Here is a 137,858-nt window from a genome sequence, read left to right on the forward strand (position 1 = left end):
TGGATTTTGGGTTTACTGAAAGTGAAAACTAATAATACTCTGAAGTAACCAATTGATGGAAATCTTAATAATGAGGGTAATTTGTAGGAAGGGGAGAAAAACATAACCAAAAAGTTGACTTGAGGACTATTGTAAACATTGGACAAGTGAGCATTGTGGATATACTTTATTCCTTTTCTCTTTTTTGTTGTAGATGGCTATCAGTGCTTTATTTTTTCATTTATTTATTTGTTTATTAATTTTTTATTCATTCATTTGATCATTTGTTTTTTATTTATAAAAGAATGCATTACTCCCCTTTTCCACTGCCACTCACTAAACAATGAAAAAAAAAAAAAGTAAAACCCTTATAACAAATATACATAATCCAGGAAAAAAATCTATTCCCATATTGGCGATATGTAATAATGTATGTCTCTTCATTTTAAGTCCATTACCTTGTTAACAAAAAGTAGGTAGGGTATTTCATCTTCAGTCCTCCAATTAACATCATTTCACACAGCTTAGAATTCTATTTTCAAATTATAGGGTCAGAAGCAAAATTTTTCTAAAGCTTACTTTATTCACTTCCTTGTTTGTCATACCCAGGAGTGAGACTGCTGTACATCATGGAAATAACTAGAATGTATATGCTTAAGGGTATTACTTGTTTTATTTTTTTTTCCTTCAGTCAAATCTGATTCTTCATGACTCTATTTGGTATTTTCTTGCAAAGATAACTGGAGTGGTTTGTTACTTCTGTTTCCAGCTGATTTAACAGATAAGGAAACTGAGACAAACCAATATAAGTGTTCAAGGTCACACAGTTACCAAATTAATCTACTTTTCTATCAAAAATCTAATGGAAATCTAAACCTCATTGTCTACTAATTAAAGCTCAAACTTCTTAATCTGGTTTTCAAAGTCCTTTAGATTCTACCACGAGTCTACTTTCCCAGTCTTAAATGATACTACTCACTTTGAAATACTCAATGCTTCACCCAAAGTAAATCATTGTTTCCTTTGTTTTCCAATTTTAGTGTCTTTGAATAGGTACTGTATATCCATTTATGTTCAATGATGTTTTCCCCATTCTCAGGTATTGAAATTCTGTGTATTTTTCAAGGCCCAACTTAAATAATACTTATGCCATCAATCCCTCCTGTTGGATATCCTTTTTCTTCTAATGCTCATTGCATTTTGTTCAAACTTCTCATGCATTTATATTCTTCTATTATTACAGTTCATCTGTGTGACCACCTTATCACTAACTAGATTGTAGCTTCTTAATGTTGGGAACTCTGTATTATCTGATCTTTGTATGTACCTTGTAAATAGCAGGTACTTCACAAATATTTATTGTATTTAATGAATAAATGAAAAAGCATGCCTGTGTTCACCATGTGCAAAAGACTACAATACAAATGGAAAAGGGGAGACACTTCCTGATCTGAAGGAGCTCGCATTCTAATGGGGGAGACAATCCACATAGGAGATTACAGATACAAGTTAGGTCCCATACTCCTTAGGGTACAGCAACAAAATAGATGGTAATGTATATTCTTTCTGTTGACAAAACTGTGTCTGTTTCTAATGTTTTCCCCTTTGGTAGGACCTTGGGGTTGAGAACTTTCTTTTGAGGGTTTTCAGTACTTGTGGGTGCTGAGAGGCCCGTTGGTGTTAGCTGGTCAGTAGTTGGAGGTAGCAATCCAGTAAACAGCACTAGTTTGGCTTGCTTCTCTCTCTCTCTCTCTCTCTCTCTCTCTCTCTCTCTCTCTCTCTCTCTCTCTCTCTCTCTCTCTCTCTCTCTCTCTCTCTCTCTCTCTCTCTCTTAATAGTTTCTATTTACCAGATATATGCATGGGTAATTTTACAGCATTGACAATTGCCAAACCCTTTGTTCCAATTTTTCCCCTCCCCTCCAGATAGCAGGTCGACCAATCAATACATGTTAAATATGTTAGAGTATAAATTAAATTCAATATATGTATACACGACCAAACAGTTGTTTTGCTGTACAAAAAGAATCGGACTTTGAAACAGTGTACAATTAGCCTGTGAAGGAAATCCAAAATGCAGGCAGACAAAAATAGAGGGATTGGGAATTCTATGTAGTGGTTCATAGTCATCTCCCAGAGTTCTTTTGCTGGGTATAGCTGCTTCAGTTCATTACTGCTCTATTGGAATTGATTTGGTTCCTCTCATTGTTGGAGAGGGCCACATCCATCAGAATTGATCATCATATAGTATTGTTGTTGAAGTATATAATGATCTCCTGGTCCTGCTCCTTCCTTCCTTCCTTCCTTCCTTCCTTCCTTCCTTCCTCTCCTTCCTTCCTTCCTTCCTTCCTTCCTTCCTTCCTTCCTTCCTTCCTTCCTTCCTTCCTTCCTTCCTTCCTTCCTTCCTTCCTTCCTTCCTTCCTCCCTTCCTCCCTTTCTCCCTCCCTCCCTCCCTCCCTCCCTTCCTTCCTTCCTTTCTCCCTCCCTCCCTCCCTCCCTCCCTTCCTTCCTTCCTTTCTCCCTCCCTCCCTCCCTCCCTCCCTCCCTCCCTTCCTTCCTTCCTTTCTCCCTCCCTCCCTCCCTCCCTCCCTCCCTCCTTCCCTTCCTTCCTTCCTTCCTTCCTTCCTTCCTTCCTTCCTTCCTTCCTTCCTTCCTTCCTTCCTTCCTTCCTTCCTTCCTTCCTTCCTTCCTTCCTTCCTTCCTTCCTTCCTTCCTTCCTTTCTTTTTTTCCTGAGGCTGGGGTTAAGTGACTTGCCCAGGGTCACACAGCTAGCAAGTGTTAAGTGTCTGAGACCAGATTTGAACTCAGGTCCTCCTGAAGATGCTGCTCAGCATCAGTTCACATAAGTCTCCTCCAGGCCTCTCTGAAATCTTCCTGTTGGTCATTTCTTACAGAACAATAATATTCCATAACACTCATACACCATAATTTATTCATCCATTCTCCAATTGATGGGCATCCACATAGTTTCCAGTTTCTGGCCACCACAAAGAGGGCTGCCACAAACATTTTTGCACATACAGATGCCTTTCCCTTCTTTAAGATCTCTTTGGGATACAAACCCAATTTGCTTGTCTCTTCTTTGGAGTGTCTTGCTGCTTCAGCCAGGTCGGCTCGCCCTTCCTTGGGCAGTTGATTGGCAGTTGCTCTAGATGGCTGGCTCCTTCTCTGAGGGGACTGCCTCCTTGGATGAGATTTGCCAGTGCTAGGCTAAAAACCAAGGTCAGTTGGCTGGGCAGGGGAATGCTGATATGAGCAGGGCTCTTGGGCTTACTTGCCCGGTGGTGATAGCTGGCCAGGAGTGTTGGTGGTGACAAGTTCAGCCGGCTTCCACTCCACAGGGCTGTTCCCCTCAATTGATGATTTCCGGGGGAAGGTCTGGAAGCAGAGTCAGTGGTTTGGGGAGGGACACTGCTATTTGCAGGCTCTTTGGGGCTGGGGGGGTTGTGGTGGTTTAACTTGCCTAGCACATAGATGTCATCCACGTTAACACTTCATGAGATGAAGCTATGTGAAGAGATAGCAGAGGACCCGAGTTAAAATCTTGGATTTCTTACTGTGCTCCTTTAGGCAACTCATTTAGAGCTCAGTTTTCTCATCTGAAAAATGGGGGGAAGCGTTAAAGATGTGTTAGATATCTCTAAAGACCCTTCTAGGTCTGAATCTTATGATTTACTACTGTACTTAAAGCTGCAGCGAGATAATGAGCAAACAGCTTAGTATACTGGAGTGGGTTGCTTGGGTTCTAGTTCCATTTCCCCAAGCAGCCCGACAAACAAGGATTTGTTTGCTCCTTCATCTCTAAAATAAAGGATGATTCCCTTGCACTTATAACACTGCACGACTATCCTTATCTCCCTCTAAGAGATGTGCAGGTAACTGTTTAACAACTGGCTCTCCAAAACTCGGGCTAAAATTTCACCTACATTATTATCATTTTCCCCATCTTCCGATGGGGAACAGAGCAAAAATCAAGCTGATCTGTCTAGTTTGTGGGTTTCCCAGGTGTGAATGCTCACACTGCAGATTTAACAATCAAGCAGGTTCGAGTTGGTTCCAGCCCACTCTTGCAACAGATTGGGAGAAAAATGCCTCTTCTAGGGTTCCGGGAGACTGAGCTCCGAAGAGATGCTCAGCATCCCTGACGTCACCGCCAGCGGGGAAGGAGGCTGTAACTGTAAGGGAGAGAGATTGCAGCGCTCCATTCTAGGAGAGTGGGCGGAGTCACGAGGTGCCCCAGCCCTCTCTGTGCACATGCGTACTGAGGCTCTCGTTTTCACTTCCTCTTCCTCCTCTCTGCCCTTAGTCCTTCGAAGACCTGACAGAATCTCACACTCAGGCTCAGCCAACCTATTTTTTTCCCGCCTTTTCCGGCCTCTGAGTGGTTTCCGGGGATAGGGGCAGCCGCCGTCGCCTTCCGCGTCAGATCCTTCAGGTGGGGGGCAGTCGCCCCAAGTCTACTGTAGATGACAGGGAGGCTGTCAAAGACACCCCACCTTAGAAAATGGGCCCATGTTTTTTAACCCCTCAAAAATAACCATGTTGCTTTCCATAACTGCATCCGGGGCCTCATAACCGTAACGGACAGACGGGGTTTTGTAGTTATGAGAACCCCAGGCTGCCTCCATATCAGCAGCAAGCCCTCAGATTTAGAAAATTCATTTCCATTGAGACGCCAAACCACCTTACCAAAAAACGGAAGTTACATTTTTATTTTCTGAAAGGCTCCTTTTTAAAGTTTTGCCAAAACATTTAAGGGGTTGATAGGGGGGAAAAATCCTATTTTTTGTTACTGATTTTCTAATAATGATTTGATATTTAACCAACATAGGCCTGAGAAATGAAAGGAACTTTTCCAAATCACTTAGGCCAAGACAGCTACAGATGGGGACACAGAAAACTTGACAGCTTCCAGAAAAGGGCTACGTAACAAATTCAGTTTTTTTCTTTTTAAATAAATGTGACTTGCCCAAGGTCTCACAGCAGAGTTGAGATAAAATGCATTCACAGTGGTATACATGAGACTTTACATAAGATTCTTTAGCTCCAAATCTGTGTGTTTTGCACTTAGTGAAGCAGAAAATGTACACAAAATATATCAAATATTTTAGTATTTTGTGCTGTAAGGTATACTAGTCAGTTCTTGACTGCCAATAACCAGTTGTGGATGAATATTTATGCTGATTATCATCAATGACCCTGCCCATACCTTCAGTGTGTTAGAAACGGAATAAAAATGGTTAGCTAGGCACTTGTACCAACCCTAATGAGAGCTCTGTATGCCTAGATCAGGCCCCAGCACTTTGAATGCTCCCATTTTTCTCAGACATTTAAAGAGCTTCTCTGCCTTTGCAATCTCATCTTCACTTGATATTATGTGATCTACATTCCAACCAAATAACACAACTCTCTTTTTCATAAACAAGCTGAGTCATTGGTGACTTCAGGCGTAGGCTATTTCCTATTCCTAGAAGCCCTCTTTCCATTTATTATTTATTATTTTATTATCTATTTATTATTTCTGTCTCAGACATTATACAAATCTCAATTCTAAGGCCACCTCTTCAAGGTTTCCCTCATCTTCTATATAATGAGCTCTCTCACACCTCCATAGGGTTTCTTTTATACTTTTCTAATACGTTTATGTGATACTGTGAATAGTGGCTACCTGTATTGGTGCTTTAGCTCCCTATTAAAATCTAAGTTCCTTAAGATAAAGGATTTTGTATTCCCCCCGTCCCCCACCTAGCACAATGTTCTATAAAATTGGATTTTTAATTTTTGATGTATTTCTGAACTTGTATTCCAGGATGGATTGGTTTCACTGCAATCAATGCTTCCAAAAAGATGGGACCCATTTCTTTGTAACCAGCTGTGGTCATATTTTCTGTAAAAAATGTGTGACTAAAGGTGAGTAACTGATATGTTTCAATTCAGGCAGTAAAACTTTTACTTGGGAACAGAGAACAATTAGTCCCTGGTATATTTTTTTAAGTCCATTTGTGAGACTGTAGATCTTTATCATTTAAATTAGCACTTATGCTGGACTCTTTTTAAAAATATTTTATTTTTCCAAATACAAGCAAAGATAGTTTTTAATATTCACCTTTGCAAAACCTTGTGTTCCAAATTTTTTTCCCTCTCTCCTAGACAGCAAATAATCTGATAGAGGTTAAATAGGTGTAATTCTTCTAAGCATATTTCCATATTCATCATGCTGCACAAGAAAAATAAGATCAAAAGGGGGAAAAGACACAAGAAAGAAAAAAACTCAAGCAAACAAACAACAACAACAAAGGTGAAAATTATATGCTTTGATCTACATTCAGTCAACATAGTTCTCTCTGGATGTGGATGGCTCTTTCCATCACAGGTCTATTGGAATTGCCTTCAATCCCTTTATTGTTGACAAGAACCAAATCCATCACAATTGACCATCACTTAATCTTGTTACTGTGTACACTGCTCTCTTGTTTCTGTTTCATTCACTTAGCATCAGTTTGTGTAAGTCTTTCTAGGCTTTTCTAAAATCATGCTGCCCCTTTTTTTCTTCTTCTTTTTTTCTTTTTGTTCAATTCCTATACACTTTCCCCCAAAAAATAAATTTATTTATTTTTAAATAATAGCATTTCATTTTCAAAATATATACAATGAAATTTTTTGACATACGTCTTTGGCAAAATCTTATATTCCAAATTTTTCTCCCTCCCTTACCTCTCCACCCCACCCCAGACAATAAATCATCCAATCTATGTTAAACATGTACATTTCTTCTATACTTATTTCTACATTTATCATGCTGCACAAGAAAATTCAGATCAAAAAGGGAAAAAAAAGAGAAAGAAAACAAAAAGCAAGCAACAACAACAACAAAAGTGAAAATACTATATTGTGATTCATATTCAGTCCCCATAGTCTTCCTTCTGGATCATGCTGGACTCTTAAAAAGAAAATGAAACATTATAGAAAAGCTACTGTCTTCATAGGCGTTTCAGAAAGTTGAAGAACCAGAAAGGAAAGAACTATTCGGGACCTAATTTTGACCCTAAATAAGAACTGCTTATGTAAAAATAACAGAAAACTTGGGAAAATTTTTCTTGAATAGTTGGAGATAGAGAATATTGGCTTGATGTGGCATGCTTTGTAGACTAGGAAGATTTCAAAGAGTTCAGAGAAAGAATATGTAGAGTCTCATGAACTAAAATTATATAGATGGCCCCAAAATTCTCAAGAACAAATTTTTGATGACAAAATTAATGATTCAAATGAGAAAGAAAAAGAAAACTTTTAAAATCAGGAGTTCTTAATATGGCATCCATCAACTTTAAAAAAATAATTTGATAACTTTTTTAAAAAATAAAACTTGTATATTTTACTTTATGCATTTAAAAACATTCTGAGAACTGCTTCAGTAGATTAGCAAAGGAGACTGTAATCAACCAATCAATAAACATTAAGTATCCACTATGTATCAGATATTGTGCTAAGCTTTGGGTACAAAAAAAGTCAAAAATCCATGGTCTAAATCAAAATAAGTATTTTTTAAATCATATACTAAGTACCAAGCATTGTGTTAAGCAACAAAGCTACAAAGATAAAAATAAAACATATCTCAAGGATTACATTCCAATGATTTCAGTAACATATACATATATTATATACAGATTATATACAAAAGTAATACATGTTAGTTTAGGAAAGAACACTAGAAACTCAATAGTGTGTGTGTGAGTAAGTTTTAAACTTGTTGCATCTGAGCTGAATCTGAAGGATGCTAGGAACTCCAAGAAGTAGAAACGAGAAGGGAGTATATTCCTTGCAAAGACAAGAAGATAGTGCATTGTCCTGTGTTTGGAACAGGAAGTATTACAATATGACTGGCTGTAGTAGAGGGGAGTAATGTGTTAAAAATAAAAATAGGGAGCATTTACAGAGTACTGTTAAGGTTTACATAGCACATTACATATGTTATCTCAGTTGATTCTCACAATAACAATAACAGGCTATTTTTATACCTGTTTTACAGTTGAGGATGCTGAGACAGAGAGGTTAAGTAACTTGTTTAGGGTCACATAATAAGTGTCTGAGTCAGGATTCAAATTCAGATCTTCTTAATTCTAGGTCCTATGTTCTATTCATTGTGCTACCTAGAAAACTCAGAAGACAAAAAAGCTAGAAAGGGACCAGAGACTTTATATTTGATTTCAGAGGTTAGCAAACCATGGCCGAAAAGCCATATTTGTGGCCTGCTGCCTGTTTTTATATGGCTGCAAGCTTTCCATTCTTAGCTTATGAGGCCATTTAAGAATAGGCAATGGGCCAGATTTGGCTCTTGGGCTATAGCCCTTAATGGTCCATCTTCTTTGCTTTTATGGAAGAGGCAGCTGCAAAGAGGTAGGCCACACTATAGTAGGTCATACTGAGTGCCAGCTTTTATTTTAATATCTGTACTCGGCCTGAGCACTTTATTTTTATTTATTTTGATATTAGAGAAGCCTGAATTATTATTGTATTAAAATGTAAACTATATTGATATTATGCAATATAATATATATATATATATATATATATATATATATATATATATGTTTGTAAGTAATGAATTATTGAGTTTCTAAACTTTTTTCTGTGTCATCTACTGGACTTTTCATGTTGCCTGCAGCTGTAAAACTATCCCAAAATTCCCATTTAATTTCTTATGCTGACCTTCAATGTATTTGTTTGTATTATTTTTCTTTTATTAAAGCTTTTTATTTTCAAAATATATGTATGGATAATTTTCAACAATCACCTTTGTAAAACCTTATGTTCCAAAATGTTTCCCTCCATCCCTTCCCCTAGATGGCAAGTAATTCAATATATGTTAAACACATGCAACTCTTCTATATATATTTCCACAATTATCATTCTGCACAAGAAAAAAAAAAACATATCAAAAAGGAAAAAAAAAGAGAAAGAAAACAAAATGCAAGCAAACAACAACAAAAAGAGTGAAAATATTATGTTATGATCCACATTCAGTTTCCACTGTCCTCTCTCTGGGATGTATATGTCTGTCCAAGAGTCTCTGAAATCCCAGTTTATTGCTTTAATCTTGTCTGCATTGGTTTTGTTTGTTCCCTTAATATTCTTGATCTTATCTTTTTCCCAAATTAATTTTGCATTTTTTTTCAAGTTCTGTAAAGTATCCCCTCAGTAATTTGATTGGTCAGGCATTTAAAGTGTAAATTACTTTTGCTAAAATGGTCATTTTTATTACATTGGCATGACTTAGCCATAAGGACTTGAATATTCCTACAGTTATTTAAATTATTCTTTATTTCATTAAGAGCACTTTAAATTGAGTCTAAATAAATCTTTTGTATACTTTGTTAGGTCAGTCCCCAGATATGTTTGCATTTATAAGTATTTGAAATGGGATTTCTCTTTCTATTATTGCCTCTTGGGTTTTATAATTATCATATAAATAAAAATGCTGGGGTTTTTTAGCATTTATTTTGTAATTTTACTGAAAATATTGTCTTAGTATATTTGCTCATTCCCTAGGATTTTCCAAACATGCCATCATATCACCAACAAATAGAGATAATTTTATTTTTTCTTTATCTTTATGCCTTTAATTTATATTATTGATTACTGACTAGCATTTTCAGAACTATATTAAATAATAGTGGGGAAAATGGACTTCCTTGTTTTGGTCTTGTATTGGTTGGCAAATGTTCTAATGTATCTCTATTTCATGATAATTGCTTTTGGCTTTAGAAAGATATTTTTAATATTACTTTTAAAGGTCCTCTATAACTATACTTTATATGGAGTTTTTAGCATAAAAGAGTTCTATATGCTTTGGCAGTATAATGATGAGAAGATCATGTCATTTGGGATGTTTTCTTTTTTTTATTTTATAATTATAAAATTTTTGACAATATATATGTATGAGTAATTTTTTTATAACATTATCCCTTGCATTCATTTTTCCAAATTTTCCCTCCCTCCCTCTACTCCCTCCCCTAGATGACAGGTAATCCCATACATTTTACATGTGTTACAGTATAACCTAGATACAATATATGTGTGTAAATCCAATTTTCTTGTTGCACGTTAAGTATTGGATTCCAAAGGTATAAATAACCTGGTTAGATAGATAGTTAGATAGTGCTAACAATTTACATTCATCCATTTGGGATGTTTTCATTTTAAATATGATTAATTTTGTTGATAGTTTTCCTAATGTTTAAAGCATCTTTGCACCTCTGGTATAAATCTCATTGGGTAATAATGAATTATTAGTTGGATAAATTGCTGTGGTATATTTTAGAGGATTTTGTTTAAAGTTTTTACGTGAATATTCATTAATGATACTAGCCTATAATTTTCTTCTTTGTTTATCCTTTACTGATTTAGGTATTAATATTAAATGTGTTTCATAAAAGGATTCTAAGAGGGTACTTTCTCAAAGTTTGAAAATAATTTGTGAAGTACGGGCATTAATTTTCCTAAAAGTTTAATACAGCCCCCAAGGTGGTATAGTGGATAAACTACTGACTTTGGAGTGAGGAGGACCTGAGTTCAAATTTGGTCTCAGATAGTAACTATGTGTTTCTGGGCAAGTTGCTTAACCCCAATTGCCTCCCCAAAAAAACTAATTTTTAAAAATCTGATAGAATTTACATATATATTTTAATGCATTTCTCTATTTCTTTTGTATTCTAATTTTATTAGCATATAGCTATATATAATATATTCTAATTATAAATATTTCCTATTGTTTTATTCTGATTTTGCATAGCCCATTTGCTATATTTATTGGTTTTCTACCATATTTTTAATTAAATTAGCTACAGGTTTTTATTTGTTTTTTGAAGAACTAGCTTTTAGGGCTTTTTTTGTCCTGGGCTTTTTTTGTTTCCAATTTATTTATTTCTCCTCTAAGCATCCCTTCTTTTACACTTGTTTTAGATTTGCTACTTTGTTGGCTTTCTTTCTAATTTTTAAAAAATGTATATTCAGTTTTGTAATCCTCTTTTTTACATTTTATTAACATATTTTTGTAGGGCTATAATTTTTCTCCTGACGATTGCTTTACTTGTATTCCAGAAACCTCAGTGTGTTTTTACTTATTATAATTTGTTTATATGATTATTAATTATTTCTGTGACTTGTTCTTTGACCCACTTGTCATTTAGGTTAACCTTTTGTTTATTTTTTTGTTACAATTATCTAAACTGAGAGTGGAGCATTAAAATTTCCTGTTATTATTGTGTTTTTATCTTCTTATGCCTCAAATATAATTTCTTCTATAAATTTGGATGCCAGGGCTTTTATAACAAAAAAAGTTTATTACTAATATTGTTTTGTTGTCTATGGTTCCTTTTAGTAAAATAGTTTCCTTGTTTAAAAAAAAAAAACCTTTTTGTTTTTTGAATGCTTGTTTTTGCTTTATCAGGTTTCATGATTGTAACTTCTATTTTTTTAAATTCATTTGATAGCTAGCAAAATTTTTCCCCATCTCAGTTTTATGTTGCATATATTTGTTTTTTAAATGTATTTCTTATAAGCAATAGATTATAGGGTTTTGTTTTCTTGGTCAATCTACTGTTCTTTTATCCTTTTATTGGAGTACTTAGTCCATTCATGTTTAAAATTATGAGAATTAGATGTTTATTTTCCTCCATTTATCTTTAATATTGAGTTTTTTTAATCAAGTTTTTTTTTTCCCCCCTCATCTGCTATAAATTCAGTATTGTGTCCTATCAATTACATTAGCATTATCTTTTTAAAGGTGGCATTATTCTGACTGGCTATCTTACCCTCACTTTTAATCTTTTTCTCTCATTTGTTAATCATTTCACTTTGGGGTTTTATTTATTAGTTCATTTTTTTCCTCTGATTTTATCTGATTATATAATCCCCTGCCTTCTTTATTCTCAATTAATCAATATTCTCAAATAATCAATTAATCATTTCCCCCTTCCTCTCCTTCTCTTTAAATAGTCCTATTCATTAATTTTTAAATTTAAAGTTTTGTGCTTTTTTTTTTCCCAGAGAAGATTTATCTCAGTTATTTATTTTAAAATTTTCCATCTTCTCTTTTTGTATGCTTTAGACCCTCATACTCTACTTCATAGGCTTTCCCCTCTTGGCAGCCTCTGTCAGCCTTATGGAGCTTACCCCTTGAATTCCCTTTTCCATTATATCTCACTCCCAGGACAATGTTAGTTCTCAACATTGCCCCATAGCAGAGCACCCTCCATGTCTTTGATAATGCAATCTATTACTAATCTATATCCTTCCTTTGGTTACTTTTTTCCTTATATGCCTCAAAAATCTCCAACTTGGGTCAATACCCTCCCACTCCCCTAATTGCCTGTTGCTTCCAGGAATTCCATTCTACCCTTTGTGAGATAAGTAAGTAATCATTTCCAGTACCACACCCAGAACAAAGTCCTTATCTCCCTTCACGGAAAATCTCTTTTTACTCTTCTTAGCATTTATCAGTCAAATTCCTTCCCTTTTCCCATTTATAATCCTTTCCCCCTCTTCTTCACCCATGCTTCTATAGGCTCTTTCTTTTCCTAAGAGACCATAGGGGTCACTTTCTCTCATTGCTAGAACTCGATTTTATTGAGACATATTGCATTCTCTTTTATCCTTTTATTCCTTTTGCTAACTTTCATTTCATATACACTAACACTTTTTAATATAGGCTTACAATAAACATTGTTTCACCTGTAGGTAGGAGATAACCAGCTTCTGCTCTAGAAGAAGAACCTTTGCTCGAGGTCTGCCTTTTTTACTGGATTTCTGCGTTTACTTCTTGTCTCCTTGGGTACATTTAGAAAGATTTTTTAACTGCTTATTCTGCTATCACTTTGTTGGTGTTGCTGCCCTTGGTTGGTGCATTTATTCATCTCTCCTGCATTTCTATTATCTACATTGTACAAGAAGTAAATAAGCTCTTCAGTTCTGCTTTTCTTTCTAAGAATATTTCAAACACACTACTTGCTTATTCAATATTTGTGACTCCATAATCAAAAATTTTTTCTTGATCCTTGTTCTTTTTATCTTCTGTGTATGAATTTGTTTACTTACTAATCCTTTTCCTGTTGCTGATTAAGAGACCTCTCATTACTGACCTCTCAGAACTTTGACTCTAAGGTTGGAAACATCTATCTCAGGATTCATTATTCATTTTTGTTCAGGTAAAGAAATAAAAAGCAGAAAAAACATCCAAGTTCCTGATTCAAGATTTTTTGAATGACCATTTCTCTAGTTGCCATTTCATTTTGGGCTCCTTTCACCCTAGTACTCATAGGAAGCCCCAGAAAGAGTTCCAACCCACATATTTAGGAAAGTAGAAGAGAAGTGAGAGAAAAGAGAATTTTCTTTTAGTCTGCTAACAGTTCCTATTTTTAATCAAATAAGGTATAGAGGCAATTACAGAAGGTAAAATAGAGAATTTTGATTACAGTAAAAAGTTTCTGCATAAGCAAAATGAATGCCCAATGGATAAGAAAGTAAGAAGTTGAATAGAAAAATAAATCTTTGTATCAGACTTCTTTGACAAGAGTTTGGTATCCAGCATATGTAAGCAATTAACAGATAAAAAAGGCACTCCAAAAGCCACATATCTATTTGCTTCTCTCCTCCCCAAAGATCAAAAATGAATGTTGCAAAATAACAAAGAACAAGCATAGATTGAAAGAAGATACCATGAGAAGACACCTCAACTTGCCCTTTTGCAAAGGTGGGAGATAACATATATTATACATTGCATCTATTTTTAGACTTTTTTTGATACATTGATCAGTTAGAGATTTTTAAAAAACTTTTTATATTTCTTTGTTTTCATTCTAAAAATACTGTTTTTTATATGGGAGGGCTTCCTGGTAAGAGGAGAAACAGTGATATTAGCAGAAATTATGGTTACATATAAAGAAAACATCAATAAAAACTTATTTTTAAACACTGATGTAACCCTCCCCCCAAATTTATGAGGGTACCAATGTGCCACTCAGCATTTATTATATTATCCCAAAGCATCTAGATCTTTTAACACTGAACCAGAACACACATGGCCCATCAGGTGGCTTAGAGCCCTGAAGATCAGTTTGGGCTCATCTGTTTGCCTCCATTAGAAAAGAATTACATTTCATAATTGGAAAGGACCCTATTAGTCATGTAGTCTAAATTTTATAAGACATACTTCTTTACTAGTACCTAGAGATTCTAGGGAAAGGTGGTCCAGGCTTAGAGAACCTATATGCTAAAGGGGTTACTCATAGCTCTTGGTTTCAGGAAGTTCTTTTTTCCTCTTTGTAGGATGCTCAAGATGTTCTCCTTAGTATGATGTATTTTCTCTATTGGGGTAGAGCTATGAGTCTGATCCTGGCTCTTTCAGTTCTTCCAAATATGCTTTTAAGAAACTTATGAAAAGATGGGAAAGCCTTGAGACTTCCAAAATTCATGAAATCTTTACTTATCAGTGGTAGAGGGGAGGAGAAGATTTGATCAAGGCAAAAGTATCTGTTTAAAAACAAAAGCAACCATTTATGTTTATGTTCATATAATTCCTCTGTCTGTTTTGGCAGGTAAACACAGATATTTTATACTGCTTAGATATTTTGAATGGTCTAAAACAATATTGAGATCTAGAAAAAATAATAATGAAGTTCATCTGGAAGAACAAAAGGTCAAGAATCTTAAGGGAATTAATGAAAAAAATGCAATGAAGGTGTCTAGATGTACCAGACCTAAAACTATATTATAAAGCAGCAATCTTCAAAACCATTTGGTACTGGCTAAGAAATGGAATAGTCAATCAATGGAATAGATTTGGTTGACAGGACAAAATAGTCAACGACTATAGTAATCTAGTGTTTGGTAAACCCTAAAACCCCAGCTTATGGGATAAGAACTCACTATTTGACAAAAACAGCTGAGAAAATTGGAAATTAGTATGGCAGAAATAAGGCATTGACTCACACTTAACACCCTATATATACCAAGATAAGATTGAAATGCGTTCATGATTTAGACATAGTGATAATATAAGCAAATTAGAAGGACAAAGGATAGTTTACCTCTCAGATCTATGGAGAAGAAGGAATTTGTGGCCAAAGAAGAACTGAAGTTCATTATTTAATACAAACTAGATAATTTTTATTATATTAAGTTAAAAAGCTTTTATACAAACAAAACCAATATAGATAAGATTAGAAGGGAAGCAATAAACTGGGGAAAAGTTTTTACGTTCCAGGGTTCTAATAAAGGCCTCATTTCTAAAATATAGAGAATTGACTCAAATATATAAGAATTTTTAAAAATAAGAATATTAAGTCATTCTCCAGTTGATAAATGGTCAAAGAATATGAACAGACGATTTTTAGATAAAGAAATTGAAACCTTTTGATACTTATTAGAGAAATGCAAATTAAGACAACTCTGAGGTACCACTACACACCTCTCAGATTGGCTCAGATGACAGGAAAAGACAATGATGAATGTTGGACAGGATGTGGGAAAACTGGGACACTAATACATTGTTGGTGGAGTTGTGAACTGATCCAACCATTCTGGAGAGCAAGTTGGAACTATGCCCAAAGTGCTATCAAAATGTGCATACTCTTTGACCCAGCAGTGTTACTACTGGGCTTATATCCCAAAGAGATCATAAAGGAAAGAAAAGGACCCACATGTGCAAAAATGTTTGAGGTAGCCCTTTTTGTAGTGGCAAGAAACTGGAAACTGAGTGGGTACCCATTAATTAGAGAATGGATAAATAAGTTATGGCATATTATTGTTCTATAAGAAACGATCAGCAGGATGATTTCTGAAAGGCCTGAAGAGACATATAAACTGAGGCTAAGTGAAATGAGCAGACCCAGGAGATCATGGCAACAGCAAGATTATATAATGATCAATTCTGATGAAATGATTCTCTTCAAAAATGACATGCTTGAGGCCAGTTCCAATGGTCTTGTGATGAAGAGTAATCTACATATACAGAGAGCATTGTGGGGACTGAATGTGGATCACAACATAGCATTTTCACTCTTTGTTGTTTGCTTGCATTTTTTCTTTTTCTTTTTCCTTTTTGATCTGATTTTTCGTGTACAGCAAGATAATTGTATAACTATGTATACATATGTTGGATTTAACATATATTTTAACATGTTTAACATATATTGAATTACTTGTCATCTAGGGGAAGGAATGGGAGGAAGAGGGGAAAATTTGGACATAAGATTTTACAAGGGTCAAGGTTGAAAAATTATCCATGTATATGTTTTAAAAATAAAAAGCTTTAATAAAAATAAAAAAAATAAATTGCTGTTAAAGAGGGGAAAAAATGTAGTTTTTCTATTTTTTCCACTTTTGATTAAATCTATTTTAATTTTGTCTATGATGATTACTATCTCTGCTTTTTTTTCATAATAAATGTTACTCCTGTCCTTTATTTTGTCTTTGTATGTATCTCTCATTTTAATGTTTCCTAAAAGCAACAGATTGTTAAATTCAAAATTTTATTCTGTTATATATTTCTGTTTTATGGGTAAATTTGTCCCATTTCCATTCTAAGCTACAATTCCTTGTTGTATATTTTCCTCTTTTCTATTTTCCCTCACTATTCTTAACCTGCCCCATTTTTATTCCTTTGCTTTATTTATTCATTACCTTGTCTTCCTATTCCTTAACCTATCCACCTCTCTAAAATACTCTCCCTTATCCTCTTCCCCCATCCTATCCCCTTGTCCTCTTACTTCTTTTTGAATTTAAAAGATTTTTATACCCTTCTAGATTTATATATTGTTCTCACTTTAATTATCAGTAAGAGTAAAGATCTAGCATTACTCACCTTCCCTTATATTACCTTCTATAAAAAAAAACACCAAAAAACCCAAAAACTTTTTTCCTTTAATTTCTAATTTGTGTGAGATAATTACTCCTTTTTTATTTTTCCCTTTATAAACAGTTTTATTTTTTTTGGAATTATGCCATCACACTCAGCTCAACCCAAGCTTTTCTTTCAAATTACCCATATAATGAGGACAATCATAAGAGTAATACTAGTAGTTTCATATAAATGAAGCAAATTAATGTTATAATTGGTTTTAATGTTTATCTTATATTTTTCTTAGATGTGATATGTCGAATCTTTCAGTTTGTTAAACGATCTATTTTTTCCCCATTCAGGATTATATTTAACTATGCTGGGTAAATTATTTTTGGTCATAACCCACTTCTTTTGCTCTATGAAATACAGGCCTGCAGACCTTCAATATAGTAGCTGTTAGGTTTTTTTGTAATACTTATTGTAGCTCCATAATATTTAAATTATTGTTGTTGTTGTTTTTTCTCCTTGTTGCTTCCAATATTTTCTCCTTAACCTGGGAACTTTGAAACTTAGATAGGATATTCCTGTAAGTTTTCCTCCTGGGATCTCTTTCAAGTGATGATCAGTCATTTTTTTCTATTTCTGCTTTTCCTTCTTGTTCTAGAACTTCAAGGCAATTTTTTTTTTACTGAAATATGTTAGGTTTATTACTAAACATCACAAAAAAGAATTAATCTTTAAAAAGTGCCATTTTACATGTCAAACATTAGTCATGCTTTCTTAATTCAGAACAATCTTTTCAAATAATGTTAATTTTCATGAAACAGAAATTAATTTACTTCTTTTTAAATATAGTACTGGCAAGACAGAAGGTACATAATTCCCTATTACATATACCCCATTTTAAAAACACAATATAAGAATAATTATATATCTATATATCTATCTATATCTATATCTATCTATCTATCTATCTATCTATCTATCTATCTATATATTTATTTATTTTCCTTCTTCTGAGGCTGGGGTTAAGTGACTTGCCCAGGGTCACACAGCTAGGAAGTATTAAGTATCTGAGATCAAATTTGAACTGTGGTCCTCTGAATTCAAGGGTGGTGCTCTATCCACTGCGCCACCTAGCTGCCCCCACAATATAAGAATCTTGAGAAATTTCCCACCAAAAGGGTTTTTCTAATTTTCTAATCTCTATGTACAATATTATAATACATAAAATATTCAGAGAGCTGGAATTGTTTCATATTTCTGAGTGTGCCAGGAATAAAACAAAGCTGTGTACAAGGCAATTTTTCTTGATAATTTCTTGTAATATTGTATCAATATTCCTTTGTTAAAAATTATATTTTTCAGAGATTTCAAATATTCTTATATGATATATCCTGATCTATTCTCCAAATCAATGATTTTTAAAAAATGTTTTACTTTCTCTTTTATTTTTTCATTCTTTTGAGTTTGTTTTATAATTTCTTGGTGTCTTAGAATGTCATTAGCTTCCCTTTGTCTAATTCTAGTTTTCAAGGAATTATTTTCTTCCTTAAGTTTTTGATTTTCATTTCAATTTTTTCTTTTCTTTTCTTTCTTTTTTTCTTTTCTTTCTTCTTCTTTTTTTTAAACCGAGGCAGTTGGGGTTAAGTGACTTGCCCAGGGTTACACAGCTAGGAAGTGTTATATGTATGAGACCAGATCTGAACTCAGGTCCTCCTGACTTCAGGGCTGGTGCTCTATCTACTGTACCAGTTAGCTGCCCCAGTGGTCTTTCTTTTCATAATTTTCTTAGATTGCTTTTATTTTATTTCTAATTTTTCCTCAATCTCTATTATTTGATTTTTAAAGTCCTTTTAAAAGTTCTTCCAAGAATTCTTTGTGTGCTGGGGACCATTTGATGTTTCTCATTGAAAATGTAGTGGCTTTTTTTTTTTAGTTTTAGTGTCTTCCTCTGAAAATGAATCCAGATCTTACCTATCCCCACAATAATTATCTTTGGTTGAATTCTTTCTTCTTTAATTACTCATTTTTATTTATGTATCTATTGTTTTATTTTTGTTTTTGGCAGCTATATGTGTAATCAAGTGATAATCTTGAAGTTAAGCAACTGATGCCCTGAGCCTCTTTCTTTTTGTTATTTTCTGAAGTCTGTCTTCAGTGCCCAACTTTGGCCTCATCTTTTTATTTCTAAGCCACAGTTAGGGCCCCTAGTCATACTGTCTTGCAATTTATTTTGCTCTCTGCCATTCTTCTAGTGTCACAGTTGGAACTGAAACCAGGGGACTCTGCTCTACTGTTCCTCTTTTGATTTTCCTTTATTCTACAATATAGCAATTTTTAAAAGACCCTTTTTTTGTTCATTTTGTCAGCTTCAGCTTAATCTGATTTTATCACCCTGAACAATTGCTTTTGTATTTATTTCCTGTGTATTCATGTTTCTGATAAGTTTTGAATTTTCCTTTTCATTGGAATTGTTTTTCTTTGTGTCTTTGGAACTTCATTTTTGAGAACCTTATCTTTTTGGATTGACTTTCACTGTAGAATTTTTATGGGATTGTTCATTCCATAGATCCTGAACAAAAAACTCCATAAGCCTTACCCATACTTCCCTGAGATCTCTGAAATCTCTTTCAAAAAAATTTTAGTTTGCATGTCAGACAACTCTCACCTTTGCTTTCATATTATCTTGCAAACTCTAAGATGGAATAGTAAATTACTTCTCAAGTGTTCTTGCCATTTTGACTCCAGCAACTAATCCTCTCCTGATGAGAATAAGATTCAGAATAGAATTCTCTTTTAAAAACTTTTCCACTTTTTGAAGGATACTATTTGCGATTCTTGGGGCACTGAAGGAATGGCACTGCAATGTTTACAATCCAGAGGTCATTGGTAATGTTCAAAACTACAAAAAGGCATTCTATTAATTGTTTAGCAGGGGAGCTGAATATCTCACTAGAGATCATTCTCTTTGAGTCACCTATCTATTGACTATCTAAGTTCCTCTTTGGTGCATGTTAGGTAAAGCTTCCTAAGTCATCAGAAGGTAATTCAGCCTGCAAATGCCTGAACTATTCTCCTTTCCCCCAACTTGTGTGGGTTTGTCTTTAGCTAAGGGATAATATGAAATATTATTTAAAAATATTCAAAGTAGGAAAGACTCTTGAACCTCCACTCTGCATCTAGAATCAGTTCCCTCTTTTGAGTTCAGTGAACTCCTACATTTGTAGGATGAAGGCATTCAGCTTACTGTGGCTACACAGTTATTGGATATAGGGGAAATAAAATAAAAAATATACATCTAATTCTTGCACTTAGCCCTTTGCCTTCAGCCTTCTCCCCCGACTCCTCTGAAACCTGTGGGTTATGGAAAGGGAATAAATGAAAAGGGATGTTTGCCTAAGACCTTCTAGTATCAGACAGTATTAAAAGAAATCATGGGAAGCTTGGTGGAAGAAAGTTATCTTCTTTGTACCACCATTTCACCAGATAATAAAATTTTCCCCACTCCCTTCTTTTTTTTTGGGAGGCAATCTGGGTCAAATGATTTACTCAGGGTCACATAGCTAGTTAGTATCTAGTGTCTGAGGTTAGATTTGTACTCAGATTTTCTTCATTCCAGGGCTGGCACTCTCTTCTGATGCACTGGGCTTTACTGTATAAATTTCTGGGTTTCATAGATTTGAGGAGAACTGCTCATATGTTTGTCTCTTCTGCTCATCCTGGTCACTGGAGAAAGAGCGCTTCCCAATAATCCCCAGTCTCAAAGTCAACGGCACTCAAATGGCAAGCAGAAAGCTTCAATGTAATTGCAATGGCTTGCTGCTCCCCATCACTTGCTTGGCAACTAGGAAATCTCTCAATGACAATGCAAAAATAAAAATTATACTTATAATTCTTTTTTTAATTTCACACTCTGCTTGTATAGCTTCATCTAGTGCAAGTCTTGTTTTCTAAGACTCCTGATGAGGTGAGAAGGCCATATTCGCATAGCTATTTTCCTCTTCAAATCATCAGCATTCTAGGCCTTGAGATAAATGAATATTAGACATATAAGTAACATCTTTGTCACCTGGTGACTTGGGCCAGATCCCTCAAGGATAACCCTGTGAGACTGGCAGGTTTTGTATATGGAAAGACCATAACTTTTGATTGGCTGAAAGATCTCTGCATCTATATACAGCATAAGTATAGAGAGACTAAGGAGAGAGAAACAAAGTTTAAGAGGAATGGATGAATAAGAAGATAAAGTAAGAAAAGAAGAAAGAAGATATGTCCCTGGAGCCAGAGACATAGGGAAGTTGGGCTCTCCTTTATATTCTTGATTCTGGAATCTGTACTCCTAGAAACTACTAAAAGTCTATTTGCTTGGTGACATCATTCTCATCAAGGGTAGAACTGAGATTTTATATAATTCTCTAGTTGGAGAGCTATTTTATTCTTGTAAATCCTATTATCTATCCTAAATTATATGACTTCCTTTATTTCTGTTTACTGTTTGATGAGGTAAAAAAAATTTTTCTCTATATCTGTAACAGCATTTGATAGAAGAGGGCTAAGCTAACTGAAAGTAAACTTCTTGTTACCTTCCCTTTTGGAGTGACTAAAGAACATAGCTGTTATTCAAAATTCCTTAAAAAAAAAACATTGAATCTCTAGAAAACAAATATTTGATGTGTCATTAATAGTTACATTTCAGATGGTAGAGTGAAGGAGAGATAGATGTTCCAAGCATAAAAATCCTGTATCTGTTAACCCTCCTTCAACTAAACTGCTAATAGTACAACCATAGCTCTCTTTCTACTTTTCACAAAGATAGAAGTCAAAGTGTCCCTTGGAAATAGGGCCAGATCATATATTTGTCTCTTCATGCTACATATGAACCAATCATTTTATATTGATGGCCATCTACTTGTATTACATGTAGGAACTTATGTGGGATAAATATTGAGTCCTTTGAATTTTTGGAGAACCTATTGGAGAAATTGTCTACCTGTTACTTTCATTATCAAATTTCTCAGATTTAAGATCTATTAGAGAAAAATTGGCATTTTTCCCTTTGCTTTAGGTAGTTAGATTGATACCTGAAAAATCCTTTAGTGAAACCAAGACTATTATCTATTCAGAAGACATACCTTTGATGTATGATTTTCCAGAATTGTTTTAATGTACAATTTCTCTTAATTTGTTTTAATTCTTTTTGTGGTAATTGATAACTTGTATTTGTTCTTTAGGAACTGCCTGTTGATATCCTTTGATCACTTATGTATTAAAGAATGGATCAGTAAAATTAAGTTTAACAGGAATATATATAAAGCCTGATAAGAGTTAAAAAAAAAAAAAGAACTACACAAGTATAGAATAGGGATGATAAATCTGGCTAATAGTTCATGTGAATGTGATAGAAGGATTTGGATGGATTGCAAGTTGAATGTAATTAAAAAGTGTGACTTTTTAGCACAAAAAAACTAATATGCTTTTAGGTTGCATTAATAGAGGCATTGAGTTGAAAATGAGGGAAATGGTAGCCCCACTGTGCTCTATTTTGATCAGACCACATTTATACTATTGTGTTTATTTCTGAGCATCACATTTTAGGAGGAATGCTAATAACCAGATCATATCCAGAGAAAGATAACAATGATGGGAGAGAGCTGGTCATTATGCCATATAAATATCAGTTGAAAAAATAGTATTGTATAAAAGAGACTTTAGGAGGGGCATGTTAATATAATTGTCTTTAAGCACTTAAAAGATTCTCATTTGGGAGAAAAATTAAATTTGTTTTGTTTGCCCCTAAAAGTTAGAACTAGGAAAAAATGTTTGATACTTGCAAAGGCAGATTTTGGTTTGATATAAGGAAATATTCTTGATAAAACTGTCCAAAAGTGAGATAGACTTCTTTGAAAGATGGTGTTTCTCATTACTAGAGGGATGATTACTTATCAGAAATATAATGAAGGATAGAGGAGGAGAATAGACCAGAAAGGATTCTCTTTAACAATATGTTGGATAAAATTACCTTTGAGGTCCCTTCCTGCTTTGAGATTCTGTGAATCTCTGAGATTCTACATTTATGAGGAAAGGTTTTAGTGGAATAGGTATCACTGAAGTCCAGAAAGTTAACACATAGAACATATTACTGAATCCAAGTCTGTTGGACAAAGAAAATCTTACAGAACAGAAATGATTTAAGGAATTAGAGATGGAGAAAAAATAGAATAGAGAGAAAGATGAAAGTCTATGTTGGTTTAATTGTTGTCCTTCAGGAAGTAACAAATTGGGAAAATATTTTTACAGTTAAAGGTTTTGATAAAGGTCTCATTTCCAAAATATATAGAGAACTGACCCTAATTTATAAGAAATCAAACCATTCTCCAATTGATAAATGGTCAAAGGATATGAACAGATAATTCTCAGATGATGAAATTGAAATTATATCCACTCATATGAAAGAGGGTTCCAAATCACTACTGATCAGAGAAATACAAATAAAGACAACTCTGAGATACCACTGCACACCTGTCAGATTGGCTAAGATGACTGGAACAAATAATGATGGATGTTGGAGGGGATGTGGGAAAACTGGGATACTAATACATTGTTGATGGAGTTGTGAAAGAATCCAACCATTCTGGAGAGCAACTTGGAACTATGCCCAAAAAGTTATCAAACTGTGCATACCCTTTGATCCAGCATTGCTGCTATTGGGCTTATATCCCAAAGAAATACTGAGGAGGGGAAAGGTAAACTGTATGTGCCAAAATGTTTGTGGCAGCTCTTTTTGTAGTGGCTAGAAACTGGAAGATGAATGGATGTCCATCGATTGGAGAATGTTTGGGTAAATTATGGTATATGAAGGTTATGGAATATTATTGCTCTGTAAGAAATGACCAGCAGGAGGAATACAGAGAGGCTTGGAGAGACTTACACCAACTGATGCTGAGTGAAATGAATAGAACCAGAAGTTCGCTGTACACTTCAATGTTGTATGAAGATGTATTCTGATGGAAGTGGATATCTTCAACATAAAGAAGATCCAACTCACTTCCAGTTGATCAATGATGGACAGAAACAACTACACCCAGAGAAGGAACATTGGGAAGTGAATGTAAATTGTTAGCACTACTGTTTATCTACCCAGGTTACTTATACCTTCGGAATCTAATACTTAACGTGCAACAAGAAAATTGGATTTACACACATATATTGTATGTAGGTTATATTGTAACACATGTAAAATGTATGGGATTGCCTATCATCTAGGGGAGGGAGTAGGGGGAGGGAGGGGATAATTTGGAAAAATGAATACAAGGGATAATGTTATAAAAAAATTACTCATGCATATATACTGTCAAAAAATTTATAATAAAAAATTGTTGTCCTTCATACTCAAAGAAGCATATTGTCAAAATGACATCACTATGTGAAGATCAAAGTACAACGTGACTGATTGTGGCTAATCAGACTGCTAATGAACTTGGAAAGCTCTACCACAAATCAAGTATAAATTGTATGTATGAACATTTGGAATGGAGACATCTCTAAATCTGTACATTTCACATTTATTTTGAGCCACAGCAATTATACTTTGCTCATAGAGCACAATATTTCCTTTGATGTGGGCATGCCATGCTGGGCAGTCCTATGCCAGTGTTTCCCATATCTCAAGTTAATTCCAAAATTCTTCAGAGAGATCTTGAGAACATCCTCATATTACTTCTTGTTGGCCTCCTTGTGAGTTTTCCCTAAAATAGTCTTTTAGGCAAATGCACATTTTTCATTCAAACAAATGACTAGCCCATGAGAATTGTGCTTTCTTTAGTGGGGTTTAAATGTTTGGCATTATAGCTCAGTTTCAGTACCTTATCTTGCCAGATGATCTTTAGAGTCTCCTAAAATAGTGATTCCATTTCTTTGCATAGTATTATATACTGTCCAGGTTTCAGAGGCATATGACAATGAGGTCAGCACAATGATTCTGTAGCCTATCAGTTTGGTAGACTAGTACTTCTTCTTTCCTACACTTTCCTTCAGAGATCTCCAAACAATGAGCTGACTCTGTGTGTGTCATCTTCATCATCTATATGTATATCCACCCCCCCAAAATACTCCCAAGGCAAATAAACTTATCCACAGCATTCAAAATTTCTTCATTTGCTTTAACTGATGATCCTATGCATGTATTGTATAGTGCTGTGTTTCCTTGGTGTTAACGGTTAGGCCAAAATCAGCACAAGTAACAGAGAATTGATCTATACTCTGCTGCATCTCAGCTTGCATTGTGTGCAAATCATCTGTGAATAAAAAGTCACATTACCAATTCTTCCTCTACTTTAGTCTTTGCCTTTTCAAGTGAAATGATTTACCATTAGTATGGTAGCTGACTTTGATGCTGTTTTTGTTCTCATCAAAAGCATTTAACAATATTGCTAAAACACATAATGCTAAAAAGCATGGGAGCAAATACACATTCCTGCTTCACTCTGTTGCTGAGTAAAAAAACACAAGAGCTTTGTCCATTATTCAGAATCTGTGCAAGTATGCCATCATGAAACTGGATACTGGTGTACAATACTGATGAATTTTTCTAGAGAACCAAGTTTTTCTGTGATCTTCCACAAGCTCTTATGACTGACAGTATGGAGGCCTCAATAAACATCCCTAATTAGAAACAATGGGACTAAATTTCCAAATTTAACAATAAGTACTGAAATTTAAATAAAATCTACTTTCATATACTCTCAGACAAGATAAGACTTATTTAGTAATTTTGTCCTTGCAGTCTCAAAACTATTTTGATAACAGGCTAAGGTAACAAAGCTTGTTTTATTAGAGTAATAGCTGTTTGTTCCTGGGATGCTGTGTGACATTACAATGATCTTAGCCAATAATCAACTCACAAGACAGATGCCATTTGAAAATGTTTTGTTTTATCAGATGTTTTCCTTGTGCTTGAAGAGTAGGCCTTTATGTTTCTGTGTCTCAGATTAGGGTATAATTAGGAAATGAGAGGATGGAAAGTTAGGAAGCAAGGTTTGGTAATACTGACAAAACAGGAAGAATAAGTCTAAAATAAATGAAGGAGATCCTGAAAGGCAGGAAAAATAGATACTAGCATGGAGGAAACTAAAATCAACTTTAGTGTAAGGTTAACATTAGTACAGTTCTGCTAGATCTAGAATTAAGCTTATTATGTTTCATTATAACTGTGCTTTTCAATTATTTTCATTTTTGGTATGTTTGTAAATTTTTAAATTTACTTAAAAACACCTGGTTGAGGTTGGAAGTATCCTGCACACATTGATGAAATTGACATGAGGAACTATGTTAGTGGAAAGAGTGAGATGTAGCCCTTTGAAAATAATATTAATTTGGGGCAGCTAGGTGGCGCAGTGGATAGAGCACCATACTTGAATTCCGGAGGACCCGAGAAATCTGATCTCAGACACTTAACACTTCCTAGCTGTGTGACCCTGGGCAAGTCACTTAACCCCAGCCTCAAAAAAAAAAAAAAATAATAATAATATTAATTTGTTAATGAGAGGGAACAGAAAGAAAGTGTGGACTGAAGGTCCATCAACAATTTATATAGGAGAAGAGTCTGGAAAATTCTGACTAATCTTGGCACATTGGTCAGGAAACTGATCTAAGGAATGACAATAGGCTCAAGGGTTCTTTTTTTTTTTTTTTTAAATATTGAATTGCCTTTTCAGACTTTAATAACAACTCACTCTGTCTCCTTATTTTTACTGACCCATTCAACTGATATTCATATGCTACTGGTGAATTTCTTGATCTTATGCATATTAAAACCTTAAATTTCTATTTCTCCCTCTTAGAAAAATGTGCTGTATGTGGAGCTACCTGCAAGCATCTGGCTCTCTCTGATAATGTGAGTGTGTTTCCTGTTCCTCAAAACTTACTTTATTCTTGGCTTTTAGAAAGTGGGACTGAAACACTTGAAAGTAAAGTTCACTAACAGAAATTAAAAATGCATTTATTTTGAGACTTTCATATTTCATAGTGGGAAGTAAAAATAGAAATGATTAGGCATCATGAGGAAGATTTAGAATAGTATGATATCATGGTTTAAGTTTCTTGAGACAGTGGCTCCTTTTTGACTTAACCACAGAGGGATCAGTAGCAAGTATTTGTGAAAGGATGATAAATCTCTTGCCATGTTTCTAAATATCAAATAATATTCCTTCAAGAATGTGTTGATTCTTTGAGGGGAAAAAACATGTTTTACTGGAAAGAGTACTGGATTTGGAGTCAGAAGACTTTGGTTTGAATCTAGGCTCTGACAATTGCTAGTTGTACAATCTTTGGCAAATCTATTTACTTCTTTTGGACTCTGTTTTTCTATTGGCAAAATGAAATAATGGGACTAATTTATCCCTCTTAGTCCTAATAGCCTGTGATTCCTTGTATTTCTTTTACAGCTAAAACCTCAGGAAAAGATGTTCTTTAAGAGCCCTGTGGAGACAGCTCTGAAGTATTTTAGTCACATCTCTCAGGTATGAGAAATAAAGGGGAAGAAACCTCTTTGTCTAGATAAATTCCAATCATATCTTTCTTTTTGATTTATGAAAGTTTATCCTTTGAACTATAAGTCTGGGGGATATTGTCTTCTGTTGTTTTTTCTCTTTGGAAATAAAAATGTTCCCAACCAGTTGACTCCTTTACTATATCATCATCCTAAGGATTGTAACACTATTAGAAATTTTCAAATTTTACCTTCCCAATATTCAATGGATGCTTTCAAAGCAATGTTACATATAATAAGGGTGATTTCTAGGGGCAGCTAGATGGTACAGTGGATAAAGCACCAGCCTTGAAGTCAGGAGGACCTGAGTTCAAATGTGACCTCAAACACTTAAGACTTCCTAGCTGTGTGACCCTGGGCAAGTCACTTAACTCCAATTGCTTCAGCAAATAAATAAATAAAATACAGGTGATTTTTTGGTGTTATTTATGGTTCTTTCCTCATTGAATAAGGACAGGTAAGAATATCATTTTAAGAACAGCTTTCATCTGCAGGTCTGACCCTGAAAAAGGTGTATTTGAAGATTTAAATGTCATTCTTCAACACATAAAATGTAGAATGTAGAAAACTATGCCTATGATTCTATTTCCCACATAACTTTCCTTACTTACACCTCAATATACACACACACATCTATATACATACCCAGCATTCAATCTGCATGATATATTCTAGCTGTAGTATAGAAATTACTTTCACTGAGTCTCTACATATTAGTGTATTCTTGAAAGTAAAGTACCGAAATGATCCTTATTTTGATCTAGTCTAGTACAATAAAAAGTGAAATACTAATCTATGTATTCCACTTTTGAATCTCTCTCTCTCTCTCTCTCTCTCTCTCTCTCTCTCTCTCTCTCTCTCTTTCTCTCTCCCCTCTCTCTTCCCACCTTTTTCTTCTCCCTTAATCTCTGTCTCTCTGTCTCTGTCTGTCTCTGTCAGAGTTCATGAATCATCTTACTACTACTTCCTCTACCTCCTATTATCTCTGTACTTAATTATTTGGCTCATCTCCAAGAACATTCAGGTTGAAAAATCATTTCAGTGACAAAGTTTCAGTGATAGTAGTGAATTGTCTACCTTGGCAGCAAAAGAGTGTTTTTCAGTGGCAATGATACTGGATTTGGAGTCAGGGAAACTGAGTTTAAACAACTTTGCGCTGCTACTTACTGCCTGTGTAACCTCAGATAATTTTTTTCTCTAGACATCATTTTCCTTATCTATAAAAGGTCCTTACAGTTTTAAAAAACTATGATCTTTTTTTTTTTTCTTATCCTTTTTGGGGAAGACTGTTAGAAATTGTTCCAGAACCTCAGATTTCTAGCTTGTCTCATTTTCTTCTCTATTCTTTCCCCAGAAAAATAATTCCATAGCCTTATCATGGCATAAATCTTAACATCAATTTTGCAATTTTTACTTTTTCCTTTATTTCTACTTGTTATTCTTGAAAGTTTGCTCTTTTTAAAGGTACATAAAGAGGTCTTAGATTTTAGTCCTTATTTGGCCCCAAATGGTATAGATTTAGTTCTTGTCTTTCATTTAAGTGCAAGGAATGGGAGAATGAGAAGCCAGTATCTCTCACTCCGTTTGGCCTGAACCTAGGAACAAAGTGAGAGGGGAACAAAGCTTTAGCTACATCCTGTTTTTAACCACATAAATAAGCAATCACATCTGAGAGACCATGTTAACATTATGGAAAGATAAAATCCAGCTAGGACTCAGCAAGAAATGTAAACAAGGTCAAATGAATAAGAGAGAGAGTCTTTGGTTAATAACCAAACTAGGACTAGTTAATGATCAGTAGAGGAAAAATATATATAGTCTGAGTCCTAACCTACCTAATCATGAGACCAATTAATCATGGTTAAATAATCAAGATAAGAAGATAGATGAATAAGGTTAGTTAATCATCAAGGGGCAATTTGGTGAAGTCAGCAAATTTTGATAATTTGTTTTCTTGATCTGTGAAGCCGAATTAGTAGACAAAAGGATTTAGCAATCACCATGTTGTTTTAACCAACTCTTACTCTAAAGTCAGAGAAATTGGGTTCAAATCCCATCTCAAAATCACATGTATAACTTAAGGCAAATTGTTTTCCCCTTGTGTGTCAGTTTCCTTAACTGTAAAATGAAAGTGTGGGATAATTTGACCTTTAACATCCCTACTAGCATCATCAGTGCTAGTTTTCTTGTTTAAAGTCTCAGATCCCCAAAGTGATCTGTCCATTATAATTTTACACTATGCCTTGTGACCAGCAGCTGATCTCATATATGAAATTCTTTATCTACTCTTCATTGGTTTTTCAGAAAAGCTGTGACATTGTAAACTGATAGGCTTGCTTTGAATCTCAGATTGGTTAGTTACTTTAATTTTTTTTCTAAGGCTTATATACAACTATCTCAACTAAAAGGGTGAAAAAGGTGAAATGAGATAGTCTAGAGAAGATAGAAGGAAGAAAAATCTTCCATCATCAATATTAAGTAAGTGATGTGACACAAAGTATACACATTGCTTATGAAAGAACCTAAAGTAGTTTCTGGGTAAAGCAGAAAACCTAAATAATCAAGATTTTTATATTTGTCTGTACTTTTCTCAGTTGATTCCCTTTTAGGAGGCTCTTTGAATGATATATTATGTTGAAGACAATGAGTTTTTAAGATTACTATTTCCAGAGAATTGACAGTATTCTCCAGATTGTAACTTATTCAGTGACAGAAGCTGTACCTTTTAACTAATGAAGTGCAAAATGGAATAAATGTTAGGAAAGGTAGATACTTCAGATATAAAATACACCTGTAATCATAAAAGAAACTTACTTAAAGTTTTCATTTGGAAGATTGAGGATTGAAAAACTTAATCTAAATACAAGGCCTGCTGGGGCTCAATCAGTCTCCCTTCTGTGAACTCCTATACCGTTTATTTGAATCACTCACTTGAGCACTTAATCATATGCTTGTGTTGGAATATTATTTTAATGTGCGTATGCCTTATTTTTCTTTAGAAAATGTTTTATCAAAACTTTTTTGTTTTTTATACCACTATAATTTCCCAATCTTCCTCTTTACTCCACCCAAAATAGTTGAGAAAAACAAATCCCTGCTATCATAATTTATATGCATTATTTGGCAACTCCCCAGTGAGGGGAGAGAAGTGTTTGATCATTAATCCCTTTGAACCAAGATTGAATTTAAGTTGAATTGTGAATTTAAATACTGTTTTCATATACATTATTGTGGTGGGGTATATTACTCTCTTTTTGCCTTATTTTTCCAAGAAGATTGCAAATTTCTGAAGGGCTGGTAGATCTAGGTCTTTAAAAGACAATTCTTTTAAAAAACTATTTTGTATTGCCCTCAGCACCTGGCCCAATGCCATATAGTTGGTAAGTACTTAGTAAATATTTAGTAAGTGTTGGATGAATAGTTAAATATTTAATGATTTCCTTGGAATCTCCCTGGATGAGTGAGACTTCACAAAAAAAGGACATTTCTATGATGGGTTAAAAGGAAGGAATTTGGATAGCAGTTGATGAGGCCATTTACTTGCTAAATCATGAAAATTCTAAGATTCAATACTTCTGTTTGTATGTTTCAAGAAAGAAAACTGGTTTGTTTAACCTTATTTGGTAGTGATAAAGTAGTTCTGGTAGTTTTTATTAAAATCTTTAGAACTTAGATGAACAGGATGAAAAAAGGAACAAAAGTGGAGGTTTATTATGAATTTGGTATAAACAGATTCAGTTTTATTAGACTTCAACCTAAATATATCACTGTTGTTTCTAAAACATAAATAATATTCATATATTATGAAATATTAATTACTATAATGTGCAAAAATAAGACATCATACCTTTGTCTTTAGCATGGATTAGATTCTCACTAGGATACTTACTTCCTATTCAGTGTTCCATGGTTCTTTTAAGAAGTGGAAAACTAGGACCAAAGGAATATAACTTCTGTTCTGTGGTGGGACATTGATATAATATGCCTATTTACAGTCTCATAAGTAAATTTGCTTGTTTCATGAGAATGGTTTTTTTGGAAAAAACATAAAACATATCATTCACTCACTTTTAAAATTAAGAAGAGAACTGAAATTTTAAAAATTTTATTAAATGATTTACTAAAATAATATTAAATATGAATGCGATTAAAGTTATTGCTTATATTTAAATTAATTTCAACATATATAGCTTTTAATCACTTTAAAGTTTTTTATAACACAAAGCCATATCAGTAAATTAAAAAGAATAATTTAAATGTTTTCATTCTTCTAATTGGTCATTTAAGAGAGATATAACAAATGAAAAGTAGTGTTGTATAAGAGAGGCAGAGGAAAAAGAGAAAGATGTACAAGAGGTGAGGTGTTTTTGTCATTTTTTAGTCATAGCTGACTCTTCATTATCCCATTTGTGTTTTTTGTTTGTTTGTTTGTTTTGGAGATTTACTAGAGTTGTTTGGCATTTGCTTCTCCAGTTCATTTTACAGATGAAGACACTAAAGTAAACAGGGTTAAGTGACTTGCCCAAGGTTACAGTCACTAAGTTTCTGAAATTAGATTTGAACTTAAGTCTTCTTGACTCTAGGTCTGCTATTCTTACTTCTATGCTGCTCAGCTGAAATATTGCTGAGGCAAAAGGTATACACAGTTTATTGTGCTCCAGAATGACTGGAATAATTCATAAATCTACTAGCAGTTCATTAACATACTTATTTTTCCACATCCCTCCATCATTTGTCCTTTCCTTTTCTGTGGTGTTTGCCAATCTGGTGAATGTGAGGTGGTATTTCAGAATTGTTTTAATTTGCCTTTCTTTATTAGTGATTTAGAGCTTTTTCATATGACTATTGATAGTTTTGATTACTTCTTCAGTTAATATTCTTTGACCATTAATCAGTTAAGGAGCCAAACAAACCATGAACATTCTATCCACAAGTATGGGAGGAAGAAGAGCCTGGCTCTAGCAAAAAATCTCAAATTAGCAAAGGTTGGAAATATGAGTAAAAATAAAAATACATCAAATATTATGGCTCAAGAAATGGTTAAGAGGTAATCCCACAAAAAGAGAGTAACTCCATAATAACTATAAATAGAATTTTCAGGGAAAAATAGAATGGCAAAAGGATTATCAGAGAACCTTGATGAAAAGAAGAGATACAAAATGTAATTATAAGTGAAATATGAGGATGACAGGGTGGAGGTATAAAATTGGAAGGAGAATAAATAGCTTAAAATAGAAGGTAGAAAATCATACTCAAGAATGGGCTCCCTAAAAAGTAAAATAGATCAAGCAGAATTCAATGACTCCATGAGACAACAAAAACTCTTGTGAAAAAATTTAATTAAAAGATTGAAAAAAATTTAAAAAGTAAGGTAGCTCCTATCAAAAACAAGTAACTTAATAGGTAATTAAAAATTATCACACTTGAAAATCATAAGAACAACAAAATCCTGGATGCCTCATTTCAAGAAATCATAAGTGAAAATACCTATATTAGAACCAGAAGCCAAAATTACTATAGAAAGAATTCTTGATCATTTTTTGAAAGAAACCCCAAATAAATACTCCTAGCAATATTATAACCAATATTCAGAACTCCTAGGTCAAGGACAAAATACTTCAAGTAGCCAGAAAGAAAGAATTTAAGAATTATCAGGATTGCAAAAGAGTTCAGAAGCCACTACTATAAAGGATCTTGGAATATGATATTCCAGAAAACAAAAAATCTAAACTTAACGACTAAAAATAACCTACCCAGAAAAATTGACTATCCTCAATTAAAGAGATAACTTTGAAGTATTCCTGGACTAGCTCTGAATAGAAAAAAAAAAAAAAAAAAAAAAACCTGACATCCAAATACAGGACTTAAGAAGCATAAAAAGGTAAGCAATAGGTAAGTAATAAAAAAAAGATAGTAAATATAATCTTTTAGAACTTTAATATCACCAAGAATCTTAGAGGGATTCTAATTAGAGGACTTGAATATAATTCTATTTTGATTGGATGATCTCAAAAGAAGAATGGAAGCATGGGGAAGAGAAAATGCAGTGGGAAGGGGAACAATAGAGAGATATAATGGGTGAAATTATCTCAAGGAGGAATGGAAGGAGGAAGAAGGGAGTGGAGTGGGCAACATATGAATTTTACTCTCATCTGAATTACTTAAAGGAGGGTAAAGTTGAGTAAAGAAATACATTGTACCCAATAGTGAAGGAAAAGGAAAAGGAGTTAAGGAGATGTAGGGGTGAGGGGAAATAAGAAGAATTAGATTCAGAGAAGCAACAGAAGCAAAAGATTCTTAAAGAGGGGACAGGGAAACGTTAAGGAAAAATAAAAAAGAATGGATTGGAAGAAAATATACATTGGTAGTCATAATAATTGTGAATGTCAATGAACAAACCCATAAAATAGGACAGTAAAATGGATTAGAAACCAGATTCTAATGATATGCTTACAAGAAATAGACTTGAAACAGACACACAGAATGAAAATAAGGAGCTGGGACTTCAGCTGAAGTTAAAAAGAAAGACAAGGGATAACAGTTGTGATCTCAGAAAATAAAAAATCTAATTAAAAGAGAGAAACTACATTTTGCTAAAAGATACCATAAACAATGAATTATCATATGTATGAACCTTGTGACATAGCATCTAAATTCTTAAAGGAAAAGTTAAATAAGTTATAAGAAAAAATAGACAATAAAACTATAATAGAGGGAGACTTGAATTAACTACTTTCAGACCTAGATAAATCTAGCCATTAAAAAAATCCAAGGGAGATATTAAGGAGATAAATAGAATTGTTAAAAAAAAAAGTTAACTATGATAGACCTCTAAGTAATATTAAATGGGAATAAAAAAAAGTATATCTATTTCTCAGCTGTGTATGTCATTTTCACAAAAATTGACCATGTATTAAAACATTAAAAACCTCACAACTGCAGAAAAGTAGAAATATTAAATATATCTTTTTGACCATAATGCAATAAAAATTATATTTAGTAAATATCTTTGAAGTAAATATTTTAAAATAATTAGAAACTAAACTTTAATCATAAAAATGGATTAATAAAAGAACAAATCATAAAAACTATTTCATTAAAGATACAGCAATAAAACAACACACCACCATTTGTGGGATGCAGCCAAGAAAGTACTTAAGGGATAATTTATATCTCTAAAAATTTACATCAATAAAAAAGAGAAAGAAAAGATCCAGTAAAGAAGAGAATGATTAAATAGACTAGTATTGTGAGAAAAGCACTAACTTGTAAATTAGGAGGGAGGCCTGAGATCCAGTTCCAGATCTTTCACTAATAGGTTGTATGATTTTGAGCAAGTCTTTGCTAATCTGGGTTTCTTCATCTGCAAAATTAAGAAGTTGGAAGTTATTTTATTCTGGGGAGAAAAAAATTATAAGGTAAAGTTACAAAGACATATTCAATACTGACCTCTCTTTTAGATTGCTTAATTAAAATCCTGTAACTATGTAAAGAATACATCAATAGGATAGGAAAAGCTAAAAGGAAAGTAGGTGGGTTTCACTCACCTTCAGGATGGCCAGGAATTTTTTCAGCTCCCCATTTTCCTTCCCTAGCACTACTAGCTCTCACCCATTAGAGTAGTAAAAATGACAATTGTTGGAGGAGTTGTCAAAGGATAGGCACACTAATGTATTATTTTTTTAAATTTCATCATTTTTATTATAGCTTTTTATTTACAAGATATATGCATGTGTAATTTTTCATTGTTGACAGTTGCAAAACCTTTTGTCCAATTTTTCCCCTCTTTCCCCTCACCCCTTCCCCTGATGGCAGGTTGACCAATACATGTTAAATATGTTTTAGAGTATAAATTAAATACAATATACGTATACATGTCCAAACAGTTATTTTGCTGTACAAAAAGAATTGGACTTTGAAAAAGTGTACAATTAGCCTGTGAAGGAAATCAGATATGCAGGCAGACAAAAATAGAGGGATTGGGAATTCTATGTAGTACACTAATATATTATTGATAGAGATATCAACCATTCTAGAAAGAAATTTGGAATCTTGAGGAATACTTCAAAATTCACTAAACGGTCTACCCTTTGACCCAGTGACATTACTACTACTTGGAATATAGCACAAAGATCAAAAAAAGAGGAAAAGAATCCATATATGCAAAAATATTTATAGCAGCTTTTTTTTTTTTTTTTTTTTTTTTTAAGGCTGGGGTTAAGTGACTTGCCCCAGGGTCACACAGCTAGAAAGTATTAAGTGTCTGAGACCAGATTTGAACTTGGGTCCTCTTGAATTCAAGGCTCTATCCACTGCACCACCTAGCTGCCCCAGCTTTTTTTTTTTTTTTTTTTTTTTTTTTGGTAAAAAAGAAATGAAAACAAACTGGGTATTAATTGGGAAGTGATTGAACAAATTATATACGTGAATATAATGGATTATTATTTTGCCCTAAGAAATGATGAAAGGTGAGGCAGCTAGATGGTGTAATGGATAAAGCACTGGTTCTGAAGTTAGGAGGATCAAGTTCAAATTCAGCCTTAGACATTTAATACTTACTAGCTGTGTGGTTATGGGCAAGTCATTTAAGCCCAATTGCCTAACAAAAAAAAAAACCCAAGAAAAGAAAAGAAAACAAAGGATAAAAGGGATGTTAGAACCAGCATAAATTGATGCTTAGTAAGGTCAGCAGAATCACCAGAACTATTTTTACAATGATTCCAACTTTATAAAGAAAAACATTATTAAAAAAACTTAAGAAGTCTGATCAATTAAGTGATCTCAGGATAGTTATATTAGACCAAGTTATAAAATGTTTTTAAACCAAACAAAGAATTATACATAAATATATTTTATATTACCTGGGAGTAATAGGGAGCCCCTGGAATTTATTGAATGGGAGGGATGTCATAGTAAGATTTGTTCTTTAGAAAAAGCAACTTGAGACCTAATAGAGGATGGATTGAACTAGGAAGAGACTTAAGGTCTCTTAAAGAAGACCAAACAAAATGAGAAACCAATTTTGTGTCCCTTATGTATCCCTACTGTGGTGTTGGGGTTATTAGAAGATCATTGTTGCTTCATATAGCCCTCTCAGGTCATATGATTAGATTTTCATCAGGCTAATTCAGCTGCATCAATATTTGGCCTCAGCAACCTGAAAGTAAATGATGTCCTGTTTTATCCCCAATCCTCAACCTAGTTCTAGTTTGTGAGTCTCTGAATTGATATTGAATATAATGAGTTGGTGAACTGTTAAGATAATTGTTTATATAGGAACCTAACTAGGGCCTTTTATCCCTAGCAGGTTTGGAGTTTCCAGAAAAAACAGACAGATCTGCTCATCACCTTTTATAAACACAGACTTTCTAAGTCAGAAGCTGCCATGCAGGAGGCCCAACGAACAGTGGCCAGTCAGGACAAGTAAGTGATGCTTCCCAGATCCCCAATTTCTTTTAGAGCAATTATTTTTATTACCAAGGTTGGTATTTAGGATAGTTGTGAAGTAGGCAAAGAATCTTTATTACTTCCATCTCATACTTCTAGACTTTACTTCCTCAGTGTCTCCTTTCCTTTAGTTCTCCTCACTCTCCAATACCAAAACTTACATTCCCTAAAAGGATATAAACTCTTTTACACTTATAAATGTTTGATAATAGTCTCTTTTCCAAGTCACTTTTACATTTTATGGAGATTAAACAGAGACTAAAGCTTTAACCTAAAAAAAAAAAAAAATCTAATGGTGGAATCTTAAGCATTAATGGGTAAGAGAATACTATAACAACTGAGTGGGAAAGGGGAGAAAAGGCCTATGAAATTATAACGTGCATTAGATAAGCAAGACATGGGAGTAATTGACAACTCTAACCCGATGCTTGATAAATTCAAGATCAAAAATTATTTGATGAAGAATTTGTTATTCAATAGGAATTCTTGGTAACTAGAAAATAATTTATTAGAAATTAGCTTTAAATCAGTATCTTGCAGTATATACCAAAACAATTTCCAAATAGATATGCCTCTAACACAAAAAAGTCACATAAAAATAAAAGAGAAGGGAAGAAAGTAACTCATATACATAATTTTGAGGAAAACTCATAGTGAAACAAAGCAGTTTTGTGAACAAAATAAATGAAATGAGAATACGAAAAGAAGCTATTGATTTGGGGAAATATTTTGCAACAAATTTTTGATAAAAGTCTGATTTCCAATATATAGAGAGAATGGATCCTGCTATAACTATATAAAGATCAAAAACCATGCCCCCAAAAGAGCAGTGGTCAAAGGCTATGAATAGTTTTCAGAAGAAATATGTGATCAAGAACTATATTTTACAAATATTCTATATCACTAAAATAAGAGAAATATAAATTAAGGAAACTGAGATTTTACCTTACACTCAGCAAATTGGTGATAAGATACTGAAATAATCAATGTTGGGGTACTGTGAAAAAGTGTTGATGGAATTGTGAATTTGTCCAGCCATTCTGGAAAACATTTTGGAACAATGCTAGAAGAGCAATGATTCTATTTATGCCCTGTGACCCAGAGATAACATTTCTGGGTATATGTCCCAAGTTGGTAATGGGGTGATAGACCCAAAGCTGGAAGGGACATCAGGGACCCTGGGGTCTAACTCTTTCATCTTTCAAATAAGGAAAGGTTAAAGAAAGTGACTTGCCCAAGATCACATAAGTAACAAGTGGCAGAGCTCAAAGGCAGAAGAAAAGCCAGTCAATAAATGATGATTAAGTATCGATTATTTTCCAGGCACTGTGCTAAGCAATGAGGGAACAAAAAGAGGCAAAGCCAATCTCTGCTCCCAAATAACACCAGTCTAATGGGGGAAACAACAAGCAAACAAATAAATACAAACAAACTGTAGTTACACGACAAAAGAAAATTAGAGGAAGAAAAGTACTGGAATGGAAGGGTTGGGAATAGATTCTTGTAAAAGAAGATGGGACTAAAAGGAAGCTAGGGAAGCCAGGTGGGAGAGATAAGAAAGGAAGGCATTCTAGGTATGAGGGACAGAGAAAATGCTTAGAGCTGAGAGATGTGGAAGACCAAGGTTTGAAGAATAAGTGGCAGGAAGTAAGGTGTAAAATGACTGGAAATGTAGGGGTGGGAGGCTATGGTATAAAGGGCTTTCAATGCCAAATGGTTTTATATTTGCTCTGGGAGATGATAGGGAGTCATTGGTACTTTGAGTAGAGGAGTAACATGGGTAGACCTGCACTCTAGTTAGGCAACTGAAAAAAGAAGAGATTAGAGCAGGGAGAGACTTGAAGTGAGCAGATTATTGCAATAGTCTAAGTATGAGTTTATTAGGGTGGTGGCAATATGATAGAAGATGGCATACATGATGATAAACATAAAAGATGTTATAAAGATGGTTTAACATTCTTGGGGGAGGCAGGATAAGAGAAAGTGAGGAGTCTAGGATGACAACTAGGTTGCAAGCCTGAGGGATTGAGAAGATGATGGTACCTTCAACAGTAATGGGGAAGTTAAGAGGTGGGAAAGAGTTTAGAGGAAAAGATAGTTCAGTTTTGGACATGTTGAGTTTAAAATATTTACTAGAAATCAATTCTAGATATCTGAAGGCAGTTAGAGATATAAGACTAAAGGTCAGCAAAGAGATTAGGGCAGGATAGGTAGATTTGAGAATTATCAGTATAAAAATGGTAATTAAATTCATGGGAGCTGATTACATCAGCAAGGGAAGTAGTATAGAGGGAGAAGAGAAGAGGGCTCAATACAAAACCCTATAGGATACTAATGATTAGAGGATCTGACCTGGATGAGAATCCAGAAAAGGAGATTGAAAAGAATTAGTCTAATCGATAGGAGGAGAACCAGAGGAGAATGGTCTGAAAAATCTAGAGAGAAAACGGTATCAAAGAGAAGAAAGTGATCAACAGTATCTGAGAAAAAGCTTTTGGATTTGGCAATAAGGAGATCATTGGCAAATTTGGGGAGAGCAATTTTAGTGAAATGGTAATGACAGAAACTAGAGTGTAAGGATTTAATAAAAGAGTGAGAGGAAAGAAAATGAAGTCACCTATTGTAGATGGCCTTTTTAGTAAGTTGGCCAAAAAGGGCAGAAGTGATATGAGATGACAGAGGGATAGAAGGACCAAGTGAGGAGTTTTTGTGAATGGGTATCTTTGTAGACAGTGAGGAAGGAGCAAGAGAAAGGGAAAGATTGAAGATAATGAAGAGTGAGGATGACAGAGAAGTAATTTGTTGGAGCAGATGGGAATTGTGTTGCTTTTGCAGATGCAGTCCTGGGCCTTGGCTAGTAGACAAAGGTGAAATAGGAAATAATGGCAAAAGATATATGAATGATAAGAGGAAGAAGAAATTAGAAGAAGCTCTCACTTAATGGCTTCAGTTTTTTCTGTAAAATTAAGAGGTCTGAGATCAGAGGAAGGGGAATCATGGGAAATTTGAGGAGGGATGAGCAAGATAGTGAGTTGATAAGGGAGGTGTAGAAGAATTGCTTAGTGATTGTGAAACCTAAATGAGGTTGTGTATTATAAATTGTTAGTGGACCCTATCAACAGTTACATGATTTTCTCTACCTAAATTCAATAACACAAGTATTAGGAGTGAAGGTGGGAGGCTTATTGAGGCTTGGCAGGATACAATTGGAACTATGATAAGGGGGATGGGAATCCAGAGAAGAGGACAGTGTAGAATTAAACTGGGGTCAAGGGGTCAAGATGGGGAAAATAGAAGACAGTGGCTAGTACAGAGAATATAGCCTGAAAAGAATAGATGGATCAAGCAACTGAAGGTCATAGATTGAAAGAATAGTGTTGTGAAGAGAAAGCATGGGGAGTGGTGAAAAGTTGGTAGCTTATGGACAAGGGAATTTTGGTATTTTTGAACAGGGAGGTGATGCATTGTTGGATGATGGAAAAATCAAGGATATGACCTATATTTGTATACGGCTGAGGTGGAATGAAAGTAATGAGCATTGAGTAGTGGTATGTATGGAAAAATTCCATATATACCAAATTATTTATAGCAACATTTTTGTAGTAGCAAAAAACCCCTAGAAACAGTTTAAAAAGGACTGGCTTTGGAGTAAGAGGACTTGGGTTCAAATAGTGGATGTTTAATAAATATTTATTGACTGGCTTTACCGCTTCCTTTGATCTTGCCACTTATTACTTTTGTCATCTTGAGCAAGTCATTTATCTTCTCTGGATCTCAGTAACCTCTTTTATAAAATGAGTGAATTGGACTAGAAGAATTTTGAGGTCCCTTCCAATAGTGATTCCATGATCCTATGCAGTGGATGCCTGCAAACTGAGGAATGGCTGAAAAATTTGTTCTATAGGAAAAAAATTATTGCATCATAAGAAATGATGAATAAAAAATGAACGGGAAAATATACATAGACTGATACAGAGTAAAGCAGAACCAAGAAAAAAAATATATGTATAATGATGTATGATGTAAAGAAAAAAGGCAATAGAAACTATCAGAAATCATATCAATGCAATAATCAGTGAACAAATATACTTCCCTGCCTTTATAGAAGGTAGACAATAGGTACACAATGAGGTATATGCTATCATCGTCAATGTATCAATGTAGTTTACTTAATTGTATAAATTTTTTGTCTATGAGAGAGGCTGCTGGGATGAAGGGGTAGTAGTTTTCCTTGGGAAATGGCAGAAATGCATTAAAACAAAAGAAGCAATAATAAAATATATTTAAAGAGCACAACAGGTAAGTGGACATCTATAACATCTCCCTGATCTTACTATAATTGTCTAACTGATAACTCATGGAACTAAAAAAAGATCACCTGAGCAGCATATAGTATACTACTGTATACCTACAGGACTCTCAATAAATATTATTGAATATTAATAATCATCATTTACTGTTCACCCCTCTCTTCTGCTTAGTGGGTTGGTCAAGGGTCTCTTAATCAAAGGGATATACATATTCAGATTTCCATTTCACTGTCCCTTAAAGCTGAATATTACCATCTTAGGGAGCTAGTAGTGCTAAGGAAGGAAAATGGGGAGCTGAAGAAATTCCTGGCCATCCTGAAGGTGAGTGAAACCCACCAACTTTCCTTTCAGCTTTTCTTGTCCCACTGTTGGATTCTTTACATAGTTATAGGATTTCAATTAAGCAACCTTAAAGAGGGTCAGGCCCTTTCTTTTCTCTCATCTGCTTTTTTAGAGTTTCCTTTTCTTATTGAGTATGTCCTTATAGTTTTACCTTATAATTTTTTTTTTCTCCCTGAAATAAAATAACTTTTAGCATTGAAAGGTAGAATCTCTTCCAACTTCTTAATTTTGCAGATGAAGAAACCCAGATTAGCAAAGACTTTCTCAAAATCATACAACTTATTAGTAGAAAATCTGAAACTGGATCTCAGGCCTTCCTAACTCCCAAGCTAGTAATGTGTGTACCTCTGCCATCTTCATGTCATCTATGTCTAAATGGAACCTTTACCCATTTTTTAATCTTTGTTAGTTTTCAGCATTTGGGAGGAAATATCTTTCTTTTTCGATGAGGCTTATAGATCACTGGGAGGACGAAGGGAGAAGGAGGGAAAGATCATGGCAGTCAAGTACCTAAACAGAGAAGGGGTACTGACAAAGTCCCAAGGAAACTAGAAATGGGTGGAGAATTAAAATAAATTCTGATGACTAAATTCCTGAGAGGGGTGGAAAGGAAGGTACTTTTCTTGACAATTCTGGCAAACCAGTGAGAAATCATTGGCTATTGACTTGGTGTGCTTACCAGGTAAGGCTTTAAGATCTTCAGGTAGATTTGAAGTTATACAAATAAAATAGCTAAAATATCCCATGACCTAGCTAGACATACAAAAAAAGAAAGAAAAAGGAAAAGAAGAAGGAAAAGAAAAAGAAAAAGGCTTCCTATACACCAAAATATTTAAAGCAGAACTTTGTGTGATAATAATGAACTGAATGTAAAGTAGATACCCATTGATTGGTGAATGGTTGAACAGATTATAGTACATGTATACAATGAAATATTACTGTGCTATAAGAAACCATGACTGTGAGGAATACAGAAAAGAATAGAAAGAATTACATGAACTGATATGAAGTAAAGCAGAATCAGGAAGACAATATACATGCCTGCAGCAATCTAGGTAGATAGATAAATAGACCACAAAACAGTAAAAAATGAATATTGTAATATTTTAAAGGAAAAGTAGCACTTCACTCTGCTTTTTTACATTGGTTGTTGGGGGCGAGGGAGAGGGAACTATTATCCTCAGGTGTGAAACATTGAATATAGCATTAGTATATTTTTTAATGTGTTAATTGATTTCTTTTCTTACTCTTTTCTTTAAATTTATTTTTAGAAATTCTGCTATCCATCCACCTACTGACCAATTTCTTTTTCTTCTTTTTTTAGATTACTTTTAAAAAATGGATACAGCCTTTATTATAGAGGTTTTTTTCTCTTTTCCTTTTTTTTTTTTAAATTCTTTGTTTAAAGGGAAGGGAGGGGGAAAATAATGTAGGAGAAAATCCAGGTAATATATATATATATATATATATATATATATATATATATATATATATATATATATACACATACACACACACATATATACACACAAATATTTAAGAAATTTTCTGGTAGATTCTAATCGACTGGATGAAGATTCATGATCTAAAAACCTTCCTCATCTTTAAATTCTTCCTTTCAGGAATCTCCTAACCGCTGCCAAGGAAACAGGTCAGTTCCACAAAGACATACACTTGCTTTCCTTTGAAATTTATATTCTTTATTGCTTCCTAATGACTTGTGCACATGTTAAGAAAAACAAATAATGGGAAGATGATGATTTTCTGTTTTACTCTTCTGGGAAGGAATGTTTGAATACAAATGTAGTGGTGAAGAGTAAGAAACCTGGGATGAAACATCTAAGAAATCTGTGATGTGTTCGAATTTTATTCCATATAAATAGCAGGGAAATTGTTATAGCTTACCTAGGTAATTGAAGAGAGAGGGGATCTTACTTGGAGAAAAGAAATTTGTCTTGCATCTTTTGACACTGAGGCAATTAAATGAGAATATCTCTTAATTACTGAATAGTTTGTAGCCAGGAAAGCCCCTGTTCTTTATCTGCTCTATTCTATGTAGTCCTCTAGATCATTTGTTTTTATTGTGTGTAGAAACAGCAATTCCTTGCTCTCTTCTCTCCTATTTTTTTTTCCTGCAGGTCTACTATACCCCGGCCAGTAGGCATCACTTCCCCGTCACAATCAGGTAGATAGCAGATTGTTACTTCCCCAGACAGGTGAGGTGAATAAACCTATTTTCCAAGTCCATTTTCAAGTTGAATAGCATTCTAAGTACAGTTAGCTTTCTCCAAGAGAAAGGCAGCTTCATCTAAAAAGCCACACTTAGGATTCATACATTTGATATATAAGTGAAAAAGAAAGAGATATTGAGAGATATACCTCATATAGGCACACAGCTAGGACTATGTTACATAAAGTCTACATGCCAGACAAGAAAGCAAAGGACAGGAGCATACATGAATGCAACCTCTCCATAGTCACTTTTCTTTCAGTTACTTCACGACCCAGTTCGCAGCACAGCGACCAGGTGGTCAGGTAGGCTAAAGGGCAACTGGGCTCAGCTTAATATTATTAAAGGATGAAGGGAGAGGGGGAGTAAAAGAATTAAAAAAAAAAAAGTGTTGTTTAAATTAAAAAGATAAGGGGTGTGTGTGTGTATGTGTGTGTCCCAGCTACAGCAAAGGTTAATATTGCTTCCTTTATCCTTTTTTAGTCGATCTTCTTCCTTGGAATCCATTCCATACAGAGTGTCTCACTTTGGTTGCTTTGGTCAGGTGAGTGATCTTTATTTCCTTTCCCTGAATAGAGATGTAATGCCAGAGAAACTGAGGCAAAATAGAGATTAGAAAGTATTTAATAATTTATTTAAAAGGGAGAGATTTATTGAGACCAAATGGATCCATGTTTGGTCCCAGAGCTGAATGAGATTATCGTCTCCAAGAATCTGGCAATAATGTGAGTTCTCAATGATCTATATACACATAGCTCAGACACAGGGGGTAGGCCAAGGCAGGGGCTGAGTCAGAGTGCTGAGAGCAAGAATGGGACTCTGACAGGGTGAGGTGAGGCACCAGAGATGGAAGGAAGGCATCTTGATAAGATGGTACCTGACATTCTGATAGCTTGGGATGGGGAGAGGCATTTTGATATTCTAAAACATAAAATCTTTTATCCTTATCAAATATTCTGAGTAAGAAGGAGGGAAGTTTTGCAGGATTGAGCAGAACAATTATAAATTGAGGCAGAATAATTAGGGAAACTGAGTTAGGATAATCAGGAAAACTGAGTCAGGACAATAAAAGAGAATTGTGGCACAACAGAAGTCCTACCACTGAAGGAAAAGCAGATTGAAGATATCTTAAATAGTATAGCCTCATTTAACTTTAGGTATATATTCTTGGCATCATATCTTTAACCCTGTTTTTTCCTTTGATAATGAAAATCTAATGATAGAGAGTGATTGAAGCAGAGGGCTTGGGGTGCATTGAATAGTAGGCAGAGTTCTAGATCTGAAGTAAGAAAAGTTCTGATTCTGCTACTACCCATGTAACCATGGGCAAATGACTTCCCCTTTTTGGGTTCTTTGAAATAGAGATAATCCTCTTCCTCCCAAGGAGAAGCAGTTTATTAAATAAAAATGGGAGATAATGAAAACCCAAGAACCGGTACAATGTTTTCTCAGTTGATGTTTGTGATTTTTCCAGCAGGGGAACAGAAGCTTACAGGGAAGAATTACTCCCAGGGAATCTTACACTGGTGAGAATAAATGCACTGTACAGAATTATGTACACCCTCCCCAGCCTCTCTTACAATAGACCATCTTTTTTCAGTTTTCCAGGAGTAAATGCTAAATTTCCAAAAAAAGAATATTTGTGTTTTTAGACAAAAATAGGAAAGTGGCTGGGCAATATCAACGAAAATCAAAATGGAATTTTCTGAACACCTATTTATGACCTTAGGTAGCTACACTTCAAATAGCAGCCAGGAGATGGCAGCAAAAGATAGAGATTCAAGGGGCTTATAGTCATCCTATTGTTAACCAGATAACATCGAGTCAGGCTTCACAGCCTGTCTGAAACATTAATTTAACAGGGGAATAAGAATCATCAGGTCTACTTCTCATCACCACTAGACCAGAATAGGATTAAGCATAGTCAGTCTATTTTCCATGACATTAGCCAGTCCTCAAAGAATAACTATCAGTGAGATTTGCCCTTCTTTCTTTAGAGGCAAATTTACAACTCTCCCAATCTTTGAGGGTCTGTTTCTGAAATTCAGGAAAGACTGTTTTCTCTTCTCCATTTATTCTTTTGCTGTCTCCAAGAAATATAGCTATTGCTAGTAATAATTATTTTTATATAAAACTGTGAATTTCTTATATACGCTATTGGTTTTCCTTTTCCCAACAACCAGTATAAGTTTTTTTTTTCTTTAATATAATTTAAAATTTTTTTCTTTTTCTTTTTTTTAAATAGCTTTTTATTTATAAGATATATGCATGGGTAATTTTTCAGCATTGACAGTTGCAAAGCCTTTTGTTCCAACTTTTCCCCTCCTTCCCTCCTTCCCCAGATGGCAGGTTGACCAATACATGTTAAATATGTTAAAGTATAAGTTAAATACAATATATGTATACATGTCCATACAGTTATTTTACTGTACAAAAAGAACAGGACTTTGAAATAGTGTACAATTAGCCTGTGAAGGAAATAAAAAATGAGGGCAGACAAAAATAGAGGGATTGGGAATTCTATGTAGTGGTTCATAGTCATCTTCCAGAGTTCTTTTGCTGGGTGTAGCTGGTTCAATTCATTACTTCTCTATTGGAATTGATTTGGTTCATCTTATTGTTGAAGAGGGCCAAGTCCATCAGAATTGATCATCATATAGTATTGTTGTTGAAGTATATAATGATCTCCTGGTTCTTCTCATTTCACTCAGCATCAGTTCATGTAAGTCCCTCCAGGCCTTTCTGAAATCATCCTGCTGGTCATTTCTTACAGAACAATAATATTCTATAATATATAATTAAAATTTAACTTGATAATTTCAATTATTATTCTCCCTTTCTGTACTCTTTTCTAAACTTCCTTCTGGGTTTTGCAAGGGTCAGTGTTGAAAAATTGCCTATGCATATGTTTTGTAAATAAAATAAAAAAAAAAAAACCCCAACAACTTCCTTTTGCCTTCCTACTTATTTTTAAAATGTTATTCAATTCATTCATTTATTTAATTTTTAAATGAATTCATTTAATTTGTTGGCATTTTTTCTTCACTTTTTCAGTATAACTTTTACCAGCCTCCCCTTACTTTTACCCCTCCCCAAAAAAAGAAAAATTAAATCCCTTTCTTGTTACAAATAAATATATTTATACAAAATAAATCTATATTTTTGCTGTGTCTAAAAATGCATTTTTCATTATGTCAAAAAGTGGGAAGCATGATTCATTATCAGTCTTCTAAAGATGTAATTGGTCGTGAATTATAGTTCTCAAGTCATTTACATTTATTTATTTAGCTCTATAATGTCTTTATGTGAATTATTTTTCTGGTCATCCTCTATCAATTCATCTTATATCAGGTTATACAAATTCTCCTAGGTTTCTTTGAATCTGCTCCTTTACTTTTTAGAGTCCAATATTCATATACCATGATTTGTTCAACCATTTATTCCTCCAACTGATGGGCATCCAATTTGTTCCCCTTTTTTTGCTACAACAAAAAATGCTACTCTGAATATTTTTGAATTTGTGAGTCCTTTACCTCTTTCTTTGATGTATTTGTAGTAAAAGCCTATTTCTTGAATCACTGAGTAAAAAGGTAGGCCTAATTGAATGCATTTTGGAAAAAATTCCAAATGGTTAGACCAATTTGTAGTCTCACTCAAAGTATATTAGTGTGCCTGTCCTATCACTTTCTTCAATAATTGTCATTATACTTTGGGGTGAATGGCACATCTTGGCTACTTTGATGGGTTTGAGATAGAACCTTGGAGTTTGGGGTTTTTAAATTGCGTGTGTGTATGTGCATACATACATATATATATATATATGTATATATATGTATATTTAATCATCATATATCAGCCTTCTCTTCCTTTATACCATGACATATCCCCTTCTTCCCTTCTTCTACTTCTCCTTAATTGGGAATGAAAGAAAAACTTTCTGTTATGAATGTGTCTGGTCAAACAAAACACATTTCTACACTGGACATGTCCCCAAAAAATTCTCATTCTGTCTTCTGAGTCCATGCCCTCTCTGTAAGGAGGTAGGTAAAGTGTTTCATCATTTGTTTTCTGGAATTATGGTTGGCCCATTATGCTTCTCAGAGTTCCTAATTCTTTCAAGTAGGGTTTAAAAAATAAATCAACATCTCATTATTATCATTCCATAAAATAATTCTCTTGGATTTGTTCATTTTGCTCTGCAATAATTTATACAGTTTTCCCAGATGTCTCTGAAAAAAATTCATTATTTCTTATATTATAATAGTATTCCATTAAAATTATTTACCAAAATTTGTTGAGTCATTCCCCAGTTTATGAACACTCCTTCAGATTCCCATCCTTTGCAACTTTTTTCAAAAAGAGCAAGAAATATTTTTTATATATCTTTAGAGTTAATTTTGCTCAGGACTAATCTTCTTAATTTCTTCTTCTCCTTATTCCCCCTTCTCCTTTCTCTCCTATTTTTTTTTTTGATTGAAATTTATTTCCATACCTAACTCTGTGTGTGTGTGTGTGTGTATTCTTGCCTACTCTGACATTCAGATGAGAAAGAAATTATGTGTAAGGTACTCTTTTGCCTCTTCTCCCTTCCCCCCACTCTGCCAGTCCCCCAGAATATTTCTCTTCTGCTCTTTTATTCCATTCTTCTTTTAAGATCATCAAGGAATAACAGAATCACACTCCCAGACCTTCTCTCTGATTAGTCTCTCTCTGTGACCCGTTGAGGATGATAAGGTTCAGAGGGGATACATGTATCATTTTCTTATATTTAAATGTAAGCAGTTTATCCTTTTCTTTTATGATTGTTCATTGATGTTTACCTTTCCATTTTTCTTAACTCTTGTATTTGAACTTCAAAATTCTTATGAAATTCTGATCTTAACCTAACCACTGAAAATGTTTAGAAGCACTTTATTTCATTAATTATTTTTTCCTCTGTTTTTCTTATACTTAGTTTTTTTCTGGATAAGATATTCTTGATTATAACCTATATATCCTTTGTCTATAGCATATTTAGTATTTAGAGTATGGCCTGATCCTTTTGACTCATTGGTACTTGAATTCTTTTTATTTTTCCTTCTGTCTGCTTGCAGGTTTTTTTTTTCCCTTAGATTTGTAAGCTCCAGATTTTGACTACAATACTTTTAGGCATTTTCATTTCAAAGTTTCTTTTACCAGTGAATTCTTTCTATTTTTGCTTTTTCCTCTGGTTCTAAGATATCTGCACAGTTTTAAAATTTCTTGAAATATAAATTATATGGGCCCTTTTTTTTGGTCATAGCTTTTATAGGTAGTCTCATAATTCTGAATTTTTTTCCCATAATTTGTTTTTCAGATCAGTTGTTTTGTTATGAGATATTTTGCATTTTTTTTATTTTAGAGGAGTTTTTTTTTTTAACAGTTTTTAATCTTTTAAATTTTCTTTTTTAATTTAAATTTTAATGCACATTGCTTTATGACTCATGTTGGGAGAGAAAAACAGAACAAAAGGTAATAGCACAAAAGAGGGGGGGAAAAACAGAAAAAAGAAGTGAACACTGAATGTGTTGATTTATATTCAATCTCCATAGTTCTTTTTCTGAATGATATGGTGTTTTCTATCCAAAGTTTTTGGAATTGTCTTGGATCATTGAATTACTGAGAATAACCAAGTCTTTTTTTATAGTTGATCAATACACATTCTTGCTGTTATTTCTTTTCTTTCTTTCTTTTTTTTTAATGGTATAATTGGCTTCTATTTTGTCCATTCTAATTTTCAGAGTTTAACTTGAGCAAGGTTTTGTACTTCTTGTGACAAAATGCTAATTAATCACTTTTTTCTTCCATAGCTCTTTTTTTTCCTATTTTTTCCCTAAAACATTCTGATTTCATTTATAAAAACATTTGACTTTTTAAAAGTTCTTGCTTCAGTTCTTTCAGAAATTCTAGGTAATTTGTGCCTAAAATATGTAGTTTTCTAAGGCTTTGCTTATATATATTTTATACTCATTCTCTTCTAGGTTTGTTTCTTGATCGTCCTTGTTACCATAATAGTTTTTTCATATCCATTTGTTATATTATATATTTATAATAACATATGTTATATTATATATTTATAATATTTGTTATATTATAGCTCATGTTATATTGCTTGGCTTGGTTCTTTTCCCTATATATCATTGTTTTAGACTCCTGGTAAAAATTTTCTTGGGGAAGTTAGGTGGCACAGTGGACAGAATACCAGGCTTGGGTTTAGGAGGACCTGATTTCAAATCCTACATTAGACACTTAAACCCTGGGAAAGTCACTGACCTTGTTTGCCTCAGTTTCCTCCTCTGTCAAATAAGTTGGAAAACTAGTTGGCAAACTAGTATCTTTGCCAAGAAAACCCAAAACTAGTGATGAAGAACTGGAGATGATTGAAAACAACTAAACAACAAACCTGGTAAAATCTCCCTATCTGGCTTCTGGTCATCTTTTTGTTTAATTCTGGCCTGGGTGAGGAACTTACTGACACTTCCTTTTAGTTTTCTTTATCCTTGGTCTTTCTAGGGTTTTTTTTTCCAGATCTTTGTAGTGTATAATATGAAAGTGGAATACTTCTCTATGACTTCTTCTATTGGATTCCTAATCAAAAGTCTATTGTTAGTATAGTAGAATGATCTATTGTTTTTAACCATTTATCCTGTATGTATACTATCTCTCTATAACAGAGAAAATCAAGGCACAAAAAAATTAAAAATATAGCTATAATACTTAAATAAATATTGTTGGAGAAAAATAGCACATATCAATGGTCCACCCCAACTGGTATATAAGTAAAAGCTATTCTGAATCTGTGGACAGAGCCTCTTGTGCTCATCTTATGAACAAAATGGAGAGATGCACTTTAGCATTTATAATAGCTGAATTTGAAACTGGTTGACTGGCTACTTCTAAAGTGTGGTCATTAATGGGATAAATGTGAACCTGGAGGAAGGTGTTTAATAGAATATCTCAGGGATCTGTTTTTAGTCCTATATTGTTTAACATTTTTATCAGTGACTCATAAAGAGTCAGGTGAAATACTTCTCAAATTTGTAGATAAGATAAAGAGATAGTGGACTTGGGTCTAAAATCAGGATCCAAAAAGGTCTTCACAGGATGCAGTGATTTAACAAATCATAAAAGATGAAGTTTAGTAGAAATAACATAAAGTTCTCTACATATGTCAACCTCTTCTTTCCTCTAATCTCACTCCTATCCTTTATTTACAGATTACCTGACAGTTTATCCGCTCCATTCCTCAAAATTTGTTGGTATCACTACCATATTCTCCATCTTTCTATCACACAAAAAGAGATACCCCTCCTGTTCAGTCTCTCTCTCCCCTCACCCCTCTCCCTCTCTCCCTCTCTCTCCTCTTCCTATCTGTTTACAAAAATGCTCTGGTTTTCCCAAACCTAAAAAACCCTTCCATTGATTTTTCTAACTGGAAAACAACAACAAAACCAAAATGACTATCCTTTATGTCTCTATTCTTTTACTGCCTAATTTCCTTAAAAAGTTGTCTATGCCTGGGCCTCCCTTTCCTCACTTCCCATTGTCTTCTCAACTCTTTGCTCTTAACTACTATATTGAACTATTTTCTCAAAGGTCACCAAAGATCAAATCCAGTTGTATTTTTGTTTTCCTCATTCTCTTTGACTTTTCTGCTGCTTTATAAAATTGCTCACTGCATACTGTTTATTTTCTTCAATTGAGGAACAATATTCTTAATTCTCCTACTTCTTTCTGTTTATCCTTGTCTCTTGGTGTGGACATTGCCCATTGTCCACTTTTTTTTCTCCCTTTCCACTTTTTCTCTTATTCCTTTCCAAAGCTTCAACTATTACATTATTAAAGCTTTCAAAAATTTTATATTTTCAGATAACTTCCAAATCTGTGCCTCTGGCTGTTATATTCTCACCTCTTATATTCTGTTGCCACAGCAAAACAAAATATCTGAAACTAAACATTGTTTCTTCTTAAATCTGTTAATTCAGTTGTTCGGTTGTTTTTAGTCATGTCCAACTCTTTGTGATCACATTTGAGGTTTTCTTGGCAAAGATACTGGTGGTTTGCTATTTCCTTCTGAGTCATTTTACAGATGAGGAAACTAAGGCAAACAGGGTAAAGTGACTTTCCCAGCATTACACAGCTATTAAGTATTTGACAGCAGATTTGAACTCAAGTCTTCTGGATGCAGGCCTGGCACTCTATCTCCTGTCCTACCTAACTTTCCCCAGATCTGCTAATTTCACACATCAATCTTTAAAACCTTAGGATTGTCTAAAGATTAAAAGGATTTTTTTTCCTCTTTCTTATCTCTTGTATAGATTTATTTACCAAATCCTATCAGTTATATTCTGGCAACATCTCTCACTCTATATTTCTAATATCACTAACATAGCATAATTTCATCTGAACTCATAGCCTCCTTGAATCTTTTTACTGCTACTCTTCCCACATTTCAGTATATCCTTCATTTTTCTCATCTAATCTTGGGATTTCATTGGTTTAAGAAATTCCCAATGAGGAAATGTGGATTTTCACATGTTCTGCAATTTATTATCTAAGGGAGTTGCTTGTGGCACTGAAAGGTTAAATTACTTGCCTAGAGCAACCTGGTAGATATGTTAGAGGATGTGAATGAAGTGGGCTAAATCATACCACTCTCCTGTCCTTCATACTTTGGCCAAAGTAACTTTTCTTATGTATAAGTTTGAACATGTTACTTCTAGGTTCAAAAATCCTCAGAGGTGCTTCCTATTGTCTCTTGAGTAAAGTTATAAACCTTCGGCCTCACACTTAGGTTGGCCTATTTACAGTTTCTGTCTCCTGTCTCCATGCCTTTGTATTGATTATGTCTTGTTCTTAGAATATTCTGCCCCCCCAACCTCTACCTTTCAGTTTCCTTGGCTTCTTTCAAGATTCATTCTAAATCCCTCCTTTTGCAGAAGGATTTTCCTGGTCTCCTCAGTTGCTTTTCAATCACCTTAAATTATTCTCTATTTATTTTAAAATTAAATACAAAAAGAAAAAAAATTGTCCTGTGCCCTGCAAAAAGGATTCAAAATATAAAGCAATAAATTTCCATTTCAAAAAAGCTTATATAATACTAACATTGTGTTTAGAGCTTTCTTGTAGATTTTCATTTGTTCTCTACTGTGCCCTTTTTACTTTATTTTTTTCCTTCCTTCCTCCTCCCTCAGAAGGCTACAATTAAGTGTAGATAGGATGAGGTCTAGATAAGGTATACCTAAATAAAATTAGGTTTAATTGAGGTCTAGTGGCAGGTTTGGGGTATGGGGAGGTCAAATGGAGCTCCCCTATAACCTCTTTGGATTTGGCGCAAGGATACAGAGTTAAATGAGGTCTAGTGGCAGTGCAGAGTCCCCAGTAAAGGAATTTACAGTCCTGAAAACCTAGATTGATTAAAAAAAAAAAAAAAAAAAAAAGGTTTATTGTAGGGTTTGGAAGTAAGGGTAAAGTCTGGTTAGTAAAAGGTATAAGATAAAGAGAGAAATACACCGGAAGGTCCAGTGGACAGAGAGTCTATGATGCAAAGCATGTTGCTAGCATGTTTCGACCCTCTGCAGAGATGATTACGGCTTGGCTCTTTTATTTGGTTACAGAGACCCGTGGGTAGAGTTCCAGGTTGGTTCTTCAGTGAAGGCCAGAACTCACCAGGTGGGGGTTGGGAAACCTGAGCAGATCATTAGAATGGGGGCTGGGGACAGCCCAAGTTAGCTCAGATCTGGATATCTCCCTTTGGAATTCAAAAGGGTGCTTTTGACCAGGTCTTGTAAATCAAAGGTCAGTCATGGGGGTTGGGGATCAGAAAAGAATCTTAACGGGGCTACCGCCCGCATTGGATACATACACACAAATATAAAAATATCTATAGTCACATCTATAATCATACTTATATAATATACATACACATATCTACACATGTATGTAAGAACACACTTTGCTTATTTCCACTTTTCCTCTCTTTCTTTCAAGATGGATAAACTCTTCCTTTCTAAATCCAAGTATTTCCATATTTTTCTGAATCTACCAGCTTATCATTTCCTACACCACAGAAATATTTCAACCTTATATTGTCAAGTTATTTTAAATAGTCTAAAACAATATTGATTATGGCTGATATATAATGTAGTTTCCCTATTTTTCTCTTTTGATTAAATCTATTTTAGCTTTAACTTTGAGATCATGATTACTATCCCTGCTTTTTTTACATAATAAATTCTACTTCTGATCTTAATTTTATTTTTGAGTTTAAATTTTTATTCTGTTTCCATTTTATGAGTGAATTCATCCAAATAACATTCAAAACTGTTAAGGACCATGCCTAAGGGAAAGGTCAGGTCAATTCTCTGAGACTTTCCACAGCTGTGGATCACAACACTTGAAGGAGTTGCAAAGTAGCCTCCCCAGATATTCCTTGTATACTGGGAATAAAATAAATTGGAGGCAGAGGGAAGAGGAGAGGGGTCAGAGAACAGCAACTGCCTCTCAGTCTCCTTGTATCATCATCATCCTTTCACATGAAAAGATCCATTCTACAGATCTGAGTTAGACCTCCAGAAGCCACTGGCAGGTGGCTCCCATATCACGACACTAAACTATAATTACTTATTTTCCTTCTCCCTATTTTCCTCACTACCTTTCTTAGCCTATTCCTATCCTTCCTCATTTCCCTGTTTTGCTTCTTTCACTCCATTTCTGTCCCTCCTTACTCTTCTACTTCTACCCACTACCTTGTCTTCCTATTACTTAACCTCTCTTCCAAGAATGCCTCCTTCAATCCTCTCTCCACTATCCCCTTGCCTTTGTTTCTATCTGAATTTAGATGACTTTTATGCCCTTCAAATATATATACTAGATGTAAATCAACAAATGCTATGTTCACTTCTTTTTTCTGTTTTTTCCTCTCCTGTGATTTTTCCCTGTCATTTTAATTTTTCTCTCCCAAAATGATTCATAAAGAAATATGTATTAAAAATAAAATTACTTACACACACACACACACACACACACACACACACACACACACATGTAGTTCCCTCTTTAATCCATTCCCAATGAGGGTAGGGTTCCAGAACTATTAATCCTCCTCCAGGCATCTAATTCCACTGTATCAATTCTTCTCACACCTCTTTTGTATGATATAATTATTCATTTTGCCTTTCCCTACATGGTTTTGCTTTTTAGAATCACATCATACTCAGCTCTAACCCGATCTTTCTTTTGAACTACCCAATTACTAATGATAATCTTAAGATACTTGATTTATATTTTTATGTAAAAAAAAAACCAATTTGTCCTTATTGAGTCCCTTTGATTGCCTTATGTTTCTCTTGGATCTTGTTATGTCAAATTTTCTATTAAGATCAGGTATTTTTGCAACAAAATTATGAAAGTGTGACAATTCATTGGACATCTTTTTTGTTGTTGTTGCTCAGGATCATGCTTAACTTTGATGGGAATAATATTTTCATTCACAACCTCATTTCTTTTGCTCTTTGATATATAGTGTTCTAAGATCTGTGATCTTTTAATGTAGCCACTACTGGGTCTTCTGTAATTCTAATTGTGGCTCCACTATACTTTTTTTTTTTTTTTTTTTTTTTCTGAGGCTGGGGTTAAGTGACTTTCGCAGAGTCACACAGCTAGGAAGTGGTAAGTGTCTGAGATCATATTTGAACTCGGGTCCTCCTGAATTCAAGGCTGGTGTTCTATCCATTGCGCCACCTAGCTGCCCCTTTTTTGTTTTGTTTTTTTGTAGCTTGTAATATTCTCTCTTTAACCTGAAGTTTTAGTATTTGGCTATAATATTCTTACAGGTTTTCCTCCTTAGGATTTCTTTCAGGTGGCAATTGGTAGATTTTTTCACTCTGTTTTACTTTCCCTCTTGTTTTTAATACTTTAGAACAATTTTCTTTAATTATTTCTTGTATCAATATTTTTTTTAATTGTAACTTTCAGGTAGTCCAATTATTCGTATGCTTGCTCTTCTCAATTTATTCTCTAGATCAGTTGTTTTTCTCATAGGATGTTCACATTCTCTCTTATTTTTTTCATTCTTTATATTTTCTTTTATTATTTCTTGGTCTCATAACTTTGTAGGCTTCCCTTTGTCCAATTCTAATTTTTTTCTCTTTTTTAAAAAAAAGTTTTGTTTTGCTTTTGCTTTTTTTTTTCCTAAGGCAATTGGGGACATACAACTAGGAAGTGTTAAGTATCTAAGGCCAAATTTGAACTCAGGTCCTTCTGATTTCAGGGCCGGTGCTCTATCTACTGCACCACCTAGATACCCCAAACATTTTATTTTCAAAACATATGCATAGATAGTTTTCAGTATTCACTTTTTAAAAACCTTGTGTTCCAAATTTTTTTCTTCTTTTCTTTTCCCTAACCCCATTCCTAGCCAGCAAGTGTGTGTCAAACATGGGCAGTTCTTCTATACATGTTTCCACAATTATCTTGCTGCACAAGAAAAATCAAATCAAAAAGGGAAAAAATGAGAAAGAAAACAAAATGCAAGCAAACAACAAAAGAGGTGAAAATACTATGTTGTGATCCACACTCAGTTCCCATAGTCCTCTCTCTGGGTGCAAATAGCTTTCTCTACCACAAGTCCATTGGAACTAGTCTGAATCACCTTGCTCTAACTCCTATTTTTTTTTTCTTTTAGGGTTTTCTTTTTATTAAAGCTTTTTATTTTCAAAATATATGCAAGGGCAATTTTCAACACTGACCATCGCAAAACCTTATGTTCCAAAATTTTTCCCTCTATTCCCTTCCCCCTTTTCCCTTTCCTAGATGGCAAGTAATCCAATATATGTTAAACAAGTGCAATTCTTCTATACATATTTCCACAAATATCATGTCTAACTCTCATTTTCAAGGAGTCATTTTCTTCCTTAACATTCTGGATATCCTTGGGGCAGCAAGGTGGTACAGGGAATAGAGCACCAGCCCTGTAGTCAGGAGGACCTAAGTTCAAATTCACATTCAGACACTTAATACTCCCTAGCTTTCTTACCCTGGGCAAGTCACTTAACCCCAATTACCTTAGGGGGGGAAAAAAAGATTCTGGATCTCCTTTTTCACTTGGTTGTTGACTTATTTTCATACTGGTCTTGTTTTTCTTGAATTGCTATTCTTTAAAAAAAATGTTTCCCTCAATTTCTTATATTTGACTTTTTTTTATCATTGATTATTTGATTAAAGACTTTTTTGAGTCCTAGGAATTCTTTTTTGGGCAAGTGATCATTTGATGTTACTGTTGGGGTAGGTGAGGCTTTTTTTGTTTTTGTTTTTTTGTTTCAATATCCTCTTCTGAAGATGAACCCTGGTCTTCTCTATCTCATAGTAATTGTTTATGGTTGGGTTCTTCTTTGCGTGCTCTCTCTCTTTCTCTTTCTCTCTCTCTCTCTCTCTCTCTCTCTCTCTTATATTTATTTACAAAAATTTTATGCATAGGTAATTTTTCAGCATTGACAATTGCAAAACCTTTTGTTCCAACTTTTCCCTTCCTTCCCCTATCCCTTCCCCCAGATGGCAGGTTGACCAATACATGTTAAATATGTTTTAGAGTATAAATTAAATACAATATACGTATACATGTCCAAACAGTTATTTTGCTGTACAAAAAGAATTGGACTTTGAAAAAGTGTACAATTAGCCTATGAAGGAAATCAAAAATGCAGGCAGACAAAAATAGAGGGATTGGGAATTCTATGTAGTGCTTCATAGTCATCTCCCAGAGTTCTTTTGCTGGATATAGCTGGTTCAGTTCATTACTGCTCTATTGGAACTGATTTGGTTCATCTCATTGTTGATCAGAATTGATCATCATATAGTATTGTTGTCAAAATATATGATCTCCTGGTCTTGCTCATTTCACTCAGCATCAGTTCAATTAAGTCCCTCCAGGCCTTTCTGAAATTATCCTGCTGGTTATTTCTTACAAAACAATAATATTCCATAATATTCATAGTACCACAATTTATTCAGCCATTCTCCAATTGATGGGCATACACTCAGTTTCCAGTTTCTGGCCACTACAATAGAGGGCTGCCACAAACATTTTTGCACATGTGGGTCCTTTTCCCTTTTTTATGATCTCTTTGGGATTCTGGCTCAGTAGAGACACTGCTGGATCAAAGAGCATGCACAATTTGATGGTACTTTGGGCATAGTTCCAAATTGCTCTCCAGAATGGTTGGATCAGTTCACAGCTATACCGACAATACATCAGTGTCCCAGTTTTCCCACATCCCCTCCAATATTCATCATTATCTTTTCCAGTTATCTTAAGCAATCTGAGGAATGTGTAGTGGTACCTCAGAATTGTCTTAATTTTAATTTCTCTGATCAATATTTACTGTTATTTTTAAAACTTTGTCCTGGGCCCAACTTCTGCACTCCTTTCCTCCATAGCTGAGGCCCCTAGGCACACTATGCTGGAAAAATTCTTGTTCCCTGGGAACCCAGCACTGACTATAATCTTCAATTCTCCCCTCTAGTCTGGAACCAAAAACCAAGAACTCAGTTCTTTGTAAGTGCCCACAGCCAGCAGTATCCTTGCCTCACAGCTTCTGCAATCACCAGGTGTATGCTGATTTCTTCTAGCTAAGATTCGGCTGGACTTGGCATCCTTGTCAGCAGAGATTCCCTCAATCTTCTCCTGGTCTGAGGTCTCTTCCCACACTGTCTAGGAGGAAAAAATTCCTGTGGCTCACACTGAGGTTTACCTCCCAAGGCAGCTAGCTCCTATTTCAGCTGAGATGGTCTAGAGGTATTTATACTTCAATCGGGCTAACCATAATCCTGGAATCTTTTTACAGTCTTCTTTGGATGTCCAAAGACACCAACTCTTACTTATTTTTGTTGCTCTATATTCTACCTGAGATGCTATTTGTCTTGTTTGTGGAGAAAATCTAGAGAGTTTGGAATTTTCTGACCTACGGTGCCATCTTTCCAGAATCCTTTCTCAGTTACTTTCTCTTTTTTTCTGTGTATCTATATATCTACATCTATATATCTTTTTATTGTTGTTTAGACTATAAGTTCTGCGGGGGGGGGAGCAGGAATGATGTTTTACTAATTAAAAAAAATTTTTGGCAATACAATACTTTGCTCATATTAAATACTTAATAAATGTTTATTGAATTTATTGAGTTATTTATTGAATTAATAAATTGCAAAAGTAGAATATGAGAGGCATGGTTAGGCCATAGTTTGTATGAAAAGATCTGGGAGTCAGAAGCTAATGTAACCTAAGACTACATTAATAAAGACATAATATCCTGAGAAAAGGGAGATGATATTCCTGCTGTACTCTAACTTAGTAAAATGAAATCTAGAATTTTGTGTTCATTTCTGGATACCAGTTTAGGAAAATATAGAAAAGACACTAAGAAATTTGAAAGTATTTAGAGTAGGACAGTCAACACGAAAAGGAGTTTGGAGGTCATATTCAAATAGTTTAAATGAACTACAGATGTTTAGAGGAAGAGATTTAGTGGGGACACAATAGTTGTCTTGAAGAACATGAAGAGCTATCTTATGGAAGACAATGTTGTTTTATTTGACCTCAGAGAATAGTTAGAAACAGGGTAGAAGTGGCTGAAAAGTATATTTAGACTGTGTAAGGAGAAATTTCCAAACAACTTGAGTTTTCCAAAAATCAGTAAAGACTGCCCCAGATGAAATGAATCTCCATTATATGAAATCTTTTAAAAATAGCTTATTTTTATTTTTAAAATATGTTTATGTTCAGGTATATATATGTATACACACACATACACCACACACACATATATACTTCTGCCTTCAACCAGCTCCCCCTCCCCATTTAGCAAATTAAAAACAAAAACTTGAAATAAAAACCTTCAATACATTGTCATATAATTCAACAAAACAAATTCCCATAACAGCCATTCAACAGAACAAATTCCCATAACAGCCATGTGTATATATATCCTTTTCGACATCTCTCTGACAAGGTGTGCTTTATTTTTCTCTTTTCTGCTTCTGATTTATTATTCTATTGATCAGAGTGCTAAAATCTTTCAAAGTAATTTTTCTCTATAATGTTATTATTGTATACATTGTTCTACTAGTTCTATTCACTTTGCTTTGTATCAGTTCATAAAGGCCTTACCAATATCCTCTGAAACTGTCAATCCTTTTTTGTGGCAAAATAATTTGTTATAATTTCCATCATATTCATATGTTACAATTTATTTAGCCATTTCACAATAGGACAGTCCCTTAATTTTCATTTTGTTTGGCTACCATGAAAAGAACTGTCAAATATTTTTATGCATATATAATCTTTTTCTCTTTTTAAAATTTTAATTTCAATAAATTCAGTATAATAATATAGGTGGTGTTGGTGGGAATAGAGGTCTTACATTCAGCTGCTCAAGTAAATGGAATTATATTTCCAAAGGAGTGATTTAAAATCTTATTGCTAGCACTTTACCCACCTAAAAATATGATTGTTGGCATTCTAATGGAAAAAAAAAACCTTAGGAGCTAAAAAGGAAAAAGAAATAGTTTTTATAAGTCATAATGGTTAAACAGTGAATCCAAATATATGTGTCACATATTAGCTGTATGACTATCAGCTGGTCACTTATCCCCAGTTTTCTCAACTAAAATGGGGATAATAATAGCATCTACTTCATAGGCTTGTTTGTGAGAATAAATTGAAATAATATTTTTAAGTTTTTCAAAATTTTATCTATCTCTAACATTTTTATTTTATTTTTATTTGATCTAAGTCTAACAGATTCACTACCTATTTCACACATTCTTAACAACTGAGCACCATATTTTCCTTTGGTTTTTAAAAATCTTTATGCTAGGATTGAGTTTTAATGCTAGCACTGAGAAGTGTTCATCTAATGAGTATTTCTGACCTAACTTCATTGTTATAAACACTGGTTTATAAGCTATTTAGCAAATCTTCCTTTCCTTCATTAAAGATTATAATGATTAGATATGGGACACAAGATCCACCAGGAGTCATCTCTTAGAATCATGTTCTTTTGGCAATGAGTCACTGAAATATTTATAAAAACACTTAGCACAACGCCTGGCACTTGGTTTTATATGTATATATGTACACACATATGCATACATATACATGCGAGTATATGTATGTGTATGTATGTAGTATGTATATATTGACTCCTGGAGGATAGGGACATCTAAATTTTATCTTTGGATCCTCAACATCTAGCACAGTGTTTTTATACATTATAGCTTTTTTTTTTCTCCTTTTTTTGAGGCTGGGGTTAAGTGACTTGCCCAGGGTCACACAGCTAGGCAGTGTTAAGTGTCTGAGACCAGATTTGAACTCCGGTCCTCCTGAATTCAGGGCTGGTACTCTATCTACTGTGCCACCTAGCTACCCCTCACATTATAGCTTAATAAATCCTTGTTGGGTTGAATGAGATTATGATTCTATTATAGATTGATATAGATAATTCCTGACTTACTCAATTCTGTGAAGACAAAGTCATTTGGGGAAATTACTATATTTAGGACACAGAAACTCATTATTGTAATAACATATTATAACTATTTAATGTATTCTGTTTCTTCTGTAGCATTTTCATGGGGCACAACTTGCCAGGGGTCACACTAAGACAATAATAACATACCCTGATATATGGAATAGATGCTTTGACTCCTAGTATATGGAGTGATCACAAGGGGGTGAGTTATTATTGCCTCATGCCCTTAACTTGCTTTTCTTTCAATGGCCTCCCTCAATTCTGTCCTTCCCCCCTCCCATTATCAGTGTATCTGAATCTTTCCAGTTCACTGATTGCCTTAATTCCTCTTTTTTATGCTTTTCAGACATTTCTTCACCAGCTTCTACTAATAGTCTATCTTATTGGTGAGTTGTAATATGTCCCTTTCATCTTGCAACCTGATGGTTGCCTTAATTACACATTATATCTGGCTGGCCATCCATCCATCATGCAATAGACAACGTCCTGAATTTAGAGTCAGAAGTCTTTATCCTGGCTCTGCTATTAGGTAGCCATGGGCAAATCATTTCATATCTCTAAATTTTCTTATCCTTTGCTATAAAATGAGAAGATTAGACTAGATGACCTTTAAAGTCCTCTGAAGTTCCAGATTCGTTTGTTGTACCTACCTTAAGAGCAAAGATTGCTCTCTCAGTTTTCACCACTGAATCTATCTTATCTGCTTGCTAACCCATTCCTCCTCTCCCCTCCCCAAATAGATACAACTATTTAGATGCCATTGCTTAGACTCTAATTTTAAATACCATAAATTGGGAGCACAAATATTTCCTCCTAATATGGGTAGTTTGGGCTATGCAAATTGATTGAAAGATATATACTGCCCCATACATAACATTTGCTATTTCATTCTCTCTACTGATAGCTCCTTTCTCACTCATTCTCTTTTAGGGCTCTCTCTGCTTCCTCAGGACCAGGGATTTTCTCTGTCAGGCCTAATATAGATGGTGTTGGTGGGAATAGAGGTCTCACATCCAGCCGCTCAAGTAAGTGGAATTATATTTCCAAAGGAGCGGTTTAAAATTTCAATTCATATTTCCAACACTTTCCTTACCTAAAAATATGATTTTTGGCATTCTAATGGAAAAAATTTCAATGGAAAATAATCTTTTCTTGGAAATAACTTATTTTAACTAAGGAGCAAAAAGGGGGAAAATGTATTGTTTTATAGGTCATAATGGTTAAACAGTAAATCCAAATTGTCAATCAGACTGGAACCATCCTCTAATCGGTGGGTAGCTGAAGCCAAACTGAGCAGGCTAAAGACAGGAAAGTCAGGACACAAACAGAGGTTTAATTTCAAAGTGAGGCAATTGCTTGCAAGGGGAAGCTCTTCCTTCCTCCCTCTCTCCCCCATCTCAAGAGGCCTAACATGCTGGGGCAAAACCAGTGCTTTATATAAAAAACCACAAGTGGGCTGCACCATAACAACCACACATGGGAACTGAATAGCAGTTCCATCCATGGACAGTGCAGTCATTCCGGGATCCTATGGGAACACTCTCACAGCAGTGTACAGAATCAGAGTTCGAGTGATGGGAACAGTGGTGCAACACCTAATTCTATTCACTTGACTGTTTAACAAGAATCAGAAATTATGAGCATGTCAGGAAGTGTAATGGATAGCTCTCAGATCCCTGGGAAATAGGGGGAGCTCCAATCAATCAAATCCATCAATTTGATAATAGTCAAAGCAATATACTTCACTAAATGCAAAGGATTGTTATGTCAAGCTCAGGGCACAGCCTGCTTGCTGAGCCTTAGCTCTGGGAAATAAGGTGTCTCCAACTATGGACAAAATTAAACTTGAAGCAGACAATGTAAGAGATGTCACACTATAACTACTAAATTGTGTTCGTTCACTAGTGAAAGCGATTGGGGATGGGAAGAGGTCCTGAGACATATTGTATTAAAGTCAAGAGAAAGAATATATATCCAATACTATTGAGATATTTAATCTTCTTTTTCTTATATTTTATTTTCAGGGTAGAAACATATCATGTACATGTGTTAGTCAAATTTAAAACAACTTTTTCTTTCAATGCTGGCCCATACTGGATTAAAAAAACAAACACACAGAATAAATTGAAAATTTTCTTTGTGATTTTATAGGGGTAGTATTTACCCAAATCTTCTAATTCAAGTTGGGCCAAGATATTCAGTTACCATAGAGGAAACAACTGTATTTGTATGTTGTTGTCAGAAAGCTTGCAAGCTTATTTTCATTGATGATAAATATTAAAACCAAAAAGCAATCTGTATGTACCTTTCTTGGATAACAGTCATCTCAAGATTTTATATATATATTTTTTTTTTGGTCAAGGCAATTGGGGTTAAGTAACTTGTTCAGGATCATACAGCTAGTAGGTGTCAAGTGTTTGAGATCAGATTTGAATTCAGGTCCTCTTGACCCTTGGGCTGACACTCTATCCATTGTACCACCTAACTGGTCCTCATCATCTTTCTTAATCATCCTTTCATTTCATAAACTTAATTAATTGACTTTAAATATCATATCCCAGCCTTACATCACAAAAACGTGGACCTCATCATCTCCCCTTTAGCTCTTTGCAAAGGGCTTTAAAGAATAAGAATTAGCCAACCCTTTATGCCTGCCTATTTTCCATAAGCTCAGACTGCCACTGGGGCTCATGGTATTTTTAAATTCCTGATGGATAATTTTCTTTCTGTTCCCTCAGGTCAGAGTGATGGTAGGTCAGCACCAGAAACTCCTGTGGCTTTCCAGCTACCAGTCCTACAGGTGAGCCCATCCTTACTTGATTTTTGCAAAATAATCCACTGCTCTTTGGGCCTCTGAACTAAATGATATGGTAGGAAAGTGCCCAATCCTGGCTTTTAGCTAGAATAGCAGCGTATAAATTATGGACGATGACCCTGTGTTATCAGAGCACTAAAAAGAAAGTTCTGAAGTAAATGGAGTCTGTTGTTGTTATAGATGCTGTTGACCATTATCTATCCAGATCTGTCACTAAATTTCCAAAAGATAAATATTTCTGAACGATAGTAGCTCCAAAGAGGTTTCTTATGCAAGAGGACAGATCTCATCCACTGAAATAGATAGCACATGGCCAAGAAGAAATAGGAGGGAAAAGAACTAGATGATAAAACCCATGCTTTGGATTAATTTCCATGGGTTAGTCTTTGAGAATATTTTTAACAAAGCTTTCTTTTATTAGCTGCAGGTCACCCCCCAGACACCTCAATTACATCAAATTAGGTAGGTAACTTGCACTGTATTTTATATACTTCTCCTTACCAAGAATAGAAGATTAGAGAAGGGAAGCTTTCCAGTGTACCTGAAAAAATCCTACATGCTAGAGGGGCAGGGACATTCAAGACTTTGCCCACTCCCTGTGACCTATAGAATAAATTGCAATTTTGGTAGAGTATAAAAGAATAATAACTTATTTCCCCTGAAAGTTATGCCTAGGTGAACTTTGTTGTTTGTTGCTGTGCACAACAGCTCTGTATTTCTCTCCTTTATTGCAGGTTGCCCAACAACGGAGGTAGATGTGATTAGTCAGGAAGAGTGAAGCATGGATCTTTCTCTGCTCTTGGATTGACCTATCTCTCCATCTGTCCTGAATAAGTTGCCAGTGGGATACATTATAGTTGTAGCTAATCTTCAGGATATTCCCAGATGTTATGAAAAAGATCCCTTAATCCTTGTTGCCTTCAAAGTGCATTGTAAATTACTCAAAGATTCCTTTACTTTTTGGATATTTGAGAAAAGCACAACTGACATACATATATTGGTGCTGTGGAAAGATGGCTATTTTTCCTCTCACAGGTCATATGTAAATGTAACTATCTCATGCAATTCACATGCAGGATATAGAAACAGGCCTCAATACAAGCAAGGTGAACACATATTCACCAAGTATGCCTTACACACTTGTTTCATTTATTTCAGGATATCATTTCTTATGGCCAGGAGCAAGCCCTCAATAATAGATTCAATTCTTCCTTTTTCTATCTTGTCCTGTCCTTGCAATATTTTTATCCACATACCTGTAACCTCCTTTATGTCTACTATTAAATGATTTTCACTTCTGGCTTTTTTCCTACAAAAAATAGAAGACTAGAGGCACTTATGTTCTCAATTTATTGATTCATAGACAAAAATAATTAAGATTTTTTCTGTCATTAATATTCCCTGTACTAGCCATGCAATTTAAAGCAGAGAATCCTCAAGGTTTTCATCTCCCTAAACATGGTTAAAAACTCTGGGATTGTAAAGTATATAAAGAAACATATTACATTGCTAAGCCACTTCAGAAGCTATTTGCTTTAAAGCTCTGATGGGAAGGAAGAGGTTATTCAAGATGAGTAGGTGGGCTATCTAGAGGGCACTTCATTATTTCATTTCCCCCCCTTTTTTGGGGATTGGGTTTGACACAACTAGTGTCAGGTGTCTGAGACTGGATTTGTACTCGTCTTTCTGACTTGAGGGCAATGCTCTATCCACTGCATTAACTAGCTGCCCCTACTCCATCATCATTAAACATCAAATGCAGCTTAAAAATTATAGAAAGGTTCATAAACTCTCCTGAGAGAAGGGGTAGTTTTTTTAGGAATAACAATCCATCTCGGAAGAAAGTACAGGGCAGAATTAAGTCTGCAACTAACTAAGCATTATCCACACTATTACTGCAAGCATACCTACCTATAGTTGTTCAAGGAATCCTGGCAAAGTCCATTGGGAAGCAGTACATTGATAGTATTAGGGTGGCCATTTAATAGCATACAAGAATTGCAAGCAATAACCCCATCTTCCCAACCTAGTACACTATCAATATTCCTCAGAGATTTTCAAGTTTTTTTTTGTTTTTGTTTTTTGGAGGGGGGAATAGTCCTGGATCTTAGACCTTTAGTCTAAAACATAACTATTAAATGTACTGAACTTTGTAGTAAAAAGAATCAGTTCAGTTTAACTTTATGGATATATAAGAGATGTCAGATGTACTACTTAATACATAAAACAACCAAACCTAGTTTCCTGTGGAATAATTTGGTATATGGACTAGAAAACTAAGATGTTCATAGTCTTGAGGAAATGATGCAATAGGTTTATTCTTTGGCTCCTGAGATCAGCATTGGAAACAAGGAGGAAATACCATGGAAGAAACATGGTGTGATGGAAATATTATACTTGTTAGGAGTGTGGAGAATTCTAGATTCAACTTCTCCAACACTCTAGACTCTTGTCAATGAACAAGTCACTAACTTCTGTTTGAACCTTGTTCATCTTTACTGAGTATAATATAGTTAACTACTTATTTCAAGAGATAGTTGTGAGGCTGCAATGAGATAATATATATACTGTTCTGCTTAAAGTATTATATGGCAAGACTCACTTCATTTTAATGTAACTAACACCACCTTGGAGTTGTCAAACACTCCCTGCCCTCCCACAACCAGAATAGGTAGCCTCCTGAGGTAGTGTGCTCCCTTATCAATCAATCAAGGTGCTGATAGAGAAGTTGGAAGGCATCTTGTCTGGAATGTCATATTGGTGCTTTAGGTTGAAGTTGGTCCCAAAGGCCCTTTCCAATTGTAAGGCTGAGTATTTTTCAGGTTTGGGTACAAAACATTTAAACAAACCTCAGAACAAGCCATTTGATATAGCAACTACAACACAACTAGGATTCCCTGAATATCTCTTATAAGCCTCATTTTATTGCAGAGTGCTTATATACAACATCTGGTAGAGAGGATATTTTTTTTAAAGCCAGTGCTCTTTTGTTTCCAGTGTCCTATTGGAAAGATTAAAAAATCTTAAATGTAACCATTTGGTGACAAAGAGAACTACTTTGGGTTTGTTCAATTTCTTCTAGGAATGCTGGTTTATTGCTTCCTTTAAGAAGCTAATTTCTTTCCCCTTTATCCCAATCAGCCTCCTCCCACACTCCCTCCAAAATAAATAAAAATGTAGTAAATCATAAATATTAAAATATTTTTTCACCTTACTCCTTAAAACTTCAAATCAGGAATCTAGCCTATAGGCATGGCAAAGTGGAGGATAGAAAGAGACAGATTTTTCTTTGCCTTTTTATTACATTTCTAGCAATTTGGTGTCCTTCCCCTTTTCCTTTCTCTTCAAAAGGAACAATCCAATGATGTATATGCTTTCTTTGTATATCCTACCCCAATTGATCAAAATTACTCCATATAAACCAAATATTAATTTAGGCAGAGGCCATAGTCCCTCTATTGTAAGACATTCAACATAAATTAAGGTGGAAAAAAAAGATTCTTCCTCTCGTGACAAAACCAATCTCCCAAACAAATGAAAAGCCAGTCTTCTGTAACTCGGCGGGGATATAAATATAACAGGGCTAGTTTGTAAAACCAAACCTGGAACCATTTTCCATTGAACAGCACCACGTGCTTCTCTTAGGGATAAGTTTCTGCTCTATTTTCTACCACCTATAGATTCCATCTAGATCAATCACTACATTGCTGCAGTACTTTGAGCTCACTGGGAAAATTGCCATGACATGTGTAGATGTGGAAACAAGGCTTGATCTAGGAAGGGGAGATATAAGAGACAGAGAGGTTATGTCAAGTTAGTTTAAAAATAAAATCTTAGAAGTAGAGTGTTTTCTGCTGCTGATAGTATGGATAGTTAAATATGAATGGCATAAGATTTGAGTTAAAGTGGAGAGAATGAGAAAATATCAGTTAAGAGACAAGCCAAGGTTGTATCCTACCATTGTGCCCTGGATATGCACTCAGATGGAAGAGATCAAGGCAGCTTTGACCCTAATACTAAGGAAAATATAGTAGAAATGTCAAGATGCATTGATCCATATATAGTTCCTGCTGAACTTCAATCAGAACTTTTTACTTTCCTCTATTAGCTTTTATATGAATCATTAGTCTCCAAGAACTGAGACCTAATTTCAGTCACTGCACTAAGCTAGGGCAACACAAGCTGAGGAAGAGGGAAAGAAAAGAGAGGAGAGAGAGAGAGACAGACACAGAAACAGAGAGAGGGGAGATCTGGGTTCCCATGGCAACTCAAAGTAGTTTGGGTCAAGTTCCCCTTTCTTTTCAATAGAGGAATTAAAAAAAAAAAAAAAAAAAAAAAAAGGACAGAAGAACCATATTTCTGGTCTGTTGCCCCCACCCCCCACTCTAAAAACCTTTGCTTTGTGTCTATGTCCCCACCTTCTCCCCCACCAAACACAGAGCCTTTCAGTTCTTTGCCAACAAGATAAGAAAAATGTGGGTTTTTTTGTTTGTTTAAACAGTCACTAAGTTGGTTCATCTTCTAATAAAATCCCCCCCTCCCAAATTCCCCACTCAATCCTGTATGATCACTTCATCCTCTTCCTCTTCCTCCTCCTCTTCCTCCTCACCCCCATCCTCTTCCGGAAGGTCTTCTTCCTCCTCTTCTTCATCCTCTTCATCTAGACAAACTACCACCTCTGCAGGCTCAGGTGAACGAGAGTAGAACCAGTCTACCACTTGCTGGGTGCTCAGCCCTGACTCTAGACTCAGTCGAGGAAGGTCTTCTTCTCGTAACTGCTGGTGAACTGTCCAGTACCGCTCCAGAGGACTTATGTCTGGGGGAGGTGGAGGAAGGGGGGGAGGTGGCATCTCAGCCCACTCCTGCAAAGGTCGGGCTACAGGTTGTGGAGTAGGGGTAGCCGGTTCCTGGTAATTGGGGGGACCAGGTACTGCATTATCCCGGAACCACTTCAGTTGTCCATGCTTCAGGGCATATCGAGTGTCTCCAAACCACTGGATAATCTCAGGCCTCGGTAAGCCAGTGATTTGTTCCAGTTTGCAGTAATCTTCACGCCGAGCCCACTGGCATTGTAAAAAGAAGGACTTCAGGATGGCCAGCTGCTCTTTGGTCTTGCGCTTGGTCTTCCTTTGGCGCTGCATATCTGGGAAGTAGTACTCGGCTGGAGCAACTCTACCTGGGCCTGGGCTATGTCTTAGACCCTGGGGCCAAGCTGGCTCCAAATGTGGAGGTAGTGCCTGTTCATTGGGGGAAGGTGGCTGAGGAACACATCCTAGTGACTGAAGGGGTTTGGAGGTGGCAGTGGCCCCATTGGCCATTACTCGGAAAGAGGAAGAAGAGGTAGAAGAAGGAGGCAGGATGGATGCTGGCTCTTGCTTGCAGCTATTGGCAAGTAATGTAATAGGGGAAGGCCTGTCCCGAGAGTGTGGCAGATGGAAGCTGGTAGAATGGTCCCAGGCAGCAGTTCCCAGGCTATGTGGTTGGTGGTCAGAACCTCTGCTTACAAGCTCCTTGGAAAGACCACTTTGCAATTCCTGCCAAAAACCAGGAGGTTGATGGGGGAAGGCTCCATTGCCAGGTACAACCAAGGGTTCCTTGCCCTTGTGGTGGCTCAAGGACAGAGAGGAGGATTCTTCAGGCTCCATCTTTAATCGTTTTACCTGAGGAGGCTCATTAAGTGCCAGGGGGCTAATGTGGGTGCCGTCTGAGTCTGAGGATGGCACTGGGGTGGGTGAGACATCCTCAGGGGGTCGCCCTGCATGATGAGTAAGAGAAAGAAGGGATTTGAAGTGGAGTTGGTCCCGGTTATAGACAACCCGGGCCCGAGTCTCCTCAATCTCTTCTGATGACCAGCTGATGCCACAGCGGAGGCGCTGGGCCATAAACCAGGTCTTAACTTTCTCCATCTGCAGTCCATAGCGAAGGCAGAGCAGAGCAATGTCTGCTAGGCTGGGGTAGGGAAAGTAACTGAAAGTCCGTAACAAGTGCTCGTTGCCATCTAGCTCACTGGTCTGGGCAGCCTGGGTCCACACGAGCTGAAGCTCCTCTGAGATAGGAGGAAGGCAGATGAGCCCAGCAGGGGGGCTGGCAAAGCTGTTAGCCTCTTTGTTGGGGGGCATGGTGATTTCTGACTTGTGCCCTTCTGAGATGGCTGGAACAACAAGAGAAATAATTTAACCAATGGGCTCTCTTACTTGTCTCTGATCTCCCCTGGCTGCTATCATCAAAATCTGGGGCCATATGAGGTGAGCATGTGTATGCTTTTATATATCCTATCTTGTCCCAATTGCCAAGTTTCCTCTAGGAGTCCTGCACCCTTGCTCATTAACTCTAGTCAGGAGTAAATGGTCAGTCATGGTCTCTTTCTTTTATTTATTTATTTTTTTTTGATAACTTTTTATTGACAGTACATATGCATGGGTAATTTTTTACAACATTACCCCTTGCACTCACTTCTGTTCAGTCATGGTCTCTTTCAAAAGAAACGGGAGCTTTAATGATTCTATTTGTCACAGACTGTTCACTAGGATGTGGAAAGCTTTTTTCCCATTCTATAGTTTTCAGGACAAGGAGCTAGCTATATAATGGATCCTTGCTTCCTAGGTGGGAGAGTAGCTCTGCCTGCTGTAGGCTCATCCCCCTCCCCAAAATCCTTACCGTGAGCCCTTTGTGATTTAGGAGTGAGAATCCAATGGAAAGGGAGGTCCCTCCATGTGTCCAATGTGGGTAAGATAAACAGGATGGGACCTTTTTAAGATTAGACCTGGTGGTTTCTCTTAAGAGAAGCAGGTCAGGTATATGGGATGGTTTACTTGTCCTGGGACATACATATACACAGGTCACATGGGGGTGAGAAGGGAGGGAGGATTTTCTCCACCTCTTAAGTCAGCTTCTGAACAAAGGTTAACCCTTTCCCCACCCTACCTCCTTCTGCCTTTGTCTCTTCCAGCTGCTCAGCCAAAACCTGGGATCCTTGGGAGCTTAACACACTTCTCCACAACATTGTGCAGAAGGATTGCTCTCATCTTTTCTGCCCAGTGGTCCTCTGAAGATAGAAATGGGCAAAGACTCTGTGGGTTATGGGCAGCTCCTTTAAGGGTCCTGCCTAAACTGGGCAGTAACTCTAAAACATCTCCCAGGCAGAAGGGTGAAGGTGAGGAAGAAACTCAACAATAACACAGTCTTTGAAGATTCCCTATTCTCATCAGCTCTGCTATTGTTCCTAAACATCTTCTCAATACATTGAATTATACCACCAGTTCTGAATAGCTTTGCTCCCATTACTGTATTTACCCTCTTATTTGAGACTATGAGGAATAGTTTGAAGACACTGGATTTGAGTGTCACACCTGGCTTATCTTCTCATTTATTATTCCTGTGATATTGGTTGAGTCATTTAATCTCTTCTGTCATCCAAGCTGGGGATAATATCTCTCTTACCTATCACAAAAGGTTGTTGCAATGATCAAATGAGGAAATGACCATGAAAGTGCTTGGTAAACTGTAAAACTATAGAAATATAAGATGGGAGTGTTACCTTAGAGTAAATCATCTCCCTCCCCTCTTTCTCTATGAAAAATTACATCTGAGTCCAGAGGTTCAGAGGTGTGCAATATCTATGCAAATGGATCTTCCTGTTTCAGAAGGCTGGATGGGGAGCCTGGAAACATACATGGTGCCAGGCTTTTCACAATTAGTGAGTTCAGGAATAATCCATTGTACCTCATATTCTACCCTAAAGCAAAGCTTCTTAAACTGCAGGTCATGACCCCTAGGGAGTCAAGTAACTGAATATGGGGTTGAGAAAAATTTGGCGACAGTAAAAGATATCAAATATTCACCAAGACTTAATTTATTATGTAGAAATAAACAAGCACATCCATCTCATTAGTATGCAAATTTGCTTTCAGCTTTAATAACTGGTAAAATTATATATATCAAAGAAATGTTTTAAAATAAATTTCTTTTTTTTATTATCAGTAAATGTATACCTATTTTACATAGCTATATAATGGGTCCTGTATAAATTTCTTAGGTGAAAAGGGGTTGAGAGTGGAAAAAATCTAAGAAGCCCTGCTCTGGAGTATCAATGAGGATCACATAGCTGAATTTGAACTAACTCTGGCTTCAGAAAACTTGGATCAAAAATCTGCTCCTGATGCTTATTGGATGTATAGGTCTTAATTTTCTTAACTATAAAATGCTGTGAGTAAGGTAAGAAGCATTGTTGACAAAAGGTCTCTGAAGCCCCTTTCAGTTTAAACTTACAATCTACTTTCCTATTATCCTTTGATAAAATAAATAAGGAAAATGCCTAATGTATTCTGAGAATAGTGCAAGAAGAAAACTAGGATGATCATTTAGTCAGTGGTTTTGCTATATGCTCCTTTCATTTTCTCAGTTTTGTAGGATGGGTTAGAGACAAGGAACATATCTTTGCACATACTGGGGAAAGACAAAGTAAAAAAACAAAAGCAGTGAGGTGTTTTAAAAGCAAAAGACCTAAATCAACTAAGGGTCATGTATGCCACTTATGGTATAAAACAACATGATTTACTGGCTAGGTTGTTTGACCAGAAGTCAAGAAGACTTAAGTTTGAAGCATGCCTCCATTACTTTAGTAGCACTAAGACTCCAGGCAAATCATTCAATATCTGACTCTTACTTTCCTCATTTATAAAATGGGGATAACAACAGATCATATTATTGTAAAAATCAAATTCCATAATGTAAAATTGCTTTGCAAACTTGAAATCATCTCGTAAGAGCTATGACCATTAACCACAAAACAACAGGATCCTAAGTCTCTCTGAAGCTCACCCCAATTACATTTGATCAGGGGGATATAGTAGTGGCAAAGAAAGGAGGATAGCTGGTTACATGGCCGTCAAAGTGCTCTGGAATCCTTCCACCTAAAACTGAAACCCACCATGAATATTGTGGAGATCCTAGTCTTAAAAAATGCATTGTATGGGCTGATTCCTCCCCAAAAGAATTTGATTTGGAAAGGGGATAAAACCACTAACCACATCCAGGGATTGATTCATGAAAAACATAAAACAAAACTTTAAGTAAGTCCTACCAACAAACAAAAAGCAGAATGGAAGGCACACAGGGTTTCTAGGTCCAGTTTTGAGTTGAGGTTAAGGGATATATATAACTAGGAAGTTTTGAATGCATCCTCAACAAATGTCTTTATTTTTAAGGCTCTTTAGCCCTCCTCCCCCCGCCCCTTTCACATACACACCTTTCCAACCGTACCAAGTTCCAGATAAAACAATCAATTCAGTTTCACACTTTCTCTTAACCTCCCCTAGGGCATTACTTTCTCCGAAGCAAAGAGAGAAAGCCCCAGAGACAGAACTTGCCGCAATCTGGAGGAATGGGGCTGGGGGGACTGGTTAGAATGTTCAGTAGTCAGTCCTAGGCAGAGCCCGGCCCAGATTTTCTCCCCACTAGGAGGGAGGTATATCGGAGAGAGAGGGGTCGGGGTATCCATTTCAAGCCGGGGCCTAAAGTCTGGATGTGGAAGGTAGACAAATCATTAAAATCCAGCCAGACTCTTTAGCTTTGGCTGGTACAGTGGACAGAGCACCGGGCAAAATCTGAATTCAGACGCTGCCTAATTGTGTGAACCTGGACAAGTCACTTAACTTCTATTTGCCTCAGTTCCTCACATGCAAAGTGGGGATATACAGGGGAAAGAAAAGGCAAACTATTCCAGTATCTTTGCCAAGAAAGCTGGACAAGCGGTCACGAAGAGCCGAACACGACTCATCCACAAAACTCCAAAGTTTCAGTCAGCAGCAACACAATTCGGGGTGATTTCTTGAAAATGGGATTTGGGGGCCCCAAGAATTACGCTCTCCAAACTGAGCAAAGGAAATGGTGGCATTGATTTAGAGATAAGCAGATGGGGAGGTGGAGTGAGGATGAAGGACGGAGAGGGAAACCAACAAGATTTGAACGTGGCAAAGAGGGGGGCTGTGCCCCACCAAACCGGGTGGGTGAGAATGGGCCAAAGCTCGGGCCATCTCGGAAGGCGCTTTTACTCCGGTGAGTAGGGGGAAGACGATCTCGGGATCCTGGGACGGCAAGTGGCCCCGCCTCGGGCAAGGAGCAGCCTGAGAAAACTTGGAGCGCACGAGTCGCTTCGGTGGGGCGGCTCGTCGGCTTTTCGGGCGCGAGGCTGAAAGGACTCTGAATAGGATTCCTCGGGCACCCTCCATTCCTCCCACTCTCAACTCTAACGCTAGTGGCAGAGCCCCAGCTCCCCGGAGGCAGGCCGGGTGGAGGTGTTTGTTCAGGGGAAGAAGGGGAGGGTACAGTTCGGACCGTTCGACCCTAGCCCCGGATTTAGGGCTGTCAGGCCCGTGCACCGCGTGCGGAGTTGACCTTCCCCTTCATTTTCTAGTGGGGCCGAAAATAACAAAAAAAGCGCCGGAAGGTAAGGAAAGTTGCAGCCCTTAGGGCCACGAGTCGGGGGCGCCAGGGCCGGAGTAGGTCTCGATCCTTCGGTCATCCCGAGTGGGGGCCTTGCTTCCCTTTGCCGAGACACCCGCATAGCCCCGGTCACCCCAAGCAGCAAGAGCCCGCGTCCTGGGCCGGGCGGCAACACTCCCGCTGAGCTCCCAGCTTCGGGGTGCCGTCTGCCCCTCCTCGGGACTGGGGTGGGGGAGGTCCCGCACTCGGGGGGTCACTCACCGCGGTCTGGCCGGGCGGCGGCTCCCAGCCTCGCACTATGGACCGGGGGGAAAGGGAGGGAACAGGGGCCCGGAAGCCTCCAGAGTGACTGGCCCACTGCCTGGGGCCAACACGGGACCTGCCAGCAGAGGACCACGCGAGGAAGAGCCGGGCCGGGCCGGGATCTCTTCCCGGTCTGCGCCTGTCCTGCCAGCAGAGCCCGGCCGGAGCAGGGGAGTTGGGGGCTGGGCGGAGCGAAGGCAGAGGGGCGGAGCGGGGCGTCCAGGCCTAGGCGGGTTGGGGCAGGTCGTGAGCCTCGATTGGCGGGGCTGGACTGGCGGCAGCCGGAGAAACAGGCTGGGGCGCGCTATTGGGGGCGCGGAGCTCTGCCTTGCCTTTTATTGGCTGTGAAGAGCTCCTCCGGGGCGGGCCAGTGGTTGGTTGCGTGTGGTTCCAGGAAAAAGTCCCCCGAGCCCAGTGTGCTGGGAGACGAGCCCCTGCAACCCCCAAGGCCGCCTACTAGCAATGTCTAGGAGCCAGGGCGTGGCCCCCGCATCCCCACCCACGCCTTCAGAGGGCGCCCGTAGAGCTCAGGGCCCACGATTTACCTTAGCTCCGCCTTCCGCCATCCACGTGTCTTATCGATCCCAACCTCTGAGCATATTAGCCAGACTACCAACAAATAACGAAAAAAGCATGGACTAAACTCCTCAGAAAGTCACCCGCTGGGAAAGAGACCTTGGGGCGACTCTAACTCGAGGGCAAGAGAAAAAATAGTCTACGCTAGGCCTTTCCCGTTTTTGTTTTTCGTTTCTGATTCTTTATGATCTCAGAGATATGAAGTGGTTTGTCATTTCCTTCCCCAGCTCATTTTACTGATGAAGCAAACAAGGGTTAAGTGACTTGCCCAGAGTCACACAGCTAGGAAGTGTCTGAGGCCATATTGGAAGTCTGATGAGTTTATTAGACGCCAGGCCTGGCGCGCTAGCCACTACGCCCCCTGGCGGTCCTGCCTCTACCCTGAGAATGTAGAAGCCACGGAACCTCTGGCTCGGCTTTGCAAGTACTTGACCATGAGAACGTGAGAATCTATTGGAGTGGAGTCAGAACTTGTAATACTGTTCTTAGGGGCACTTAGAGACACTAGAAAGTTAGATGACTAGGACAGTGACACAGCTAAGTATGTGTCAGAAGACAGATTGGAACTCAAATCCTGCAACCTCCACAGCACTGCCTTCTAGATGCACTAAGTCATACTGCAGCACTAAAACAGTCTTCTTCCCATATTCTTATCTAAAATCCCATCAACTCTAAGAAGGCTTTCTAGACCTTCTTTAACAATAGCGCTTTTCTATCTCCAATTTATCCTAAGTATAATAGTCTTTTGTACATAGTTGTTTTGCATATGCTCTTTCCATTGCATTCCCTCCCTGGCGCCATTGGACTGGGAACTCCTTGAGAACAGGGACTGCTCTTTGCAAATTTTTTTGGCATCCAGAGCCTTTAGTACACGGCCACATAGGTGCTTAATAAATATTCCTTAACTTGACATGGCTCCACAAAACTTAGCCACCTCCTTTACCTTGACTTTTCTTGTAGTCTTGAGATTTGGGTCTTCTTCACAGTATACTTAATAATTTCTATAGGATTTCCCACATAACCATCATTGTAAGTATTTAGTAAAGAATTATCACTTTTGTTTTGAAGGGCAAGAAAGTATTTGAGGGAGATAAAATGTCTTTTTCTCAAGATACAGGCTGTAGAGAGCTGGACCTCTGAAGTTAACAAGGTGTTAACTCAGTGGAATTGATGAGATGATGGGTCTCACATAATCAGTATGCTGTAATGATGTAATAACCATAAGATATATACGGGCCAACCAGGACTGGAAGATAGACATTCTTTGACCAGCCTCTTGGTGGCTCTTATGCCTCCTGCACTAAGATCAAAACTGGGCCAGAATAAAGAATCTAGACTCTATTCTTGACCATTCTCGAAGTGTCTATCCTGCTGAGACCAATGCCCTTCTGGAGGACCTCCAGAAAGCTAGCAGTTACATTACAATAGGCCTCAATTCTTCCCTCACTAGAATGACCTTCAGTTTCTATTTTAGGCTCTCCTGGTCTACTTCAGGGTCTAGAGCTCTTGTGGTTTTCAGAGACTCCTATTGTAGATTGTAAGGAACTGTGGTATCAGGCCTGTTTCAGAACCCTGATCCTTGTTCCCCTGCTACCCAGGAAGTATTCTATGAGCACTAAATTTTGGTATTGTCTTTTAGGGACAATCTCAAAAAATGAATCCCCAAAAGACCTAGAAACTTTCTACCCCTTAGGTTAGAGCCCTGGATGACATTACTTCCAATTAGGAGGAAAACTACGAATGCTTGAGTTTGTGTCTGGTAAAGTTAGTAGTTTGCAGTCCTCAGGTTCTAGTAGAGCCTGGAAAGGGACATTGGATTGGGGTCAGAAGACCTTGAGCAAATCACTCTGGGCCCCAAGTTTCCTTCTGAAGGGGTTGGACTAGATGACCTTCAAAGCTCCCTTTCAACTTTAAATCTGTAGTTATAACCTAGGGGGCAGGATCCAAATGAAATAAATATAGACAGACCAGCAAAGACCCCATACTTCCTATAAACCAGATAAGGGAATAGAAAGGAAATGGATTATGAGAATTTCCCACAGCCCCTTAATTAGTCCTGGGGAGGATATGGGAATCACACTAGGGTCAACTGAATATAGGGCAATCAAAAAATTATGATTTATTATCTATAAATGTTTTATTTGTATACCTGTTTTATATACCTACATAAAAATTTCTCAGCAAAAAAGGCTTCACAAGTGGAAAAGATTTAAGAAGCCCTGCCCTAAGGCAGCAGAGTTTCATGGGTGGGTTACTTCATAAAGACTGAACCCAAATGGATTCAGAAGCTAACTTGTCTCCGTGGCTCCTGGGAGGTGGAAAAGCTAATTCTAGAAAGATGGGGAGTGGAGGGGTGGAAAGAGGCTAGTGACAAGGGACTTGTTCTGTCTTTTGACTCTTCCTGAGGCCCTCTGAGATTTGCTTGACAAAAATGCTAGAGTGATTTGCTGTTTCTTTCTCTAGTTCATTTTACAGATGAAGAAACTGAGGTAAACAGTTAAGTGACTTGCTCAGTTACACAATTAGTGTCTAAGGCTATATAAACAAAAGTCCAGGAACAAAGGCTCTAACAATTATTTCTCATAAGGGTGAAGATAGAAAGACTGGATTGTCTGAAGTAGTCAAGAGCCCTTGCTAAGCAGAACAGTTCTGCCTTTTCTATGGCTAGAAATGAGCATGGAAGCAAAGAGGGATTCTCTCTCCTCACCTTGTTGCTTTCCTTTTTTGCTCAGTCTCTGCATGTGAGTTTAGTCAGATGACTTACATTCTATTGACCACAAATATGCTCCTTTTGATTGCATGAAAGGGCAGGGCTAGTGGAAGCTAGAGAGACTGGGGACAGCAAAAGATGCACTGAAGAAGCTTAGAGGATAGAGCAATATGGTGGTAGTGGTAGAAGGGGAGACAGGAATAAGAAAGTGAGTGTGATGTAGAGCTTGGGAGAACAGGATTATGATGAGGCAATCCCCCACTCACCTCTTCTTGAATCTCTGTTCCTCATGTTGAGTTTATCTTTCAGCATATCAGACTTTACTTACAATACCTTGATGGGGGGGGGAGGGTTGTAGTGACATCACAGCTCATTCATTATGATGTAACTAGGAGGCACTTGATTATTCCTGGTCTAGGGCCTTCCAGGGGTAGGAAGATTCTGGCTCTAAACCTAGACTTATTGAGACTGTACCACCAAGATTTGGGGGGGGGGTGGAAGGAAGGGAGGCAAGAAGACTTGGGGGTTCCCTTTCAAGGTAAGCATATTTTCTCCTATTACTAATTCATTCTTTGTCATCCCATTCTGGACAGAGCAGACTGACTTTGTATCTTCACCATGCTGTTCATGGCTGCCCAGAGTTGTAAGGAGATAGGCTTTGCTCTTCCTGTAACTAATGGAACAGAACAATGTGACTCTAAGGGAACTCTTACCCTAATAGGTTCAAAATTGGGGGGGTGAGGCTTGCTTTGAAATAGAATTAAACTGTCTTCCCAAGCTGGTCCCTGTGACTGCTCTTGAAGCTGGGAAAGTACATAAAGGAACCAGAATTGTCCATGATTGGCTTTTCTGATGTCTGAAAGATCCTGGAAAACCACTGTGGTAAGTATCCCACTATAACCAGCAACCCTCTTGTCTTTTCCTACTCCATTCCACCCTCACTTTGCAAAGCTTTACCACTCAGGAGTGAGGTTATGATGGGATTTTGATAAGTCATTTGTCTTGCTGGAAGGTGCTGCCCAGTCTCTGACAAAAGGGATGCTTGTCTGCCCACACCCAAAATTATCCCCTCCCCCAATCCAGAACACATCTGCTTATGTAGGTAGTCCAGAGATTCTAATTTAACTCAGTATTTTATTTGTTAGAAAAATAAGCTTTTATATCTAGAAGAGAGATTAAGGGAAGGGTATTATGTTCAAACAGATGATCCAGAATCAGGTGCAAAATTGGAAAATAGAGACGTTGGGGGCATATTGTCATGCTAGACTTGGAGGTATACAGCATTATTGGATATGAGGGCATGGTAAGGATGCAAGTGTAGTGTCAGCCGATTTTAATTTCCTCTCATCTGCTGATAAAATCATGGACTCACTGTGTTCAGGCAACTTCGCTGTTCGTTATCACCTCCAATAAAATGGAGAGCAAGGGCTGAAGGCAGAGGAAAAACTCATCAGTTCATTTTAATACTAAACATCGTATGACCCCATTGTGAACATTCTAAATCTTTTTTTAAGCCATCAGATCTTTTAAAAGAATCTCTTCAGTGGGAATATGGAGCCCATTTGTTGAATGGAATCACTATATCCTTTTAAAAAAAAAATGGTACTCCTATTTGCAAAACCTGGTCTTTTTAACCTGCCCTTGATTCCTTCCCATTTCTAGAACTTTTCTATCCTGGCTTCTTACAGAAACTTGCTTCAGTGAATTAAACCAACCTCCTTCCCCCAACACATACCCTCTCCCTCAATCTGTATCTACACTGCTTCATTCTCATGAAACTGCAAATATATTGAAATCTTTCTAGTCTACCCCCAAAACCTTTCTACCAAATCCAACTATCACCCCATTTGTCTCTTTCCTTTCACTGCCAATATTCTGGTGATGTATGATTTCTTTGAGCAACTCCTTCCAGTAATCCAGATTATAAAGCATTCTTATAATTATGGTTTTTTCATTTTGTGCCGTTGTCAGTTTCTGTACTTAACTCCTCCAGAGACATTTTTTTGGTTCATTAACAATCATCAAAAAATTGTTTACAACTCTGTTATTGTTTGGTTGCATTTTTGTTTTTCTTCCCAGGTTATTTTTACCTTTTAAATCCGATTTTTCTTGTGTAGCAAGACAAATGTACAAATATGTATACATATACTGTATTTAACATATACTTTCAACATATTTAACATGTATGGGACTACCTGCCATTTAGGAGAGAGGATGGGGGGAAGGAGAGGAAAAATTGGAACAAAAGTTTTTGCAAGGGTTAATGTTGAAAAATTATCCATGCATATGTTTTGTCAATAAAAAGCTCTAATAAAAAAATTGCTTATATTGGATGTGTTTGTATAGGATGTGTTCTCAACCCCTTGCATTTTTATGTTCTACACAACTTCCAAGTGTGGAAAAATGTGCATAAAAGTCAAGTTCATTAATTACATCCATAGTAATAACTCCCATTGCCTACAGACTAATGTCATCACCCAAGAACTAATCTTATCTTCCAGAGATGTAATGGGAAAGAATTGAGATGACATTTATCCCATCCCCTCTGTGAACCATCTGACCAATTAGAAGATACACTTATGTTACAACTCTATTCTTTGCAGTCACCTTATCACTATAAAAGATTCCATTGTTCCTAAACAAGATCTTTGGCTATTGAGGAGCCATTGGCCCCTTTTATTGGCAAATATTAACTTTGCAAATAAAGGCAACATGCTTATAACTATTGTCTGTTTACCTTGATTTCTGTTATGATAGTACTCAAATACCTTCATTTCTTCAGGCTACTGCCCAGTCCCTCTTTTCCCCTTGATTTTTAGAATTCATGCTATTTTGACATTTTTAATGGCTCAGAATTTTAGATTTCAATCAAAAGTATTGCTCAGTATCCTATACCTGATCCCTCTGTTACATTTCCTTTGCAATTTCCTTTTTCCCAATGCTTAAAATGTTAAATCCCTGATGTTTCAGGGCCTGACATTTCTCCTGAGCACCACACAGGCATCTTAAGTACAAACTTTTAGGCTTCTTAAAATGTTTCCTCTCTCACTTCTCATAGTCCATCAATTACCAAGTAATTTCTTCCATATTGTTACTTGTATGCCTCTAGTCATACTGTCACTAACCTAGCTTAGGCCCTCATGATCACCTGCCAAAATATGTTAATATCTTTCTGCTTCTACTCTTGAAGTCATCCACCCCACTGCTAGATGGCTTCCATTACACACTAGTCATGTTATTCTTCAGAATCATTCCAAGGCTTCCTTCTTGCCCATCATCCAAGGAATCAAGCTACCTTTTCTAGCTTAATTTCATACTATCTCCCTCTACATACACGATGCTCCTGTCAAATTTGGTGTATCCTATATTTGACTCTGGGGACCTTTGTTCTCAAACTCCCCACTCATTTTAAGCTGTTGAATTCCTATGTATCTTTCAAAGTCCAATGAAATGCCACCTCCCCCAGAAAGCCTTTCCAAGTCCTCTGCCAGCTCCCTAGTCGCTGGTGGTAACCATCTTCCCTCACATTGTTCCCTGGGAACTCGAATATCAAATTGTAGCTCTCTGATGCACAAGATTGCTATATACTGATTGTTGCTGTTATGTACCATACCTTAAATTTCCTATGTGCTGCTAGGGGCCCTGTACTATCAGAACTATATATATCTTCCAGCTGGTGGTCTCTTGCCCCCAAGTACTTAGCACAATGTTGTGCACATTTTTGATCTGAAGTCTACTGAACCTGAAATGTTAAAGAGGACTCAGTAGGGGAACAGTGAAAACTTACCTAAAGATGGGGTTTGTGGAGTTATTTTACCTTTGTCAAAAATCTAGGAATTTTAATGAGAAAATGGCCAGGTATTTTCTGGGTAAAATCTAGTCCTGGGGACCAATATACAAAAAACACAGAATTGTTGAGTCAGGAGATGCAAGTCATAGCCCTAGCTCTATTAGCTTAACTAAGTGAAGAACACATTACTAAATCTCTCCAGGTCTCCGGACCTGTCTCTTCACTGTCTCACTAGTCAAGACTAGATAATTTAAATTCCCTTTTAGCTTTAACAGGTTTTGAGATTCTGAGATTAAATGATAATGTATATCATCTATTCTCTTGTAAGCTACAGCAGAAAAACAAAAGTTGGAACCCAGGGGTAAAATGAAGTTCAGACAAGTTAGGGCTACAATACAGATATGTGATGGAATTCAATTAAGGGAGAGCCCTCTTTCCAATCATCTCATCTTCCCCCCAAGACTGTGTATCCTTTCAGTCTGTTAAAAATTTCTATTGCTTAGCATTTTTCATGATATATTTTGGCACATTGTTTGAACAGAGAAATAACTCAGTCTCTGCTACTTTTTCTCTTACCATACTCTATTTCAAGTTAGGCTAAACAAGCTCTGGGAAACCAGTGGCTCGTTTCCTTTTGGGGATGATTAGTCTTGTCTGTTATTCCATTAAGAATGTGGGCAGAAACATTTAGGAAAGAGAAGGGAATAGGGAAAAGACATATACACTCTTTTTTGTTTGGCAGGATTGGTGGAATCCATGGTGCTGCTGTAAGATGTGCATGGGAGGGTATGGAGTTAGGAAAAATTGAGAGTTCAATCTGGAAGGTGGTAGTTCATTTTTTAATGCTGAGGCTGGGAACAGCATAACCTAAAGCAGCCTCTACACATTAAACACTCTCAGAATTTTAAAACGTTGGAGTTCACACCTTACTGACTAGAAATGTACAGCAATCTCAGAAATGTTAAGGTTAGCCTGGTTAAGGAGAAATTGAATCATCAATTCAGTTCATGGCTACATGAATTGTGGGTTGGTATTTTGAGAGGCACAGGTACATTTGCTCATCATCTTAGAATTCTAAATGACCCATTTAACCTGACCTAGAGAGAGCATTTGTAGGAGCTCAAGCCAATTAAGGCTTCTCTTGGTCCTCTCATGCTCATTCAAGCCTTGCATTTACCCAGCCATCTGAAGACTTCTAAAGGGGCCTTTAGTGCACTTGTCTTCTAGTATATAGCCTTTTCTTGCCCTTCCTATGACCATAGCTTTGGACCCTATCAGGCAGGAAAGTACTAAGACTATAGAAATATTCCTTGCAAACTGTGGAAGTCTCATTCATGCAACATACATGTGCTAATAAATATTCCACCCGATTGAGAGGTGGTAGCAGCAGGGGTTCATGAGGAGCAGCCGAACTATAAGTTTCTCTTACTCCCTTTGTCCTTTGATCTCTTCAAGCCATGTCTTGGAGATAACATGGAGGAGCAGTAATGTAGGGAAATTAGAACCAAAGACCATCTGCTTATAGAATGCAACATATATGAAATTGCATCAAAGGTGCCTGGTCCTTATTGATCTTGCCCTTTCTCCTGTTCTCTATCCCTTTCCCCCAACATGTTTTCCATTGATCTTTGTACTATGTATGGTTAAATGAGATTGGCTGTGAATTGTGTTTTTACAAGTACGTCATTTTTTCTTGACCACTACTCAGAGGAATAGAGTTGGCTGGAGAAACCAAAAGGGGTCTTGGCAGCTTCTATTCTGATCAGAACCTATAATCCTTCCTTCCCAATGCAGAAAGCTGATAAGATATATCAATAAATCCCCCAATTTATCAGAACCCAAAGAAAGTGGAGAGGGAAAAAAACTGATTACCTGGGGAAAGAGTTCAGCTGGGTCACCAAGAAGAAACTGCTGTTTGCCTTCTTCCCACCTCTCCTCTGGAAGACTTCCAAGAGGAGGTCTGGGAACAGAAGAGGGCAAATGGCTGACTCTGGAAGGACAGCAAGCAAGCTCTTCATTCCTTTTTGGAGGAAGAAGGAAAAGCAGAGAATAGATGGATAGGGTAAGGGAAGAGAGGGGAGGCAAGGAGAAGAGGAAAACAGGAAGAGGGATTAAAAACGAGGGAAAAGAGAGCAATGAATTAAGAAAAGCAAGCAGAAAATAATAGCAGGAAGGGGGAACTCCAATATAGAGTCACTTGTTCAGGAGACAGTATGATTGGGCAAGATGGAGTAAAGTTCTTCCTTCCATTTCCCAGGATTATGCATCAGTTTTTACAGTCTGCATTTCCCCTTCAAACTACTTTTGTTTTTTGTAGGTTAACAGATATGAAATATTTTCCCTTGCTCCAATTATCCCTTATTAAGGAGTCAGAACCTTTTGAGGCACTTACTACCCGGGCTTTTGGGTAGTGTCTTTCTCAAGAATAATAATCTCACCATGACACTGGAAAACCCTGCTTCAGGAGAAAAGTTCTTTGGAGCGTGGCTAAGAGGTATTGTGGAATTGACATGTTCTTGATGGGTTTTATTTCTTTAGCACTCCTAGTGGAGATGTTTACAAAGAGCCACCCACAAGATTGGCCAGATTGCTGGGGCTTCAATTTTTACAGTTAGAAAAGTAAGTTGGCAAATCTGGCCTCAGACATTTAACACTTTCTAGGTGTGTGACCCTGGGCAAGTAACTTAACCCCAATTGCCTCAGCCAAAAAAAAAAAAAAAAAGAAAAAGAAAAAAGAAAACTAAGTTGGAGGATTCTTAGTATCTTACCAAGGTTCTGCTACTGCTTCAGAAATAGAAGTAAAATTTTAAAATAATTTAACTCAACTTCATTTTAGAGATTAAAAAAAAAAAAACCCCTAAGATTCCCAAAGTTAAATATTATCCAGTTTAACCTTTTTTTTTTTTTTTTTTAAACTATGTGTGAGGATCCCCTTTTCTTAGTTTACTCTTCTGTAAAATGGGGACAATTATTTTCTCTTCATCCAATGGCTCCTCCTGAAATGGAGATATCTAAGACCTTTACAAACCAGAAAAGCAAGACTGGTCCGGAAGGTCTCCATGTCTCAGCCCCTTTTGAGATATCAGGATTGGATGCAGCCTGCCTCCTCAAATTTCCAGAGACAAAATCTGAAGCCTCAAGAAAATAATTAATCAGCAGGGCTGCCCGAAGTTGGAAGCTCCAAGAGGCAGACAACTGACCAGATTACTGCAAAGGGAATTCAAGATGTGGCCCTAATGATCTAACCAAATTGGTGGTATCATTTGCAAGTAAGAGCTGGAAGGTAAGAGCAGGACTAGATAACCCCAGGTAGAAAACTACAATGTCTACGTGGAGCTGAGAGTTTGACTTCCTTCTCGAGTTTAAGATTCTCTCTTCACTCAGCACCCAGCTTGTGGGACTAGCAAAGAAAGTTACCCAGAGATCCTTCGAAAGTCTAAAGGGGCCTTTTTGTCTTCGGGAGCTCTTCACTCGACTTGAGAATCACACCCAAACAAGTGACGTTTCACCAGATTCCTCCCCTTTGATCTACTTTGTTACAAGTAGTAAGAATGCAGAATCTGGGCTCTGCCACTGACAGAAATGGTGGGTCCTCAAGGAAGTGACCACCTCTGAAAGCTTCAGAGCATCGTCTGCAAAATGAAGAGATCTGACTACATGACCTCTAAGATTCCTTCTAGCTATTAATAAATGACCTGCCTTACCCCGCTCAGAATAGCACTTAGCACCTTTATTTCCTGGTTCTTTTGTTTCCCCAGGTTATACTAGATTCCCCCGATTCATTCCTCCAACAGCTACTCGCCCTCCACTCCCATATTGGTCTGTTCTTAAATATTCCCTGTTCCCATTGGATTCACCCGTCCTCCCCCTCGGCATAACTTTTAGTTCCTCTCATTCTCCTACGCGTGCGCGCAAACCGCCTCCTTGTCTCCTCCCACCCCATCAATCAATCTCCCACAATTTCCACTCCCGCATTCGTGGCTTCTCCCAACCCCCAGTTCCTTTGGTTTCTCCCGCCGATTCCGCACTTTCTCCTGATCCCTGGGTTTCCCGTTCCGCGCTCAGATAAAGTGGATCCAGCCCTGGGGTTCAGGATCGCTGCCGCCACCGCTGCCGGGGGAGTCGAGCCCGCGCAGTGCGTAGTCGCGGCCTCCGTTGTTGTCCCAGAACTCAAGGCCTGTTACGCGGTAGCGCAGGGCGAAGAGCAAGGAGCCCCCGGTTGGGGGGGCGGGCAAGCGGAAGGCGAATCGATCCGCACGCGGAGGGGGCGGAGCCGGGCCTACGTAGGTGGCGGGAGCCTCGCGCTGGCTGCGCCAACCGTCCGCGCTCCAGCGCACGCTCACGCGCTTCTCGTAGGCCAGGTCCAGCACGCGCGCGCTCCCAGCCACGCCCAGCGGGCCCGCCTCTGCTCGTTCCAGGCATATGCGCTGGGCCTGCAGGCGGGCGGCGAAGCCGGGCTCGCGGGCGGGCTCGAGGGCAGCGCGCGCCTCCTGCCGGGGCACGGGGAGAGGAAAGAGAGACAGAGAGCACAGGGTCAGAATGAGGCACTGGACCAATCAGAAGCCTGCACTGGTCTGTCCGCTGGGGGAGTCCGGGGCTTGCCTTGGCCTAGCGCACTGGGAAGGGAATTATGAAGAAAGAAAAATGGGGGCAAGTGTGGAGGTGTGTGTGGGGACGGGGAAGGGAATGGGGTTGGCAGCTTCCTGAAACTTTACCGCCCGTCCTTTTCCCCCGTATGGTGCTGGTTCCTAAGCTCCTACCTGGAGGGTGCGGGTTCTGGGTGGACAGGGCCCGAAGTGCCTGAGGGCGTCGCGCTGCAGTTGGATCTGCACGTGGCGAGGCACACGAGGGAGCTCCCCGGGACTGAAGCGGCGGACGGCCGCCAGTTCCAGCCCCAGCGCGTCGGCGAAGCGCACCCGCTTGCGGGTGTCCGGGCTGCGGCTGCGCGGGGCCCGGGCGCCCCCTCCAGCGGGGGCAGAGCGGGCCCGACGGCCCCGCCCGGGGGCTAAGGCGCGGGAGCGAGGCCTGAGGTGCGCTCCGCCCCCCTCTCGGGGCTCCGGCTCCTCCTCCTCCGGCTGCAGCTCCTCCTCCAGGCTGGGTCGCTGGCTGCGGTAATAGGCGCGCTCTGTGAGCGCTGAAATGAAGCTGAGGTTTCGGGGGATGTCTGTGCGGGGTGGCCTCTCCCGAGACATGGCACCTTCGCCACGGCCGGCGGGGCAGCCGCTTCGCGGCGCCGCCTCGGCCCGCTTCCCCAGCTGTCAGCTTATCAGGCGTTCGCCTCTTGGGGAGCCTCCCGCACTCGCGCCTCAGCCCCAGCCGGCAGGATCCGCTGTCAGCTCTCAGCTTCCCTCTCCATAGCTCCTCCGCGTCCTCTCGTCGGGGCCGGCGTCTCCTCTGAGCGTGCGCTTACAGCGAGGCAGCCCGCGCCCTCCGTGCCCCGCGGCCACAGCCCGCTTGACAGGTGGCTCCCCATCTGTCTCCGCAGCCCGCTGCGCCAGGGGGCGGGGACTCCGCCCTCCCCCAGCCCTGTCTCGCCCCAATCCTGGGCGAGCCCCGCCGCCTCCTCGGCCCACCAGGGGTTAACCCGAGTCAGGAAGGGCAGCAGCGGGGGAAGAGTTAAAACGTTCTCTTTGCGATCGAGCGTCCTTGTCTTCACTCTCTCCCTTCCTCCCCTTCCACACCGTCCTTGTCCTCAGGTGAGAAGATGGGGCAGGGTCAGTTTATCAGTCATCCCCGTGGGCGAGTTGAGGGAAGTAAAGGGCAGGGGGGGCAAAGCCGAGCGTTCTCTGCCTTGACTTCAGCCTGAAAGCCCGGGAGGTGCAGGGAGGGTGAGGTCGGTTTCGGTATGGAGCTCGACACCGGCTTCTCGGAGTCCCTCTCCCACCCCACCCCCTCTCTTCCCAGGTCCGGAGGTGGATTTCCTATTGTGCCTTGTCCTCCCATACTTGGAAGAGGAGGCAAGCCCTCCCTCAAAACAGAGTTTGAGATCTTGTCACAATGTCTGTTAAAAATAAACCGATGGCATTAAAAACCAACAAAATAAATCCCGCCCAAATTCATCTTGGATTTGGAAATATTTCTGTAATTAATTTCCGTTCTACAAATATTAAGTAACATATGCTAAATTCGGAGGATACAGATTTACCAAAAAAAACCAACCTTGCCCTTGAGGAACTTGGAATCTAATGTAGGGGTATTCTGAAACAGCTGCACGAATAAGTTAAATAATGACTTCAGTGTGTAAGAGAATTGAAATTTGGGAGTTTAAGGGAGGGAGTTAGGTAGGGACATCCAGGAAGGCTTCATGAGGTATATAGCACCGAGGTTTATTCTCGGAGAAATACACACGTACCCTCTAAGCAAAGAAATTGAAATACTCCTTAAGGTGTTGCTATATTGAAATCTGAAGTTTTGAGAAAGATTACATCTTGAAGAGGTATGGTGTAGGAGGATGGGACGTTAGATAAAAGTATGTAGGACCACCATTGAAAGGCTCAAGTGAACCAAGAAAGCATTTAAAAATAGGAACAGATAGAGATGGTTGATGGGCCTCAATCACAAGACTGGATGGAAACAATGCTCAGCACAGAGCTGTGATTTAGGGAAATGAAGAAGCTTATTAGGATATTATCTTTTATCTGAAGCAGAGGATTGTTTTTTCATGATCTGAGGGGGCTGGAGCTAGGAAAAAAACCTATATAATTCCTTTGTATACAGTAGCATTAGAAGGTTTGCAAAGCACAATGGATACTCAATCACTTGATCTCATAACTTCCCTGTGAGGCAGATAGGACGATTTCCTATCTATCTTACATGGAGAGGGAAAAAGCTCACAAAGACTAAGTCCAGCATTCTTTCTACTCTACTGATATGGCTTTTAAGTGTATATTGAACTAAATCTGTCCCTTATTAAAGTTCCTTAACGATAGGGACCAGGTATGGATTATTTGTTTACTTTATTGGCTAGCACTGCATTTTACAGATTTCATACCATAATTAGAGGTGTGATCCACTATCAGTACTATTAATTTCTTTGGGTAGAGTTGTTTGAGCACATGTAGGGGTCACAGCAAATGTTAGGATTGGAATCTTTTCTACTACCTCCAAATGGAGCACTCTTTTTCCAATACTATGCTGACTTTATGCCCCTTGTTGAATTATAAGTTGCTTGAGGGCAGGAACCATGAATATCTAGCCTTTTTTTTTTTTTTTTTTTTTAACTCTAGGACTTAGATGAATTTGTGATCCATTGACTTTTGACTCTGACTTAATGGATAAGTCTTACAGAGGAATATAGAAAGTAAGAGACATGTCTAAGTTCTCATGGCTATTAGATGTCAGAAACTGAGTTTCAACTCTTTATTTTCCAGAAACTAAATCTAATGTACTCTCCATTATCCCACTGTCACTTGGATTCAGACCTTACATTGCATGTATTTGAAGGACAAATCCTTAGGTTTCCCTTGGAAGAGGGTTTTTGTAGTAATGGAATCTAACTGGAGAATCTTTTTGATCTTTATTGGGGGTGGGGAATGGGTGAAAATGTGTACAAGCTCTTTGGAACTTTCTGTTCCAGTAAAGAACACAGTTTGAAAGAGATCAAAAAGATGTGAACACTGTTCTCATGCCTCCTTTTAAGTTCATTTGTCCTTTGCTACAAAGTATGAAGTTTCAGTGGCAAGAATGCTGGACTTGCTATGTGAGGAGGGACCCTGGAACCTTCTACAGTTTAATGTCCTAAGATTCCATTTACTCAGCTGCATAATGGAGATAATAGCTGTAGCATCTCTCACAGCACTGTTGTGAGAATCAAATAAGATAATGTATATTATTAATATATGTAATTTTTGTAAAGCACTTTGCAAATTTTAAAGTGCTATAAACATATAGCATTTATTAGCTATTATTATTATTTCCTTCTCTAGGATCAGACTACTACTATACATTTCTAAGATGCCAGCCCACCAGCGAGTAGGCAGTTTTTTGGACCACTCTTTCTTTTTTTTACCTCTAGTTCCCTCTGCTAAAAAAAAGTTTAGTAAATTCAGATTACCCCCTAGAGAGCACTTGGCAAACACTGACTTGCCCTCAGGTAGAATATAGCTTTCTCTTTCTCCATGGCTTTGTTTCCCTGGTGCAGATTACTGGTTGCTCCCAGATCTCTGGGAAAAGAAACACAGCATGCCAATCCTAGTCACCCAAGCTGCCAGCTTTTCTCCCTTCATCTTCTGGATCATATCTCTGCTTTACCCTGCTCTCTTTAGCCCTCTGGGGCTGTGTCTTTCCTAGTTACCTCCCCCCCACTTCACTCCCTCTCTGCCCCCCATTCCTTTCCCAGTTCCTCTCCTGCCCCGCCTCTCTGCTCTGGACGCATCTCTGAGCCCCATCATCACCAAGCGCCAGGCACTCCCTCTCTCCCTCCCTCTTCTTTTCTCCTCCCTCCTTTCCTCCCTCCCACCTCCTGCACCAGGAAACTGCCTAGAGCCTGGGGAGCGGCCTGACCCGTGAGATCCCTAACCTGGCGGACTGGGGGGTGGAGACAGGGTTGAGGGTGGGGGTAAGGGAGGGGCAGGAGCAGGCCCTGTGGGTTGGGTTCTGTTTGTATGTGTGAATGTGTGTGTGTGTGTGTGTGGGGGGGGGTGCCGGGAATGTTATCCACCGGAGTCCCCTCTGTCCGAGGCTTCCTGAGAACGATCATTAAACATGGATTCAGTCAGTAAACCACAGCTGGCAGAGGGGTGGGGGCTGGGCCTGGGTCCGGGTTCTAGGGCAACATTTAGTTTTCCCTATCATTGACCATGATCCCTACCCTCCACCCCTAGGGCTCCATAGCTGGGAGGATGAAAGGCCTCAGCTGGGGGCTCCCTGCCACCAGCGCTGTATCCTAGGAGCTGCTGCCCAGGCTTGGTAAGTGCCCCCAATATCTTGTTAACCCTCTGCTTCCCTTATCTTCCCCATTATTGTATTTTAATACCTTTCATTTTATATGTATAGTATATTGATATATTAATCTGGCTCCTCCTCCCACCCAGCTTTTGGGAGAATTCTAGCTTCTGTTCTATCCTAGCTTGCCCTGAGTCCCTCAGAACAGGAAAGATACTATCTTAATTACTCTTTAAGAGAAATAGTAAATTTCACTTATTATTTGTAATACAAGTTTAATGACCAAAAACACTGAATCTAGTCCCCTTATTACTGCTTAATTATCTCATTGTCTCTATTCCATTTCTTACTTTTATTTTCCATAGTTCATGCTGTCATACTAGCTGGTCAAACATGAAAAAATACCCGTTTGGGCTGTCTGGGTATGCTCAGTTTATAGTGGAGCATTGCTCAAGCCCCATTTTCTTCTCTCTGCCTTTTATAGCCAGCCAGATGGCGACTCCAGCCTCAGCCCCAGATACTCGAGCCCTGGTGGCAGATTTTGTGGGTTATAAGCTAAGGCAGAAGGGCTATGCCTGTGGAACTGGCCCAGGAGAGGGCCCTACAAATGAGCCTCTGCATCGGGCCATGCGAGCTGCTGGAGATGAGTTTGAGTCCCGTTTCCGACGCACATTTTCTGATCTGGCTGCTCAGTTGCATGTGACTCCTGGCTCAGCCCAGCAGCGCTTTACCCAGGTCTCAGATGAGCTCTTCCAGGGGGGGGCCAACTGGGGCCGTCTTGTGGCATTCTTCGTCTTTGGGGCAGCGCTCTGTGCAGAGAGCGTCAACAAAGAGATGGAGCCACTGGTGGGACAGGTTCAGGATTGGATGGTGACCTACCTAGAGACACAGCTGGCAGACTGGATCCACAGCAGCGGGGGCTGGGTAAGAGGCTTCCCTTTTCTAATATAAACTGCACATTCCCCAGAAAAGCTTGCCTCACTTGGGGAGGGGAAACAGTTGTGATGGGGAGGCTGGTCTCTGATGGGATAGGAATACATTGGTGTTGCATGGTAAATCTAGGGTGTGGGGGAAGAGCAACAGTTTGGGTGGAGTTAGGCCATCTAGGTGGAGAGGTAATGTTAGTCTACATTTATGGAGTTACTACTGTATACAGTATGAAGTTCTGTGCACTCTGGGAAAATATAAAAACATAATAAATACACATGAAAAAAGTATAAGTAATACATGTAAGGAAGAGAGGTCTAAGGTAGTTCATGTTGAAGTTTAAATATAAATCCTGAAGGGATATGGAAGAGCTGTGGCCAGAGTGGTATAGAGTTAGGTTGAGAAATCTGCGTAAGAAGTTAATTTTGAAAAGGATTTTTTTTTTTTTGCAAAGAAAAAAGATATGGGGTACACTTGAAGCAGAGAATTTTAGCAAGGTATTTGTGAGGGACACCAAGCAAGGCTGGAGCTGGGACATGGGATACAACTACAGTATAGATGGAACTGGAATTCTTCCCCTCCCCTTCTCTCCATCTCCTCTCCTAACATCCCTTTCTTCCTTCTCCTTTTTCTCTTCCCCACTTCCCTTCTCTCCCACAGGCGGAATTCACGGCTCTGTACGGGGATGGGGCCCTGGAGGAGGCAAGGCGTCTGCGGGAGGGGAACTGGGCCTCAGTGCGTACAGTGCTAACAGGGGCTGTGGCACTGGGGGCTTTGGTGACTGTGGGGGCCTTCTTTGCCAGCAAGTGAGAACTCAACCCAGTGTTGGGTCTAGAGTGGCTGTGGGAAGGAGAGAGTAGGGTAGAATGGAGAGAACCCCTTGGGAGAGGTGGGATGGATGAATGGGGAAGGGACAGGGATAAAAGGGGATGCACTGGGGGAGGTGGGGAGGGTTTGGGGGGGAAATAAGTGAACTCTGTATGTCAGGCAGGAGTTTGGAAGGTTGAGCCAAAGAAATGTGGAAGACACATCTGGAAAGTCATTGTGTTCAAGACTGGGGGAGTCACAGCAGGATTGGAGCCAGGACTGGGTGGGTTTTAGAAGGGAATGCCCATAAATTGAGCAGTGTGGAGAGGAGATCATCCTCTAGGGAATTTGGGATTTGTAACCCTAGGTGGTGATGGACTTTTTGAGGGAGTACAGTAAAAATATATGAGAGATGAAGTCTTCATTGGATAGGTAAGATTTGGGGAGAAAGTTTTAGGATCTTTGGAATGACTGTGGGTACCCTGGGGTTCTCAGTTTGCAGTGAGAAGTGGGTGTTTTAAGTGGGGTGCTTGGATGTGTGTGTATGTATGCACTTGTGAGCTTTGTATACCTGGTGTGGTGATGGAATTCTTCCTCAAGGAAAAATAACTTTCCCTAGCAATGAACAAGAGGAGTTAGATCTCCCCTTGGTTGCCCCAGTGCTAGGGGTAGGGGGTAAGAGGTAGGGAACTATAGACTGAGAATTTTGAGGCTGTTCTGCAGAAAGTAGTAAGCAGAATTTGAAGGAAGAGGGCAGAGTATGCTAGTTGAAATGGCTCAGTTTTGTAGTTGTCCTCACTTCCCTCATTAGTCCCTTCTCCATGCCTTTAGCACTTGCTGTTGCCCCTTCTAGGGCTCTGGTCAAAGCAGAACTAAGGAGCTTTGGGAGGGAAGGACATTTTAATCATCTGTCCCCCTTTTTCCAGTGGGATGCAGTGGTGCCTGGAAAGGTTCCCTATCTCTGGGACCTCTCTACCCAAATTTAAACACTAAATTGGGGTTGAAATTTCCCTTTTTGAAAGTATGAATACAAATGTTGATCCAGAACCTAGCTCTGTGTACTAAACACTAAGCCTCAGTGAAACTGAGTCTATATGCCTTGAGAGGGACATTCCCAGCTCTGAACTCAGGGGTGGGGGTAGGGTTTACTCTAGAAGCCAACCCATTCCATGTGGTGGGCATTGCTGCTGCTAGATCAAAGGCCAGGTATATGGGTTCTAGAGTGCATACCATGATCTAGAAACATTTATGTATGCTTTGAAGCTAGGCTGGTTGCATGGGTGTTAACTGTCTGCATCTCTTAGTGTGAGAATGCTGGATTTCTGTAACCCACATATGGATCCAGAAATAACTCTTTCTTTGAAGGAAGGAACTCTTCTTTCCTCTGGATGCATGGCCCTGAGCCAGACCTTGCTGCTGCACTTTCCAAGGTGCTAAAATTGCTGCTCTTAAATGCTGACTCCAGATATGCTGTGCTCTAGAACCCTGCCTGTGATCCAGAGCACTGATTTGCTCATCTAGAACACAGTTGGCTCTTCTGGGTAGAGACTTTTACTTGGTCCCAGAATGTGGCAACTTAGTTGCGCTGCTCTAGAATGTGGGACCAATCTTGGCCTCAGGTGTTTAATCCAAACTTTTGCTTTTGAAAGCTGTGTTCCTTAAGAGGAATTTGTAGGGGAGATGACAGACATTCTGCTGAGACTGTACTGGGTGAGATGGTATCATGAGCCATAAAGCACTGAGTCAGTTACAAGTGATTAGCAAGGAGAGGAGGACAGTTAACACTGACTTAACAGTGACAAACCCAGACCAACTAACAGCTCACAATTGGAGCTTATGTTCCTCTACCCTTACAACACAGCTCTTTCCCCCACCCTCTACCACAGACTCCTAACCTGTGGCCTCTGTTAGCTCCCTTCTGGGTCTTTACTAACAGGGGTACCAGGAACCATGGTCAGAAGGACAAAAAACGCACTGCTAAGAGGCTCCTGCTCCTGGATGGAGGGGCAGGGGTTATTGGTTTAAAGGGGAGGATGCTCAGACTTGGTCTCTAGAAGCATGGCTGCATTGGGACCACAATGGGCAGTTTTGGCCAGACACTCTTTCTGGGGGCAGTGGAAACCCCTAAGATCTTTCCTTCAGAAAACCAGGGACTTTTCTATTTGGGGCTATTCAGTTCCTGGGGGTTGTCTCTTAGCCAAGCAGGCTGAGTGTGACTCCCTGTTTTTAAGTCCATTTCATTAAAAGTAGGGGGAAACACATTTAATTGCCATTTTCAAAAGGGTAAACTTGGTGGAGAGGCTGGGAGGAGTGTTTTTTGCTCCCAAGAGCCCATAGGGGCAAGTGGGAGGCTTTGCTTAGGCCATGGGAGGAGTGGAGATGGGGCAGCTAGGTCCTGAGAGTGCTTATCCCACTCCCCACTTCTGCCAGGACATACATTATTTTTCTTTTTCAAGTCAGAAAACAATGCGAGAACGGATTTGGTTAGTTTAGAAGAAAAGAAAAAAGCTCTATAAATATAAATATATATTCATGTATTTTTATTTAATAATTTATAAATACTGGGTTAATTTGACTTTTATTTTTGTGTAATATGTAATGGTCGTATTAAATAAAATCCAGAAGTTTAATGAGGACTGAACAGGGTTTGTGACTTCTGCATTTACAACTGGAAGGATGGGGTGGGTGGATACTGGCCTCATTCCAATCACCTTTCTGTGTATTTTTTTTAGGAGTAGAAATTAAGCTAGGAGGGATGTGGGAACTTGGGGAGTTTCTAATAAAGAATTAACATAAGAGCCTCTGCTTCCATCCACATGACCTAAGCCAATATTTCTCTGATAATAAGAACCTAAGCAAGAATATATGTGGCAATCCTGACCTTTTCCGTACTTTTCTGTATCATCCTCTCCTTCCCTGCCATCTCCCTCCACATCCCAACTATGGTTCTCAGGCTTTAAACTTCATTTGGGAGATTAATTTTGCCTGATTAAAGTCAGAGTGTGCTATCCCAGATAGAGCTGACTGAATCAGAAAGAATTTGGTTCATATCTGATTTCTTATGCATACTTTCTTTGTGACTTTGGGCAAGTCAGCCAACCCTCAATGGTCCAGGGAACTCTTTTGAGACTATAGTTTTCAGAACAGTTGCTTATTTGCATTGGTTGGAGTTTTCTCATTTGGGAGTTATCCTTATCAATGAAATCACAATTCTTTATGAATTCACAAGTTTTAAAAAAGACTGTCATTTGTTTTAGATTTAATAGTTATGGAAAAAAAAAAAAACAGCTTTTGTACCTTCTCTAATTTCCTTAATTAGTGGATCCTAATCATTTTACATATGAGCTAATCCTCTGCTTCTGAGCAAGGCTTTTTCAAAACCCATTTCTGACAAAAATCGTTATTTACAAAAACTTTTCAGGCAACAAGATTCCAGGCTTTATGTAATATATTGTATTACCCTCCCCCAGCTCCAAACAGTCCTCACTATAAATTTGGGAATCCTTTTATTTATCTTGACTGCCTTTTGTTGCAGTTTCAGAAAATTTACTTGTGTTCTGTTCTCCAAAGAACAAGAGAACAGCTAGTATCCATCTGGAGTTCTTTTGCCTCCTCTCATCTATTCCCCCAAACTTCAGATTCCAGCCAAGTCCTACATTTTTCCTCTACTCCATCTTGACCATCTGCCTGCTCTTGCTCTCTCCCCAGTTTTAAAACTGTTGCTTACAACAGCTTCTCACCATACATCTGAGCAGTCTTATTTCCAGTAGTTCAACTCTCACCTTTCTACTATCTCAGAACCTTTTTACTTGATCCAGAAATAGTGTTTATTTCTCTCCATTAAATGTTTAATTAATTTGTTAAGTCACAAAATGTGCTAGAAGCTGTGGGAGTACAAATGTGAAACAAAATAGTCCTTACATTTAAGGGTCTTGTAATCTAATAGGCAAGTGATTGCTATTTGAAGGTTTTTCATATGGTACTGACTACACCTAAAAACAGTTTCTTTTAAGGTTGTAGTACCATACATTCGGTGCGTTCATAATATTTATCTCTGATAGAAACTTTAATATGGAGCGATGAGTAAAAGTATCTCCAAATTAATTAAACTCTTTAGAGTGTATCAATTAATACAATAGCAATGCATTTCCACTTTCATTGTATGACTTATATGTGAACTCCTTTGTTTTAGACTGTTTGGGTCCTTAGCCAAGCCTATAGCCAATGTCAGTTTGATTCTTCTTTCAAGGTATGAGTCAATCAAGCACTTATTAGATAGATACTCTGAATCAATTAGCTATGCTACTTTGATGAACTTTTTGAATGATATGAGTGATTTAATCTTTAATTTATTCCTTTTCATCTATATCATTTTTATAAGATTAGGTGAGGTCAACTTTCTGGTAACCAGCCTCTTCAAACTTGGCTAGAGGTTTATCTGTGGCTGACCATAGCCAGATGTTTGGCCTCTTCTAAAAAGCTTTTCTACTTTATTTAGATCTGCTAGTGCCTGTACTCTGTTGGTACAGTATTTGAGAACCCCTGATCTGCTGCCCTGCAGTAAGACTTGAGTAGGATAGACATATTGTGAAGGTAAAACACACTGTAACCCCAATAAATAGATTGATAATCTGGTTTAGTATTGCCAAAGCAGTGATGTCCGCCTCGAAGTTAGGGATCTTGACGGGGAATGGAGAGTGGAAAAAAGGAGTTGCTATTTATGAAGTTTTAGAGAGTAAGGTTTCAAATTAAATCTACTAGCGTAGCGTTGTAAAGCCCATATGTTTCTATGGCAAGATGTTGGAACTTGGCCATCTCCCCTTTTTATCAATGTCAAGATGAATCTTGAACCACAGGAAAGCCAAATAGTGTTTCCCACAGTCAGGTAGCCTACAGTCCTTTTTAAGGAATGTATTCCTTACTCTCTCAAAGTGGAAATGTGGCAGCTCTTCAGGGACGAGGGCCAGGCTGAGTTGGTGTGCTGGTTTCTGCTTCATGTTTATAGGAGAGGTTTCTGGAAGTATAGAGAGCAACAGACCTTGGGAAAAGTCAGGAGAGAAGGGGTGAAGCAGTCACTCTTGAATGCAAGTCGAATCCTGAATGGAATATTGTGGTTCGTGAAACAAAATACAAACGCTCCTATTCTAGCAGTCTACCCTCGGGAAAGATACATCTTTCCCTTCTCAGGGTTCACTTGCTTTCGGAGTGACTGAAGAAAGCAAGATGGCGGCATCCTCAGAACTCGATCATATGACCTAAGGTCCCGTGCTCTGACTTTGGCAGTCCGTTTGGCTGAAGCGGTCATGTGTTGTAACCTAGGTTGGGGGCCCTTCGAACCTCTGGGACCAATGGGCAACCAAGCTTCGGATAAGGTTGTGGGGCGGTGTGCGTGAGGTTCCGTTCCGCCTTTCGTAGTTAGTGACCAATCGCATCGCACGACAGCATGAGTGCCGAGAGGGGGCGCGGCCCATAGGGAGAGAGAGGCAGGGATGGCGTCACAGCGTGGCAGGATTGTTACCTAATGACGGGAGAAGGCGGGACCGACGTTGACTGACAGGCAAGTTTCCCTTACCGAGATTCGAGGATTTGGCTAGCTACCCCGCCTTAGAGGCGTGATCTTATTTGATTGCCAAGTAATTCTACCCAATGGACTCCGAGCGACTGGTGACGGGCAGGCTCCTTGGCTAATGAGCCCCCAGCGTGGCCGGCGCGGCTCTCCAATCGCCGGGCGGCGGGCCCCAGTCTGAGCGGCTATGGCGGCGGCGGCGGCGGCGGCAGCAGCAGCGGGGGCTGCGGGCGGTCGAGGCTCCGGGCCGGGGCGGCGGCGCCATCTTGTGCCCGGGGCCGGGGGGGAGCCCGGGGAGGGGGCCCCGGGCGGCGCGGGGGACTACGGGAACGGGCTGGAGGCGGAGGAGCTGGAGCCAGAGGAATTGCTGCTAGAGCCCGAGCCAGAACCCGAGCCCGAGGAGGAGCCGCCCCGGCCCCGCGCCCCCCCGGGAGCCTCCGGCCCTGGGCCCGGCGCAGGAGCCCCTGGCAGTCAGGAGGAGGAGGAAGAGCCGGGCCTGGTCGAGGGCGACCCGGGGGACGGCGCTATCGAGGACCCGGTGAGGAGTGCTCGGGCGGGAGGTCGGGGTCATGGGGGAAGGGCCGGCGGGCTAGGGGCCGCCGTGGCGGCGGCGGCCGGCGGGGGGAGGGGTCGGGCGGGTCGTGGGCGGAGAATTACGCGGAGCTGGGCGGGACGGGACGGGACTCCGAGTCCTGGCTGGCTGGCTGGCTGGCTGGCTGGCGGCGGCGGCGGGCGGGAGGCTAAGGCTAGGGCCCAGGCCAGAGCCGGAGCCTGGACGCGGTGGGGCCCGTCCCGGGCCGAGGCGGAGGCGGAGGCGGGGGCGGGGGAGGAGGGGTGAGAGTGGAGAGGGCCGAAGGGGCTTCCCGAGGGGGAGGGGGTCTAGCCCTTGGTTCGGGCAGTCTCCGTGGCCGGAGAAGTCAGGAAGGCCCCTCCATGTTTCCTCTAAGCCCCGATCTCCTACCCCACCCATTCCAGGAGCTGGAGGCGATCAAAGCCCGAGTAAGGGAGATGGAGGAAGAGGCCGAGAAATTGAAGGAGCTTCAGAACGAGGTGGAGAAACAGATGAACATGAGCCCACCCCCAGGCAATGGTGAGCGCTGGGGAAGACCCGGGCCCGAAGGAGAGGGAAGCACCGCTGATGGGAGAGAGTTGGAAAGATCTTTCTCTGGTGACCTTGCTAGGAACCGTGGTTTTGGAGAGGGCGTTAATGTCCCATGTGTCATGTTTCCTTTTCTCTTCAAGTTAGTGACCCTGCCTTGATTACCAACAATACACAGATTCTGGTTTCATTTCTCTTCTCCCCCCTCCCCCTCAATTTAAGCAGAAATTTTCAGTGATGTCAGTTCTTTAATGCTTAAATTTGGTAGAATCTTTAAGTGCTAAGAGAAGAATGGTAAGTTTGTAATAATTAAGAATTGGAGAGCATCTTAGAGGTCATTTAATTCAAGTGTCTTATTAGGAAACTTGAGGCCCTCAGAGGTGAAGGAACTTGAAGACAGTCATATAGGTAGATAATAGCAGGGCTCTAATTCCTTTTCACTGTATCACTCCTCTTAAGTTTACCCTTTTTCAGGATGTGAGACAGGTTACTTTCTGTTGAGGTATATTAAAGAATGGGAGATTTTATGAGGGTAGAGTAGAAAAGAAAAATTCCTGTCTTTTGTTTTATAGCTGGCCCAGTGATCATGTCCATTGAGGAGAAGATGGAGGCTGATGCTCGATCCATCTATGTGGGCAATGTAAGTATTAGTTTTTTCCTAGAAAAGGATCTAATGAAGTTGATCTTCAAGAAAAGTGGTTACTTGGGATTTAGCTTTAGGGTGAGAGTGGGAGGTATAGTATAAATTGTTGGATTTTTAACTGGGCACTCCTCCAACGTCATTTAGTCCAGCTCCCCTGTAATTTGTAGACGAAGAAACTAAGTGAATTGCAAAGGAAAAGACCTGGGATTGGTCAGAAAAAGGAATAGTTCTGACTTTGTAGTTAGCTTGCCTTTTGTTAGTGTCTAGATGATTTAAGGATTCTTCTTTCCCTTCATCTTTCCCACCCCCACCTCAATGCTAGACCAACAACAGCCAATGTGGTCTTGGATTGTGTTTGCCCTATCAGTGAAATTTGTCTTTTCTGCTTAGGTGGACTATGGTGCAACAGCAGAAGAGCTGGAGGCACACTTCCATGGTTGTGGTTCAGTTAATCGAGTTACAATCCTTTGTGACAAATTCAGTGGCCATCCTAAGGGGTAAGCATGGGGAAGATATGGTAGAGTCACAGGTTAACGCTCATTTCATCAAATTTAAAGTCAGGTAGTATATGTGTTATATTTGGTACTTAGTTGAATGTGGAGAGGCGGCTTTATAGAGTTGGCCTTAAAGCATATTAAATTTAAATTCTGCCTCTGACATAGGGAAAGTCACTTAACTTTTCAGTATTTTAGTCAACTCTCTTAAGACTACACATTGCAGAGAAATTGCCAACCTGGATTGAGTGTTCCTTATACCAGGGAAAATCACAAATCCAGGCTTTATTATTGTTGAATGTAAGAAACTTGAGGGCGTGCATTAATTCTTTTTTGCAGTTGTATCTCTAGGATTAGCATGGTGTGTTTTACACAAATGCTTATTATATATTTATTTAGGCCAGAATAAGGTAAGGTAGATCATATGGCCTTCCGTTAGGGAGCTGACATGTTAAACTAACCCTGGTATAAGTGTATATAGGGAGATAATTATGTATAGAAAACTGTAGGAAAATAAATGTAGGAAAAAGTATAAGTTTATTTTTGTTTTCTCCCCTTTCCCAGGTTTGCATACATAGAATTTTCAGATAAAGATTCAGTGAGGACGTCGATGGCCTTGGATGATTCTCTTTTCAGAGGAAGACAGATCAAAGTAAGTGCTATCCGTATATGTGAGTGTTCCATGCTGATTTGGAGTATTTGCCTTACCTTAACTATTTTCAATTTGCTCAAGGTGATACCAAAACGGACCAATCGGCCGGGGATCAGCACCACAGATCGGGGTTTTCCACGTGCTCGATATCGTGCCAGGGCTACTAACTACAGTAGTTCACGCTCTCGATTCTATAGTGGCTTCAACAGCAGACCTCGGGGCCGAGTCTACAGGTCAGGATAGATGGGCTGCTCCTCTCTCCTTCCCCATGACTCTTAAACCCTGCTTCTCATCTGGCTCAAGCCCTCACTCCCTAGAGGAGCTTCAGTCCTTACCTGTGTGTGATGGTAGTTAAAGGGCAAGCTTAACTTAAAGAACCCCAGTCAGTACCTGGGGCTAAGGAGAGGATCCCAGTCTACTTCAGAGGCTTCTCCTTCTTAGTTATTGGTAGCACTACAAACTTACTAGCAAGAGGGTTTCGAAAACATCAAAGGCTGAGCAGAACCAGGTGTCACTGTCCTTAGGAAGGTGGGAGGAAAGAGGGGGTAAGGTGTTTTTTTTTTTTTTTCTCAGGGGTGGGGAAGGATTGGAAAATGCCAGTTAGTTTGGATCTCTCCATCATGGATGACTTATGAAGGTTATCTTTACTAGCTTTTGTCAGGGTTTTAGGAATTATCATTTTCTTAGTGTCTGGATGCTTGTTTTTAGAACCTAAAGGTTCCTTTATTTTAATCTTCTTAATATGTAGGGAATGTTAGGTAGTATAAACCTCTAACTTTTCGAAAGAGCTACTTTTTCTGATCCCTGGAGAGTTAAGAAAAGGACTGGTGGTTATAATACCTGTCATGGGCAACAGTGTGCTTTTGGGGAGGGTTGAAAACAAACCCTGGCATAGGTAGAATAGTTTTTTTTTTCTCTCTCCCCATGGGACATACACTCTGAGTGTAGTTTCTTTCCATCATCCAGATAACTTCCATTCTGCTGCTAACTTGTGCCCTCTGGTGGGATTTTAGATATTAGTAGTGAAAAACTTGTACCTTAGATAGGAACTAGAATTGGACCAATAGGATCACGGGAGGGGGTTGTACTGAGATGTCCATTAACTATGTTTACACCCAACTCTCCTTCTTTTTTCTAGGGGCCGGGCTAGAGCGACGTCATGGTATTCCCCTTACTAAAAAAAAAAAAAACAAAAAACACAAAAAAAAAACACAAACAAAAAAAAAAAAACAAAAAAGTGTGTATTAGGAGGAGAGAGAGGAAAAAAAGGAAAGAAGGAAAAAAAAGAATTAAAAAAAAAAGAAAAACAGAAGATGACCTTGATGGAAAAAAAATATTTTTAAAAAAAAAGATATACTGTGGAAGGGGGGAGAATCCCATAACTAACTGCTGAGGAGGGACCTGCTTCTGAGGGTCTGGTCAGGGGAAGGGCCCCCCGGGGAATGGGACAGGGGGCTGCTCATTCACTCTGGGGGTTCGACATGGACAAGTCTCGACTTCGAAAACTGTTCCCTACCCTTTTCTTCCCTGCCTCCTCTCCTCACTTCACCCACTGGGGCTGCTCAGGGGTGGGGGCAGGATGGTGGGAAAGGTTTTACCTAAGGGTATATAAGGACACAAAACTGTTCTGCTTGTTACCCTCCCTCCATCTCTTCCCTGTTCTCCTTCCTGCCTGCCTCTTATCCTGCCAATTACCCCCTTCCCCGCTCCCCTCTTCCTGGCTCCCTGTCCCTCATCCCTGGGACTACTTCTCCTGACCCTCCAGAGATTCCCTGGTGATCTATTTTGTTTCCGTTTGTGTTTCTGTTTCTGTTTTGAGTGTCTTTCTTTGCAGGTTTCTGTAGCCGGAAGAACTCCGTTCCGCTCCCAGCGGCTCCAGTGTAAACTCCCCTTCCCCCTGGGGAAATGCACCACCTTGTTTTGGGGGGGTGGGGGTTGGGTATTTTTTCTTTTTTCTTTTTTCCTTTTTTTTTTCTTTGTTTTAATTTGGTTTTGGAGGGGTGGGAGGAAGTGGGAATGGGATGGAGGGAGGGTTTGGGGATTTTGTTTATTTTTTTAGGTATTTCCAGGGGTGGGAGGAGTTTTTTGTTTTTTTTTTTTAATATGTGTCATGAATAAAATAAAAATGTTTTTTGAAAATAGTGTGCAGTCTTTTCAATGTGAGGAATATTTGTTTCCTTAGATCTCAGCTAGAAGATCTCCTTGGGCAGAAGTGTTGGTGTTATGGAGGTAGATTTGCCACTTAAAATTAAAAATAGGCCTTAAATTACAAGCAGTAAGGATAATGAAAATTGTAATTGGGAAAGACTAGTTTTCTGGTCTATGTTCTCCTGGACATTTGATAGGTATAAATGTAAGCCAAGACTAGATAGTGACCTAAATGCATGTTTGTACTATTTACCAGTGATGTCCAACTCAAAAGGATGGCTCCTAAATTGAAGACTTGCATGTGGAACACATAATTGACTTTAAAAATCACAAACATTTTATTATGCTTACTTTGTTAAACATTTTCCAGTTTGGACAAGTATTTGTGCTTCATGTTTTTTGGACACCTCTGCTGGTATGTATTTGGTTGTAGATGCTTTGTCCACATCTTTTAAACCTTGGACTAACAGGCTCTCTCTCCCCATTTGTGTTGCCATGTGAACTTTAGGAAATAAGCTATTTTAAATTCAACTAAAACACTTGTGAAGGTAAACTTTATTTCAGAAGGATTTAAAGATAATTAGAAAGCTAACATTCTTATCAGATGTTTTAGATCATTACTTTAGCTCTTGAATAAATGCTGTCTCTACTTAAAATTCACAAAAATTTGCCTCCAAAGATCTTTTTTTGTTGTTGTCTAGAGATTCAACTCAGAAAAGCCTTTTTTCAGTGTGTCTCCAAATTACAGATGAACTGGAGCAAAAAGGGGTTGAGTGACTTGCCCAGGGTCATGCCATTAGTGTTTTGAAGTCGAATTTTAACTCTTCCTGACTCTAGGCCACATGTTCTAGCCATTGGATTGCCTAACTGTTCTGGACTTGTCTTACAGTTTTTCAAGTCATCTAATCCAGATGTACACTTCATTTTGTATGCATTTTGTAATGGCTTTTGTCTGAAATTTCACTTTTGGCAGTTTCCTATTCTTCAGTTAGCTTTCCCACAAAGGATTTCTTTACTATTCTGACCTGCACTGATCTTTTTGAACTTCCATACCTTATATTAGATACTTGTCATTTTGGCCACTAGTCATAATAGTTTCACTTTTTTTTTTTTTTCTCTCCAGTTAGTAAATTATTTGAACAGAGTTGTATTCACCAGGTAAGTACTTGCTGTTTGAATACATTTAGGGGATTTGTGGGATGAAGAATAGCTTAGTGACTGCTGAAGTGGATTGATCTATTTTATCTGTTCATGAGGATGTAATTTGGCTTTCTAGTAACATGGTTAAATTTTCCTTTCAGGTTAAGACTGGTTTGAGGGAATTGTCTTGTATGGTTGGTCATCCTACTGTTTTAGGAATTGGAGTATCCCATATCTTTAAAATTCTTATGGGTCAAAACTGTATGGGGACTTGCTTGGCTGCTTTTTGAAATAATACCATCCAATCCCTCCTTTCTTGGCCCAGTCTTTACTAAAGTAGAAGTTAATATTTTCTGTGACTTGCTTATACTTCCCATTCCTTTTCAGGTATTCTGGTTTGTTTTCTTTTCTATTAGAGAACTTTGCAATTTTCTAACTTTAAATTTAATTTTTAAACTGCATTTTAACATTTAAAATAGAAGGTAATTTATTTGTAACCTGTTTATACAATTAACTCAGCAAAGTAATTTTGGGGATTGGTGACAATAAAGATTAAATATTCTACAATCAATCCTAGCTCCAATCCTAAGATTCAGATTTCCTACTCCAGATGTGATTATTTTGCTGTGAATAGTATACTTATTTTAGATGAAGAATATGACTGGGGAGTAAGATTCAGCCTTAGCATTCTCCTTACCACTTAGTCCTTTGGAAGTAGAAGGGACTAATGTTTTTTGAAGGTGAGAGATACTGGACTGTGACAACTAGATGGTTCTGTATAGCACATGAGTGGTAAGATCTAATGGCAGGGAAGTTAAGTACCCCACAAGGCAAATTATCCAGTTATTTTACTAGACTTATTCAGCCTTATCTCTAGGCTGACTTTGGGGAAATTGAATTATTTGAGAACAGAAGCTAGTGCTGTAATTTATGTTAAAAACCAAGAACCTGAGTGGGGGAGGGAAAGTGATGGGTAAGAGATTTAAGAGTTAAAGTATCTTACATAGCACTGTGCCAGGGCCAGGGTTAAGCACTTTAAAATTGTTTTCATTTGATCCTCACGTACCCTATGACGTTGATGTTACATGCCTATTTTACATTCAAGGAAACTGAGGCAAACAACTTGGCTGCGATTACATAGCTAGCAAAAGACTGGATTTGTACTCAGATGTTCAATCTGATAACAGTATCCCCTGTCTTAAGAAATGGACAAATTAAGTTACCTCCTTATGATGTCATTGGTTATTTATTACAATGTTATCAAAGGGGATTTTACAGAAGACTCAGGTCACCATGACCTTGACCTTTTCTAATACTGTGCTGGGGCAAGGTGGAGAGTTGGTCATGATCTCAAAAGTTCTGCCAGGCCCTTAGCAAACTGGAAAGGCATCTAGTGTGATCCCAGTGATGAACTGTACATATGTTCTCTGCATATTGATTTAGAAAGTTCATCCCCAGGTTAGCTACAAGGTGACACATTTTTTCAGCCATAGTAATTGCCAAAAGATATTTTGGAGAGATTGCATACTCTTGCAGCAGAGTAGGGGGAACCATGCTAAATGATAGATCCTCAAGGTATTAGAGCATTCAAATGGTATTTAAACAGTGAAGAATATTCCTCTCATATCTCGTAACTTCTTTCATTGTGGATCAATGTGTCATCCATGAAGAATATCTCAACCTTTGTCAAACCTAGGTCTTGAGTCAGTAAATTCTATTTGAATAAAATTATCAAACACAAGTAGGGCAAACTAAAGTAGCAATTTTATTTGGGTGTAAGAACTTCAAAGTTCAGAGATACATGTTAAATTCCACTATTTTAGGATTTGGCGAACCAGATATACTTAATGCTTATAACTTTTTTTTTTTTAGATCTGCAATATCTTGCCTATTCAGCTACAGTAAAAATTCTTTCAGGATAGGCACCTCATCACCTGAATGCCTGATACTTTCTACTACTTTACTGACCACAATAAATGCTTGTTCAAATGTCCTCATAGCCTTGTAAATTTCATAAACTTTGATCTCTGTATCTTAAGACTTCCCTCCCAAGGCCTCTATTCTAAAAAACTTTGCCTTGTCTTCCCAGGAGTTTAGCCCTTTTCCAGACTCTGTAATATTTATCTGTTATTATCTGTATACTTGTTTTCCCCACTAGAATATAAGCTCTTCTAGGGCCAAGAATTTTAAATTTTTTGTGCCCCTTAATATTTCTCTTTATGTACGTCTTTCTGCAGGCAGGAACTGCTCTAACTCCTTGATCATTTTAGCTTCTTTCCTCTAGACTTTTCCCAGTTCTGTGAAAAAACAAACAAAAAAGCATATATATATATATATTGACAAGGAAATTAGTTCACTATTTTTGTCATCACTTTTGAAATTACTGTACTAAATAGCATACATAATCCCAAATTATTGGCAAATAAAGCAGCCTGAGATTTATATAGGATCTTTTTTCCCAAAATACTCAAAGACCTTTTTCATATATGATTTTGATAGTTCACACAGTTCCTAAAGAGTTTTATCTGGGATGGGATAATTTCCATATTACCAATAACTCAAGGCTACAGGTAAAATTCCAACTTCGACTGCCTTTTTCTCATATAGTGACTATGCATCCCAGAATTACTTGATCCATATTTCAAGAACATTGCTCTTTAATGAAGCACTCATTACAAAAGAATTTTTGTAATAGGGGACAGCCTTAAGATTTATACAGGCTTTCTCCCCATCCCCCGAAGATTCTCAGTGTGCTTTATAGTCTGCTTTTTTTTTTTTTTTCCTGAGGCAATTGAGGTTAAGTGATACCCAGGGTCACACAGCTAGGAAGTGTTAAGTGTCTGAGGTCAGTTTTGAACTCAAGTTCTTCTGACTTAAGGGCTGGTGCTCTTAACTACTATGCCACCTAGCTTCCCTGGGTTATGCTGTCTTACAAAGTTTATTGCCTCTTGCCTGAAACTGCCCCTGAAAATACTATGCTTATTTTATGCTTCTCTTCACCCTTTGCCCACATGCTGGAAATGACTTTCTTTGATTTATTTAAACCAGGGGTGGGGAAAGTATCCAGGCCTTGTAAGGCCTGTGAAATTTGCTAAGGCCACTGCAGGTGGCAACAAGCTGAAAGCTAGGTACATCATCCCACTGCTTTGAGTTCTACGAGTTGATAATTTTGTATGACATGTGAATGTTAAAGATATCCAAATGATCCTTGGCAGAAAAAAAAGTTTGCTACTCCTAATCTAAACAAACCCTACTTTTAAGATTCAAAAGGACACATTCATTTTACTGTTCTTCAAACATTCCTAGTAAAAACTTGAGGTCACTTCAGCCTGTGATGATTTTAAACAAATCATTTCTTCTAGACCTTAATTTCTCCATCCTTAAAATGAGTGGACTGCATTTTACATGACCTCCAAGGATTCTTCCAGTTCTAATGTTCTGATTTGCATAAATCAAAGGATTATAAATTTAGAGCCGAAGGAGACCTTTAAAATTATTCAATTAGTTTTACTATTGAGGACACAAACCCAGAGAGAAGGGGTCTAGGCTGGCAGAAGTGGGATTTAAATTCAGGACCTCTGACAAGGTCATCTGTCTACAAATTCAGCACTTTATCTCATTCTACTCTGCTTTCTATTTTAGATGTCCTTTTCCTCTAAACTTTTAATGGTATTTGTAGTAACAATAGTTTACATTTCTCTTGGACATTGTAATTTGCAAGCATTTTCTTCCCATCAATGTTGCCAAGGACGTAATGCAAGCAATAGAAATCCTTTGGTGTCTGAGTAAGGTGACTAGGTGGGAAACTGGCAGTGTTCTAAGCTACTTCTTCATACATACTGCCTTGGTAATATTTAGTTTTAACATGTACATCTAGAGTCCCCATCCAGAGTATGTTATGTTTCTTGAGGGCCTAGATTCTGTTATGCAGTGCTCCCTTTTGTCTTCGCATAGTGCCTAGGACCCAGGATAGGCTTAATACTTATTGCATGAGTAAAGCAATTCATGAGGTTGATAATCTCCTGGTTTGGGCAGTTGCTCCCCATTCCTACATCCAAATTTTTCTTGAAGAAACTTAGATATGGTAATTTAGGAGAGTGGATCCCCTATTGAAACATTCTGGCCCCATTAAGGCAAATGTGCTTACTCTCTTATCACCTGCCCTCCAGTAGCTGTTCATAGTATAGTGGCTGTGATAAAGGAAAATAACATTTTTCAAGAGCCCAGTGAGATGGAGGAAGTGGTAGGGTAGGGGATTGATGTTTCATATTTCAAAGATGCTTTCCCATTGCACCCCTCCCAAAAAAAAGGCATGCATAAAGACAGAAAAAAAATGTTTAGGCTCCTCCTTTTATTTAAAATTTCTTTATTGAAATATAAGTAGTAGGCCCCAGTGTGTGAAGTCTGGGTATCCCTGGGTGAGACTAGAGAGGCCTGCTGTTCTCACTGCAGTCCACACTTGCGTCTTTTGCTAGGGAATCGCTGTCCAGGACCCTATGATCCCTCCCCCAGACACCAGTGGGGGGGGGGGGGGAGAACTACAAAGTAGCAGGGAAGAGTAAATGAAGCAGGCTTGTGATCTCCCCTTGTCTAGTAGTGGCATTCCATGACCTGGGATGCACTTAACTCCACTTTCCACATGGCCTTCTTGGGAACTCCATCTTCCTATTGGATGAGGTTCACTCATGTTTTGTGGCCAGACTTCCCTCTTCCCAAGAGCCCACTCTTCAGCCTATCTTGGGCTTTGTGTGACCAGCATGGCATGCTAGGGTATTTCCCATCTTTTTCATGGCATCTATCAGCCTCTGCATTTTGAAGGCAGTGCCCCATTCTCCTGTCAGCAGACCCAACACAGTATTCAGAGGGCAGGCGTTGGTGTGGCAAGAAGGGGGACATGGTCACAACGGGTTGGGGGTGGCGGCCTTAGCAAGGAGGGCCGACGGCAGAGCTCCCCATCCCTAAGGGCCTCTGGAAGGGCCTTGCGTTTGCTCTCAGGCAGCAGCATGATGCTAAGAATGCAGAGAAGGGCACAGGCTGCCAAGACCACGTGCTGCAAGAAGGCACCTCGGCCAGCATGGAGCCGCTGTACTGGACCACTCAGCTGGCCTAGTGCTCCTAATGCCAGGATTAGGCCCAGGCCCCGTCCCCTGTGGAAGGAGGGAAACGAAACAAACAGCCTGAAGATGCCAATTCTGACCCAAATAGCTGCTTTCCCGTCTCAGTTTAGAACTACCCCTTCACAATCCCCTTCCTAATATCAAAAATATTGCTTTACATGTGTTATTTGATAGTCAAAATAATACCTCAAAATAGTAGTAGGATCCCCTTTTTTACAGAAGGAAAAATTAAGACTGAGAAAGGGGACTTGCCCAGAATCAGATAGCTAATATATCTCTGATAAGACTTGAACTTCTGACTTCAGGGCCAGCATTCTTTTCCCCTGTCCAGCTTGGACTTTGCTCTTAACTCCCTTAGTATCAGGCTGGAGAGGACCCACTATCACCTGAGTCTTCCCCCGCCTCGTTCTCACCGGACTGTTGTAGGGATGACCTCTGCAGCAAGAAGAATGCTGAGAACGCCGGCAGCGTGGGCAAAGAAGAGCCCAAGCACAGAGAAAGTGGTGATGGCCACATCGTTCAAATCTGTAGAAGCAGAGGAAAAAATGTCGGAGCCCAGAAGGCCTCGCCTGCCCAGTCCATAGTGCCCTCAGAAGTCCTGCAGGCTTGGCATTGCATTTACTGGGCAGCATGCCAAAAATCATCTCCCTGGGATCTAGGCTGGTACTTTACATACAGCTCGCTTTTCTCAACAAGTGTGTGTGTTGATGAGAATGGGGTGGGGTGGGGTTGGCAATAGAAAAGGTGGTAAGAAGTGTGTTATGAGGCTCATCTGTCAGAGAAATGGGGACTTTGGACAAAGGGTCGGGGGATTTCGTGTATCTGATTGCATCACAGCCCCCAGAAAAGGGGAAGATGTCGCCATGGCTCTGGAATGCTCACAATCTCTCAGGCCCAGCAGCACAAGAGAGGCAATGCCGGTGAGGGTCATAGTGAGCAGCAGGATGCCCCGACGGCCAAAACGGTCAACGGTAACCCCCAGGAAGACACAGGCCAAGCCAGCTGTGCCTCCAGCCAGCAGAGAATACAGGTTGAAGTCGACCTGGGACTTCCGTCCCACTCCTCCCACAAGCTGGTAGCAGTGTCTAATCCCATGGGCAATGAAGCTGTAAGGGTGAGACAAATGGAAAGACCTTGAATCTTTATCCCACAGCTCCCTCACCTCTGCTAGAACCCAGTTTTCCAGAATCTAGGCTGTCCAGCCTATGTGGAATTCTTAATGTCTAGCCTAGTGGGCTGAAGTCTCCACCCCCAACTCCTTGAGCTCAGTGCCAGAGAGGCACCCCGTCCACCACCCCTTGCTGCTTTGTTCAATGCTTACGTGGTGAAGCCCAGGATAAGTAGATTTTTCCAGATGTTGCGGCAGCTGAGTAAGGCTGAAAGTGAGATCTGGGCTGCTGCAGGAAGGGGACAAGTATTCTCCAGATCTTGGGAAGGGAGGGAAAAAAGGAAAGAGGAAAGTATACTCCAGAAACTGAAGTGATTATATGGGCACACAGCTAAAGTTACATGTTGATCTGGTCCCTGAGCAGGGAATGTTTAGTGTCAGAATCCCCTCTGGGATGTGAAGGCCTGTTTTTAGAGTGGGAGGCCTCTCTGAGGCAAGTTTCCATAGGAAGAGGCCTGCCTGGCCTATTGAGGTCTCAAGTCTGCCTACAGAAAGTCACCTACATGTCTACCCACTGAGAAAGTATTCACTAGCTGAGAGCTCTCCAAGTCTTCTTCCCTCGGTCCTCACCTCGGAGGGCTTCTTCAGCTTCGTCCACCAGTGGTTCCCCTTGAGGTCTGTTTCTTTGAGCCAGAACTCTTAAAACAGCCTGGGCCTCTGTTGTCCGACGAGACACCAACAGCCACCTCGAAGACTCTAGGAACAGACCTGGCCAACTAGACAGGCAGGGGAGACGATTGTGGGGGAGGGAGGGGAGCAGAAGCAAGTTCTGGTCACAGAGCAGGCTTCTCCATGCTTGGAACTCCCTGTCCTGGGGACAACCTTTGCCACTACTGGGAAGATGAGGTTGGGGGAAGAGCTTTAGGAGCCAAGGGGAGACGGTGATGGGAGAATGAGGGAGTGAACTGGGTGTGGGGGGGAGAGGGTTAGATTTACAAGAGCAAGTCCCTAGCTCTATGGGCTAGCTGGTGGAGGATATGGGAGAGGCTACTGACCCATAGAGCAGGAAGAGAATACAGGGAGCCGTGATCAATCTGAGCAGAAGTCTCCAGTCCTTGCAGGCCAGAGCCAGGCCCAAGAGCAGAAACTGTCCCACTACTCCCATCAGCTCTCCAGCCAGGATTGCCCGGAGCCTCTGGGAGGGCTCACATAACTCCAGGCCTGAGGACATGGCAAGGGCAGGTCCAGAAGAAAAAAGCGGACAACATGAGAGGGAGATGTGGGGAAGCAGAGGTGAGAATGAGGTAAGGCCTTGGGGAAGCGCACAGACAGGCTGGGAGCACCATGGCGATCAGAGGGAAGACCTCGGAAGGGGGAGATCAGGGGGTAGTTTTTGCTGTGGTATGAGCTGACCCTGACTAAGTGGGCTTACGTTTCTGAGCCTCAGTGCCCTCACCTGTAACATGAGTTGGCATAATTAAGTGCTCTCTAAGGGCTAGCTAGGCCTCCGTGAGGCTGCTTAACCGAGTGGGAAGCCAGGAGAGGAGGAGTTTTAAGTAGGATGAGGAACAAGGAGGGACGGGGGATCCCCGGAGGGAAGCAGCAGAAGGCAGGGAAGGAAAGAGCTGTACTCACGGGTCAGGTAGAGGCCAAGGTCAGCCCCAGCCAGCATGAAGCCCAGGAGGAATCGGAGGGCCGTGAGACCAGGTGGGGAGCCAGCTGCAGCCCCTCCTACTCCACAGGGTCCTGCCAACCCCAAGGCCAGCAGCACGACCCCTCGGCGTCCTACCCTGGAGAAAAGGGAGGACCTTCCGTCACAGCATCCCACAGCCTCCTCCTTCCTCCGGGAACCACGGCCAGCCCACTGAATTGCTAAGATTCACTTTGCCTCCCCCCCCCCACTTTGTCATGAACCAATGGCTTATGAGAGCATCAGGGATGGGGGGGGCGGCTAGAGCTCACCATGTACCTGGAAACTTTGAGAACTAGAGAGCTGACTTCTAAGGATGGGCTAGCCCTGCCACATGGACTCCTCCTCGCTCCCCTGGGTAGTTTTCTTCACTGTTTCTCAAGTTTGGCTTCCCTTAGCTCACTTGCTCCTTAGAGTGGCCTCCTAGTGCAATGCACTCCTGCCGTGCACATACATACCTGTCTGTAGGATGGCCCAGACCCAGGTAGCCACAGGCAAAGCCCAAGAGGAAGAGGATCTGCTCCAGCGTTACCTCCCAGCCCCTTTCACAGACTAGATCCCACTGTGGAGGGGGAGAGAAGGCTTTGCTGGGATGGAGAGAGCAGGAGATTCCCCACTTCGGGTTCAAAAGTCCTGCCCTTCACCCTCACCTGAGTGACCATGTTGCCATGGAGCACAGGGAGACCACTGTAGTCCCAGCCATGGGGGCACCGGGTGCTGTTGGGTGGGGGTGGGGAGCAGGCCTCTTCACTTGTGTTGAGGGTCGGCTCCCACCCGGAGGCATTGGGCTGCCGGCATCTCAGGGGCGGCACCAGGGTGAGGATGGGGTCTGAGGCCAGACCCAGGGCCACGAACAGCAGGGGCAGGCAGCTCAAGCCCAGCTGCACCTGCTGGGCCCTCCCCACCACCCCCACCTGCGAGAGCAGCGACTCGAAGCTGGGGGGCCCTATGGGGGCTGCCAGGGACAGGCTGCTCCCCAGCGCATCAGGAGCCGCTGGTCCCCCTTCCCCCTCCCCTTCGCCCTCCCGTGGCTCCATTCACCCTGGAACGGAGGAGGGACCCGACCTGTAGGGAACAAGAGAGAAAAATAGGGAGGAAGGGGAGGGATGGAAAATGACAGAGGGAAACAAGAGGAAGGGTGGAGGGGGGTGATGGTGGAATAAGGGGTGGGTGAGGTCTATGTACTTCTGAGGGGCAGTCACTCACCCCTCTGGGGCTGGCGGGGGTCTCTATGGCCCTTTCGCCTTTGTTGCTCCCCCCATGGGGTGAGGGGGTCCTGGTGGCCAAGGAGCCAGAGCCTACTGCTTGGCTTGGGGGAGTGCCTCCTCTCCCCTCTCCGCCCCAGCTCTTCCTTCCCTTCCTCTGGCCCGGGCTCCCGCCTCCTCCTCCCCTCCCTGCTATCGATTGCTCCGGCCCCACTGCCCGGCCTTCACTCCACGGCTTTGCTAGATTTCCCACCCTACCCCCCTTCCTTTCTTCAGCTCGGGGCTCCTTTTTCTCTCCTCCCCTTCCTTTAGACTCTCCTCCCCTTCCCGGGTCCTCCTGGACTCACCCTCTGAGGGAGGGAACCTCACTCTATCCGCCCTTCTTCTGAGTGGCCTCAAGGCTGGGAAAGCACCTCGCCGGGGAAAGGGGAGAAGGGGGAGGCGGCAGCGGGCGGAGGGCTGGCCCTGACGGCTCTCCTGCCCGCGGCTCCCAGGGCCCTGCTCCAGGAGAGCTCTAGGAGAGGGAATCGCTGGATCTGCGGCAGGAGGCCCCGGCCCTGTCCCCTTACTGCTGTGCGTGGGGGGAAATGGAATGGATTTCATCTTCTGATCTCCTTTCAAGCTCGAGACCCATTATCCCATAACGCTCTCACTTCCTGAGAAAAAGCCTTGGAAAAGAGGCGCTCTCCTATTTTAAGGGAAGGGACCACAGGGGATTTTGGATATTACTGCATTATTAAATAAGCCCAAGCAAGAACTCTCACTTGCTCCCATATCCTCTCCACATTTATTCTTGGTTTTCATAGGATGCAAAGGGTCATCTAGTCCTCCCTTCTCCCTTCCCCAATTCCCTGTCATTTTATAGATGAAAGAACCAAAGCCCAGTAGAGCCCCATGCCCGACCACTAGCAAGTGTCAGAGTCTGGACTTAAACCCAAGACCTTTGGCAGCAGTCAGCACTTTCCCCACTGTTCCCCACGGCTTCGTTTACTTGTTGTCCTCCGCCCTTCCCCCTGGTCCTTCAATCTGTCCCCATTCCCAACTACAGCTTTGATGGCTTTTCTTCCCCAAGTATCACACTAGTCAGCACAAAGACAGACAAGCACAGACAGGATGACAAAGAGCAGGTTTTATTGAGGTGCACAGTTCCAGTTTATGACGCTCTTTGCCTTCCCTCTCTTTTCCCCCACTGTTTTCTCAGGGGCCAGAAGATCTCCAGCTTCAGCCACTCCCCAGTGGCCTGAGCTGTGGGCTCAGGGTCCTGCTTTTTCCTCACCTAACCGTCTCCCTTGGAGCTGCAGAGGGTCCTGAGCTCACCCCATCACAGGGTGCAAGGGAATGGCGTTCCCGTTCCTCCAGCATTTTGCTTTTGCCATATGTTTTTTCTTCTTGAGACTGAGCTGGGGAAGGTAAGGGACCAAGTGCCCAAGATGAGGGCAGGATGAGAAATCCTCTCCCCACCCACTATGGCAGACCATGTGCTTCCTCTTTTCTTCCTGACAATTTGGGGAATAATATTAAATATAAATAATTTATATAAAATGGCTCGTACAAAAAGCTGCTGTAGGAAGATATAGAGAAGAGGAGAATCCAAAATGGGGAACTAAGGGAGAATGAGATGATCAGAGGGGATGGAAAGGATCGAGGGAAGACAACTGTCCCGTTCCCTGTATCCCACAGGCAGCCACGGGGGGGGGGGGGAGGACAGACGGAGTGAGGGACCTCCCTGAGGTCCCCAGATACCCAGGGAAGAACTGGTCATCTCAGGCAAAGGAGAGAATTCTAGGCTGGATTGGAATTGGTCGGGGTCAGATTTGGAGAGAAGGCAGGGAGGAGTCCAGCAGGTGGGGCGGTGTGATGCTCAGGGTGCTAGGCCACTGAGCAGGGTAGTGAATTGCAATGCTTGCCCAGCCAGCTCAGCCACCCGCTGGGCCATCTCTCGGGCAGCAGGACCCGAGGGGTAACCTAGAGCAGCACCCTTGACAGCCAGCACAGCGGCCCGTAGTGCCTGACCCAGGGCTGCCCCCGCAGTGCCAACCTGGGCACGCAAAGGAGCCGATGCAGCCAGTCGGCCCAGGGTGTCCCCTACAAACACCAGCCTATGGGCTGCTACTACCACTCGTTTGCTGTGGGGCACAAATTGTCGAGGGGGGTGATTGGCTCTGGTACTGGCTAGCAAGGCTGCCACGGCGGCCTGCAGAGCTGAATAGTGGCTCTGGCACTGCCCAACATAGAAGTGTAGCAGCTGCAGGTCCCCCGAAGGCAGGTCAAGGGGCTCCCTTGGGGCCGGGGCCTCCTGCAGGGAGGAGAAGCAGCATTACCAGGGAGGCGGTGTCCAAGTGCCCTTCCTGAGGAGCGGCTGACAGAGCCTCCCCGCTCCGCACCTTACAATCCCTTCCCTTAGCATTTATCCCTGAGATATTGTGTCCAGTACAGGTGAGGGGCCCAGAAAGAGAAGTTACTCACTGAGGGCCAGGGCTACAAGTCAGGTTTCCTGACTTCCCATCTGCTGCTCTTTCCATGGCTGCCTAGTCTTCTGCCTCCTAACCAAGTAGATCCCCTTTCCCTAAATTCTAATCCCTTAAATTCTAACCCATGGGACTCGTACTTCCTCAAATTCAATTCCTTTCTCCTTAACTCCTAAGTTCTAACTTTGTTGTTTCCCATTTTGACATCTCTGAATTTTCAATCTTTCCCTTGAAATTTTAACTTCTCTCCTTGACCTTCTTCTATCTGCTCCCCTTCCCCAGAAAAGTCTTCCAAGGTTCCCTGCCCACCCCCAGGGGCATTTCACCTGCTCTTCCTGCAGAAGTCTCTCTGGAAGCATCATCTCAGGGTCCCCTGGCGTGGCTCCATCCAGGGGATCAGAACCTTGGATTCTCTCCATCCCCTGCAGGAGGGAACCCAGTGTTTCAGAGAAGGGGGAAGGGAAAGCCTGGCTGGGGCTTTCATTCCTTCCCTGGACTGCCCAGTTGGCTAATTTATCCTTTTCCTTCTGTGAGCTCTTACATTGTCCACCACTTGCCTTAATGTTTGTGCAAAGCATTTTATATGGATGATGAGGATTTGATCATTTACATCATTTGATTTTTTTTTTTCATGATCTCTGGTTTTCCAGGATGGCTCAGAGCTATAGAAACTATTTAAATCTGGAACAGACCTCAGAACTCCTAATTCTCATTCCTCTCCTCCATCCCACCCCAGCCCCCTACCATTTTAGAGATGGGGAAAACAAAGCTAAAAGAAATGAAATGATTGTCTCAGATCACATATGATGCTCCTACCTCCATCCAGGAGGCTACGTCAGAAGAGTTAAGTTGGGTTTAGGGACAGAGATTTGACATTCAGATGAAAGACAGAGCATGAGATTAGGGGTCAAGAGCCTGAATTTGGCAGCAGAAATTGCTCCCTAAAAGTAGGCAGAAAGAAGTGGTTGTATGATGCTTTGGATAGAAGGTTAGCTTTGGAATCTGAAAAAAGATCTGGGTTCAAATGTCACCATCCCTATGGGATGACCATGGGACAAATCTGTTAACCTCTCCATTCTCCAGGGACAGATCTCTGCACTGAGGGCAGTAGGTCGGAAAGTTTCCTAGACTGATAAAACCAATTTTTCTACCCAAGAAAAAAATGACAACTAGACAGTATGAAGACTTTTGGAGAATTTTCTGTTACCTCCACTTTTCATTCTGTTTCTCTTGAGAATTAATCAGAGGCAATTAGGTGACACAGTGGATAGAGCACCAGCCCTGAAGTCAGGAGGACCTGAGTTCAAATCCATCCTCAGACACTTAACACTTCCTGACTGTGTGACCCTGGGCAAGTCACAACCCCAATTGTCTCAGTTAAAAATGAAATAAAATAAAAAAGAATTAACCAGTTGAGGGATCAGCGCTCAGAGGCTGTGCTCACCTTGAGATGAACGTAGTCGTACTCCTCGCCCAGGGGGATGCCCTCATACTCATTGTGGGGGTCTGCTGTCCCTGCCCCTGCATCCCCCGCTCGGCCTTCCTCGGCCCCCTCTGTTTTAAGCCCCATGTAGCTGGGCAGGCGGGGAGGTGGAGGGGGCAGTGGTCGATCCTGGATACTGCCTTTTCGACCAGAGGCGGGCGAGGGCACGGGTGAGGGGGCGGAGAGTTCCTGCACAGGCAGAGCAGGCAGTGGACGCCGGGACAGGCTCTCAGTGGAGGGGAGCCTGGGCCGTGGGGGTGGGGGTGGGCTTCGGGCCAGGAGCAAGGTGAGGGTCTCTAGGTCACCCGGGGCAGGGTTGGAGCCAGGGGGAGTAGGAGGTGCGAGAGGCAGCGGTTCCTCAGGACCCAGCAGGGGCACATCATAGATGGCTTCCTCACTGCTGCTGGAGGTGCCATCTCCCAGAAGTTCTTCTGGTGCTTCGTACAGATTGAGCAGGGCGGATGCCCGCTTCAGATTGGAGGGGGCGGCATAGAGGGGGGGCTCTGGCTCCCGGCCCCCTTCCCACTCCAGGTCGAATTCAGGAGATGGCTTCAGAGCTGGTGGGACATCATAAGGGGCATCGTCTTCCCCAGGTTGCTGAGTGGATGCTCGGGCTAGGGGTCGGGGGAAAGGGACTGGGGAATCATAGGGGTCGTTGGGGGGAATTCGAAGAGCAGTGGGGGGCACATCATAAACCTGGAAAGAAAATAGATCCAGGGTCAGTGAGACTCCTAATGAGGCTCCTCACCTGTCTGGTTCCCTCCCCCCTTGCAGTCTCCAAACCTGGCAGATTCTCCTGCCACGTTCCCTCTCTCCTCCTGCCAAGGCTATTCCTGGACTTCTTTTTAGGCAGTGACCCCCGGTTTTCTAGCTCCTTCATCCTCACCTCTCGAGTATCTGCAGGGGTGTCTGTCTGCATCCCACTACTTCTGGGGACTTTGTAGATGGCATCCGGGGATGGCGGGCAGGGCCCAGGTGAAGGTCTTGGGGCAGAACAGGGCCGAGGTGGCGGGGGGATCACATATACCTGAAAAAGCATCAAGCACAGCGTGAGTTAGCAGAGCTGAGAGAGCAGGGAATGAGAGAGCCATAGCATAGTTTTAGGTGGTATAACAGAAAGAGCTAGAGCTAGAGAAGTTATGTTTAAAACTCTTTACTACCTTACATAACTCATTTAACCTCCCAAGGCTTCAGTTTCTGTACCTATAAAGTTCTTCCACTTCTCTAACTCTGGGATCCAAAAAAAAAGTTAATGCTAAGTGGGAATTTAGAAAACATCTGTTTCAGGGGAGGTTAACATGGTGTCTGTGAACTTATTATTTCTTTTTCATTCGTATATAATTTTTTTCAATAATATTTTTTCCAAATACATGCAAATAAAATTTTCAGCATTCACCTTTGCAAAATCTTCTGGTCCAAAAATTTCTCCCCTTCTCCCCTCTCTCTCCTCCCCAAGACAACCAGCAATTAGACATAGGTTAAACATGTACAATTCTTCTCAACATTCCCATATTCGTCATGCTACGCAATAGAAATCATATCAAAAGGGAAAAACCACCAGAAAAAAAACAAGCAAAACAACAACAACAACAAAAAGGTGAAAATACTATGTTTTGACCCACATTCAGATTCCACAATTCCACAGAGTCTCACTGACCCTGGCTCCATTTTCCTTCCAGGTTTCTATCCCAAATCTATTGGAATTGCCTTGAGTGACCATGAAAATTAATAATGATAGCTTACATTTAAATATAAGACCATAGGAGTTAGCCCTGAAAAGAGTCCAATCCATTCCAGCTGATCACTGGAACTTATTTTTAAAAAAATTATTATTGTTTGATAATTTTTTCAATATAATCAGCTCGATATAATATTTGATATATTTAAAAACATTATTTTAAGAAGTGACCCATAGGCTTTGATAGATTGCCACTGGGATCCAGGACATGCAAAAAGGGAAAGGACACCTGATTTAGTCCAACTTCTTGGACCCTCTTCTCTGCACCTCTTTTATTATTTCATTTGATGATCTCATTGGTTCCCTTGGATTAATTATCATCTCTATGCTGATTAATCCTAATCTCTCTGCTGACCTCAGGTCTTGAATCTCCAACTGCCTTGGGACATCTCAAACTAGCTGTCTAGTGCTCATCTTAAATGCAACATGTCTATAATTGAACTCATTATCTCTTCCTCTGAATCTTCCTCCCACCTCCTAGCTTCTCAATTATCACCATCCTCCCAGTTCCTGAGACTCCTCCACATGTCACTCTCACTTCCCATATCCAAACCATTTTTACCCTCACAACTCTCCAATATGTCTACTTCTGTCCTTTGCCACCAATTCAGACACATCATCTCTGTCACATTGATTCTACAATAGCCCCCTGAGAAGTCAGCCTGCTGGAGGGTCAGCCCTTCTCAAATCTCTGCCCGTTCCAATTCATCCTCCATTCATCCACTGAAGTGATTTCCCTAAATTACATGTCACTCTCCGGACAGCTCCCAGAATCAGGACAAAAGCCTCTGGCATTCCCTTTGTGTAGCTTCATCTTCTGCTTTTCCAGGCTTCTCACACCTTCCTCCAAAGGATGCTCTCTTTGATATGGTAACCATGATCTCCCAGCGGTTCCTGGAACAAGACCCTCTACCTACCTCTAGGCTTGGGGATTTTCTCAGGCTGTCCCTCTTTCCTAGAATCCTTTCTCTCCTCTCCATCCTGGTTTTCCTTCAAATCTCAACTAATATATCATCCTCTATAGGAAGCCTTTCCCAACCCATCTCGGTCCTAGTCCCTTCCCTCTCTTAATCATTTCCTATATAGCCTCAATCTAGCTGGTTTGTATATATTTATTTGTTTTTCATCTTAGAGAATAAGCATATTAGGGTATTAGCAACTTGAGGGCTAATTCTTATTACCTAGTATACTGCCTGGCACACAGTAGGCTATAATACATGTTTATGGATTAACCAACCTCATCTTACAAAAAAAGGAAATCAGAGCCATTGAAGTGAATTGGCTCCCCCAAGATCACACAGTTCGTTAGTGTCAGAGACAGAATTAGAACTGTGCTCAACTGATTCCATTCTCTTTCTACCATGCTATCTATGTCTTCAGTCTGAGAGTGAAGCTAAAAGGGCTAGTGCAAGTCAAAGAAGAGTGCCAAAAAAGGCATGGAGAGTGAGAGCTGGTAGGGAGAGAGTTTTTTAGATTGGGGGGACCAGGGAAGGAACTATATCCACAGAGCCTGGGGCACTGAGAAGGTCCTAGGGAGTAGGACTAGCTGGGGTCTTCAAGCTAAGGGTGGGGAGGGAGAAAGTTACCTTCTGACCCTTTACTTACTTCCTGTTCCACCGGACCAGGCCCAGGTCCTGGATCAGATGTACTCTGATGAGTAGGAGGCACCTGGTAAAGGCTGGACTCAGGGCTGGGGCCAGTGGGGAGAAGCTTCACTCGATTGGCAGGCACAATGCCCTGCTGGCCATGGAGGGAGCAGAGACACCACCCCTGCAGCCCCCCAGTCCCTTCCCCTTGCAGCACTCGGAGTACATCCCCACGTTTGAAGGACAGTTCCTCTGGAGATTCTGCTGTGTTGTCATAGAGGGCCCGGGCCAGCTGGGCCTTGGTAGGAGAAGAAAAATGCAAGAGGAAGGATTTTATTACCAATATTCTTCTTTAAATGAGACAGTGTCTATTTGAAGCTTCCCATGAAAATTAATAATGATAGCTTACATTTAAATGTTAGACCATAGGAGTTAGCACTGAAAACTTTCTAGTTTAAACTCCCCATTTTACAGATGAGGAAATTGAGTCTTAGTAACATAAAGAACCTTGCCCAAGATCATCTGGGTAAATAACTGAGCTGGAATTTGAATCCAGGTTTCCTAAATTTAAATTGCAGCTCTGTTCCTTATCATAGCTCAGTGAGGGGGTTGTCCTAAGCATCATCGCTCTGGGTATAACACTGATTTTGTAACCCCAGAGGGCCAAGTAGTTCACTTTTACCTCTGAGGTATGGTTCTAGGATACCCTTAAAGAATTCGGGGCCTTCTCTCATCCCTGCCATTGGCTCAAGGCTTCACCTATTGGATTCTCCCACTTTTACCCATCCAAAAACCCTAGTTCCACTTAGCCACTTAACAGATGAGCTGTTCCAAAGGAATATTTACTTCAAAGATATAGCAAGAACAAAAAAACAAAAAACAAATATTCTCCTCAACACAGGCAGGAGAGAATCACAGCTTAACTCAATTCCTATATAGCATCGATCCAAGAGAGGTTAACCAATTTGCTCGTAATCAAATAGCTAATAATAAATTAGAATCAGATTTCTGGTCTAGGGCTTCTGACTTAAAGTGTAGTCTAGTATATAAGCTAGGAGGCAGCTCGAGCACTGGGCCCGGAGTCAGGAAGAGGGAGCCTCAGACAGTTATTAGCTGCTTGACCTGCCTGCCTCAGTTTACCACCTGTAAGTACGGATGATAACAGCAGCTGCTTCCCAGGGTTGTTGTGAAGCTCAGTTCCTGGCACATAGTAGGTGCTTAATAAATGTTTTATGCCCTCCCATCCCAGAAGAGGATTCTTCTCCCTACTTCACAGATCAAAAAAGTAAAGTTTTAAAAGGAGATGGGCCATGGAGCCACCCGACAGTGGAACCAAGAGTCCTTTATCCCTTGAGCCTGCAAAGTCTTTCTTTGGAGGATTGGAGGATATTGGTTTTTTTTTGTTTTGTTTTGTTTTGTTTTGTTTTTGGTCTGATGGTTCCGCATACGTCATAAATGGAGGGATCCTCAGACGCTTTTGGTACGGTTCCTGCCCAGCACAGAGCTCCTAAGGCTCTCCACCTTTCCCTACTTTCTCAGTGCATAGGAAAATGGGACCAAGACTAGGGGCAAGTCTGTGCTCTCCTTGGGTACTATATCTGTTTCTACTCAAAAAAATCTTGGCATCTGGTGGAAGGATATTGGAAAAGCTGCAGAGTTGGTTTTTGAATATAGGGGTCTCCTGAGAAAAAGGAGGGACTCTCATATTTGGATAGAGACTTTGGGGCAGGGCAAAAGAGGAGAGTCTCTGGAATCTGGCCAGTGGGGATGAAGCCCAGTGCTGGGAACAATATATAATTGCTGATTGATTGGTTGATGAAGGGGTGGGGTTTCCCGTGCTCTCCCTGCCCCCTATTGGGTCCCCCCAGCTGACTTGGGGGGATGGCTCCCTTCCCCCATACCCAGCCTATGAGGTTTGTTTAATGGGGGGTGGCAAACAGCCATGTGCTCCCTGAGAGTCCCCCCTCCCGAAATCCCGTTCTGCCAGCTGTCTCCTCCCTTTGTCCCCAACCTCCAGTCCCTGGAAAGTGGCCTGAGGCTCACTGACATCATCTCTCTCCCTCACCCCTGTTTTTCTTTCTTTCTCAAGCTCCTTATCTCCTTCCCTTCCATTTGCTCCTTTCACTTTCTTCCCTCTCAGTGGGGGTGCTTCAGGTCCCCCTTTCACTCCCTCAGTTCTTTGCCCTGTCTCCTCAAGTTGCCCCCTCCCCTCCTCCCTTTCTCCTGCTTCTCTCTTCCTAGGGAGCTGCCACTGGCCATCTGTCCTGTTCCTAAAAAAAGCCCACAGGATTTTTGCCTTCATCCTTTGCCCTCTCCCCACACACCACAGGAGCCGTCTCAGGGGAAAAAAAAGTAGGGGAACACAAGTGTGGGGAGGGGGGGAGACCAAAAGGAAGAGAAAGGAGGCGTGAAAGAGAGTCGGCCAAAAGTGAGGGAGAGACTTAGACAAACAGCCGGGAAGACCCAGAGATGAAAGGGACAGAGTAAAGGGGGAAGCACAAAGGGCAAAAAGTGAAGAAACTAAACAAAACTAGAAGCAGCTTTAGGACTTTTCTCTCCGCCCCCCCACCCGACCCTTCACCCCAGACTGGGACTCACCGACACAGCCATGGTTCCAGATGCCTGTCTTCTCCTCCTCTTCCTCCGCACTGGCTTTGGGTTCTGGGCAGATTCAGCAGGAGGCTCCCCACATCATGGCCTGGGGCCCAGTGCCAGCCCCTTCACCCGGGGAGAGGCGGCCCCCAGTCTGGGGAGGCTGAGCGGCGGCCGGAGCCGAGGTTCGAGGAGGAGAACCCGAACCCAGCAAGCCCCTGAACCGAGAGCGGCCCTTTGGGACACGCCGAAGGAGAGCCCTCCTCCAAGCAGCTTCTTTCCCCTCCCAAAGCTGCCTTGGAGGTGGAGGGCCGAGGGAAGGTCCCTCAGGAGCCCGGCTCCGGGCGCACCTAGCCCAGGCGAGCTGTGGGGGCGTCGCGGGGGCCACGAGGGGCAGCGAGGACTGGGGCAGCTTCTGTCCCCGAGGCGTCCAGGGGCAGGGCTCGGGCGGGGAGGACTCGTTTGGCTGGGCGGCTAGCTAGCAGGAACCAGGCCCGCTCTTGGCACCCGAGGGCAGGGGAACTTGGAGAAAAGTTTCTCCGAGATGAGGTTTAGAGCCGCCTTGGGACAGGGATGGGGGGAATGGGGAAAGCCGGGAAAAAGGGAGCCGGCGATCGGGAGAGGGAAGCCAGGACTCTGGGGGGATTGCGAAATCCTGCTAGAGCCACAGCGGGGGACCTCGCGACTCGGGGCTGGGTGGGAGGCTCTGCAAGATTCGGAGGGTCCGGAGTTCCGAAGAGCTGCCGGGCCGGAGACCCCCTCAAGAGCTCGCAGACAGCCCCCGACAGAAGCCCGGGCGCATCCCGGCTCACACCCGCTCAGGCCAGCCCGCCTAATGCCCCTCGAACCGGCCCAAGCTGGGCACCTGCCCTCACACACTTACAGGGACCGGGGCTCACTTACCAACTCACTAACTGGGCCACCCGGGCTGGGGAAGAGCGGCCCGACTTCCAGCCCCCCGCACCATCCTCGGCGGCCCCCCCACGCTCTGCCACCCCTCAGCGGGGAGCCCCCTCCGCTCACCGCCAGGCCGCCGGCGCCTGCGTTCCTGGGGGCCCAGGGCTCGGGGGACAGCCCATCCCACACTCCTAAGTGTCTCCGCTAAGGAGCACAAATATCAGAGAGGTGGAGGTAGGACCGAGTGGATCCTCCGGGAAACGCACTCAGAACCCCGTCCCGGGGGCCGGGAGGAGACCCCCCGGAGGGGCAGCCCAGTCCTCGGGCGCGCTCCGCCCCCCTCGTCTTCTCTCCTTCCCTCCTTTCTTTCCGCCTCACTGGCTTCCTCTCGTCCTTCTCTCGTTGTTTCTTAGTTCTCCTTCTCTCTGCTTCGTTAGCTCTCCCTTTCTCTGTTCTGGGACTCAGTCCTGAGGATTAAGAGGGAGGGAGGCAGAGAGGGAGGGAGGAAGGGGAAGGAGGAGGAGGAGGAGGAGAAAGGAGGAGAAAGGAGGACAGATTCTCTAAAGGAGGGTGTTGAGTTACAGCCCCGGTCCCCTCCGGCCAAACCGCTTCTGCCGCGGCCGCTGTTTTCCCTGCCCTCGCTGGCTCTTGCCCCCTTCTTTCCTCCCCGCTGGATTATATAGAATTAGAGATGCAGTGACTTCTTGAGAATTTTCTGCTCTTTGCTCCCTTGGCTTTTGTCGCTTTCCTTCCAATCCCTCTTCTCTGCTTCTCTTTGGTTCATCTTTTTTCTTTCTTTTCTCTTTTATCAGTCCCACTTTGCTTCCCTTTTCTCTTCCCAAAGATTTTTCTACTCCCATCAAGATAGTAATACCCACTCCCAGACTCTGTCATTGTAAGGATTACAACATGGATCTGGTTTGGGTGACCAAATCCCTATTCCAAAGAAGGAACTTTTAACCTTTTCTCTGTCACGGACCCCTTTTGTGAGTCTGGTGAAGTCACCGGACCCATTCTCAGAACAATGCTTTTGGTGCCCAAAATAAAACAGATAGGAAAAGGAGACAAATTCTATTGAAATACTGGTATCAGTTAAAAACACACACACACACACACACACACACACACACACACACCATATTTATGGACCCTAGTTTAAGAAACCCTGTCTGAAGAGGAGAAAGTTGCCTTGTATCAGGGGTGCATGACAGGCCTGTGGAATTAATGAATTCCCTTAAGATTAAATTTGCACAGATCCTCACCCAAAGTGGACTCAAAGCGGTGGTGCATTTGTTCAGATCCAGCTGTTTGGTTCCAGGATTGGAAGCAGGCCAGTTCTCAAACTCTTAAATTCCTCAGCCAGTCTGGGCTTGTCCCATATTCTGGCCCTGCCTTGTTCAGCACCCTCTGCAGAGCAGGAGTCGGCACTGTCAGGTACAGTCTTTAGGAAGAGCAGGGTGCTATTTTAGTCTGCGGGAGGTTCTCAGAATGGAAAACCATCCTGTCTCCTTTGAAATTGTTTGTGGGGGGAAAAGGGAGGCGCCACAAGTCCATCCACCCAACGCCTCTTTTGGGCCATTACAATCATCAATTCACTCTCTATTTTCTCTCTTCCCCTCTAAAGTTCCTTTTTTCCTGCTTTTAAAAAAAGAAAAAAAAGACCACCCAGCTTTTCTACATGAAGAAGAGCCTCCTGGCTTCTGATGAGTCATCTGTGTTCAGGGGTGCTTTTTTCCCAGGAGCGGTGAAGGGGTTGCACCCATCCAGACACGTTCAGGGGCCGGGTCTTCAGGTGTCAGAGAGGTGACTTTGCCCTTCACTTAGCTGGCTGCCAGGAGTAGTCTGTGGCTGGGAATAGGGTGAAGCTACGAGGGAGGCGGAGTCAGTCCTTCCCCTTGGGAGGTGGAAGGTGCTGTCACTTTGTAGGTCACAGGCCTTGGGAATAAGTGAACTCACTAGCACCATGACGTAAGCCAGCTGTGTGCATTCTGGGGCAGACAAATTAATTTTTTTTTTTTTTTTTTGGCATTTTGATTTAGGGGATGTCCTTAAATGCTAGGTTGTGAACAGGGTGGATCTGAGTTAGGTTTGGATGGGATTTCCCCAGACCAGACCATCCCTAGGCTAGATGTGAACTACTAACTTTCCATACCCTTCCCCATATTGATAGTGGCAAATTACCCTTCCTTAGAACAGCTTCCAGCTGCCCCTGGTCTGATTTTACTCCCCTATGATAGGCCCCTTGGCCTTAGGAATCATGAGTACCCTAGACCCATTGCTTGGGTCTTGTGGTCTCCTGGCCATTTCACCAGCAGGATGCTCTCTCTGGGAACCCAAGGCTCTCTCCGTGGCTGTCCCCTATGCCTGGAATACTCTCCTCCCCCCCTCTGAAAACTGACCTCCCTGGCTTCCTTCAAGTCCCAAGCCAAAATCCTACCTTCTGCTGGAGGCCTTCTCCGACCCCTCTTAATTCCCCTCTTTTAGCCACTTCCTATTTATATGGCACCTAACTTGCTTTTTTTGTTTAGATTTGATGGCATTTTGTTTCTTCCATTAGTCTATGAGCTTCTTAAAGGCAGGGATTATCTTTTGCCTCCTTTTGTATCCACAGTGTTTAGCACAATGCCAAGCCCATGGCAGACGCTTAACTAATGTTTATTGAATGAATGAAGTTGAAACTGTTTCATGGGGAGCCCCCATCTCCTTGGAAGGAAGATAGGCTCCCCTTGTTGGGGAGAATGTGCCTAGGCTGGGTCCAATGGATCATGATTATAAATGGTGGGGGGAAAGGAGGAGAGGAAAACTTGGGTGGGATCTAAGGAAAGAGTTTCTAAGAATTGTTCCTTAGAGAGGCAAAACTAATCCGCAGGGTCTGCTGCTCCGGTTTTAGGGGGACTTCAGCCTTCCACTGAGGAAGACAACGAATGTCTGGCAGAAAGACTACCATGTTCCCAGGCACAGAAAGCTAATTCTTAGTTTCAGCAGATTGTGTATGTATTCGGTGGGCACAGGTGTGGTGATAGTGGTGCTGGAGAAATATTGGGGGGCCTATTCTTACGCTTTCACCCCATTACCCCTCTCCCCTACTTGCCCAGCCACACCATCTCTAACTTCTGCCTCTCTCCTAGAGGGAACAAAGGCCTGGCTTGAAGTTTGAAAGCCCCGAGTTTTATCTGCCTCAGATCCTTCCCAAGTCACTCAAGATCATTCAGACTCAGTTAAAATGAGGGCAATAATTGTAAAGCTGTTGTGAGGATCAATAACAATGTATATAAAGTGCTTTGCAAACTTTCAAATACTAGGTAAATGCCAGTGGTTATTGTTCCCCTCTTTTATTTTTATGGAAGATGAAAATACATGGAGACTGAAAAAACCTTTTCTTCTGCCCTAAATAACTCTTCTAACTCAAGCTGAGCTTAAGGAGTTGACTCTATGAAGTTATTTAGGTTAATTTCTGGCCTGAGAAGGAAGGCTGGCATTGGAAATGGGGTGATTTGTTTTTGCAGCTGCTTGGCTTGGTAGTCGAGACCAGATCCATGGGGGACTCAGTGACCTGTGTGCGCAATTGTAGAGCGGATGAGGGCATGGTAGACATCTGACCATGTCATTGGCTTACTGACTAATCCTGCCTAGACCTCAGAGGAGTTCTTGCCTGAGAAAAATTGGATAGCTTAGCTAAAAAGTGAAATTCTTTGTCTAGGCAATGAGAACTTTAAAAAATATGTATATTTTTAGCAACTATAGTTGGCTTCCTTTGTAAGCCTACATATTGTATTTATGCATTTAAAGATATTATTCTGATTTTACTAGAGTTCCAAAAGAGGATCTGATACAAAAGAAGTTAAGAACCCCTCCTCAGGAGTCTTGATAAAAACACACACACACACACACACACACACACACACACACACACACACACACACACACACACACACTTCCTCCGGTCTACTGCCTGATTTTCAGCCTTAATCAAATTCATTTCTCTCTCTTTTTTTAATCCTGCACCCTCCGTATTAGGCTATTCTCATTCATTCATTTATGAACTGACACCAAGTGCCTTCTATATTCAAAGCATGTGGTAGGTGCTGAAGGCCTAAAAGCACAGAAGAGCCAGCCTTCTGCCCCCAAGGGATTTATAATCTAGCAGGGGAGATGAGATAATATTCAGAAATAATTATAACACGAATCGGACAAGTGCCTCGAGAGGGTGCAAAATACTAAGAGAACTTTGGGGAGGGTGAGAGAGAATGCTGGCTAGGGCCTTCAGGGAAGAAGCGGTATTTAAACTTGGCCCAGGCAGGATTTCAGCAAAGAGGGGATTGACATTCAAGGCAGAAGGGATGGAACTAGCCCGGTGAGAGGCGGGCAGCCTGGCACAGCCTGTTTGAGGAGAACTAAGTATTCTGTTTTGATTGGAGCCAGGACACAGGAGGGGGAGTAGTTCGAGATTAGGGTGGGAAGGTGGGTTGGAGTATTACAGTAGGCAGCTTTGAAAGCATGGTGTGATGTAATAAAGAGCTGGATTGGAATTCTGGGTCTGCTCCCTCCTAGTTTGGAGACTTGGGACAAGATAGTCACATTTCTGAACCTCAGTTTCTCTATCTGTGAAATGGGGATGATACCTAGAGGAACTTTCACATCAATTGTCTTCAAGTTAAGCACTTTGTAAACTGTGAAGTACTATTCAAACATAAGCTGTTATACTATGTGACCGTAGTCAGGTTCTAAAACCTCAGTTTCCTCATCTGCAAAACGAAAATCTTGGTCAGTCGTTCTCAGAGAGAGACTCCTGGGGGTCTGGGAGACCCTTTTTGGGGCTCTGTGGGGTCAAAACAATTTTCATAATATTACTAAGATATTATTTGCATCTTAAGATAGCCCTGACTTTTCCATCTACATGTAGGAGGTCAGATTTTTTTTTTTCATATATTTTAACCCAAACAAATTTTAACAGATTGAATATAAAAACAGATTTGAGGGGCAGCTAGAGGGCGAAGTGGGTAGAGCACCAGCCCTGAAGTCAGGAGGACCCGAGTTCAAATCTGGTCTCAGACACTAAACACTTCCTAGCTGTGTGACCCTGGGCAAGTCACTTAACCCCAGCCTCAGGGGGAAAAACTTACTTGAGAAACCTTTTATCTCCTGTTAAGCCAGACATTAAAGAGATTTGCAAAAACATAAAATAATGCCACTCTTCTCATTTTTAAAAATTTGGAAAATGTTATTCCTACAAAAATGGGCCATGTGAACATTTAATGGGTTTATTATTATTTTAGTGAATTAGAATATTTAAAAAGTTCATCAGTTTTCATTTTCAACATGGTGAATGATAGACATCTCACATAAACAAAACATCCTCAACATTTTTTAGCATGTAAAGTAGTCCCAGAACAAAAAGCTTGAGGACCACTGGACAAAATCATTCCACAGGTCCTTTTTCAATCTGACCTTCTGTAATCAGGCAGCTAGGTAGTGAAGCGGATAAAGTATAAGGCCTGGAGTTAGGAAGACCTGAATTCAAATGTACTTGCTGTGTGACCCTGGCCAAGTCACTTAATTTCTGTCTCTCAGTTTCCTCAACAGTTTGTGCCTTGCACCAAAGCAGATGCTCCACAAGTGCTTAAATCTCTCCCTCACATTCAGAGAAATCCTAATTAGGCCCTAGTAGTGAGGAAGGGACATACCCACAAGATTCCGGAACCAGATTAAAATATAATTGGAAAATATTTAACACAAAGATAAAAATATAATGGAGCTTATATAATGTTAATATGTGGTTTTCTAAGTCAATATTTGCCTGCAGGGGCCATTCTGAATGGCTTCATGGCCCTTTTTCTCTTGGAGTTTGTGGAAAGCTTCCTCCAGGCTGGTTGGGGGGGGGTCTAAGGCAGGTTTTCTGTTGCCTGGAAAGAGAACAAGGTAGGGTGTTTCATCGGCCACCCCCTCAGGTGCTGGTCTGTAGGCACCTCACCCACCCACACACTCTCCAGGCTTCCCTGGAAGTTGGAGTGACTCAGGGATTCCAAGGCAGGCCACCCCCAGGAAAACCCTTTGGAAAATGTTCCTCATGGCAGGCAGAGTGCCAGCCAGGGAGTCCCTGCAGAGATAAGGGGGAACCGAGATAAGGCCAGAGCCTCAGCTTCCCCCTGCAAGAGACCTCTGCTTTAGGAGGGGGCACGTCTTCAAATTCGCCACGGGTGACAGGGGACTCTGTAAGAACTCTAAATGCTACTGTTTGTTTTCTTTTTCAGAAAGATGTCTGGACAGGCCCTCCAAAGCATATGGGCATAGTGGAAAATATTAGTAGATCCAAGTCAGAAACTCTGGATTCAAATCCTGACCCCATCAAATTACCTACCTGTATGATCGTGGGAGCTGGATGCCCAGGAAATAGAGCGATGGGCCTGGAGTCAGAGAGATTCATCTTCCTGAGTTCAAATCTGGCCTCAGAAACTCATAAGCTATGTGGCCCTGGGCAAGTCACTTAGCCCAGCTTGCCTCAGTTTCCTTATCTGGAGAAGGAAATGGCAAAACACTGCCAAGAAACCCTCAAACTGGGTCACGAAGGGTTGAACTTGACTGAAAAGTGGCTGAACAACAACAGGATCTTGGAACCCCAAGCTCGAAGCTAAAATTGAAGGGTCAGGTCAATGCAGAATGTTAAGAACTGCTGTCTGCTACTGGACCTTCCAGGCTTCAAGGTTTCCTCTCAGTCTCCTTGGGAAGGACTGGGCAAGCCTCTTCTCTTTTTAAGGGTTTGATTCTGTCTGTATCTGGGCCTTAAGGTTCTGACCCGATGGAGTGGAGTGGGGGAAGCACACTAATCCCATTCTGCTTTCTCTGAATTTTTGCCCAGCTCCCTGCAGATTTTGGGTGGTGTCTCCAGAAATCCCCCAAAGCCCCACAAAAACGAAGTTCTGGCGAGAGTTAGAGGATCCCCAGGAGAGGAGTACCAGCAAGCCCATTCCCAGTAGGGTTGGTCACTTCACTGTATGTAGGAATGTCTTGTAGTACCTGGCCAGGGGAAATCCCAGTAATAAAAACTAGAGTTGTTTTTTTTTTTTTTTTTTTAACGGCTTATAAAGGATTTAGAACACTTTCCTGCCCCATTTTGGTCTAGCCTGATGATTAGTAAAGGGAACTCCCCAGATAGCAATTCCTTCAATGAAAGGGAAACCTAGTCTTAAAGCCTGAAACTAAAAGGTCTTCATTGAAGTGTGTGGGACACCCAGAGGTTAAGTGGGCTACACAGCCACTGTATTAAACACCAGACTCGGACAGTGGTCTTTCTGACTCTGACTGCCCATAGCCACAATGACAGCAGCATTTCTATATTGCTCTGAAGTTTGTAAAGCACTTTATCTACGTTAACTCATTTGACCGTCACAATGGCACAGTCAGAGGCCGATGAAGAGGGTCCATTGGGGGAGTGGAAAGAAAACCAGGGAAACCATAGAGACCAAGGTTCAAGTCCCTTGCCCACTACATCTTAGCAGTGTGCTCTAGATAGTCACTTAACCTCCCACTCCTCCGTTTTTCCAGGTAACTCTCTAGGACTCTTAAATGGCAGAGAAGGTACTGACCAGCATTAGTAAAGGGAGTTTCATTAAATGGGAAAGAAGTGTCAAACATTCAGGTCACTCGAGGACCACCACACTCCCTAGTGTGATTCAGTGAAACTGGGAAATATTTTATGGATTAAACATTATTGGGAAATGATATGTTAAATCATAATTGGAAAATATTTAATAAAATAAAGATACAATGAAACATGGATAATAATTCACAAGATTGAGCCAATATGTGGCCTTTATGAGTGGATTAGTGGCTCCCCTTCCCATTTGAGTGTGAGCCCCACTATCATACACCGATAAAATCACAGGTCTGCTCCTGATCCCTAACAATCTATGCAGGAGACGCTGTTATTATCTCCTTTGAACTGATAAGAAAAATGAGACTAAAAGAAGTAAAATGATTTGTTCAAGATCACAACTAGAGTTAGAACAGGATATGAAGTCGGGTCAGACATGAGATCCACTGGGCCATGTTGCTGTATCATGTGGCCATTTCTAGGGGACCCTCAAAGATTGGCTCGTCCAACCACCTCATAGTCTAGAGGAGGAAACTGAGACCCGGTGACTTGGCCCAGCTCAGGAAGGCAGCAAGGAACAGAGAGATGCTCGTTCCTTCTAGCTTCAAGCACAGCCGCCTCCCCACCAGCTCCTGCCACAGCCAGTGTTATTACACCTACCTTTTATAGATGAGGAAGCTGAAGTTCAGAGGGCTAATGACTTGCCCATAGTCACACAGCTTTGTGTGACTTCCAGCTAGCAAATTTTAGGGTCTTCTCATTTCAAATCTAGCTCAATTTCCACCACACCCCCGTGAAACCATCTTCCCCTTCAGGGACAGATCTGTCTATGACAGACTCAAGGAGGAACATTGATCCTCTGTACTAGGAAAGTGCTCCCTTTCCTATTGAGATCTGCTATGATAAGGGGAAGAGACAGATATTTTACTAAGAGCAGCACTTATAGTTCACATTCAATCCCCATAACTGTCTGGTGAGGTAGGTATTATTATCTCCATTTTACAGATAAGAAAACTGAGGTTCCAAGAAGTCAAGTGACATAGTTAATAGTCACCCAACTGGTAGGTTTTGGACATGGAATTTGCACAAATCATGTGATTTCTAAGACCAACACTCTACTCTAGGTCACAGATGCCTACCAAATGAGAAGGGGGGGGGGATAGTTTTATCAGTCACACAGAATTCCTCCCAAGGCCACCTTTCTCAGCCTCCCCTCCCCATTTTAATTCCCATTCCACAGTCCCCCCCACCCCCATCCTCCACAGCTCACTTCTCCAAAGCATCTTGTAGCTGCAGATGTTTTTCCTTTACCTCACTGTCCTTCTGCTTGACAGCCACTCTGCCCAAAGTTTGGGGGAAACACTGTTGCCCCAGACCAACCCACTCAGCAATTTGGGGCAACTTTCTGAGCCAACTGTTTATTTTCCAAGATCCATGGTAACACACTTAAAGTAAGATGGAGTTCTTTTTAAGGGAAAACACATGCAAATCTCTCCCTGATGAGGCTAAGCCACAAGATTATAAACACTTTCCTGGTCACTATGGGTATGCAACTTTTTCTTTCTTTCTTTTTTTTTTTAATTTCAGGAAACGAGTGCATAAGGGCAGGAAAAGACTAAGACTCCCCCACCCCCCCATCCCCACTCCCATTCTCTGTCCTACTCCTAGCAGGTCCCTTCTTAGGTGGCCCTGGATGACAGATCTCTCAGGAGCAGTTCAAATCCTGAGTTTCTACTTGTTATAAAGTCTTTTGCTCCAAAGTAGTATCTGGGGAGGGGGTGGAGTGAAGATGTTGGGGGGTAGGGGAGAAGGAGGGAAAGGGGTCTGGCTGCCTCAGCAAGGGACCCTGAGATTTTCCACTGGTGAGTCATGGAACCCTTATCACCACGGTTTTGTGCTTCCTATCCCTACACCCACAGACTCTCCACCCCCAAAAGTGGAAGTGGAGGTGTAGGGGAGACAGGCAAATCCCAGGTGGCCAGTGCCCATCTTTCTCTTCCTCAGGGTGGGGCTAGGCAGCCAGGAATCCAGTATTCCATGACCTGCCCAACCTCTTACCCCATTCCAATTTCCTTATTTGTGCAATGGGAAAATAGCTTAGCCATTGTAGGTTGGCAGTGATAGAAATGGTGAATAGGGGATGGGGCCAGAGAAGACAGAGGATGATGGAGTTGAGAGCTTTGGACATTGGATGGGGAGAGGAGAGAGCGCCATTTCCCAAAGTTTGGTAAAGATTCTCATGAGGAATCACACAATCACAGAATTTGAGGGTTGGAAGAGATTTCAGAAGTATCTTGTCTAACCCAAGCACAAAAAGCATCCCTATTATATCTAACAGGCTCTGACCAACCAAACGCTTCTCTTAAAGGAGATCTTTCCCAGAACTGATTCCCAAATGAAGGTCTTTAGGGGGTGGGAGGGAACAGTTTGTGAAGGTGAGGGGGTTGGGATGAGAGACAAAAGTCTTGTTTGGATTCTCCTCCTCTCTCCTAGCCACTAGTGCCCTCTCTCTTCAAATTATCTTGTAAACACTTTATATTATGGACATACTAATATTTGTTCATGTCACCTCCCCGTGGGAACATTTGTTTCTTAAGGCGTGAGTTCCCCTAAGGAGATACCAGGGTCCTGGGCTAGAGTCTCCAGGTAAAGGAATTTGCCAGGCAGAGGAAATCCCCATGATGGTGGAACTCTAAAGGTCAAGTTTCCAGGGCTGTTCCTTCCTCCTTCTTGGAAAAGTTAAAAAGCAAAGGTTACTACTTAGGTCCCAGAGCAGTCAATGAGCAGAAAATTAGCAGTTTATTACTCCTCCCTTTGCAGGCCTTGGCCAAAGCTTTCACATTTATGATCTCACTTGACTCATGCAATACCCCTGAAGGTAGGAAAGGTGTGGAGTCATGGAAGAGCTCTCTGATGATATCTGGTCCAACCTGTACCTGAACAGGAATTCCCTCTGGGCCAGGAGTTCTTAATCTTTTTGGTGTCATGGACAGCTTTGGCAATCTTTCAAAACCTATAGGCTCTATCTCAATATCATGTTCTTAAATGCAAAAAAATAAAATATGCAGGATTATGAAGGAAATGATTATATTTAATACAATTATCAAATTTTTAATAAAACAAACAACCCAAGTTCAGGGTCACCAGGAAAAGATCTCTTGCTGGCAAATTATAACAATCCTGACAAGTGATCATTTAGCATCTACTGTTGAGAAACACATTCCCCTACAACCCCCTTAATAAGACAGTCCTTATACTTTGGGACTGTTTTGATTATTGGATTTTTTAAAAATTTTAAATTTTTTAAAAAATTAAAATTAAATTTAAAATTAACTTCTATTCTAACCCTAATTCTGTTCTCTGAGACCAGATAGAATGATCACTGTTAGGAGAAATGGGGTCTAGTCCAATCCAAAACCTACTACATAAATAGCTTTTAGTTGATAATGTAAATATTTGAAGAAAAAAATTAAGGGCATCTTAAGTCTTCTCCAGGCTATAGATGTCATATTCCTTCAACCAATGTGTGACATGGTTTCAGATCTTACTTTTCTGGAATCCCTCCCCTCCCCTTTCTTCATTCAAAAGCATTGCTTTTATTGTATGTAATACAACAGTACTATGTGCATCATTTAAAAATTATGTATGTTATGGAAATATTTGTTTTGTCCCATAAATTAAAAATAAAATAAAGACAAAAAAATTTTTAAAAAGGGGGGGGGAAAGCATTGCTTTCTTCTAGTGCTAGGTACTAGAAGAGATAAAAAAGATAATTCAAGGCCCTCAGCAACTTTACTTAATTAGTATTGCCACTCCCTGGAAATATTGAATTTGAATGTCAAATTAGGTTGAGGTTAATAAAACCAGGAGTCCCTGGGCATCCTCTTCATTCTGACCAGTCCCTTCGGTCCAGTATCTTGCTTCATCCGGCATGCACTGGGTGAGTGACGGGGATGGTAAGAGTAACTAAGGCCTCCCCTTTGAAGCCAGGAGGCTTTGGAAGGTGAACTGAGGCTGGGGACAAGCTGAGGAGCTCTCATTTTGGGGGAGACTGTGGCTTCAGGGAAGGAATTCTGCCCTTGGACTCAGGAGGTTTGGGTCTGACTTTGGTTTGTGTTACTGACTGCATGACCCTTCTGAGCCTTTGGATTTCCCAAAATTAGGGGATTGGATTAGATAATTTCTAAAGTCCTTTCTGGCTTTAATAATCTATGATTCTAGCTGAGAAATGGTCTTGGAGCTCTGGACGAGTCAGTCAGACTCTAAAAAGGAGGGCCTCTTGAGGGTCTGGGAACTGGAGTGGAGGGAAGGTTTCGAGGGCTGCAAGCCAGGATGAGATTGAGGGACCCCTCCTCTCCCTTAACCTTCCTGTTTTTAAATTTCTGCAGTTAACTGGAATGCTGGTGATGGCCGTAGGGACCCAGGCTCTGAACTCGAGGTTCCAGAGGGATTGTAATCATCACAAGTGCTCTTGCAACAGGGAGCGGGACCCTTCGGAGGAGCTGCTGAGGTGGAACAGTGTGCCCTCGCTTCCCTTTGAAGACTCCCACAACTTGCAGCTCCCAAATGTCAAGGTCCCTGCATCCTCCCAATGCCAGGCCAGCCGGAATGGGCCCCTCAATTCAAGGGCCATCTCTCCCTGGGGCTATGTGTAAGTCCTCCAACCTCCCTTGTCCTCCCCTTCCTTCCTCTCCCTGATAACTCCTTCCAGAAACCCACTTTCCACATCCCACTTACACGTCTATGCTAAAAGTGAAGAATATATGCAGGCATGTTTATAAGGGGGTGATGAGGAATGGGGGCAGAGACGGGGGCGTTATCTGGGGCAGTGTCTACCTGCCTTTTTTGTTAGCCATAAGGAGCTGTGTATCTCTTGCGTATTATTTTGCCTCCAATGAAGTCCTGCTCCGATCCCTTATAATGTCATGGCGGTCACCTTGAGTTCCAGAGAGCTATGCTAATGGATTGTCCACTCTAGTGGTATCTAGATCTAGTTAGATCTAGTAGATTTCACAAGCAGTAAGTCTTTCAAATGCTTAATTTGTTACCTAAAGATGAATCTAGCTGTTTGAAAAGTCTTCTTATCAATGATGGACATTGGGTGATGAACTCTCAATGACCATCTGCTTAGTGGTCACAGAGTTGTGATCTGCATTGGGCAGACGGGGGAGGAGGGGACATATTGGATGAAACCATTAATCTTTGAAAAATTATTTCTCCCTTTATCTTTATTAATATATCATGGAACATTGTAAGTTATTGATATTTTTGAACCAAGGGTTCTTAACCAAAGGCCATGAATTTGGTTTTTTTAAAAATACTTTAGTGACTATTTTTCTTTTTTTTTTTTTTTTTCCCCTGAGGCTGGGGTTAAGTGACTTGCCCAGGGTCACACAGCTAGGAAGTGTTAAGTGTCTGAGACCAGATTTGAACTCTGGTCCTCCTGAATTCAGGGCTGGTGCTCTATCCACTGCGCCACCTAGCTGCCCTAGTGACTATTTTTCAATATGTTTGAGTTCCTTTATAGTCCTATGCATTTTATTTTATATCTTTAAAAACATTATTTCAAGAAGGGGTCCACTGACTTCTCCAGATTGCTAAATGGACCCATGACACAAAAGAGGTTAAGAACCCCAGCGGTAGTGGCAGGTTAATTCCACCCCCCCCCCCATATGATAAAAGTTTGTTGGATGGATGGATGGATAAATGAATGAATCTCTTCCCATCCTCTGTACCAATTCCTCTAACTCCAGAGGGAGCTCTGACCCAGCCCTAAAGGTTTGGGGGTTTCATGAAACTAAGAGCCCGGCCAAAATCATGCATGGGTCTTCCAATTATTCACTTTTTTTTTCCTGAGACAATTGGGGTCACATTTTTATAACAGTAATCCCAATAATAATTTTAATTTCTATAGTGCTTTGTGATTTTTAGGGTACTTGTCTTGCAACAATCTTGTAGATAATGCAGACATTATTATGCCCATTTTACAGTCCTGGTCACAGAGCTGTCAGTCAGGGCTCAACCCTAGGTCATCTTACTTTAAGCCCCAAGCTCTTTACCTTACACCATGTGGCCTATCCCTTATTTGTTTCCTCACTCTTTGGAAGGATCACTTACGAGGAAATGCCAAGCCCTGGCACTAGGTAGACA

At 40.4% G+C, this 137,858-nt stretch overlaps 6 protein-coding genes across 21 annotated transcripts; 2 read left to right on the forward strand and 4 right to left on the reverse strand.

Annotated features, from left to right (window-relative positions):
• The first annotated feature begins 4,270 nt into the window (after positions 1-4,270).
• On the forward strand, positions 4,271-68,392 carry RNF212B (ring finger protein 212B). 3 transcript variants are annotated; one of them, XM_074294285.1, is made up of 16 exons: positions 4,271-4,414; positions 5,789-5,889; positions 26,659-26,711; positions 27,262-27,336; positions 36,673-36,788; positions 41,383-41,443; positions 43,087-43,115; positions 43,603-43,649; positions 43,957-43,999; positions 44,178-44,238; positions 45,169-45,220; positions 61,584-61,623; positions 62,168-62,262; positions 63,976-64,037; positions 64,474-64,514; positions 64,787-68,392. In XM_074294285.1, the coding sequence occupies exons 2-16, from the start codon at positions 5,790-5,792 to the stop codon at positions 64,815-64,817; spliced, it is 906 nt and encodes a 301-aa protein (XP_074150386.1). In that variant the 5' UTR covers positions 4,271-4,414; position 5,789; the 3' UTR covers positions 64,818-68,392. The 3 variants fall into 3 exon arrangements, with proteins under 3 accessions (XP_074150386.1, XP_074150384.1, XP_074150385.1); XM_074294283.1 differs by lacking the exons at positions 61,584-61,623; positions 62,168-62,262; XM_074294284.1 differs by lacking the exons at positions 61,584-61,623; positions 62,168-62,262 and having other exon boundaries at positions 45,172-45,220.
• Positions 68,393-68,501: 109 nt separating this feature from the next.
• HOMEZ (homeobox and leucine zipper encoding) lies at positions 68,502-86,737 on the reverse strand. Of its 7 annotated transcripts, none has more exons than XM_074294270.1 (3): positions 75,344-75,484; positions 70,977-71,097; positions 68,502-70,203 (listed from the first exon to the last, which is right to left on the reverse strand). In XM_074294270.1, exons 2-3 carry the CDS (start codon positions 71,053-71,055, stop codon positions 68,606-68,608), a joined length of 1,677 nt encoding a protein of 558 aa, XP_074150371.1. In that variant the 5' UTR covers positions 71,056-71,097; positions 75,344-75,484; the 3' UTR covers positions 68,502-68,605. The 7 variants fall into 7 exon arrangements, with proteins under 7 accessions (XP_074150371.1, XP_074150370.1, XP_074150372.1 ...); XM_074294269.1 differs by lacking the exon at positions 75,344-75,484 and adding an exon at positions 74,757-74,870; XM_074294271.1 differs by lacking the exons at positions 70,977-71,097; positions 75,344-75,484 and adding an exon at positions 86,635-86,737.
• PPP1R3E (protein phosphatase 1 regulatory subunit 3E) lies at positions 79,199-87,066 on the reverse strand. The gene is made up of 2 exons (XM_074294282.1): positions 86,635-87,066; positions 79,199-86,364 (listed from the first exon to the last, which is right to left on the reverse strand). Exons 1-2 carry the CDS (start codon positions 87,064-87,066, stop codon positions 85,936-85,938), a joined length of 861 nt encoding a protein of 286 aa, XP_074150383.1. The 3' UTR covers positions 79,199-85,935.
• On the forward strand, positions 86,361-103,084 carry PABPN1 (poly(A) binding protein nuclear 1). Of its 5 annotated transcripts, XM_074294276.1 has the most exons (7): positions 92,643-98,595; positions 99,033-99,147; positions 99,729-99,796; positions 100,190-100,296; positions 100,858-100,945; positions 101,027-101,178; positions 102,084-103,084. In XM_074294276.1, exons 1-7 carry the CDS (start codon positions 98,245-98,247, stop codon positions 102,121-102,123), a joined length of 921 nt encoding a protein of 306 aa, XP_074150377.1. In that variant the 5' UTR covers positions 92,643-98,244; the 3' UTR covers positions 102,124-103,084. The 5 variants fall into 5 exon arrangements, with proteins under 5 accessions (XP_074150381.1, XP_074150382.1, XP_074150378.1 ...); XM_074294280.1 differs by lacking the exons at positions 99,033-99,147; positions 99,729-99,796; positions 100,190-100,296; ... (1 more) ...; positions 101,027-101,178; positions 102,084-103,084 and adding exons at positions 86,361-86,536; positions 90,697-90,781; positions 91,242-91,681 and having other exon boundaries at positions 92,345-95,289; XM_074294281.1 differs by lacking the exons at positions 99,033-99,147; positions 99,729-99,796; positions 100,190-100,296; ... (1 more) ...; positions 101,027-101,178; positions 102,084-103,084 and adding exons at positions 87,321-87,570; positions 90,697-90,781; positions 91,242-91,681 and having other exon boundaries at positions 92,345-95,289.
• Positions 103,085-108,582: 5,498 nt separating this feature from the next.
• Positions 108,583-113,677, reverse strand: SLC22A17 (solute carrier family 22 member 17). 4 transcript variants are annotated; one of them, XM_074294264.1, is made up of 10 exons: positions 113,355-113,677; positions 112,799-113,213; positions 112,607-112,710; positions 112,094-112,248; positions 111,514-111,679; positions 111,089-111,234; positions 110,672-110,777; positions 110,233-110,456; positions 109,764-109,875; positions 108,583-109,380 (listed from the first exon to the last, which is right to left on the reverse strand). In XM_074294264.1, exons 2-10 carry the CDS (start codon positions 113,183-113,185, stop codon positions 109,092-109,094), a joined length of 1,689 nt encoding a protein of 562 aa, XP_074150365.1. In that variant the 5' UTR covers positions 113,186-113,213; positions 113,355-113,677; the 3' UTR covers positions 108,583-109,091. The 4 variants fall into 4 exon arrangements, with proteins under 4 accessions (XP_074150365.1, XP_074150367.1, XP_074150366.1 ...); XM_074294266.1 differs by having other exon boundaries at positions 112,799-112,977; positions 113,355-113,627; XM_074294265.1 differs by having other exon boundaries at positions 112,799-113,611.
• A 790-nt stretch (positions 113,678-114,467) lies between these two features.
• Positions 114,468-124,618, reverse strand: EFS (embryonal Fyn-associated substrate). Its single transcript, XM_074294263.1, has 6 exons — positions 123,227-124,618; positions 120,648-120,926; positions 118,191-118,331; positions 117,266-118,000; positions 116,148-116,243; positions 114,468-115,649 (listed from the first exon to the last, which is right to left on the reverse strand). The coding sequence occupies exons 1-6, from the start codon at positions 123,236-123,238 to the stop codon at positions 115,215-115,217; spliced, it is 1,698 nt and encodes a 565-aa protein (XP_074150364.1). The 5' UTR covers positions 123,239-124,618; the 3' UTR covers positions 114,468-115,214.
• Positions 124,619-137,858: the final 13,240 nt, after the last annotated feature.

Source organism: Sminthopsis crassicaudata, chromosome 2 (genome assembly GCF_048593235.1).
Source record: "Sminthopsis crassicaudata isolate SCR6 chromosome 2, ASM4859323v1, whole genome shotgun sequence".
Classification (NCBI taxonomy): Eukaryota; Metazoa; Chordata; class Mammalia; order Dasyuromorphia; family Dasyuridae; genus Sminthopsis; species Sminthopsis crassicaudata.

What these genes read in the sequence shown, in the direction of transcription:
- RNF212B (XM_074294285.1), top strand. Translation starts at nt 5,790, where the DNA reads ATGGATTGGTTTCACTGCAATCAATGCTTCCAAAAAGATGGGACCCAT. An exon ending in TCCCAGGGAATCTTACACTG is followed by an intron (nt 45,221 to 61,583) that starts GTGAGAATAAAT and finishes TATGCTTTTCAG; the next exon opens with ACATTTCTTCACCAGCTTCT. An exon ending in TCCAGCTACCAGTCCTACAG is followed by an intron (nt 64,038 to 64,473) that starts GTGAGCCCATCC and finishes TTCTTTTATTAG; the next exon opens with CTGCAGGTCACCCCCCAGAC.
- HOMEZ (XM_074294270.1), bottom strand. Translation starts at nt 71,055, where the DNA reads ATGTTGTGGAGAAGTGTGTTAAGCTCCCAAGGATCCCAGGTTTTGGCT. An exon ending in AGAGACAAAGGCAGAAGGAG is followed by an intron (nt 70,204 to 70,976) that starts GTAGGGTGGGGA and finishes TTGTTGTTCCAG; the next exon opens with CCATCTCAGAAGGGCACAAG.
- PPP1R3E (XM_074294282.1), bottom strand. Translation starts at nt 87,066, where the DNA reads ATGTCTCGGGAGAGGCCACCCCGCACAGACATCCCCCGAAACCTCAGC. An exon ending in CCAGAACCCGCACCCTCCAG is followed by an intron (nt 86,365 to 86,634) that starts GTAGGAGCTTAG and finishes GTGCCCCGGCAG; the next exon opens with GAGGCGCGCGCTGCCCTCGA.
- PABPN1 (XM_074294276.1), top strand. Translation starts at nt 98,245, where the DNA reads ATGGCGGCGGCGGCGGCGGCGGCAGCAGCAGCGGGGGCTGCGGGCGGT. An exon ending in ACGGCGCTATCGAGGACCCG is followed by an intron (nt 98,596 to 99,032) that starts GTGAGGAGTGCT and finishes CACCCATTCCAG; the next exon opens with GAGCTGGAGGCGATCAAAGC. An exon ending in TTCAGTGGCCATCCTAAGGG is followed by an intron (nt 100,297 to 100,857) that starts GTAAGCATGGGG and finishes CCCCTTTCCCAG; the next exon opens with GTTTGCATACATAGAATTTT.
- SLC22A17 (XM_074294264.1), bottom strand. Translation starts at nt 113,185, where the DNA reads ATGGAGCCACGGGAGGGCGAAGGGGAGGGGGAAGGGGGACCAGCGGCT. An exon ending in AGCTGAAGAAGCCCTCCGAG is followed by an intron (nt 110,778 to 111,088) that starts GTGAGGACCGAG and finishes TCCCTTCCCAAG; the next exon opens with ATCTGGAGAATACTTGTCCC. An exon ending in GTCATCCCTACAACAGTCCG is followed by an intron (nt 109,381 to 109,763) that starts GTGAGAACGAGG and finishes CTCCTTCCACAG; the next exon opens with GGGACGGGGCCTGGGCCTAA.
- EFS (XM_074294263.1), bottom strand. An exon ending in CTGGTCCGGTGGAACAGGAA is followed by an intron (nt 118,332 to 120,647) that starts GTAAGTAAAGGG and finishes ATGCTTTTTCAG; the next exon opens with GTATATGTGATCCCCCCGCC. An exon ending in ACGACTACGTTCATCTCAAG is followed by an intron (nt 116,244 to 117,265) that starts GTGAGCACAGCC and finishes TCCCTCCTGCAG; the next exon opens with GGGATGGAGAGAATCCAAGG.